The 122,095-nt window shown below is 34.7% G+C and overlaps 4 protein-coding genes and 1 long non-coding RNA gene across 14 annotated transcripts in view; 4 read left to right on the top strand and 1 right to left on the bottom strand.

The window, feature by feature from the left end:
• Positions 1–4,786: 4,786 nt before the first annotated feature.
• On the top strand, positions 4,787–5,880 carry LOC127847430 (uncharacterized). Its single transcript, XR_008033962.1, has 2 exons — positions 4,787–4,907; positions 5,064–5,880. It is a non-coding gene; the product is annotated as an uncharacterized LOC127847430 (long non-coding RNA).
• A 1,449-nt stretch (positions 5,881–7,329) lies between these two features.
• Positions 7,330–75,293, top strand: LOC127847409 (ATP-binding cassette sub-family C member 10-like). 10 transcript variants are annotated; one of them, XM_052379287.1, is made up of 19 exons: positions 7,330–7,574; positions 14,238–15,762; positions 16,395–16,520; positions 16,886–17,113; positions 18,574–18,736; positions 20,058–20,269; positions 21,730–21,981; positions 22,559–22,657; positions 24,020–24,209; positions 59,202–59,447; positions 62,184–62,274; positions 62,920–63,103; positions 65,440–65,658; positions 66,123–66,250; positions 68,855–69,024; positions 69,794–69,954; positions 70,479–70,732; positions 71,257–71,500; positions 75,015–75,293. In XM_052379287.1, the coding sequence occupies exons 1-19, from the start codon at positions 7,516–7,518 to the stop codon at positions 75,255–75,257; spliced, it is 4,794 nt and encodes a 1,597-aa protein (XP_052235247.1). In that variant the 5' UTR covers positions 7,330–7,515; the 3' UTR covers positions 75,258–75,293. The 10 variants fall into 10 exon arrangements, with proteins under 10 accessions (XP_052235247.1, XP_052235251.1, XP_052235241.1 ...); XM_052379291.1 differs by having other exon boundaries at positions 62,911–63,103; positions 70,581–70,732; XM_052379281.1 differs by having other exon boundaries at positions 62,911–63,103.
• On the top strand, positions 33,059–43,936 carry LOC127847423 (ATP-binding cassette sub-family C member 10-like). Its single transcript, XM_052379328.1, has 7 exons — positions 33,059–33,201; positions 33,666–33,793; positions 36,398–36,567; positions 37,337–37,497; positions 38,124–38,275; positions 38,800–39,043; positions 42,558–43,936. Exons 2-7 carry the CDS (start codon positions 33,759–33,761, stop codon positions 42,798–42,800), a joined length of 1,005 nt encoding a protein of 334 aa, XP_052235288.1. The 5' UTR covers positions 33,059–33,201; positions 33,666–33,758; the 3' UTR covers positions 42,801–43,936.
• Positions 75,294–86,501: 11,208 nt separating the features above from the next.
• Positions 86,502–93,163, top strand: LOC127847429 (uncharacterized). Its single transcript, XM_052379335.1, has 4 exons — positions 86,502–86,622; positions 88,685–88,727; positions 90,942–91,112; positions 91,870–93,163. Exons 1-4 carry the CDS (start codon positions 86,602–86,604, stop codon positions 92,094–92,096), a joined length of 462 nt encoding a protein of 153 aa, XP_052235295.1. The 5' UTR covers positions 86,502–86,601; the 3' UTR covers positions 92,097–93,163.
• Positions 93,164–97,318: 4,155 nt separating this feature from the next.
• LOC127847410 (NACHT and WD repeat domain-containing protein 2-like) overlaps positions 97,319–122,095 on the bottom strand; it is a 25,686-nt gene continuing 909 nt past the window's right edge. Inside the window, 14 exon segments of the mRNA XM_052379292.1 lie at positions 97,319–105,355; positions 105,358–105,525; positions 105,528–106,074; positions 107,383–107,517; positions 107,710–107,880; positions 110,539–110,698; positions 111,283–111,523; positions 113,097–113,229; positions 113,801–113,917; positions 116,460–116,546; positions 116,992–117,108; positions 118,015–118,103; positions 119,666–119,781; positions 120,270–122,095. The exon segment at positions 120,270–122,095 is cut by the window's right edge and continues 909 nt beyond it. Of these exon segments, the coding sequence (XP_052235252.1) occupies positions 104,271–105,355; positions 105,358–105,525; positions 105,528–106,074; positions 107,383–107,517; positions 107,710–107,880; positions 110,539–110,698; positions 111,283–111,523; positions 113,097–113,229; positions 113,801–113,917; positions 116,460–116,546; positions 116,992–117,108; positions 118,015–118,103; positions 119,666–119,768 (3,153 nt within the window). The 5' untranslated portion in view covers positions 119,769–119,781; positions 120,270–122,095 and the 3' untranslated portion in view covers positions 97,319–104,270.

The raw sequence follows: 122,095 nt of genomic DNA, 5'->3' as shown, positions 1-122,095 counted from the left end.
GGGACGGTGTGTCCCACGAAAGAATCACGTCAATATCTCCAATGTCAAGGTCGCCACGACTAAAAATAGATTTAAAAAAAAAAAAAAAAATTACGAAGGGGGTTAATTTTTTTTGGTCATTTCAAAAGTTCAGTTTGAGTTTTCTCCCTTTATCAGATTTTTTTTTCACAATGAAAACCTGGTTTTGTGACAATTTTGTCCCTTGTTTTTCATTCATTTGATTACGCAATTGTTGACGTATCTCGTGGAAAATTATTTGAATCTTTGGATTTTAATGGCGACAAGCTGGAAGTGTCAATTTATTTTAAAAACGAATGTAAGATTTTAAGTATTGTGTGTTTGTCATGCATTATTCAGTGTTTTCCAGAAAAAATTGAGTAGCCAGTTATATGGCCGGCAACTATGCAGTAAAACGAAAGCATTTATGCCATTTACTTGATATATTTGGGAAAAGTAGCCGGCATGTTAATGTAAGAGTAAATGTAACCGGCAAAATCGCTGGCTGCCGGTATTTAAAGAGAAAACTGATAATAGTAAACTAAATCTCTATGACAGGATTACAGCTTTGTAAAATTGTTTTTTGGGTGATAATGGTTAGCAATTCATACAAATGTTATTCAAAGATATTGTGCTTTAAAATTAATTTTGAGAATGGGATGGAAGAACAGAAAATGAAGAGCATACAGGGATGGAAATAAGTGGTTTCCCGTGAGCCCTTGGCAAGTAGATTTTGGCCTGGGCAACTCAATTTCAAAAGTTGGTAAACTTCTTTTTTTAAAGCTTAAAACAATTCAGTGCAATAAAAATTGAAAAACAATTGATCACCATGGATCAATACTAATTAAATAACATTCAATATTTAGGAATAAGACATGATTCAATTCAGGCTCATAATAATACATCATGCATTGAACATGTGTATTGTCAGCAAATGTATATAATTATCTATTATTTTATTAAAAGAATGTATAATAATATTCACATGTTCATATTTCTGGGCTCGTTATTCTTTATCTGGGCAACCAAAATACTAAAGATGGTTGCCCACAATAGTAAAAAGTTAGTTTCAATTCCTGGCATATCATTGTATTTTTTTTTGTAACTTTATTGTTTAACTGCATTGCATTAAAGTTGTGATTGAGGTTAGTTTGTTGTTTATAGTATATTTACTTTTTAGCTCGACGATTATATATGAAATATATATATAGTGGAGCTATCCTACTCACCCCGGCGTCGGCACGCGCATTGGAATGTTTGCGTACCACCTCAAATATATTTCCTATGTCCATTGACATATTGCTTTTATATTTTGCATACTTCTTTACCAACATAACCCCAATCTATAAACAAGAGCAGACAACTGTATCAAGCATTTTAACAGAATTAGGCCCTTTTTCACTTAGAATATGCATATTATAGATAAATCTATGTTAAAGTTTGCATACCACCTCAAATATTTTCTATGTCCCTTGACATATTGCTTTCATACATGTATTTTGCTTCTTAACCAACATGACCCCAATGTATAAAAAAGAGCAGATAACTGTATCAAGCATTTTGTAACAATTATGGCCTTTTTTTCACTAAGAATAAGCATATAATTGATTAATCAATTTTAAAGTTTGCGTACCACCTTTAAATTGCCACAACTTCTTTATTATGCTCCCCCAATTTTTTTAAGGTGGGAGCATATAGTCGCCGCTTCGTCTGTCCGTCCGTGCACAATTTTCGTGCGGGCTATTTCTCAGCAACTTATGACTGGAATTCAATTAAACTTAATGGGAAGCTTAACTACCAAGAGGAGACGTGCATAGTCGGTTCTAGTCGGATGATTTTTCACAGAGTTACAATGTATGGCCGTTTGAAATTTTCCATTAACTGTACATATAGTGCAATTTTTGTCCAGGCTATTTCTCAGCAACCAATGACCGGAATTCAATGAAATTTATGGGAAACTTCACTACCAAGAGGACATGTGCATATTATAAGCTGGTTTCGTCGGATGATTTTTCACAGGGTTATGGCCCTTTGAAATTTTCCATTGAACATATAGTGCAATTCCTGTCCGAGCTATTTGTCAGCAACCAAAGACTGGAATTCAATAAAACTTTATGGGAAACTTCACTACCAAGAGGACATGTGCATATTATCAGCCAGTTCTCGTCGGATGATTTTTCACAGGGGGCCCTTTGAAATTTTCCATATAGTGCAATTCTTGTCCGAGCTATTTCTCAGCAACTTATTACGGGAACACAATGAAACTTTATGGGAAGCTTCACTACCAACAGGAGATGTGCATATTATCAGCCGGTTATGGTCGGTTGATTTTTCACAGAGTTATGGCCCTTTGAAATTTTCTATAAACTGTACATATACATGTCGTGCAATTCTTGTCCGGGCTATTTCTCCCCAACTACTGACTGGAATACAATGAAGCTTTATGGGACGCTTAACTACCTCTAGGAGATGCGCATGTTATAAGTGGGTTCAGGTTAGATGATTTATTTACAAATGTAGAGAGTTATGGCCCTTTGAAATTTTAAAGTTGCTAAACCATCCATTGTATTATTTTGTCCAAAGTTATGCCCCTCAAGACGTTTCCTTTTATCTGAATATATAGTGCAATATTGTGACCAAAAAACCTTTTGGGAGCATCACCCGTCTCCGATTGTTTCTTGTTTATCATCAAATTTGATTCATGCTTTGACAAAACAACACTAACCTGACATACCACAATGGACACCACCCAAACTTGAAATAAAATCTTATTAGTTTGTTTTATGTCTTTACAAATGTTCAATTTTTTCGTACCCAAATAGTTTTTTGTACCTTCATTTTTTTCGTTTCCTATATTTTTTCGTACTCTAATTTGTTTTCGTAACCAAATTTTTTTTTCATACCCACATTTTTTTCGTACCCAATTTTTTTCGTACACAAATTTTTTCGTACCCAAATTTCTTCGTACCAATTTGTTCGTACTCAAATTTTTTTTTTGTACCCAAATTTGTTTGTACCTTATTTTTTATTTGTACCCATTATTTTCGTATCAAAATAGTTTTTCTTACCCTTATTTTGTTTGTACCCTTTTTTTGTACTCAAATTTGTTTTCGTACCCAATTTTTTTTTTTTCGTAGCCACATATTTTTTCGTACCATTTTTTTTAGTTATGGAATGAGTGATGTATTGGACGTCATCAATTGATGACGTTCATTGAACGAATGATAATGGCGACTAAAATTCGTTAAGCTCCTGGTTATAGCTGCGATTTGGGAGTCTTGAAAACTGGCCCAACACGTTTGCTGAAATTTGACATGTTTATGGACAAGAACGCGATCTACACGATGGCATATTCATCATTTCTCGGAAAAATCTAGTTTTTTATAAAAAGACGAAAAAGTTGTGTTTTTTATTGCGCAATCGCTATAAACACGTGGCTTTGCCGGAAGTACATGTAGCGTTAATAGCAACCCAAAGACAATTCACCCCCAGGAGACAATTCACGCGCTAGACAATTCAAATTTTATTTTAAATATTTGTTTTCGTACCCAAAATATTTCGTACCCATATTTTTTTCGTACCCAATTTTTTTCCGTACACAAATTTTCTTACCAAATTTTTTTTCCTACCCAATTTGTTTTGGTATAATTTTTTCGAACCAAAAATTTTCGTACCCACTTTTTTTTCGTATGGAATGAGCGATATATTGGACGTCATCTATTGATGATGTTCAATTGAACAAATTATAATGGCGACTAAAATTCTTTAAGCTCCTGGTTATAGCCGTGATTTGACTCTTTTGGAAACTGGCCGATAACTTCTGGGAAAAATGAAGTTTTTGATAAAATGACGATAAAGTGGTTTTTTTATTGCGCAATCGCTATAAACACGTGGCTTGGCTGGAAGTACATGTAGCGTTTATAGCAACCCCAGGAGACAATTCACACACTAGATAATTCAAATTTGATTTTTTTTTCGTACCCAAAATATTTCGTACCCATATATTTTTCGTACCCACTTTTTTTTTCGTACCCACATTTTTTGTACCCCAATTTTTTTTTCGTAACCATTTTTTTTCGTACCCAAATGGGTTCGTACCCATTTTTTTTTCGTACCCACTTTTTTTGTACTAAATTTTTTTTCGTACCCAATTTTTTTTTCGTACCCAATTTTTGTTCGTACCCAATTTTTCCTACCAAATTTTTTTTCGTAACCAATTTTTTTGTACCCAAATCTTTTTTCGTACCCAATTTGTTCGTACCCAAATGTTTTTCGTTCCCAATTTTTTTCATACCCAAATTTTTTTTTTGTACCCATTTTTTTCGTACCCAAATTTGTTTCGTTCCCAAATTTTTTTTGTACCCAAATTTTTATTTGAACCATTTTTTTTCGTACCCAAATAGTTTTTCATACCCTAATTTTTTTCGTTCCCTATATTTTTCGTACTCTTATTTGTTTTCATAACCATTTTTTTTTCGTACCCACATTTTTTTCGTACCCAATTTTTTCGTACACAAATTTGTTCGTACCCAAATTTCTTTGTACCCATTTGTTCGTACTCAAATTTGTTTCGTACCCAAATTTTTTCGTACCTTATTTTTTATTTGTACCCATTTTTTTCGTACCAAAATAGTTTTTTGTACCCTTATTTTGTTTGTACCCTTTTTTTCGTACTCTAATTTGTTTTCGTACCCAATTTTTTATACGCCCGTATAAAATACGGGACGTATTATGTGAAACCCCTTGGCGGGCGGGCGGGGCGGCGGGCGGGCGGCGGGCGGAAGGCATCACTTTGTCCGGACTCTAATTCAAATTGTATTCATCCGATCTTCACCAAACTTGGTCAGCAGTTGCATCTAGTTGATATCTAGGCAAAGTTCGAATATGGGTCATGCCGGGTCAAAAACTAGGTCATAGGGTCAATAAGTGCATTTTCAAAGGGGCCACTTTGTCCGGACTCTATTTCAAATTGTATTCATCTGATCTTCACCAAACTTGGTCAGCAGTTGCATCTAGTTGATATATAGGCCAAGTTCGAATATGGGTCATGCCGGGTCAAAAACTAGGTCATAGGGTCAATTAGTGCATTTTCAACGGCGCCACTTTGTCCGGACTCTAATTCAAATTGTATTCATCCGATCTTCACCAAACTTGGTCAGTAGTTGCATCTAGTTGATATCTAGGTCAAGTCCGAATATGGGTCATGCTGGGTCAAAAACTAGGTCAAAGGGTCAATTAGTGCATTTTACTTTGTCCGGACTCTAATTCAAATTGTATAAATCTTATCTTCACCAAACTTGGTCAGTAGTTGCATCTAGTTGATATCTAGGCCAAGTTCGAATATGGGTCATGCCAGGTAAAAAACTAGGTCATAGGGTCAATTAGTCCATTTTCAACAGCGCCACTTTGTCCGGACTCTTATTCAAATTGTATTCATCCGATCTTTACCAAACTTGGTCAGTAGTTGCATCTAGTTGATATCTAGGTCAAGTTCGAATATGGGTCATGTCGGGTCAAGAACTAGGTCATAGGGTCAATTAGTGCATTTTCAACGGCGCCACTTTGTCCGGACTCTAATTCAAATTGTATTCATCCGAAACTTTTAAACAACTTTTTATCCTGCGTCAAAGTGGTATGGGGGTATAAGTCACATTCAGTGACAAAGCTCTAGTTCAAGTTGAATTCACCAAACTTGGACAGAGGTAGTATATAGATTATATATCAGTCAGGTCTGATTGGAGACATGCAACCGATTAACACATGCAATATTTTTATGCAATATTTTTATCCAGTTTTATTTTGCGATATTTTCATCGGGTTTATTTTTTTCGCGATTTTTGAAACGAGTTATTTTTAACAACATGTTTATTGGTAAGTTTCATTTTTCCTTCAATCTAATCATGATTTCCACAGGTACATGAGTTTTTCACTGTGCATGGGTACTATAGAAAGGCAACTGTTTATCATTGTCATCAACCTAAAATCAATTTTTATACGCCCGTTTTAAAAAAACGGGACGTATTATAGTTTCACCTTGGCAGCGGGCGGGCAGGTGGGCGGTGTCCACAGCAGTTTCCGCTCTCTAATTCAAATAGTTTTCATCCGATCTTCACCAAATTTGGTCAGAAGTTGTGTCTAGACAATATCTACATGTAGGTCAAGTTCAAATATGGGTCATGCCAGGTTAAAAACTAGGTCACGAGGTCACTTAGTGCATTTCAAGCATTAAGCATGATGTCCGCTTTCTAATTTTAGTAGTTTTCATCAAATCTTCACCAACTTTGGTCAGAAGTGGTGTCTAGATGATTATGAAGGTCAAGTTAAAATATGGGTCATGGTAAAGTTATCAAGTTGTCCAAAGCCTTAAAACGGGCGTATCTTGTGACAGTTTGGCACTCTTGTTTTTTTTTTTCGTACCCACATATTTTTTCGTACCAATTTTTTTTTAGAAATAATCGATTTTCAATTTTATTTCATCTCTCCACGCATTCCATCCCGCGAAACCCTTAAGGTGTCGCAACTCTAGTAATAATCGATTTTCAATTTGATTTCATCTCTCCACTCATTCCATCCCGCGAAACCCTTAAGGTGTCGCAACTCTAGTAATTATTCTTATATGGAATGAGTGATGTATTGGACGTCATCATTGATGACGTTCAATTGAACGAATGATAATGGGGGCTAAAATTCGTTAAGCTTTGTATAGGTAGTATAGCCGCGATTTGTGGGCCATGAAAACTGGCCCAACACTGTGCCTGAAATTTGACCTGTATATGGACCAGAACGCGATCTACACGATGGCGTATTCGTCACATCTGGGAAAAATCCAGTTTTTGATAAAATGACGAAAAAGTGGTGTTTTTTATTGCGCAATCGCTATAAAATGAGTTCTCGCCAGAAGCGTTAATAGCGTTAATAGCAACCCAAACACAATTCAACCCCAGGAGACAATTAACGCGCTAGACACTTCAAATTTGATTTTAAATAATACATTTTGCGATTTTAATCTCAAATTAATAAATAAGTTCATATTGCGTTTAACGTACGAAGCTGAACCCGTTTAGAAAATATTAACAACACAAACAAAAACAAACAACAGTTAAATTTCATTGATGTAGATACGGTAACCTGATTACATATCCACTAGCGTACACATAAAAAATAGTTCGCAAGTAAGCAACAAACAATCAAATTTAAACGCAAATAACTTAACAAGATATTTTAAAAAAAAATCGAGAAATCTATACTTAAAATTACAATTTCTGCACTAAAAACATTTAAGAGAGTCATTAAAACACATAATTTCGGAAGTATACAACCAACAATCAAAATGGCTGCCAATGAACATTCGAAAAGAACGCGAGAAAGTATTTACAAAATAACATCATCAAAAATTATTAAAGTGAACGCTACTTCGCTGTTTTTAAGATAAGTATACAATCAATTGAAAAACACTAGCATTTGACATAAACACACCCGTGGATATGGAAATTTTCAGCGTACGAAATTGCAGACATCATGCGGCTCATCTGGCCACATTTTGCGCTGTGTACGGTTGTTCAGAAAACTTGGTACATGTAAGTGTCATTGTGTTCTTGAATTTGTCCGATGAGTTGAATTTTATATACCATTACCATGCGAGAAAGTTTTCAAACACATTTATTTCTTACGAAACTTACCTTGAAAAATAAACAACACAAATATTAGTGGCACGAACTGGTAGTTGCACGAAACGACAATCAACCGTTAAAGTTCAAGGGCATAATTTGAATGGAAATACATGTGTTGAATATTGGATAAATTAATTGTTTTGCCGTTAAAAGGGTAAGTTTTTTTGGTTTGCTTTGCTTATTTTTTTTATCAAAACACAAGTTTTATTGTTTGATTTCTGTACAACAGTTAAGTTAACGTTATATCTTGAATTCATGATGTCGAAATAGAAGTCGGAATTTGCACATTTCGGACGTTGCTATGCAAGTTAGTTCTCGATAGAATATACTGTTTTACCTTTTCGCATACAGTTGTGCAGCTGTTTTCCATGTAATGATGCAATGTTTTACGTCTGGAATACCTCCCTCAATGATTATAAAATCATTAACTTCTCAAATTATAAGCATCGTCAACTTGACAAGGTTCTGTCAAGATTTTTTTATTTTATTTAATTAATAATTAGTAGAATATGTAAAGCTGAGTAACATTAATTCAGACTGATGTGTGATTAGGGCAGTGGTTCACCTAATTCTCTCATAGGTTGACCACACCACAATTGATATCAGTACAAAAACAAATAGCTTGTAATTATAATTGATTAATGTGAATGTTTAATTTATTTGTTTGCAACAATTTGGAACCTTTTGGTTTGAGCATTGTAAGCCTAGTGTATAATTGCCCCTTTGTTCAGCACACATGAATTGATATGAAATACATCTATATCTCGTGTGGAGTATTTTCATTTAAACTCTGGATTTTAATGACTACAAGTCGGTCGTGCAGTTAAATATGTTTTAAAGCATAGAAAGAATCCAAAATTATTTTGGATTTTGTGTTTGTCATGCATAATTTAAATTTTCATAGGAATAAAATAACTTACAGCGACAGGATTACGGCTTTGTTATAGTAAGCATTTGATACAAATGTTATTAAGAATTTGTGTGGTTGTAAATAAATTTTGAGAAATGGAACGCAAAAAAACACAGAAAATGGAAGTGCGTGCATATGTTACTGTATCGTGCAACTTTATTGTTTTAAGAATTGGATTAAAGTTTAAATTTAGGTAAGGGTGTTGCTTATACTAAATTAAGTTCTTTATGTCTCCTTTTGCTCTGATATGGTATGAAATGCGTATCTCGTGTAACGTAATTTCATTCAAACTCTGGATTTTAATGACGACAAGTCAGACGTGTTATTTTATTTAACAGTAAAATATTTTTTAAAGCATCAAAAGATTGTAAAAAATATTTCCGATTGTATTTTTGTCATGCATAATTTAATCTTCCATAAGAATAAAATAACTCGCTGTGTCAATATTTTGGCTTCCTTAATCATGTTTTAGGTAAGAATGGTTAGCATTTGATACATAGTGTGGTTTTTAATAATTTTGAGAAAGAGAAGGATGACCAGAATTGGAGGTTCATATCTTTGTAACTTTATTGTTTTAAGCAAAGGATAAAAGTTAAAATTGATGTACATGTAAGCGTGTCGTTAATACTAAATTTAGTTTTTTATGACTCCTTCGCTTCTGTATAGTATGAAATACATATCTCGTGTAACATAATTTCATGTAAACTCTGGACTTTAATGACAAGTTGGATGTACGGTTTCGTATATTGTGTTTTAGGTCAGAATGGTTAATATTTTATACTTTTATTATTAAAAAATAGTGTGGTTTTAAATAAATTTTGAGAAAGGGAAGGAAGAACAGAAAATGGAAGTTCATATCATTGTAACTTTATTGTTTAAAGCATTGGATTTAAGTTAAAATTGAGGTAAGCGTGTTGTTAATAATCAATTTAGTTTTTGCAGGGCTCGAATTTAACTTTTTTTTTCTACTTGCAAAACATTGCGAGCAGCTTTAATACCAACTCGCAAAATCAAAAACATTCTCGCAAATTTTGCTGGAAACATAATTTAGTTTCGTTTTTTTTTTATTCAACAGATAACTTTGCTTTATCTTTCGTATTGTTATTTCCATCTGTGGGCAAACAGAAACTAGTTATTTTTCGCTTCGACGCCATGTATGTTCAAGTTCAATGACCACGTGTGAATTAGTCGACTGTTTAACGTTATTTGTACCAATACCATCCTGGTATCTGTACTATAAGTATACTAGTCTATATACAAGGTGCGCCCATACGCATAAGGGTATTAGGACGTTCTATGACCTATGGTTTAGCGTTCATGACGTCAAACGCATTTAGCAATATTACTGTTTTTTTCACTATTTCTTTACTCGCAAAAAATTACTAGTGGCTTAAAACTTAACTCGCAATCGGTATTTTTCACTCGCATTATGCGAGTGTGCGAGTGTTAATTTCGAGCCCTGTTTTGTATGACTCCTTCGCTCTTGTAAAGTATGAAATACGTATCTCGTGTATCGTAAATTCTTTTAAACTCTGGATTTTGTGATGGCCTTTTGTCTGTCGTCTGTTGTTAGTCGTCAACATTTACCTTGTTAACACTTAAGAATGTAATGTATTGGGATTCAGAGATGTCTGTTCTGTTTCGAAGGTCATGTTAAAAATAAACTTACGGGATGTTTGCATATTTTAATACCATATAAATATTGTTCAAATCTATTTGTTGATAGATTTTAAATAGCTAACTTTCCTCTTACATGCCCTTGTATTTCAAGATAGAATACTTTCCTTCACAGAGGAAAGAGGTCTGAGTTTGAATCTCATGAGTGGGGGCTTCAGAGGATGATTCATTTTAAGAAAAATGATTATATTTGCTCAACTTTGTAAATGACTTAAAGCCACACACCTTAAAATTAACTGCATGGCATAGTAAATTTAAGTATAAATAAGAAACATATTTTTATCTTTGCCATTTAGAATATATCTGGTGATTACAAGGTAGAAATCCGTCTTTTTTGCGCTTTAAAACTTAAAAATAATCGCATTTGTCGAAATAGACGTATACGTCTACAAATCCTACTTTCGGTTTAAAAGCGGTACCGTTTGAACAATAATATATTACTTTCTAACTAGGCTATAGATTTAATTTTATCTATGCCAATTAGAATATATCTGGTGGTTACAAGGTAGAAATCCGTCTATTTTGCGCTTTAAAACTAAAAAATAATCGCGTTGGTCAAAATATGAGAATACGTATATAGAAATCCTACTTTCGGTTTTTAAATAAAAAAAATAATAAATTACATTCTAACTAGGCTATAGATTTAATGACAATTTTGCACACTTTCAAATTGCATCTTTATGTATTGATTAACATGTATTTCATTTCAAAGTGTGTGGCTTTAACCAAATAACTTTGAAAATTTCTTTTAAAGAATGAGGTTTCTGAAAATTCAATTATTGAAGAAACATTGATAAATTGAGGGTACAATAAGACAGCAAACTAAGAATAGACATCCATTTGAGGTTTTTTTATCAATTGAATATGCAAAGAAGAAATTAAATATCAGTAATACAAAAGCCTGTAGTATGTGTAGCGTGTGGTTTTTCTATCTATCTATATATTCTCAGTCAAATCCAAACTAGGCAAATATTTACTGGACAGTAGGTCCTGTAAAATGGGAAAAAATACAGGACCTCCTCTTTTTTTATAGGACCTACTGGCTACAGAATATAATAGTAAAATAACTTGGTTTCATTGCTGGGATCAAGGTGTTTATGATATAAAAATGATAAAATTATTGAATAGCTATTAATTTTAAGGTCACACATTTGTATCTGATGTTAAATAATAATACACGCCATACATGGTACTAGTCTTGTTTAGTTTAAAAAAAAAAATTTAAATGCTGAACGCATGTTAACAGTAAATATAAACAGGAATCGCTTCTTTGTAATATCTTAACTTTATAGGAACAATTTCCAAAACAAAAGTAGCTGATACTTGTTTCACTAAGCTACGCTTAGCGCGCATGTCAGGTATGAGTCTGGTCAGTACAGCCTAAACCGACAACGGCTTTGATAAATGACAACCGGCCTGTTTCATATGGTGTACGAACTGGTCCAAAACTATTCTAAACTGTCCCGGACGTTTATAAACCGTCCGAGACGGTTTGTAAACTGTCCCGGACAGTTTACTAAACTGTCCCGGACAGTTTCTTACTTTTGAACCGCTTGTGCGTCTGTAAACTGTACCGGGCGATTTATTTGTGGATTACAAACGGTCCGGGACAGTTTAGGAAACTGTCCGGGACGGCTTCCTGGAAACTGTCCGGGACGGTTTCCTAAACTGTCCCGGACGGTTTACAGGCATAAATTTTAGTACGGTATAGGTTCTTAAGAGGAGACAATCAATCAATCAGAACACTCGTAACACTTCGCATTTGTGTGCCATTTCGAAAGTGAGAATTTCCTTTTTAGTAACGTTTACTCGAGTGATTGTTCGATAATTTATCATTTGTACGCGAATATGGACAGAGATCGGTTTTTAGAGACTTGTCGGGATGTGTTTAATTCCATTACAAGAACTTTAGAGACAAATAGGTCCCTTGAGGTGATTAACTCCTCACTGACAAGATTGGGTGCTCTGGCTAGAAATGTGAACAGAATGACCACATAATATCCCGAGTTTACACCGTTACTCGACAGTTTCAGGGCAGCGACTGTAAAAGAAGAAAAATTCGTTACCAATGTCAGAAATACTTTGTGGGCAAATACATTTATTTCGAGTACTTAAAATATTCATTTTTAACTCTGGCGTTTTTGTCAGCAATGATTGATTGAATATTTTTAAAATCATGTTTTGTCCGAGAAAAATAGCGTCGCTCGAGATAACAACGATATTACATTACGACTTCTAAAGTAAAGCATTGTTGTAAGAAGTGTTCTGATTGGTTGATATAAATAATACCGTGTCGGACAGTTTAAACCGTCCCGGACAAATTACTAAACTGTCCCGGACAGTTTCAACCGTCCCGGATGGTTTATGCGCACGAACGGTCCAAAACTTTCCTAAACCGTCCTGGACAATTTGTAAACCGTCCGGGACAGTTTAGTATATTAATATTAAATACTTTGTTGGCAAATACATTTATTTCGAGTTCTTAAAATATTCATTTTTAACTCTGGCGTTTTTGTCAGCAATGATTGATTGAATATTTTTAAAATCATGTTTTGTCCGAGAAAAATAGCGTCGCTCGAGATGACAACGATATTACATTACGACTTCTAAAGTAAAGCATTGTTGTAAGGAGTGTTCTGATTGGTTGATATAAATAATACCGTGTCGGACAGTTTAAACCATCCCGGACAGTTTACTAAACTGTCCCGTACAGTTTAAACCGTCCCGGACGGTTTTAAACCGTCCCGGACGGTTTATGCGCACGAACGGTCCAAAACTTTCCTTAACTGTCCCGGACAATTTGTAATCCGTCCGGGACAGTTTAGTAAACTGTCTGGGACAGTTTACAAACCGTTCGGACGGTTTCTAAACTGTCCCGGACAGTTTAGAATAGTTTTGGACCAGTTCGTACACTATATATTTCTGCAGCTGAATCATCGGGCAGACGCTTGATAGAAATCAATAAACATTAACTTGATGATTAAGGTACTAATAACTATAATTAAAAATATTATTTTGACACCGTCAGCATTTATTTCATAGATGGCATAACACTTTAAAATAAAATAATTTCAACCATTACGTCTCATTTTCATTTCAAGCACTACATCTCATTTGTTGAAAAAAATAATTGTATATCTTCTTTCGGATAACCTATTGATTCGGATAAAAGAGCTAGAGCTCTCTCAAACATCGGTTCTTCTTGAATGCGTTCAGCTTTAATGAGTATATAGGTACAGCAATCATGCGATCAGTGCCAATATTCAAAAGAGCATGATATATAGACGATTTTTACCCTATTTGATTCGAGAATTTTTTTTTTTTCTTCATTATTTAGATTACACTTTTAAATCCATCTTATTCACACATCGCAGTGTTATATTCGCAAAATAAGGTAGCTGATAAATGAAGTCCTAGCTTAGGAGTGCATTTCAATCTATAGAGGTCAATGGTAACAGAGACCAATCTTGATAAAGATTTTGATATCGCAAGCTTGCATTTCGATCAAGCACTGTTTTATAGTTGGAGAATGTCAGGTCAAGATCAAGCTCACTTTTTGCTTTGAACATTTGGAAAAGCAGTTTCCACTTTATATTGAGTTTGGTTGGAGATATAGCACATAAATGGTGTGTGTACATAGATTACCTTACATGAAGACCTTGCTTTTAATCCAGGTCAGTTGGGTCAAGATCAGAGTCACTGGAACATAGAATTTAAAAAAGTGTTCAGATCAATAACTTTAGTTTATTGAGAAACTGTGCTTACATTTTGTGTGTATGTAGCTCACACGTATAACTAGCACAGGATAATCGGATTCCCCTTTGACCAATTTATTTGAGTTTAATTATACAGGCTCTTCAGCCATTTACAGCTATTGATCCTCAACCAATGATTACTGTATTTTATCTTCAAAATATGCATTATTACAAACAACATTCTAAGCAAAACAAATGAAAAATTCCTAATGTTTTTGTGCATTTCAGAAAAAGAAACATTTTAAAAGACATGTCTTCCGAACCTTGGCACCAGTTTTGTGGACATGGAGAGAATTTTTCCACCTGGAAGAATGGAGACTTCAGCCATTGTTTCGAGCAAATTGTTGTTGTGTGTCCTAGTTACATAATTCTGGCCATTACAAGTTCATTTTATATTGCTTCAAGCCAGAGTTCTTTCCGTGGGGTATACAAGTACTTGTCATTACCATGGTATGTCATAATAAGACTTGTGTTGACGATTCTGCTTACCTTTACAGCAGTTTTCATACCGATTGGTACAAAATATCTGAACAAATTTGAAGTGAGCTATTCAGATATAGTAACAACGTGTACAGTGTCATTTTCATGGCTATTGCATTGTTTTTATGTTTATCGGTTAAAGTATCTTGATTGGTCGAGCTGGCGTGGAGCTAAACCAATGATTGTTATGATGATACTACCATGTGTCTCTACAGCAGCACAGCTGCATACAAATATTCTTCAAAGATTAAATAAATCCCCATTGCAAAATTCAGTGGAAGAATATAGTGTTTATGTGTCCACATTTCTTCTGTTGTGCTACTTTTTGACATTAGTGCCAGGATCAGAACGGGTGATCGTAGAAGAAAATGATGTGTATTATAGGGCTATTAATGAAAGTTTTGAAGCTAGAAGCCCCTTATTAAGTCAACCTGGCACTAATTATAGGAGCATTTCACAAACAAGAGAAGCAACTAAAGTAGCTGAAGAAAATGTGAATTGTCTTTCTTGGCTAACGTTCCACTGGGTGCAACATATTCTGGCTAAAGGCGCCAGAAGGTCGCTACAGGGTGCGAGTGATGTCTTTATGTTGCCGGTGAGGCTTAGTACTGGACTGTTGTTCATGAAATTCACAACCATACTAACCGGAAAGTGTGACAGAAAACTAAGTAATAAATTAAATCCCTCTCTAAGCTCCAACATATCGTTGAGTTCAAACAGTGTAAGCACGGTACCAGATGTAGCATTTTCAAGACAACATGCGCCCAGAACTGTGCCTTTAGAACACGGAGAAAGTAAAATAGAACACGGAGAAAGTAAAATAACACTTTTCAAAGCTCTTAATAAAGCATTTGGGTGGGAATATTACCCTCTTGGAATTCTCAAATTTCTGGCAGATATATTAGGTGTTCTTGGACCAATCTTACTTAACCGGCTTGTTACATACATGGAATCAAATACCGAGCCTGAATCCCATGGCTACTGGTATGCTGTGGGGCTGTTTGCGGCCACTTTGCTGGGATCAGTCTGTTCTACTCAGTTTGACTACTACTGCAGTGTCATAGGCTTGAAAATCAGAGCTGCAATTATAACAACCATCTACCGAAAGTCTCTCTCTGTAAGCAATGTGAGTGCAGGTAAATTCTCGAGCGGACAAATCACCAACTTAATGAGCACAGATACAGACCGGATTGTGAACTTTTGTCCCAGTTTTCTCACATTTTGGAGCACTCCCTTTCTGATAGCATTTGGTGTCTATCTCCTTCATCAACAGGTTTGTGGTGCTATATCATTATGTAATACACCATGTACCCAGTAAAAACTCAAATATATTTAAAATGTTTATTTAGTAAAAAAAAAATCAAAATGAATAAGTACATTTACAGTTACATGTTTGAATTTTGACTGTCTGTTCTTGTTTTGTATGAATTGTGAACAATAACTTTTTTTTAAAGAAAGGCATTTCAAGTCAGTATGAAAGCCAGTTTTAGAGTTTATACTCAGTAAAAACTATAATTAGTTGTGATATATTTTTATTTTAATTGAAACCTTGAGATGAGTAGAATATGTCAGACATTGTTGTATTGTCAGTGCACCGGAAATGAATTCCATCATTGGAGCCTTGCTCTGGAAAACTGGGCTTAATGCAAGTGCATAAAGTGTCTTCCCAAATTAGTCTGCGCTGTCTGCACAGGCTACTGTAATCAGGGACGTATTCCGCTTTGTGTAATCTTTTGTCTAAAGAAAGTCTGTTATAAACAAAAATCCAGTGTTTGCTGAAAGTTTGGCCCCTGATTAGCCTTTGCAAACTGCACAGGCTGATCTTGGACTACACCATGAACATGAATTAAGCTGAGTTTTCCCAGAACGTGTCTCATATGAATCCTTTGTCTCATTCTTATTCAGGTGGGTGTGTCATGCCTTGCTGGTTTGGCCTTTGCAATCCTCCTGATTCCTATCAACCGCTGGCTCGCCATCAAGATTGGTCAGTTGAGTAAGGCCATGATGGAGCAGAAAGATAACAGAGTCAAGGTGGGCAAGATATCGTAGTAAATAAAATTGAGCCCCGTTGTGGGAAAAGGGGCTTAATCCATATACGAAGCTCTTTCTAAAATCAAGGCTCATCAAGAGGGTGATTTGGGAAACATAGTTCCCCTTAAACATTAGAACACTGGTATTTGTTTAAAACTTCTCAAAAAGGTTGGTACTGGTTTTCAGTAAAAACTTCACCTTAAAATTTCCAAACTTCCTTTTTCGAACAGACCCAGATTAGCCCTTTGGTATCATGGGAAACACATACAAAAAACAGCCAATCAGTAATATTGAAGTTGTTTTCTTTTACAAAAATTTTAGGTAAGTAATAAATTTTTATTTGGCATTATTTGTGCAAATTTCAGGTAATGAATGAAATTCTGTTTGGTATTCGAGTGGTGAAGTTCTACGCGTGGGAGGATCACTTTGAGTCCAAGATCAGACGTCTCAGAGACGCCGAGTTGAAGAGTTTGACTGGCATGAAGTACCTGGATGCCATGTGTGTGTTCCTCTCGGCCACAACGCCGGTTGTCATTTCCATTCTCACATTTACGACGTATTCTCTGCTGGGGAACCAGCTAACAGCTGCCAAGGTAGGAAAATATAATGCAATACTCTGTAAAAGCATTTGGAAGGGCACCATCAAAGTATAATATGCTGTAATATGTAAATGGAACAAAATGTAAATACCTTTATTTTTATTGTTATAAATTGAAATGAGAACTGGTTCAAAGTATTTTTGGTTATGTTAAATTCCCATTTGCACCACAATTGAAATAGTGGTCTTAATTAAAAACTTATCGTTATCTTATCTTTAAGTGGGTATCGAATCTTTAGTAAGTCTACTTGATCATGTTTATCACTGAACAAAAATTACAGTTCATAAAATGTTTACCGTTCACCCTTTCCAGCATTGATATGTGTAATCCCAACTCTATTGATTCCCCTATACATACAACTTTTACCAACTCTATCCTTTACCTCATAGTCCTGTATAATCACAGCTTTCATTAAAAAAAGCAAATTGATCGAGTCATAAATATATCGAAACTATAGTAATATTGTATGGTAATGGAAACAGATTCTTGATATACGTAAGGTTACATATCGCCTTTTAGATTAACTTACAAATACTAATTATGGAAACCTTATTGTTGAGATTGTGTAGAAACAAGACCCAACTCTGGAACAATTCCAAGCATTCCCATCAAACCAGATGAAATTGTATCTGATCTGGAGATTTGGGCCTGTATTCACCCTTTCTTAGACTTGAGAATGAAGACTTATAACCAAGAAAATTTGTCCAGCATTTGAATATATACAGGCTTCCACTAGTGATTATTTCATTAGCACAATGTCTACTTTAAGAATGATGCAGAGTTTTAAAGGATATTTTTTTATTCTGACACCTAAGTCTATGAATTTTTAGGTGACTACGTCCCCAAATTGTCAGATTAGTTTTTACCTATTTATTTAAGCTCGATTGCATTGAACGCCTTAGGCTTATTTGAAACCCTCAGGAGTCCGTTTCCTGGTACTGGAACCATTACTTGGTGTCTTTTGCGGAGATCTAAAGAATGCGCCTAAAGTGGGGATCTGACCTGTGACCTCCTGGTAGCAAGGTGGACAAAGTGTCAGATTGTGACGTTTGTAATTGTCAAATTATGTGGCAGTGGTGTAGTGGATATGGTGTCCGCCTAGCAATCGGGAGGTCACGGGTTTGATTCCCACTATGGGAGCATTCCCCATTGACTCTTAGTTCTGGTTCTAGTGCCAGGAAACAGCGCGCGATTGTTTCAAATAAGCCTTTAGCTTTATATGCAATCGAGCTAAAATAAATAAGCAATCAAACACAAAGCAACGTATCATTTGGTTTTGAACAAATTATATCCAAGCCAGAAATCTAAGAGTATTACCATATCAGTTATGTGTTATCTAAATCATCATAAGATTTTGAAGACCTGTGTATGCTAAACATGCTGAAATCAACACCAACCAAATGTGCCATGCAAAATCATAGTTCCAACATGCACATACACATGTTCCCATTCAGGTGTTCACGAGCCTGTCGTTGTTCTTGATGCTGATCAGCCTACTAAATGCCTTCCCGTGGTTCCTCAATGGGCTAATGGAGGCCTGGGTGTCCATGCAGAGGGTCCAGCAGTTTGTGGCCTTGCCTGACCTTGACCTTGAACTCTACTACTCATCAAGTGAAGGTAAGTATTAAATAATCAAATGTATGTTTATTGATTGATTTTAAAGTGACTTAAAATATATAGCAAATAGACAACCTTTTAAAAAAAAAGAGCTTGTATGGGCTATGTACAAGAGTCTCCAACATGAAAAATGGATGCTCTAAGCGATTTGCTAAAATAATTCACAATATGTTCAGCTGGTAATTTGAACTTATTGTTTGTTAGCAAGGTCATAGAAAGGCACTAAAAGAACCATGTTTTGGAAAAACTGGACTCAAGGCTTATGCTTTAAATGTTGTCCGATATAAGCCTGTGCAGGTTGCACTGGCTAATCAGGGATGAAACTTTCCCCATGTATGGAATTTTTCATTTGAAGGAAGTCTTCTCAAAATAAAAATCCAGTTTTGACGGAAAGTGTACGCACTCTGCCTAACATCTATGTCCAAATATTATATCTAAAATTATATAGAACATTATGCACATGCATTAAGCCCTGTTTTCCCAGAATTAGGCTTATTTAGTGCCTTCCCATGACTTTTGGAGCCCCTTGCAAACAAACAATATGTTCAATATTATCATCTTAACATAATGTTAAGTTCTGTAGTAAATTGTTTCGAGCATCTGTTTTACACCTTGAAGACTCTTGTTCAATACCCATTTATTCTCATAATTTTTCAATTGTAACTATTTGCATTATTTTCCAATATAGTTTAATTTACAGAGAAATCAATCAATAAACAAATTAATATATTAATAGCAAATAATAATGCCCATACGTTTAGTAAGCCATATAAATTTAACTTGGCATTAACAGCCAAATATACACAGTCAGAGAGTCCTTTTCTATTTTTCCTGGAAAAAGTGGTAGCTTTTATTTGCATTAATATTCTACTGTTTATTTTTTTAAATTTATTTCTTTATATATGTGTTGTATTCTTGGGACTGCAAACAAATGTTTGGCCACATTTATATTCGCCTCTTCATATGTGACAGCAGCTGAGATTTAAATGATTCAGGGTCCTAGCTTAATACTGATAGAATTTAGTTTGATTTCAGACCAGGTAATAATATCCATGGGGCTATTAATTGAACTTTGCTTGTTCAGGCACAGGCTAATCAGGGATGACACTTTCCTATTTATGGCAGTTTTGTCATAAAGGAAGTTTTTGTTTGGCAAAAATCCAATTTAGGGCAAAAGGGTTGTCCCTGATTAGCCTATGCAGACTGTTTAGGCTAATCTGGGACTACACTATATGTACATGCATTATACCAGCTTTTCCAAGAGCAAGCCTCATTTTTAATTTTTGTCTGAAAAGATAACAGTGTCTACCTCTATTTAAAGTGTTACCAGATGACTGTGTCCTGCAAATACAGGATGCCGAGTTCAACTGGAAGGTGGCGGCTGAATCTGGCCATAGGGGCCACTCAAGCTCTGCTGGAGTTCATAAAGAGAACAGTGAAGTACATGTGAATAACATGGAAATAGAAATATCTCAAGAAGAGTTAGGGGAGACAACTTTTAGTTTAGTGGATCTCAACTTTCGTGTACTTAAGGTAACTGTTTCTTGAAGGGTATGCTTTTTATGCCCCCCGGATCGAATGATCGGGGGTATATTGTTTTTTGCCTGCCTGTCTGTCTGTCATTGTATGTGTGTGTCTGTGTTTCTGTCCCAAAACTTTAACCTTGGTCATAACTTTTGCAATATTGAAGATAGCAACTAAATATTTGGCATGCATGTGCATCTCATGGTGCTGCACATTTGGAGTGGTGAAAGGTCAAGGTCATCCTTTAAGGTCAAAGGTCAAATATATGGCTTCAAAGAGGCGCAGTAGGGGGCATTGTGTTTCACAAACACAGCTCTTGTTTATACAGCACTGGTACATTTGTACCCATCTTTATATAATTGCAAATTTTTATGTCCCCCACTATAGTAGTGGGGGACATATTGTTTTTGCCCTGTCTGTCTGTTGGTCTGTCTGTTGGTCTGTCTGTTGGTCTGTTGGTCTGTTTGCGCCAACTTTAACATTTTGCAATAACTTTTGCTATATTGAAGATAGCAACTTCATATTTGGCATGCATGTGTATCTCATGAAGCTGCACATTTTGAGTGGTGAAAGGTCAAGGTCAAGGTCATCCTTCAAGGTCAGAGGTCAAATATATGTGGCCAAAATCGCTCATTTTATGAATACTTTTGCAATATTGAAGATAGCAACTTGATATTTGGCATGCATGTGTATCTCATGGAGCTGCACATTTTGAGTGGTGAAAGGTCAAGGTCAAGGTCATCCTTCAAGGTCAGAGGTCAAATATATGTGGCCCAAATCGCTTATTTTATAAATACTTTTGCAATATTGAAGATAGCAACTTGATATTTGGCATGCATGTGCATCTCATGGAGCTGCACATTTTGAGTGGTGAAAGGTCAAGGTCAAGGTCATCCTTCAAGGTCAGAGGTCAAATATATGTGGCCCAAATTGCTTATTTTATGAATACTTTTGCAATATTGAAGATAGTAACTTGATATTTGGCATGCATGTGTATCTCATGGAGCTGCACATTTTGAGTGGTGAAAGGTCAAGGTCATCCTTCACAAGGTCAAGGTCATCCTACAAGGTCAAACATCGTATAGGGGGACATTGTGTTTCACAAACACATCTTGTTTAATTAGATTATTACTCGTAAAATAGACATATTATTAAACAGTTAAAGATTTAATTGTAAGATTATTCTGTGAATTTGTTTTATGAACAACCCAACCTACCTATTGAAAAACTCCTGACCCAAACGATTGTACACATTATTTTTTGTGTGTGAAATTTATGAATTAAAATGTCTGATTTTAATTTGCAATTTTTCAATGACTCTGTAACAAATTTGTCTTTAAATAGAGTTTGTAAACATTTAGTCCCTATCTTTCCCAACTTGTTCGAGGTTGTTGTCCTGAACACAATTGATTTAGTTTTCTTCTATACCCAAAAGGTTTTGCAAATGAACTCATCTTTCCCATCATTAGGGCCAGTTTGTAGGAGTGATAGGTAAAGTTGGCGCAGGGAAGAGCTCTCTACTCAGTTGCCTATTGGCTGAGATGCACAGGGTGAGGGGTCACATCCGAGTGAATGGCCTTGACCTTGGATTCGCCATAGCAACCCAGGAGCCATGGATACAGCATGCCACTGTGAGGGATAACATCCTGTTTGGGAGCCCATTTAACAGTGTGAAGTATGAAAAGGTGATTGATGCCTGTGCATTGACGGAGGATCTTCAGGTTGGTGTGATCTTTCTAGATTTGTTCAGGTAATTTGTCTGATTTTATTGCTTAATGTAATGCTTATATTGATTCAAAAGTACCAAAATATTTATTTTTTTAAGTCTGTGAATTTTTAGTTAAAAGGCTAATTTGAAAGAATAAGAAATTATATAAATGCATTTTAGTTTCTTTTGTGAGATGGACTTAAGGATTTACACACAAGCATAATGTGTTTACAGCAACATGAAGGTATAAATTGAGTTGTGTCATGGGAAAATAGATCTTATGTGGCCAGCGAAGCTCCAAACCAGCTTTCATATTCACCCTGTCCGCTATAAAGTCATGCAAGGTTTAGCAAATCACAGGCTTGTCTGGAGCATCTCTGGCGGCATATGAAAAAAGACCCATTTTCGCATGATGCTGCTCAATAAGGCAGAGACAAGAAGGTGAAATAGATTGTGAGGTGGCGACATTCATTAGGGAATGTACTTTAAAAATGAATGTTTAATGAGTAAATTGGGACGGTGCCATTTATGTTAGAATTTGAAATGTCATGAATATCAAGAACCTAATACATCTTGTTTGCCAAATGCAGATATTACCAGCTGGGGACATGACGGAGGTTGGAGAGAATGGAGTGACCTTGAGTGGAGGTCAGAAGTCACGGGTGGCACTGGCAAGGGCTGTGTACCAGGTAAGACTAACAACTGTGAGACTCACATTTCTAGGGATATGACACGAAAGGTGGAATACTGGCTCTTGAGTTATCTGCATTTAGCCTTTTTTACAGGTTATGCTCACTTTCGTATCATCCAACATTTATTGATAAGCTTTTGTGATCGCCTTTTGTCCATCATACGCTGTCTGTCTTCTATGTTATTATTTACCTTGTAAACACTAGTCGATTATTGTCAATCTTTATAAAACTTGTTCAGATAATTAATTTTGTACCAATGATGTATTGGCCAAGTTTGAAACTTGGTCAAAATTTAGGTCACAAGGTAATGTAAAAGCTTGTTACCACACTAGAAGTCACATTCATAGTTAAATCCTCATGAAACGTGGTCAGAATATTTGTTCTCAGCTTAGTTTGATAATTAGTCTTGTTTGTTAAAAAAAGCATGTCTGCCCACAGCAGAGGCAGTTTTCCTTAATTCATGTACAGTAAGTGTTGTCCCAGATTAGCCTGTGCAGTCCTCATGTACAGTAAGTGTTGTCCCAGATTAGCCTGTGCAGTCCTCATGTACAGTAAGTGTTGTCCCAGATAAGCCTGTGCAGTCCTCATGTACATTAAGTGTTGTCCCAGATAAGCCTGTGCAGTCCTCATGTACAGTAAGTGTTGTCCCAGATTAGCCTGTGCAGTCCTCATGTACAGTAAGTGTTGTCCCAGATAAGCCTGTGCAGTCCTCATGTACATTAAGTGTTGTCCCAGATAAGCCTGTGCAGTCCTCATGTACAGTAAGTGTTGTCCCAGATTAGCCTGTGCAGTCCTCATGTACAGTAAGTGTTGTCCCAGATAAGCCTGTGCAGTCCTCATGTACATTAAGTGTTGTCCCAGATAAGCCTGTGCAGTCCTCATGTACATTAAGTGTTGTCCCAGATAAGCCTGTGCAGTCCTCATGTACATTAAGTGTTGTCCCAGATAAGCCTGTGCAGTCCTCATGTACATTAAGTGTTGTCCCAGATAAGCCTGTGCAGTCCTCATGTACATTAAGTGTTGTCCCAGATTAGCCTGTGCAGTCCTCATGTACAGTAAGTGTTGTCCCAGATAAGCCTGTGCAGTCCTCATGTACATTAAGTGTTGTCCCAGATTAGCCTGTGCAGTCCTCAGAGGCTTATTAAGGATGACATTTTTAATGCATTTACAAGATTTTTTTTAAAAAAGGGACTTTGTTTAAATAAAAATTTCTTAAAAAGCGGAAAATGTCGTCCCTGATTAGCCTTTACAGACTGCACAGGCTAATCTGGGTCAACACTTTTACGCAAATGCATTAAACCCTGTTTTCCCAGAGCTCAGGTCATATATTTTCCCTTTCACAACATCACCTTGACACAGGACAAGGACGTGATACTGCTGGACGACCCTCTGGCAGCGGTTGATGCTCACGTGGCACAGCATCTGTACCAGCGGTGCATCATGGGATTGCTGGGTGGCCGGACACGCATTCTGTGCACGCACCACACCAAGTTCCTCAGCAAGGCTGACATGATCATAGTACTCGACAATGGGCGCATTGTAAAAACAGGTACATAATGGAGTTATATTCAGTCTACATATACATTGGCTTCGTTCTTGGCTTAATGCATGTGCGCAAAGTGTTGTCACAGATAAGCCTGTGCAGTATGCTCTGGCTGATCAGGGACGACACTTTCTACCTTAAGTGGATTTTTGTTTCTGAAGTGATTTCCTTTAAACTTATAAAATTTCATAAAATCGTAAAGTGTTGTCCCTGATGAGCCTGCATGGACTGCACAGGCTGATCTTTGATTTCATTTAACGCATATGGATTCAGCCCAGTTTTCACCAAGTGGGGCTTATTTGATCACTTGAAAGTTTTCTATGCAAACTGACAACAATTTTTGTTAAGAAGTTTTGTTAAAAGTCAGTATTGGTTTTGTAAACTTTTTTAATTAACTTTTTATGCCCCTGGTAGGGTGGCATATAGTCCATATAAACGGACTCCCAGAGCCTTTGATAATTTTTGCTATGGCGGCTCTAGCAGCCCATTGGGCTATAAAGCTTAGAGTTGAATTATTGCAACTAGGGTGGCATATAGCAGTTGAACTGTCCGTCAGTCAGTCAGTGTGTCAGTCTGTCTGTCCGTCCGAAAACTTTAATGGCCATAACTTTTTCAATATTGAACATAGCAACTTGGTATTTGGAATACTTGTGCATCTCAAGGAGCTGCACATTTTGAGTGGTTTAAGGTGAAGCTCAAGGTTATCCTTCAAGGTCAAATGTAAAATACATGTATATGGCGTCTGTCCGTCCGTCCGAAAACTTTAACATTGGCCATAACTTTTTCAATAGTCAAGATATCAACTTGATATTTGGCATGCATGTGTATCTCAAGGAGCTAAACATTTTGAGAGGTGGAAGGTCAAGGTCATCCCTCAAGGTCAAATGTCAAATATATGGCGTCTGTTCGTCCGAAAACTTTAGCATTGACCATAACTTTTTCAATATTCAAGAAAGCAACTTGATATTTTGCATGCATGTGTATCTCATGAAGCTGCACAATTTGAGTAGTGAAAAGTGAAGGTCAAGGTCATCCTTCAAGGTCAAATGTCAAATATATGGCGTCTGTCCGTTCGAAAACTTTAACATTGGCCATAACGTTTTCAATATTGAAGATAGCAACTTGATATTTTGCATGCATGTGTATCTCATGAAGTTGCACATTTTGAGTAGTGAAAGGTGATTGTCAAGGTCATCCTTCAAGGTCAAATGTCAAATATATGGCTTCTGTCCGTCCATCCGAAAACTTTAACATTGGTCATCACTTTTTCGATATTGAAGATAGCAACTTGATATTTGGCATGCATGTGTATCTCATGGAGATGCACATTTTAAAAGGTGGAAGGTCAAGGTCATCCTTCAAGGTCAAATATATGGCATCTGTCCATCCGTCCGAAAACTTTTACTTTCGCCATAACCTTTTTATGCCCCTGAAGGGTGGCATATAGTTTTTGAACTGTCTGTTCGTCCGTCAGTCTGTCCGTCCATTCGTCTGTCCGTCGAAAAACTTTAACATTGCCCATAACTTTTGCAATATTGAAGATAGCAACTTGATATTTGGCATGCATGTGTATTTCATGGAGCTGCACATTTTGAGTGGTGAAAGGTTAAGGTCAAGGTCATCCTTCAAGGTGAACGGTCAAGGTCAAAGGTCAAATTTTGCAATATTGAAGATAGTAACTTGATATTTGGCATGCATGTGTATCTCTTTGAACTGCACATTTTGAGTGTTGAAAGTTCAAGGTTAAAGGTCAAATTTTGCAATATTGAAGATAGCAATTTGGTATTTGGCATTCATGCATATCTCATGAAGCTGCACATTTTGAGTGGTGAAAGGTCAAGGTCATCCTTCAAGGTCAAGGTCAAAGGTCAAATTTTGCAATATTGAAGATATCAACTCGATATTTTGCATGCATGCGTATCTCGTGGAGCTACACATTTTGAGTGGTGAAAGGTCAAAGTCATCCTTTAAGGTCAAGGTCAAATTTTGCAATATTGAAGATATCAACTCTATATTTGGCATGCATGTGTATCACATGGAGCTGCACATTTTGGGGGTGAAAGGTCAAAGGTCAAGGTCATCCTTCAAGGTCAAAGGTCAAATTTTGCAATATTGAAGATAGCAACTCCATAGTTGGCATGCATGCGTATCTCATGGAGCTGCATATTTTGAGTGGTGAAAGGTCAAGATCATCCTTCAAGGTCAAGGGTAAAATATATGGCTTCAAAGCGGCGCAGTAGGGGGCATTGTGTTTCATGAACACAGCTCTTGTTTATTATTGTTCTGCTTTTATTAGTTTTTAATCTTACCATATCTTGAAAATTATATTTGAGACATGGTAAGAAATAATTATCAGAAGTTATAGTTAAACTTCAAAATATTTATGCTATAGTATTTAATAACGTTAATGTAACAAAATATATTAGACTGATGCAAAACAGAATATTTGCTTGATTTAGAATCATGAGATGCAAAGAACATGCATTACCGGGTATCCAGTTTTTTAGCTGCTCTAACTAAACTTGCTAATATTTTGCCCCTCCATCTCCTATACATTCCCTGTAGGTTTACCATCAGAGATCCTGGCATCCATTGACCTCAGCGTTGACACAAAGCGCCCGCATAGCTCCAAGGTCGCCACTGAGTCACGTGACCTCCAAGTCCCTGCCTTGACAGAGGTAGGCGGGGCCTTGGTGGGAGAGGAAACCAAGGAGACAGGCAGTGTGAGGTTTGGTGTCTACATGACTTACTTGAGAGCCATGGGCATCTGCCTGGCCGAAGCTGTGCTGCGGTCCCTGTTACTTATGCAAGGTAATCTGGTGTTAGGTATTTGTAGTGTCATTCTGCCGTATGCAAGCAGATGAAGGTAATCAGTTACTTGGTAGGGTAACATGTTTTCAAGCCTGCTTGCAATTAATTCAATATAGTCATCACAAAGTGGAGTATATTCTTAGTGATACGTTTAAACAGATAAGCTACCTGTTTCTACATCCTAAATACACATGTATACCAGTAACTCCATTTCCACTGTACTTACCCAATCTTTTTTATGCCCCAAAATGGAGCAATCAGTAAGCACATTATTAGTCTGTCCATCAAACCTAAACATCCAGCTGTTAGTTTGTTCATGTAACCAATGAAGAAATTCAAATGAAACTTCATATACTGATAGAAGGTGTGATCAAAAGTGCATGCAAGGACCAGAACTCTCTTGGGGATATACAGAGTTGTTGCACTTTAGTCAATACTTTTGCAGGGCAAAACCCCTTTAGTATGGAAAGTTTGGAAATAAAACTTTATACATTAACAGAGGACATACAAGGTAGTGCATAGTACAAGAACCACAACTTTGTTGTCTTTTTATTTCATGTTCTCGTATTATATTTTCAAGTTTTCATCTTTTTCTTTTTTCTTTAGTCCTTTTTAGCTCTACTATTTTATATGAAATATATATAGTGGAGCTATCCTACTCACCCCGGCGTCGGCGTTTCTGTGCCGTGCCGTTAGCGTGCAAATGTTAAAGTTTTCGTACTTCCCCAATTATTTTCATTGTCCCTTGACATATTGCTTTCATATTTTGCATACTTGTTAACCAACATGACCCCAACCTATAAACAAGAGCAGACAACTCTATTAAGCATTTTGTTATAATTATGGCCCCTTTTCCACTTAAAATATGCAGCAAATGTTAAAGTTTTCGTACTTCCCCATTTATTTTCATTGTCCCTTGACATATTGCTTTCATATTTTGCATACTTGTTTACCAATATCACCCCAACCTATAAACAAGAGCAGACAACTCTATCAAGCATTTTGTCATAATTATTGCCCCTTTTATACTTAGAATATGCATATTATTGATAAATCTATGTTAAAGTTTGCGTACTACCCCAAATATTCCCTATATCCTTTGACATATTGCTTTTATATTTTGCATACTTGTTTACCAACATGACCCCAACCTTTAAACAAGAGAAGACCACTGTATCAAGCATTTTTACATAATTATGGCCCCTTTTACACATAGTTAATTGAACATTTTGCTTAAATTGCCATAACTTCTTTGTTTATGATCACATTTTATTGTAATATTGACAAAACAACACCTGAATACCACAATGGATTCCACCAAAAACAATACCCCACGCCCCTACCCAGAATCCCTTCCAACCCCCAAGCTCCCCACCCCCCATTTTTTTTTCTTTTTTTAAACATCATCTAATAAATTACCAACCCCACATTATACCCCCTCTAACCCCCCACCCCCCCCCCCCCCCTAACTCCCCCAATTTTTTTTAAACATCATCTAATAAATTACCACACCCCACATTATACCCCCCTCTCAACCCCCCTACCTCCCCCAAATTTTTTTTGTTTTCTCCTTTAATTATTTTTGAAAGACCGTCTAATAAATGACCACACCCCACATTATACCCCCTCTCAACTCACCCCCCCCCCCCCCCAAAAAAAAATTTGTTTTTCCTTTTTTTTATGTTTGAAAGATCGTCTAATAAATTTTTGAATATGAACAATTTCCCCATGATGGCTTACGTTATAATGTCAAGCACTCGAATAGTCGAGCGCGCTGTCCTCTGACAGCTCTTGTTGTCTTCTCTTGTGAAGTGTATCTCAGGAAATATTGGATGATTCAAATGAAACATCATATAATTAAGGTTTAAAGAGAAAGTTCAGTGTACAAGAAATATAAATCTCTTCAGGAGTTATTGCCCTTTAGCAAATTTCCTTATACAGAGCATAGGTACGATAGTATAAAAAATATTTTAATAAAACTTTGTACATTGATAGTGCACATTAAGAGGAAGTGTGAGCTTTAATACAAAACGCAAGTCTTTATCCTTAATTTTCGACTTATTGCAACTTGTGGGTTTTTTATAGTCTGTTTTGTTGTGTGGAGCAAAGTTTTGCAAGTATTGAAGATATGGAAATGATTCTTCATATAGAGATAGTGGCTTAAATGCTGGGTACAAGATAATGACTATCTGCTCCATATTTTTATTTTCAAGTAAGGAGCATAAATTAATAAATGTTGAAGGGATTAAAATAATTTTTAATTTTTTGAAGCATTACACTATTAGTATGAAAGGGAATCTTACAAAAAATCTGATAATGTAAAAGAACATTTAGGAGCAGTCGAGTACAAATATCATAATCCTTTAGTATTGCAGAGTTGTGGCTCTGTGTTGATTTTCTGGTTTTCATACAATAAATAAAACTTGTCTGTTTTTTCATACTTTGATGGTCATGGTCACGCTTTTGGGTCAAAACTATATTTTAGGGCCATTTGGAACTTATAGTGACAGCACTTGTTGCTTGGTACATTTAGTGCTTAAAACTATTCTTACTAACCCTTTGCTACATTTTATCCTGTGCAGCAGTAACCGGGTAATAAACATGAATTGTATACTTTCATTGATGATTCTGTTATATCATAAAGAAATGCTGCCATAAAATGGAAACTCATTTGATCACTGATATTTCAAGTCTACTTGGACAGGTTCTCTCTTGATTGATCGTGTTGGTTATGCTTGCAGCCTCAAGGAATGTCAACGATTGGTGGCTGTCATATTGGGTGTCCCACTCTGTACTGCCTGGTCAGAATGTCTCGCACTCAGGAGCACACAGGTTGGTAGTGGTACTCTGAAAGATAAACAATATCTGAACTGGGTTTTGCCAGAAGAACCCCTTGGAATAAATATTATAAATGACTGAATGACTTAAACATTCAATGCCCAATCACGTAATGTCCAATCACATGTCTCATTATACCCCCCCCCAACCATCGCCTTGATAGGTGGCTATACTAAAATCTCCGTGGATATCTGTTCATATGTCTGTTTGACTTTCTTTAGACACAAATTTGCCTATAGTTTTATATTAACTTCATCAGACAAACATATTTGAATTGTTATAATACTTTAAAAAGCTTTACTAAACTATTAGTAACCCACATCTCTAGTATTCTTGTACAATCTTTACCAAAAGTAGAATAGAAAAAGTATATATATGGCCATCTGTAAACTTCACTCACTCAATAAAAACATGAAACCATTTATGAGCACTAGTTAATTCTGTAAAGAATAACAAAATGCATAAACATTAAGGCTCACTCAGTAAAAACATGAAAGTAGTCAGGAGAACTGCAGAACTGGATAACTTTGTAAGAATTTTCATAGAGCATAAACATATACATTTTGATGATTAATTTTTTTCTTCAGTAAATTTTTTGTTATCAACATGTGTGTACTGTTTGTATCAGGATCTCAAGTAACAGCAGCAACATGAGTAGTCTGGTTACCGCGGGTGATAATGTGATGTACTACCTGACCATATATGGATGCCTGGCGGGGGCCAACTCTGTGTTCACGCTCCTACGAGCATTCCTGTTTGCCTACGGAGGAGTTTGTGCCGCAAGAACCATACACACTCGACTGCTTAGCAACATACTGAAGGTAATGTCTAGACATGGTTTAACGCATGTGCGTTAAGTGACGTTTTTATTGTCCCCTACCGGTGACAATGGTTTGCGCTCTGTCAGTCTGTCTTGTCCGCCAGTCTGTCCGTCACACTTTTTTAGCTCGACTATTTTATATGAAATATATATAGTGGAGCTATCCTGCTCACCCCGGTGTCGGCGTGAGCGTAAGCGTGAGCATGCAAATGTTAAAGTTTGCGTACTACCCCAAATATTTCCTATGTCCCTTGACATGTTGCTTTCATATTTTGCATACTTCTTAACCAACATGACCCCAACCTATAAACAAGAGCAGACAACTGTATCAAGCATTTTGTAAGAATTATGGCCCTTTTTTCACTTAGAATATACATAATATTGATTAATCTATGTTAAAGTTTGCGTACCACCTCAAATATTTTCAATGTCCCTTGACATATTGCTTTCATATTTTGCAAACTTCTTTACCAACATGACCCCAATCTATAAACAAGAGCAGACAACTGTATGAAGCATTTTGTAACAATTATGGCCCTTTTTCCATTATAATATGCATATTACTTTAGTAACACTGCCATAACTTCTTTATTTATGATCAGATTTTTTTAATACTTTGACAAAACAACACTTACCTGAATACCACAATGGATTCCACCCAAACAATACCCCATTTTCCAACCCAGAAACCCTGCCCTTCCCCTCCCCCCCCCCCCAAAAAAAAAATATTTTTGTTTTCCTTTTTTAATTTTTGAAAGATCATCTTATAAATGACCCCACCCCACATTATACCCCCCTCTCAACCCCCCTACCCCCCCCTCCCAAAAAAAAAATAATATATTTTTTTTTCCTTTTTTTATTTTTGAAAGATCGCCTAATAAATTATTGAATATGAACAATTTCCCCATGATGGCTTACCGGTACGTTATACTGTCAAGCACTCGAATAGTCGAGCGCGCTGTCCTCTGACAGCCCTTGTTGTATCCTGCCATAACTTTTAAAGTTCTTCATATTTTTTCATGAAACTTAATATATGGATAGATGGCAATATGGAGATTATGCACGTCTTTTTATTTTGTTCCTACGTCAATAATTATGGTTGCTATGGCAACAAATATATATATATATATTTTAAATTCTGACATTGGTGGAGTTTCACCGGTAGGGGACCATATTGCTTGGCAATCTCTTGTTTTGTGTGTGACAATATTTTCCATGTTAGTTTTCTGCAACGATATCCAAACATTTACGAGAGAACACAAGATTGGCTTTGGGCAGCTTCAGAAGCATGGAGTAGTTCTCATGAGCTGCCCGTCTCATGAGTCCTGAAGCCAAACTCACGCTCACTCGTAAATCGCCTACTTAATGTAATAAGTCATGTAACTGACATTTTAATACATTTCTACTTTTTTCCATTTTTGTGTTTATTAAGGTGACATACATCAACTGTTAAAATATTAAGTCAATCTTTTTGGTAAAAATAATGTTTTTATCAAATTTTCGAAATTGACATAACAAGCACATGTCATTTTCTGAATGTAAAAAGTAGCGTAACTGACATTTTGTTAAATTTTCAGGAGGAGCAAAAATATGTTTTATTCAAATAATAAACATTTTTCTGTATTCAAATTTTCGGATAAGTATTATAATAACACTTGAAAAACGAAACAAAACTCCAAATTGATATGTCTTTTTTAAAACAATAAAAAATTAAGAAAGGACAATTACCATAATTTCAACACTGAAATATTTTGAGCGCAAAAAATAACGTAAGTGCTCTTACTGTATTTTGCTTTATATGCTTTCCTGAACAATTCACAAAATGTCAGTTACCCTAGTTATTACATTCAGTAGACGAAATGTTCGGAAATTGTTGCAGGAAATGAACATGGCATATATTGTCACACAAAAAATAAAAACAAGCATTTTGTATCTTTTAACTCTTTGTTACCAGACCACGTATAGCTTTGTAATTTTGACAATTACTATAAGGAACACTAATTTTGTTTGTCTTAACTTTTTTTTTAAATAATTTACGAAATATTTGTTTATATGGAGTGTTTATGGGGGCTTTAAAAATTGAAGTCCAAATTGTAAAATAGTCTAAATGTGTAGTTACATATACAACCTACTGATATATTAAATGTTCACATAATATGTGTCACACAACAATTATTTCTTTGTTATATAGCAGGGACATGCTTCTAGTCTGTGGAAAAAAGGATTATGATATATTTGATAATAGTCAATATAATATCAAGTTTAGAGGAAGCACAGTGATTTCTGTGAGCGGTTGAGTTAGCTTTATCTTTTACCATAAATCTCTTCTTAATTGCAGGCACCGATCACTTTTTTTGACACAACACCTATTGGTCGTATTGTGAACCGGTTTTCCTCGGATATATTCTCCATAGACGACTCCCTGCCTTTTATTATGAACATATTCCTGGCCCAGATTTGCGGTATACTGGGAACCATTATATTGCAGTTCTACTTTTACCACTTGCTGTGCTCTATTACAAAATCCAGGTTTGTACAAAATTAATCTTCATAGATTGTACATTGGTATAAAAAATGTTCATGTTCAGTTCTTTTCTTGGAGAGAACAAATATGTGTAATAAAATTGTGAGGTCTCATCAATTTAAAGTGTTATTAAGTGTCTGAAAGAATTATCATATATTATGTTCTGCAGAAATGTGTTAACTTTTCAAATAGTTTTGTTCACACACAGAGAATCATGGACTGTACATGTGTAAATTAATGGTCATGTTCAGTTCATAAAATTAAAAAAGGTTATTTAGTGTCTAAAATGATTATCATATTTCAATTCCACTTAAATTTCATCATTTTGTGTCAGCAAACATGCCTGAAAACGTGAAAAAAATTAAATATTTTAAATATTTTAAATATGGCTGTTGAATAAGTTTGTTTTTTTATGTACAGGGACTTAAACATTATTAATTTGTGTGTTCAACATCTATATTTTGCTCAGAAATACTACCGTGAAAGTTCACGTGAGTTGAAGAGAATCTCCAGTGTGACACTGTCTCCAATCTATGCCCACTTCTCCGAGTCTATAACTGGAATGACCACAATAAGGGCCATGAGGGAACAAGAGAGGTAAATCTTGATTGATTTGGGATCAAAAAAGGTAACTCTTGATTCATATCGGAACAAGAGGTAACTCCTTATTCATGAGGGAACAAGAGAGGTAACTCCTGATTCATGAGGTAATAAGAGAGGTTACTCCTGGTTCATGAGGGAACAAGTGAGGTACCCATGATTCCTGTGGGAACAAGAGAGGAAGCTCATGATTCGTGAGGGAACAAGAGAGGTAAATCCTGCATGAGGGAACACGAGTGGTAACTCTGCATTCATGAGGGAACAAGAGAAGTAACTCCTGATTCATGAGAGAACAGGAGAGGTAACTCATAACTCACGAGGGAACAAGTGAAGTAACTCATGATTCATGTGAGAAACAGAGAGGTTACCCTTGATTCATTTGGGAACAAGAGAGGGAGCTCTTGATTCGTGTTGGAACAAGAGAGGTAAATCCTGATTCAAAGGGAACAAGAGAGGTAACTCTTGATTCATTAGGGAACAAGAGAGGTAACTCCTGATTTCTGTGGGAACAATAGAGGTTACTCTTGATTCATGTGGGAACATGAGATAATACTCCTGTTTCATGTGGGATCAAAAGAAACTTTTTAATTATTCCCCCACAAACAAAGTTAAGGGGGGTATATAGGAGTGAACTTGTCTGTCGGTCGGTTGGTCAGTCTGTCTGTCGGTCCGTATTAACTGTCCGCTCTCTAATTAAGTAGTTTTCATCCGATCTTCACCAAACTTGGTCAGAAGTTGTATCTACATGATGTCTAGGCCAAGTTCGAACATGGGCCTTGCCAGGTTAAAAACTAGGTCACTTAGTGCGTTTTAAACATTCAGCATGTTGTCCGCTCTCTAATTCAAGTAGTTTTCATCCGATCTTCACCAAACTTGGTCAGAAGTTGTATCTAGATGATGTCTAGGCCAAGTTCGAACATGGGCCTTGCCGGGTCAAAAACTAGGTCACGGGGTCACTTAGTGCGTTTTAAACATTCAGCATGTTGTCTGCTCTCTAATGCAAGTAGTTTTAATCCGATCTTCACCAAACTTGGTCAGAAGTTGTATCTACATGATGTCTAGGCTAAGTTCAAACATGGGCCTTGCCGGGTCAAAAACTAGGTCACGGGGTATCTAAGTGCGTTTTAAACATTCAGCATGTTGTCCTCTCTCTAATTCAAGTAGTTTTCATCCGATCTTCACCAAACTTGGTCAGAAGTTGTATCTATTCTATCTTAAGGCCAAGTTCGAACATGGGCCTTGCCAAGTCAAAAACTAGGTAACGGGGTCACTTAGTGTGTTTTTTAACATTCAGCATGGTGTCCTCTCTTATTCAAGTAGTTTTCATCTGATCTTCACCAAACTTGGTCAAAAACTAGGTCACGGGGTATCTTAGTGCATTTTAAACCTCACCATGTTTCCCGCTCTCTAATTCTAGTAGTTTTCATCCAATCCTCAAAAAACTTGGTCACAAGTTTTATCTTTATGATCTGTAGGACAAGTTTGAACATGGGCCATTCCGGGCCTAAAACTAGGTCACGGGGTCACTTAGTGCGTTTTTTAACATTCAGCATGGTGTCCGCTCTCTATTTCAAGTAGTTTAAATCCGATCTTCACCAAACTTGGTCAGAAGTTTTATGGAGATGATCTTAAGGCCAAGTTAGAACATGGGCCTTTCTGGGTCAAAAACTAGGTCAAGGGGTCACTAAGTGCGTTTTAAAAATTGAGCATGGTGTCCGCTGTTTTTTGTGAAGACATGCAAAATATTATGTGTCAATGCGGCATGTGGGTGTATTCTTCACGTCTGTGACAAAGCTCTAGTTCATGTGGGAATAAGAGAGATAACTCTTATTTCATGTGGGAACAAATGGGCTTACTCTTGATTCATGCAAAAACTGTTATAAATATATTGTATTCAGAATGGACTTTGACCTCTTGTAAGAGATTGCTAGGAAAAACTGCCTGTAAATTGGTAGGATTAGTTTAAATACGGATAATTTCAGTTTTATTTTATGGCTTTAGGAAAATTTTTAATATGGAAAAAATGTTTAAAACTAAATTTGGGGATACATTTTACATTACCGGTATTTCACTGATAGGGATATGAACATTAAAGGGACTAGTTTTAAATAGGGGCCAAACATAAATGTAAAGAATGGAATGTAGCCTTTATTCAGCTGCTGCTAAAAAATCTGAATAATGTTGATAATGATGATGATTAATTGGTCTGGAGGCCTGTATTTGTCTTAAGTTAAGTCTTTAATTTAGAAACCTAATATTTTTAGAAGCTAAGTACATGTGCTGGTATGAAGTAACAAATCAAACAATGTTTTAGTTAAAATTCATTAATGACAAATAACAAAGACAACATTTTTCTCTCGGCAATTTTTCAGGTAAACTTGGAATAAAAGTCTTCAGTAGAATGCCTATTTTAAGGGTAACAATAGGCACGGTCATGATTTCTCCTCCTTGAAGTACAATGATTGTATTTTTTCTTCAAATAATGAATATATTGATGAAGCCTGTAAATTTTGGGGATAGGCATACTGCCCTATGGAGGTGTTCCCAACATAACCCCTTGGATATGACCGTTCTCAACAACTGCCTCAGTATTCATCACAGGTTTCAGTTGGAGAACATCAGTCACCTGGAGACCAATCAGCGTGCCCAGTTCACCTCACAGGCTGTTGTTAGCTGGCTGGTGTTCCGTCTGCAGATGCTTGGGGTAGCCATGGTGACAGGGATTGCGTTCATTGCCGTGCTGGAACACCACTTCCGCACAGTCAATCCTGGTAAATGGATTTAAAATAAATGTATTGCTTGTCCCTTTATAAGTTAGATAAGCATTTTATGGCGAATGTAGTCCTTCAGAAAATGAAATTACATATATTCAAGTTGACAGAAGTTATAGTATCCCACCCTCAATTTTACAGTGATAGTTGAAAATGTGTTTTCAAATTTTATGTGTTATATTAAAATACACGAGCAGTTGTATTATTTGGATACACACTTTACAACACCTAAAAAGTTGAATTGTACATTTAATCATCGGGTGCATAGTTCAGTGACTTAATTTTATACACATGACTATACAAGAATATTCATACTTTCATCTTTAATTAAAATTTGCTATACGTTTCTATTTGTTAACCCTTCCCACTCAGAAGCAAAGTGAATATGGATGTATGCAACCAGCATAAAACCAGAACAACCTGCGAGTTACTCCCAGTCGGTTCAGGCTTTATGCTGTTTGCTACTCATCAGTACCTTAGATTTGGAAATAAAGGCCTAAAAACTTAAGTCTAGTCAGAAAGATCTTTAATTTAAAGAATTTATTCTATAGGAAGTAATTTATTGTATAGAATTGCAAATGGGTCAAAATGCTTATCAAAGTGGTTAAGGGCTAAAGTTGTTGACACGTCTCATAGAACATTTATTATTTTTATTTTTTTCTGATAAGGTAAAAATAAAAACAATATTTAAGCACATATATATATTAATGTATTTAATCTCTATCATGTATGGAACAAATAATCACTTGTCAATTGTTGCCGTGTCAAGGTCTTGTAGGGTTGGCGATTTTGTACGCCCTCTCGGTGACCAACCTCCTGGGTGATGTCTTGAACTCGTTTGCTGAGACTGAGAAAAAGATGGTGAGCGTGGAGCGTGCTCAGCAGTACATTGAGGACGTACCCAACGAGAGAATGGAGGGATCTCTACTGGTACGATGTGGGAAGTGTCGACTTAATGCATGTGCATAAAATGTTGTGCCAGATTAGCCTGTGCAGATTGCACTAGCTAATTTTGGGATACTATTAATACAAATGCATTAAGCTCAGTTTTTAACAGAGTGTGACTCATATGTGACCACATTTGGTACCTTTTTTTGGAATATTAAAAAAATACTCAATTGACTTTTTGCAATTTAAGTATGAATGGTGGGTGGTGTAAAATCGATGTTTTGCTCCAGAACAAAATTGAGATTGATATTTTTAAGAAATTTCATATTATATTGAATTAATATAACATATGGTATTTCATAACCTTGCTTACATGTGGGTTAAGTCTGGTGAAGCTCATGTTAAGTAAAATTAGGAATTATAATTCTGCGCAAGAGATCAAAAGCATATTGAGCTTATGTAATTTAACTTAATTAATAGTTGTCTTATATCAAGATCTCTATATTCAAGTTTCTCATTAATAAAAGGTATAAATAAAACATCTCAAATTCAACCATTATTTCCAGCCACCTCCCTACTGGCCCAATCAAGGTTCCGTCGTTTTTAGAGGTGTATGTATGAAGTACCGTCACAATCTAGCAGATGCTCTTAACAAGGTCTCGTTCGAGGTTGAACCCGCAGAGAAAGTGGGAGTTGTGGGAAGAACTGGGTCGGGCAAGTCGAGCATTTTCCTGGCGCTTTTTCGGATGGTTGAAATTTACAAGGGAAACATCTTTGTGGATGAAATTGATCTAATTCATTTAGATTTGAAGGATATCAGGTGAGATGTACATATTTACAACTTTGTGAGAGGTAAAAAAGATGGACACATTTTTTACTTTGTTTTAAGCTTTCGACGATTTTAAAAGATGCTCTTTTATTTCAAAATATGCATATAAGATTATATGGTCATATTTTACAATAAAATCTGTTCACAAAAATAAAACAAACAAAAAATAAATATATTGATACCTGCTTTCATTGTGAAACCCGGTTGGGAAAATACATTGACACTTTCAAATTAAAGAAGCATATGAAAACCTGAAAAGTCAAACAACATCAGGACCCATTTCTATTGCTTTTAGATCTAGGTTTGCAATAGTACCCCATTGCAATAATACCTCAGGACCTATTCCTGTTGTTTTCAGATCTAGGTTTGCAAAAATACCCCATTGCAATTATACCCCAGGGTCCAGTCCTGTTGTTTTCAGATCTAGGTTTGCAAATATACCCCAGGACCCATTTCTGTTGGTTTCAGATCTAGGTTTGCAAATATACCCCAGGACCCATTTCTGTTGGTTTCAGATCTAGATTTGCAATAATACCCCAGGACCCTTTCCTGTTCAGTGGCTCGGTGCGAGAAAACTTGGACCCAACTTGTGTTCACTCAGACAGTGAACTATGGAGTGTCCTTGACAAATGTCACCTTCGCAGAGTTGTGGAGAAGCTTGGAGGACTAGGGGCAGATGCTGGGGAACGAGGAAAACACTTTTCAGTCGGTCAGAGACAACTTGTCTGCCTGGCACGTGCTTTATTGACCAAGGCTAAGGTATATAACTGGAGAGTTGTTATCTTCTCTTACTGAAATACTGCTGTGGAAAAATTAGTAAAGCAATGTTTTGGAACTGGTGTTTTGCTTATTATCCCCCGCCATAGGCGGAGGGTTATTGTTTTGGCGTTGTCCGTCCGTCTTTCCCTCCGCCTGGCACTTTTGTGTCCGGAGCCATATCTTGGAAGTGCTTTGGCGGATTTCATTGAAACTTGGTATGAGTATATATATGTATAAGATGATGATGCACGCCTAATGGCATTGTACACCATCTGTTAATAATGGAGTTATGGCCCTTTTTATCTTGAAAAAATGCTTTTTAATATAAGCTTAGAGCTTTATCTCCATTAACACATGAGCCAGAGCCATGAAACTTGCCATTGTTGTTCTCAACCGTCTTGGGGTGCTTAACATTCAACACCCATGCTCCTAGGGGCTAAGATCAAGGTCACACATTGAGGTCAAAGGTCACAAATTTGATGAATTATTCATTATTTAGTCATTCCTTTACTATGCGTCATGGTATTCTGTAATAACTGTCCACAATTGTTCTCCATTATCTAGACGAGTGTCAAATATAAGATCCAGTTTGCTAGGGTCATGGTCAAAGTCACACACAAAGGTCAAAAGGTGTTTTTGACCAAAGTCAAGGTCACACATTTGTAGAAATATTTATAATTTAGCCATTGTTTTACTGTGCATCAGTGGATTCTGTAATAACCTTCCATAATTCTTCTCAATCTTCTTCCTTGCTCTGTGTCATATGTAAGATTCATGTCTAGGGTTAAGGTCAAGGTTCATGTCTAGGGTTAAGATCAACGTCACACAATATACTTCATGTAAGGTCATACGATTCGCATCAAGGGTCAAGGTTACCTAAATGCTTCATGTAAGGTCGTACTCAATGATGGATGATTAACCTTAAAAACTTATGTTATTTCTACGTATGTCATGGCGGATGTTGTGTTCACTCTGCAACACTCTGAAAATTTAGTGTATATTAAGATTGAATGTTTTCGTGGAAAAGGCAGGACTTTTTAATTCACCTAAATAAATATTGAATGCTCAAGAACAATCCTCTTTCATAGTTTTTAACCAGGTTTTCCGAAGGAAAAAACTGGTTATTAGATTGGCAATGTCAGCCGGCTGGCTGGCGGGTGGAACAAGCTTGTCCGGGCCAAAACTTTGTCGTTCATTGTCAGACTTTAAAATCATTTAGCACATTTGTTCACCATCATTAGACGGTGTGTTCTGCGAATGAATTACGTCGATATCTCCAAGGTCAAGGTCACAATTTGAGTTTGAAGGTCAAAAATGGCCATAAAAGACCTTGTCCGGGCCATAACTTTGTCGTTCATTGTCAGATTTTAAAATCATTTGGCACATTTGTTCACCATCATTAGAGGGTGTGGCGCGCGAAGGAATTACGTCAATATCTCCAAGGTCAAGGTCACAATTTGAGTTTGAAGGTAAAAAATGGCCATAAATGAGCTTGTCTGGGCCATAACTATGTCATTCATTGTGACATTTTAAAATCATTTGGCATATTTGTTCACCATTATTGGACGGTGTGTCGCGCGAAAGAATTACATCAATGTCTCCGAGGTCAAAGTCGCCACAACTAAAAATAGATTGATTTTGAAACAACTATGTAACTATGAACAATCAGTAACAATGCACATTTTGATTTGTCTCTCTTTATCAGACTTTTTTTTTCTAATTGAAATCAAGGTCAATTTTACACAAGGGGGTTAACAATACACATTTTGAATTGTCTCCATTTATCAGACTTTTTTTTCAACTGAAAACCTGGTTTTGTGACAATTTTGTCCCTTGTTAGTTATTGTCCTTTGTTATTTTTGTATGTTGTTACTTTTCGGGGCAATAACTCAGTATGTAAGATTTCTATTTAAGAAAATGTTCATAACAAGCAATTTCTCCTTTTGTCATGATACTATCAATGTTAATTGATTCATGAAAAATATACTATCTGCATTTTATTGTCTGCAAACCCATCACAGGTATGAATGAGTTTTTAAAATAATTGACAAAAGGCACAACCCTTCACTTATACCTTTTCTTTTAGTTCTTCACCCATCCATGAACAAAAGTTATTTGGCGGGGGATATCAATTCAATGAATTTGCTTGTTTTTATTAACCCTTTGAGCGCTGGAACCGGATTTGGAAGGCCTTTGCAAACAGTTTGGATCCAGATGAGACGCCACAGAACGTGGCGTCTCATCAGGATCCAAACTGTTTGCTATTCTGATAGTATTCTTTGAAAAAAATCGAAGAAAATGCTTATTTTAGAAATTCAGCAGAAGACATTTTAGCAGACGACAAATTTCCCAGCATGCAAAGGGTTAATGGTTCTTTGACTGAGACAAAGATTGGTTTGATTGATTTGGAAATGCTATCGGTAATCTTTTTGACTTGCTTGATGTTTTTGACTGCTACTACAGTAGCCTCAAATTGTGTAAGTCTATGTCGCTTAATGTCAGAGATGTGATATTTAACCCTTTGCATGCTGGGAAATTTGTCGTCTGCTAAATTGTCGTCTGCTAAAGTTCTAAAATTAGCATTTTCTTCGATTTTTTTTCAAAGAATACTATCAGAATAGCAAACAGTTTGGATCCTGATGAGACGCCACGTTCTGTGGCGTCTCATCTGGATCCAAACTGTTTGCAAAGGCCTTTAAAATTCGGTTCCCGCACTGAAAGGGTTAATTATGAAGCAAGAAGGATTACAGTACACATGTTCATATATGCAGCTACATGTATTTCTTTCAGCCTTTCAAATCATTCAGATTGCCTTTTGCATTGAATTCAAATGAAAAAGCTTCATAGTTTAATATCTGTTATTTCGTAACAAGTTTTTTGTCTTCATGTTTTCACAATTACGTCATAGCTGTACTATGCCCTGCCTAACTGTGCCGATAGCATTTTGTATAAAAATAAAATAAAAACTTCTACCTTTTCTAGGTGTAATTTATTACAAGGTTTGTGTCTCAATGTTCTTACAATGACCTCATTGCATTATTGTGCCATGCAAAATTATATATGGGCTGTGCTCTGTGAAAAGAGGGTTTAATGCATGTACGTAAAGTTTCGTCCCAGAATAGCCTGTGCAGTCTGCACAAGCTAATCAGGGACGACACTTTTTGCTTTTATGATATTTTTCTTTGTAAGAAAGTATCTTTTTAGCAAAAATCCAGTTTCGGCGGAAAGTGTCGTCCCTGATAATCCTGTGCGGACTGCACAGGCTAATCTGGGACGACACTTTAGGCACATGCATTAAAGCCCCTTTTCACAGAGCGTGGCTCAAATAACATTAAATTGCATATGGCATGTAATGAAATATTTCATTTAAAGTTATATTTCATTGTATAGTTCAATAAATGGTATAATTCCGTACACTTGCAAATTGAACTGAATGAAAATCTAATTAAAATGTATATTTCATTTAATTCCCTGAATACATATTTCGTTAAATAATATATTTAATGCCTTGCAGATTTTGTGTATAGATGAGGCTACGGCCAGCGTTGACATGGATACGGACATGCTCATTCAGCAGACAATACGCAGCGAGTTTCAGATGAGCACCGTGCTAACTATAGCGCACCGTATCAACACCATCATGGACAGTGACCGAGTCCTCATCATGGCCGACGCACACGTGGCAGAGTTTGCAGCCCCTGGGCGCTTGCTCATGAATCAGGAGACACTGTTTTATAAACTAGTCAATGGTCAATAAAATCTAGACAATGAAAAAATATACATTAATCATTAATTGCTTTCTTGTCATTGCTAGAAATTCAAAACAAATAAACAAAAAAGAATGATCAAAAATTTATGTTAGGTGCAGTATATTTTTATCACGAAGTTAAAATTTCAATTAGATCTATTTAAAAAAAACTATTTCTTTAACGAATTCTTAAATTTGCAATCCCCGGCTTTGCTTGCGGTATTTTTGTCAATTGCTTACTTGAAAAATTATTATTCAGTCTATTAAACCTGTTCGGTTTAAAAGCTGCTTCCTTCTATGTATAAAAAATGCACTGTAAAAGATGAAATTCGTTACCAATGTCAGATATACTTTGTGGGCAAATACATTTATTTTGAGTACTTAAAATATTCATGTTTAACTCTGGCGTTTTTGGCAGCAATGATGGATTGAATTTTTTTTAAATTATGTTTTGTCCGAGAATAATAGCGTCGCTCGAGATGACAACGATATTACATTACGCTCGTAAAACTTCTAAAGTAAAGCATTATTGTAATGAGTGTTCTGATTGGTTGATATAAATAATACCGTATCGGACAGTTAAAACCGTCCCGGACGGTTTACTAAACTGTCCCGGACAGTTTAAACCGTCCCGGATGGTTTATGCGCACGAACGGTCAAAACTTTCCTAAACCGTCCCGGACAGTTTGTAAACTGTCCGGGACAGTTTAGTAAACTGTCCGGGACAGTTTACAAACCGTCCTGGACGGTTTATAAACTGTCTCGGACAGTTTTGAATAGTTTTGGACCAGTTCGTACACCATAGTTTCACGCATGGACATTGATAGTCAAGATAATAACAGTTTGAATAACAATGATCATTATTATACATTACTATTGCTATTAAAACCACACAAATTGATATCTGCATCATTTAAATTGTAATAATCAGATTATGATTATCTTGTTAAGCGACTAGGCCGTCATGGATTTGGACCGTCCTGACCCGCATTCGTAAAATGCACATAAATAGACCAATCAGGTGCCTTTGGAAAATTCCTTCAGCAGAAAGAGCGTTGTTACGGAAAAGCACGTGTATTATACGCTATTGCTATTTTTGCACCTCAGAAAACTTTCAGAGCCATAAACACACCTATACAAACCTATGAATTTGTTGTTGTTTTTTTACCGGACAATCAGTCCTGTAAATTTGACAGACAGGCCGGACCTTACACAATTTTACAGGACGTGTCCGTCGGTCCGGCCATGTTTGGCCAAGGCTGTATACTGTCTGACTCCCCTTTCAGGTATTATTGACAGGTAATAGATATGACAGAATACTCTGTAAGTATAATTGTGCACTGGAATTTTTATGACAAGTTGAATTATTATTATTATGCCCCCCTTCGAAGAAGAGGGGGTATATTGCTTTGCTCATGTCGGTCGGTCGGTCTGTCGGTCCGTCAACCAGGTGGTTGTCAGATGATAACTCAAGAACGCTTGGGCCTAGGATCATGAAACTTCATAGGTACATTGATCATGACTCGCAGATGACCCCTATTGATTTTGAGGTCACTAGGTCAAAGGTCAAGGTCACAGTTACTGGAAATAGGCATTTTAAGGATTTAGCATGGTTCAAACAAGGGAAACAACTACCGTTTATGCATGTTCTTTTGTTACAGCATTTGCCTCCCTTGTAATTTATTTAAATTTTACCAAATGTAAGGCTAACTGAATTTTTGTAATGCATTGTATCAATAAACATCGGGTAAAAATGAAATTAAGGTTGCACCACCGCCACCACCACCACCACCACCACCACCACCACCACCACCACCACCATTGTTCACAGTGACAAAAAACCTATTCACACAATGGCTGCTACTACAACTTATAGCCCATATAGGGGGGCATGCATGTTTTACAAACAGCCCTTGTTGTATGTACCATTTCCATGCGATCAATTTTAGAAACCCATTTATTTCTCACAAACTGAGGTTGAAAAGTAAACAACAATGGGATTTGATTTTACATTCATGAGTTTTTTGGGGTGTTTAATACATGTATAGTCATTCAAATTACTAATGTTTGATAAGGTTTTATTAATTCTGGGTATAGTTAAAAATGTTCTGTCGGTTTAAAACCATGGCCGTTGAGGGCATAGCAGTTTTCCTTATATGGGCCAATGGCTATAGTAAAATCTTGTTACCACTCTAGAAATCACATTTACTGTGCATCCTTCAAGAAACTTGGTCAGGTCATTTGTTCTAATGATGTATTGGCTGAATTTGAAAAACTGTTTTGCTTTCTTTAATTTATTCGCAAATCTTAATGAAGTATGGTCAGAACATTTGTATCAATCAAATCTCAGCCAAGTTTGACACTGGGTCATTTGAGCTAAAAAAAATTGGTTAATATATTAAATAAACAAAAAGCATGTTTATACCATAGAGTCACATTGTTAGTCTAATCTTCATCAACATCGGTATGAATATTTAACTTCAAAACAAATATTGGACCAGGGATTTCAATAGACGCAGAATCCTGCGTTTTGACGCGACCAAATTAAAAATGACTCGTTTTTGACTCAACCCTTTTTTCTGCCGTGCGTCATTTTGACGCATCGAAAATTTAACCCGTGTGTCAGTCAGTTAACATCTCCAGTTCCATGGTAATAAATCCCCCTGTGCTCCTAATCAAAATTAATGTTTCAGTATTTGAAAATCGGTCTATAATCGAGGGAAAAGAGGTCTACCCCAGGCGTTGTTTTTTTATACTCACAAGTCATAAAACTACACATAAACATTAAGAAAACACATTTTCTCGATTAGAAATAAATTATCCGAGTAGAATTAAATTGCTACGCCTTGACCTTTGACATTGTAAATGGCGGACGCATTGTAAATTAACATTAAACACGCGTTCAATTAAAAAATGGCGATTCAAACAACAACAACAATTCAAATTACAAGTAATGGTGATTCAATAATGGAGATAGCATTTACTGGACATTAAATAAGGTTTGTTAAATCAGATAACAACAAGGAAAATTTTGATTATTAAAGTTAAACTACTACTGGTAAGGCATTCTCAAATGTATATATTTCCGACATGTATAGTATTCCGATAAACAGTAATAAATATACTAGATGTCCCATGCATTTAGATTGTGTTTTTGTACAAAAGCTATCATAGGGATGATGATAATATAACAAGGATAAATATGTGATGAAAAGGTGCTACAGGTACATATCTTAAATTACTTAAATGTACTTAAATGTGTAATGATGAAGTAGATTTTAATGAGCATTTATTGTTTTTACAAATAAACATAGAATAGTGATAGAAATAATAAAAGTTGTAAAATGAAAATGTTTTGTTTTTGAAAAACTTAAAGTCGATATTGTTCGCACAAATTATTGATATTTTGTCCTTATTTTTGTGTACCAATTCATTAAAATATGTTGTGTTATGTATCATGGTATTGTTATTTAATAACGCAGTATAACTTTTTTAGATATTGTGTAACTCTTGGAGCATGTTTTTATCTAAAAAATTGAATAATACAGACAAAAACACAATTAACGCGCTTCAAAATTGACCCCAGAATTTTTCAATCTGACTCCTCAAAATTTCAGTCCAGGGGTCATCGACTCCTGGTTTTTATGGTATGAGTGCTATATTGATGTCATCATTTGATGACGTTCAAATGAACGAATGATAATGGCGACTAAAATTCGATAAGCTCCAGCATATAGCAGCGATTTCAGTTTTGAAAACTGGCCCGACACTTGTGCTGAAATTTCACATGTTAATGGACCAGAACGGGATCTACACGATGGCGTTTTCGTCATATCTGGGGATAATCCAGTTTTTGACTAAATGACGAAAAAGTGGTGTTTTTTATTGCGCAATCGCTATAAACACGTGGCTTGGCCAGAAGTACATGTAGCGTTTATAGCAACCCCAAGACAATTCACCCCCACAAGACGATTCACCCGCTAGACAATTTAAAATTGATTTTAAATATATAAAAAATTGTACCCAAAATATTTCGTACCCATTTTTTTCGTCCCCAAATTTTTTTCGTACCCAAATTTTTTATCGTACCCATTTTGTTCGTACCCAAATGTTTTTTGCACCCAAATTTGTTCGTACCCATTTTTTTTCGTCCCGATTTTTTTCGTACCCAAATGTTTTTCGTACCCTAATTTTTTCGTACCCAAATTTTTTTCGTTCCTTTTTTTTTCGTACCCATATGTTTTTCGTACCCAAATTTGTTTGTTCCCCATTTATTTTTCGTACCAAATGTTTTCCGTTCCCAATTTTTGTCGTACCCAAATATTTTTTTCGTACCCATTTTTTTGTTCCCAAATGTTTTTCGTACCCAAATTTGTTCGTACCCAAATATTTTTTCGTATCCATCTTTTTCGTACCCAAATGTTTTTTGTACCAAAATTTTTTCGTACCCAAATTTTGTTTGGTACCCATTTTTTTTTGTACCAAAATTTGTTTCGTACCCAAACTTTTATTCGTACCCTTTTTTTTTTCGTACCCAAATAGTTTTTTCGTACCCTAATTTTTTTCGTTCCCTATATTTTTCATACACTAATTTGTTTTCGTAACAAATTGTTTTTTTTTCCTTCAAACATTTTTTTCGTACCCATTTTTTTCGTATACAAATTTGTTCGTACCACAATTTTGTTCGGAGTCAATTTTTTTTTCGTACCCGAATTTTTTCGTACCTAATTTTTTAATTCGTACCCATTTTTTTTGTACCCAAATAGTTTTTCGTACCCTTATTTTGTGTGTACCCTTTTTTTTCGTACTCAAATTTGTTTTCGTACCCAAATTTGTTTTTTTTCGTACCCACATATTTTATCGTACCAATTTTTTAAAAGAAATAATCGATTTTCAATTTGATTTCATCTCTCCACTCATTCCATCACGCGAAACCCTTAAGGTGTCGCAAGTCTAGTAATGATTCATAGTTATACATTGATAACATATTTGGGATGTAACAACTTTATGAAAATTACACACGACTCAACAAGCATTAAGCTATGCTCATATCCGACCATTGACCTGTAGGAGCGTAATATGACATTTGAGCTGGGAGAAAGGCAATATTAGACAATACGAATGATATTCCATCTTCTCACAATATTTGTGGAAAATCATTAAACAAAAATCCAGATAAATAAAGAAATATAATCTTACCAAGCTCAGATAGACATACACATGCGTAAGATGTTAATACAGACGGATGGAAAAGGAAAATGCTTAATGACTTTTGTTTTTGGGCTTGATAATGACTGATGACTAAATGGTAAATAATGCCAGGATATATTTTCTAGTCCTTACAATCAAATATGCCACTTATTACTTCTACGCCGGTTGTTTCTTAACAGTACAAGAATCACGTATTATTTGGAGTCCAGATGTTGGTGTGCAAGTGCACAACAAAATGTGATAATATGTCAGGCAAAATAAGTAACCATTTCAAATAATGCCCATCGTAAAAGGATAATATAAGGTAAATATATCAATATTAAAATGCATGATTTTCCTGCCACAAAATATGTTGATGTTCTGTTTTATGTTGATTTTTTGTACACATACTGGTGATGTTATTAAATGCAAGCATAATATAAATAGATTGGTATCTGGAAAACCGGTCTTTATGTACGTGTGTAAAGTATTGTCCCAGATTAGCTTGTGCAATCATCACAGGCTGATCATGGATGATACTTTCCTATTAGGCTGGATGTTTGTTTAGAAGAGACTTCCTCTAAACCAAAATTTCCATATAAGTTGAAAGTGTAATCCCTGATTAACCTGTACATACTGCAAAGGCTTATATGGGACGATAATTTATTAACATACATAAAGCTTGGTTTCCGAACAGACCGGCTAAAACATTTAAAATATTGACTTACAACTTAGAAACATTCAAGAAACAATATACAGTAACTACATAAAATTAAGTACACACTAAACATAACAACTTCAAACTGCTCAGACAAACAGACAGATGGAAAGAATATAAGAAAGGAACAGCACCAAATGAAAAGACAAAATTCAAGGCATCAACAATGCAGTTACCTCTGCTAACTACTGCTAAAACCATTTGTAAGAATCAGGTAACAGGATTGTACAGTAATTTGCATCAAATAGTTTGACCACAAAGTAATTTGCATCAAATAATTTAAGTACTTGCATCAGTTAATGGGATCACAATTAACTTAGCATCCAAAAATGTTATATGAATTTATGTCACATCATCATTGCCTTACCATTAAAAACTGGGATCACAAGAAAATTAGCATCAAAAACTGGGATCAGATTATAGTAGTTCATTTTGTTTAATGGGATCTGATGTATTTAGCGTCAATTATTGTTAGCAGAATATGAATTGTATCAGATAGTTAGATCAATCTAAGACCTACTATTTAAGTGAAAAAACACAACATAAAATAATAATTAAAAAATCATTTATGACAGAATTCACAATAATGCGTTCGAAAAAAATTGCATGAAAATAGAAAATATTAACACTTTATCAATGCTCAACAAACATATGTATGCTTGTACACAATGTATTATCAATCTAATAAGAAGAACATGACCTATATCACAATTTCTTTGAAAAGTTTTCATAACATAACTTTTAGAAAAGCCACTTTACCACTTGTTTAAAAGAATTTTGCAAGCGTAACTGAATATTGGTTAGGAATGCCAAATATGTTTTTCAGTTAGTTTTTGTTCAATGTCTAAGAAGAACAAGTACAGTACTTGATGATTTGGTAAACAGATCGCTTGAATGCTTCCTGCAGACTTAAACAACTATTGACTAAAACGTCAACCACTTCACCAGATAACCACAATGATGTCAATAGAACAGTGCTGTTTATATTTCAAGTTTATTGCAATTGCTATATTACCTTACTCTACTGCGCATGCTTAAAATGACCTACAATTTACACAAACCCAACGCAACTGAATATTGATAACAGCCATACTTACTTATCGTAGTTTATTACACAATATGAGAGCAAGGGCAAAACCAGCCTTAATGTATGTGCGTTGAGTATTGTCTTAGATTAGCCAGTGCAGTCCGCAGAGGCTAATCAGGATGAAATGTTCCGCCTAGACTATATTTTTGTTTAGAATAGACTTCCATTAAAAACATAAAATTCTATGAAATCTGAACCAGCTTAGCCTATTTTTCGGCATAGCTGTTTAATGTCACTTTTGACCTTACCTGACCTGACCGCGGCTAGACACAAATGAATACACTTCATTTATTCCATTGGCTGATTTGAGCATACCACCAAAACATTGGAAACATGTCCGCGTCTTTGTAACACTGTTTTACTGCGTGTTCAGCATGAAACAATTTTATCTATAATGAAAAGGCTTGATAGATAGAACAGTTTTACACAGACATCAATACGGTTTGTGCGTGCACCTTTTATTTTCAGAGGATTGCTAGCGCAATAGCGTTTGTACTTAAAGGCTATGTTCTCATATTTAGTAATTACTTCCATATTCCCGTCTGTGTTCTAGTATATTTTAGTTCATTAAAGTATCGTTTTTCCCTATCCTGATATTCGTTTTGGCCACAACAGTTTAAATTGTTTTCGAAATTGAACATTTAACATGTAAAAGTATAAAGTTTTAAACAAGCCGTCGTTCCAGCAGTGGAAGCGTGGGCTCACGTTAATGCATTTCATTCCAACCCGAAAGGTATCAGGGTCAGTTTGCGGCCAGTAAAATAATCGTTATATAATATAGACGCTATCGCGTGAACTAGACGAACTGGAACTTTCTTTACACCAGAAATATGTTAAATGAAGATATTCAGCGATATAATTATGGTATGTCAATAATAGATTCTTAATGTGTTTTCAACAATACCATGATAAATATTATTTTTTATTTAATGTAAGGGGTGTAGCGGCAGTTTATTTAACCAAGGATATATTTATAGCTACACCGATGATGCGATTATCACAACTCAATATTTTTGTTATCAGTATCATCAGAAATGAACCGAGTAGGTTCATAATACAATTGTTAGAGGTTCGATCCCAGGTGGGGTTAACTTTTTTTTTTACTTTTTTTTTCTTTCTTTGGTTTCATTCTTGTTTTTTACTGGAGCTTTTTAGTCCTGTAAGTTACATTTAACAATTTAAAGCATATACTCACAAACTTCCAAACATGCCAAAATCTGTGAACAAGTACATGTAATTTATTAATGATGAAGGTCGAGTTTGATACTGTATGGTCTTATGTTTGTGATTAAATATTGTTTTTTATTAATGTCTTTTGGTAAGCTGTTGTGATACCAGTTAAGATTGTAAACAATGTCTGATGTTTATGCATATTTCTAACAATCTATGTACCGGTACTTGGGTTTTGCCTAAGTGCTGTATTTTATGAAATTTGACGCAAACGGTAGGGCTTGTTAAAACAAAAAATATCTGTTAAAAGTGCGGTGACCCCCTTTTTTATTTGTGTTTTATGATGATAATACGAAGATAAACATATTTGATCAGTTTCGCAGATTCTATTAGACAGAACAATTTTTAATTCCATTAATGTGGTTACAAAAGTAAAAAATGACGTTTTTTGGGGGTGACATAAACACTGTAAAAAATAATAACCTTAACATTTAACCTGTGTACTCCATTTTATTGGTGGTGTGTGGTTTAATTTAATGGTATATAATGCATCTTAGCTTATGTAATATCTTCATGTTGCCAATTTCATGGGTTACTAATTATTTTTACGCAATAAGAGATTTTTCAGTTTTATTGAAAAAATAAATGTGATATTATGGTGAATAAAATCAAAACAAGGCCGGTGACCCTATGTTTGTATTTCATTTTTCATGTAGTATTTGTATATATATCTTCAATATAAATTTTGGACAAAATCGATTAGATGGAAAAAAAACAGCAAAACTGCAGCAACACACCTTAACAAGAATTATTCCACTATATTGACTAATGTATTAAGCATGAGCGCGATGATTCTCGATACTGTTAATAATTGAATCAAAGGGCAATGTCCGACAAACCACTAACACAGGTTTGTTCGAAAAACGCGCATATAAATATTTAAAATATGTACGGATACTTCGCGTGTGGCCGGTTGACTCATATGTTTTAATTTCACGTCCATTCTTCTTTTGGTTTTCTGTTTTGTATCTATAGGTTTATGACCAGCAATATGTAATAATGTTAAATAAGCCGCGAAAACTCCGCGTATCATCCCGTACTGCGTGTGATGCAGCTAAGAACTCTACAGAAAAAGACATTCGTTATCTTTGATCTCATTCATTGAACTCTTTACCTTTCACCAACTCCAACCACAATCAACGGCGTATATCTTTTTTTAAAGATATTTCTTGTTATTTATATTCACATGAGTACGCCATTACTTATACATCTCGTCTGAAGTAATTTCTGTGACGAAACATACTAGACTCTCTAGATTTTAGGGTAAACAATTTGGACGTGGTGGATTTGTAACAATAATTTGTTTAAAGGCATCAAACGGTTCCAAAACTTATTTCGGATTGTGGGTTTTCTCATATATACTTGTAAACTTCACTAGGAATGAAATAATCTTATTCCGACAAGATTGCGATTTCATAAATCGTGTTTTGGGTCAGAAAGGTGAGCATTTGATACAAACATTAGACAAATATAGTGTGGTTTATATATATTTTTTTATTCAATGGGAAAACCTAAAATTTTGCATTGAAGTAGGAAATAAAGGGGTTTGAATAGAGAAATATTGTCGTAGCAGACTAATGGAATAGATGAGACAATTCTGAGAATAGGCACTGGAGTAGCAGATTGATAAAATAAAGTGGGAACTTTACACCATTTAAACTCGAGTACCAGATTAATGGAACTAAGAGAGACATTATGAGCATTGGTACTGGAGTATCAGATTAATGGAATAAAGTGGGAACTTTGCAGTATTTGAAATGGAGTCCAGATTAATGAAATAAAGAGGGAAATTATGAACATTGGTACTGGAGTATCAGATTAATCAAATAAAGAGGGAAACAACTGGTACTGAGGTACCAAATTAATGAAATACATAGGGACATTCTGAGAGTTGGCACTGTAGTAACGGATTAATGGAATAACTAGGGCAATTCTAACAACTAGCAATGGTTTACCAGATTAATGGAATAATGAGGGAAATTCTAACAATTGGTAGTAGAGTACACGACTAATGGAATAAATAGGAAAATTCTGAGAATTGTTACTGGAAAACCAGATTAATGGAATGAAAAAAGAAATTATAGCAACTGGCTCTGGAGTAGCAGATAAAAAAAACAAAGAGGCAGAGCTTAAGTTAAACAGTAAATTAAAAGTATTACAGTGTGTGATTTATTTTGAATGCATGGTCTAAAGTGAATGTAAGGTATCTCTCTATTTGATCAATTCTTAATTAACAAATGAAAATTTCAGTGTGGTAGCAGTACAGTATTTTATTCAGTCAAAATCAAAATATCACATGTAGGCTGTGTCTAAGTATCATATATTAGTGTTTATGTCCCTTATGCATTTGCAACTTTTGTAAAATGCTGTCAATTGTCCTGTGTGCGTCCAGCAATATATTGTGATTCTATATTTGTATATGTCAAAACTTAAAAAACATGGGGCTTGAGATTGAAAACTACGTATCATGCTGTCCTTAGCTTTCTGACTGCCACACGACAAATTTCATGAACTTATTATTATTGCAGTTATAGTCTTTTTTTCTTCACTCACATTTTATTATCCCAACATGGTGAGTTTGATTATTTGCATAGTTCTTTTTTTCTGCATCTTTAATGAATTTTATTTATTTGCAGAACAGATTTATTTGTGAATTTTGCAACATTTTATTGGTGTTCTGAATGTACTGGAATAAATGTTGAAATTTTATGTTAATTTGTTGTGTTGTAAGTATTTAATTCTGTTCAAATATATATCATATATATAAATACCGCCTGATATGCTTACAGGCGTATACAAAAATACTAAAACCTCAAGACCTTGTTTGGTTCATTCCATGACCCACCCTAACTACATATACAGAGGTTAAAATATGTTAACAATTATTAAGTATAGAATTCCTCAATTTCATCTTTTCACAGAATCTCAATTAGACAAAAATGTAGAAAAACAAGCCAGTTTGGAATGAACAAACACTCAAGAATTGCTCAATTCCTAAAATTACAAAAGTGGGTTCTTCATGAAGTAAAGTGGTTTAAGATGCGCCACTTTATTTCTGCGTTAAGTATGCTATTCCTGTCCTTCGAAAGAGGGACTATATAGACTCAATGAAATATACTGTTTAAAGGATAATTATACAATATTCTGTTAGCAGTGTCAACACAATTTGGAATGAAACTTCTTCTGATTTGAGTAAGTTTTTATTTTATTTTTCTATTTCTGCAATATAAAACTCAGACACATGTTATGCAACAAAATAAATAAAGCCACAGGCACAATAATACACATTATACAAATATACTATTTTATATGTTAGTTGCCTCATAAACAATTTCATATTTAACAGTGTATGCTATTTATGGTATATAGACAATGTATAATTTTATTATTTGTTGATCCCATTAAACACATCCAAACTCTTTAACGGAATTGATCCCATGTAACCATTTTACAAGGTACTGTGCAAGTAATTGGATATGTTTTATACATGCAAAAAGCATGGTTCTCACAATCAATAACAAGCAAATTTCTTGAATTGATATCCCCCTCCAATTTCAAAATTGTGTGACAGACTGACAGACGGACGTTCTGAGTGACTGGCTGACGGACGGAGAATGCCAATTTTAATAATTCCTCGGCTTTTGGCTGGGAATAACAAAAGTAATATGACAAAACTGCATAATCTGTTATTTAATTAGATTCTTTAATGACTACCTAGTTCGACATTCAATGTATGATTGGAATATATCGACATTTAGAAGAAGCAATTAATGTTTCAATGGTTTTTGTTCTAAATTTAAATATATTAATCTTTTTTTACAGTATCTTATAATATTTGTTATGAACTTATGGTGCTCAGACAAATTGTTTAATTCGCTTTGCCAGTTTTGAGTATAACCCTTAATTATTCATAGAATGCTTAAATAAATCTATATGAATTACTAACAACTTAAATTATCTATACATATCCAAAACCACAACTAGCATGTTTATCCGTAGTATCGGCCCTATAAATGAATACAAAAAATCTTCGGAAGTAAACAAACACACACAAAAACGCATGCGTTATATGTTAATCTTTAGTTCAATGTTGATTCTTTGACATATTAGCGAAACTGCATTTAAAACGGAAATTTTTTGACAAAATACTGGCTAGACTTAGCTCCCTGTAGTTATCTGTTTCATGTACAATTGCCCTTCTAATTGGTTGCTAGGATGTGTTACCATGCGCATGTTCTAAAACTATTAACGTAATGGACAAACTTAACACTTGCTCATGTTGTTCTTAAAATATTGTTACGTTTTATTTTAAAATAAGCGATATATAAAACATTTGATAAAGCTATACCTTTAATCAATAAAGAAACAAACATAACTGTGTGTTACGCAATTTAAAATCATAGAATCACCCTGAAATAAACATGACCTACTTTCCAACGAACATCATGAGAATGATCGTCGTAATAGTCTTGGATAACCATGGAATAAATTACAACATCTAAAAATAAAAAATAAAAACATTAACTTTGAAACTTGAAACATTGTATTTGATTAAACGCCTATTTCTATAAAAATATTCAATGGTGTTGTACAATAACATATGATACAATACAGCACATAATAACACTACTACTACTTATAAAACTTATTTCAACAACTGGCGATGTTAAATGAAAAATCGTCAGGATATTTAAAAGAAAGTTCAACTGATATGATTAGAACATATAACCTTTTCCAATAGATACTTATTACTAAAAATCAATTGACAATTTCTTAAATAAAAAAGATTTTATATTAAATGATATATAAAAGATATTATATAAAGATATTATACAATATTATATTAACGGATATATACAAGATATTATATTAAATATATTATACAGTGTTTATAGTATAATAGTTATTATTATATCTAAAACTAAAACGATAGTATTTATAATTTAAAAGCTAAAGATGTAATCACAGTCCAGCACTTCCTGAAGAATTTTCGTTAAAAGCACGATATTATGAGGAGGACCGATACTATTATAGTAAGAAATACATATATAACCAAATTACCATGACTTAACGTCCCTGGGATACTGTAATTGTCTTTCATAATTATGTTGATAAACATAATGATTAGCGGTATTTTAGAAAATGAAATTTAACCAAACATGTAAATACTCTTATAAATTAAATGAAGCATAGACATATAATTTTAATTTATCGTACATCATCCATGTGGAATGGTTTGAGTACCATGTTGTTTGATTTGTTTAATTTTAAAGCTTACTTGGACGCACAACCAATGAAATGCATGGCTAATAATAAATGAGTATGAAGTTTTGATAGACAATATCTTGACTATTTATCAAGAAGCTAAGCTTCTTTGAGTGAATGTTGGTTCCGACAATGAGCCAAGTTCAATACCACCAAAAGTATCACACAATTCTTTGCAATAAATTACATTTGCATGATATTATTTTGATTGATTTTTTCTCCAGGTTGCTGTGTTCGTCTGTGTGGCTACGGTTAAATGCTGTAAAGGTAAAATAGTTTAAAACACCTAAACTTTATCTATTATATTTCAAATTATACCTTAAATTGACTTGATCCCGGATTTTGGTATATTTTCAAATACAGGGCCCAACATTAAAGGTATTCCAACTGTTCAGGACTACCAAATGTAAGGTGCAGACATGGAAAACATACATGTGCTAGTCCGATTGTCATTTCTGATACAATATTGAATATAATATAATGATTTGCTGAATTTCATTCATTAAATAGTTTTTCCCATTATTATAACACTAATATTAAAGCCAAACAAATTTTATATCTGAAACAACATATATCATACTATTTACTTAGACATAATAATATTGTTCCATTGTAAACATACAAACAACATTCCCATTTTTACTTCTATTTAATCTTATTTTATGATACAATAACTTTACTATTTGTTTCTTGCAAAACCAAAAAACATTATTACTCCAATGAGAGGTTTCTGGCCTACTTTTTGGAATAACAGCTCCGCTGGGTCACAATTTGTTAATCCATAATGTCTAATATGCATGTATTTTTTCATTTTTTTATCATCCGACTTTTCGTAAATAAATCTAGCTTGGTCCTAATTTGTAAGCGTATATCTCATTTGCCCTTATGCAGTGCAACAAACAATACCACAACCTTCCACACGTAAATCAAACAAAAATAAGGAAATAAAATTGAGTTTGTTTCCCCATAAAGAGTTAAAATTTTAAAAATAACAAAATTCAAAAGATTTCATGGAAAAATCACGATAATTAGGTATGCTGTCATCACATTAGCGTCTTAAGTAAAGTTTTCGATAAAAATGTTTATGTTAAATAATCATGAAAATATCGAAAAGTAATTACTCTGCCAGTGATGAATCAAATAATGTTTCCAGTTAACGAGAACATTGACAAAATAGAGCATAGTTTTTAGTTTCACACTAGATTATATATTTAAATTCACGACTTATCATAGAGAATATGTGCTTTCTATGGTAATGAGTGAATACAAATGAATAATCTACACACACAAACACAACATTTTTATTTTTATTTAAAGCTTTTTCCACCGTTTATTTTTATGTCCCCCACTATAGTAGTGGGGGACATATTGTTTTTGCCCTGTCTGTTGGTTGGTCTGTTGGTTGGTTGGTCTGTTGGTTGGTTGGTTTGCGCCAACTTTAACATTTTGCAATAACTTTTGCTATATTGAATATAGCAACTTGATATTTGGCATGCATGTGTATCGCATGCAGCTGCACATTTTGAGTGGTGAAAGGTCAAGGTCATCCTTCAAGGTCAGAGGTCAAATATATGTGGCCAAAATCGCTCATTTTATGAATACTTTTGCAAAATTGAAGATAGCAACTTGATATTTGGCATGCATGTGTATCTCATGGAGCTGCACATTTTGAGTGGTGAAAGGTCAAGGTCATCCTTCAAGGTCAGAGGTCAAATATATGTGGCCCAAATCGCATTTTTTATGAATACTTTTGAAATATTGAAGATAGCAACTTGATATTTGACATGCATGTGTATCTCATGGAGCTGCACAATTTGAGTGGTGAAAGGTCAAGGTCAAGGTCATCCTTCAAGGTCAGAGGTCAAATATATGTGGCCCAAATCACTTATTTTATGAATACTTTTGCAATATTGAAGATAGCATCTTGATATTTGGCATGCATGTGTATCTCATGGAGCTGCACATTTTGAGTGGTGAAAGTTCAAGGTTAAAGGTCAAATTTTGCAATATTGAAGATAGCAATTTGGTATTTGGCATTCATGCATATCTCATGAAGCTGCACATTTTGAGTGGTGAACGGTCAAGGTCATCCTTCAAGGTCAAGGTCAAAGGTCAAATTTTGCAATATTGAAGATAGCAACTCGATATTTTGCATGCATGCGTATCTCGTGGAGCTACACATTTTGAGTGGTGAAAGGTCAAGTTCATCCTTCAAGGTCAAGGTCAAAGGTCAAATTTTGCAATATTGAAGATAGCAACTCGATATTTTGCATGCATGCGTATCTCGTGGAGCTACACATTTTGAGTGGTGAAAGGTCAAAGTCATCCTTTAAGGTCAAGGTCAAATTTTGCAATATTGAAGATATCAACTCTATATTTGGCATGCATGTGTATCACATGGAGCTGCACATTTTGGGGGTGAAAGGTCAAAGGTCAAGGTCATCCTTCAAGGTCAAAGGTCAAATTTTGCAATATTGAAGATAGCAACTCCATAGTTGGCATGCATGCGTATCTCATGGAGCTGCATATTTTGAGTGGTGAAAGGTCAAGGTCATCCTTCAAGGTCAAGGGTAAAATATATGGCTTCAAAGCGGCGCAGTAGGGGGCATTGTGTTTCATGAACACAGCTCTTGTTTATTATTGTTCTGCTTTTATTAGTTTTTAATCTTACCATATCTTGAAAATTATATTTGAGACATGGTAAGAAATAATTATCAGAAGTTATAGTTAAACTTCAAAATATTAATGCTATAGTATTTAATAACGTTAATGTAACAAAATATATTAGACTGATGCAAAACAGAATATTTGCTTGATTTAGAATCATGAGATGCAAAGAACATGCATTATCCAGTTTTTTAGCTGCTCTAACTAAACTTGCTAATATTTTGCCCCTCCATCTCCTATACATTCCCTGTAGGTTTACCATCAGAGATCCTGGCATCCATTGACCTCAGCGTTGACACAAAGCGCCCGCATAGCTCCAAGGTCGCCACTGAGTCACGTGACCTCCAAGTCCCTGCCTTGACAGAGGTAGGCGGGGCCTTGGTGGGAGAGGAAACCAAGGAGACAGGCAGTGTGAGGTTTGGTGTCTACATGACTTACTTGAGAGCCATGGGCATCTGCCTGGCCGAAGCTGTGCTGCGGTCCCTGTTACTTATGCAAGGTAATCTGGTGTTAGGTATTTGTAGTGTCATTCTGCCGTATGCAAGCAGATGAAGGTAATCAGTTACTTGGTAGGGTAACATGTTTTCAAGCCTGCTTGCAATTAATTCAATATAGTCATCACAAAGTGGAGTATATTCTTAGTGATACGTTTAAACAGATAAGCTACCTGTTTCTACATCCTAAATACACATGTATGCCAGTAACTCCATTTCCACTGTACTTACCCAATCTTTTTTATGCCCCAAAATGGAGCAATCAGTAAGCACATTATTAGTCTGTCCATCAAACCTAAACATCCAGCTGTTAGTTTGTTCATGTAACCAATGAAGAAATTCAAATGAAACTTCATATACTGATAGAAGGTGTGATCAAAAGTGCATGCAAGGACCAGAACTCTCTTGGGGATATACAGAGTTGTTGCACTTTAGTCAATACTTTTGCAGGGCAAAACCCCTTTAGTATGGAAAGTTTGGAAATAAAACTTTATACATTAACAGAGGACATACAAGGTAGTGCATAGTACAAGAACCACAACTTTGTTGTCTTTTTATTTCATGTTCTCGTATTATATTTTCAAGTTTTCATCTTTTTCTTTTTTCTTTAGTCCTTTTTAGCTCTACTATTTTATATGAAATATATATAGTGGAGCTATCCTACTCACCCCGGCGTCGGCGTTTCTGTGCCGTGCCGTTAGCGTGCAAATGTTAAAGTTTTCGTACTTCCCCAATTATTTTCATTGTCCCTTGACATATTGCTTTCATATTTTGCATACTTGTTAACCAACATGACCCCAACCTATAAACAAGAGCAGACAACTCTATTAAGCATTTTGTTATAATTATGGCCCCTTTTCCACTTAAAATATGCAGCAAATGTTAAAGTTTTCGTACTACCCCATTTATTTTCATTGTCCCTTGACATATTGCTTTCATATTTTGCATACTTGTTTACCAAAATCACCCCAACCTATAAACAAGAGCAGACAACTCTATCAAGCATTTTATCATAATTATTGCCCCTTTTATACTTAGAATATGCATATTATTGATAAATCTATGTTAAAGTTTGCGTACTACCCCAAATATTCCCTATATCCTTTGACATATTGCTTTTATATTTTGCATACTTGTTTACCAACATGACCCCAACCTTTAAACAAGAGAAGACCACTGTATCAAGCATTTTTACATAATTATTGCCCCTTTTACACATAGTTAATTGAACATTTTGCTTAAATTGCCATAACTTCTTTGTTTATGATCACATTTTATTGTAATATTGACAAAACAACACCTGAATACCACAATGGATTCCACCAAAAACAATACCCCACGCCCCTACCCAGAATCCCTTCCAACCCCCAAGCTCCCCACCCCCCATTTTTTTTTCTTTTTTTAAACATCATCTAATAAATTACCAACCCCACATTATACCCCCTCTAACCCCCCACCCCCCCCCCTAACTCCCCCAATTTTTTTTAAACATCATCTAATAAATTACCACACCCCACATTATACCCCCCTCTCAACCCCCCTACCTCCCCCAAATTTTTTTTGTTTTCTCCTTTAATTATTTTTGAAAGACCGTCTAATAAATGACCACATCCCACATTATACCCCCTCTCAACTCACCCCCCCCCCCCAAAAAAAAATAATTTGTTTTTCCTTTTTTTTATTTTTGAAAGATCGTCTAATAAATTTTTGAATATGAACAATTTCCCCATGATGGCTTACGTTATAATGTCAAGCACTCGAATAGTCGAGCGCGCTGTCCTCTGACAGCTCTTGTTGTCTTCTCTTGTGAAGTGTATCTCAGGAAATATTGGATGATTCAAATGAAACATCATATAATTAAGGTTTAAAGAGAAAGTTCAGTGTACAAGAAATATAAATCTCTTCAGGAGTTATTGCCCTTTAGCAAATTTCCTTATACAGAGCATAGGTACGATAGTATAAAAAATATTTTAATAAAACTTTGTACATTGATAGTGCACATTAAGAGGAAGTGTGAGCTTTAATACAAAACGCAAGTCTTTATCCTTAATTTTCGACTTATTGCAACTTGTGGGTTTTTTATAGTCTGTTTTGTTGTGTGGAGCAAAGTTTTGCAAGTATTGAAGATATGGAAATGATTCTTCATATAGAGATAGTGGCTTAAATGCTGGGTACAAGATAATGACTATCTGCTCCATATTTTTATTTTCAAGTAAGGAGCATAAATTAATAAATGTTGAAGGGATTAAAATAATTTTTAATTTTTTGAAGCATTACACTATTGGTATGAAAGGGAATCTTACAAAAAATCTGATAATGTAAAAGAACATTTAGGAGCAGTCGAGTACAAATATCATAATCCTTTAGTATTGCAGAGTTGTGGCTCTGTGTTGATTTTCTGGTTTTCATACAATAAATAAAACTTGTCTGTTTTTTCATACTTTGATGGTCATGGTCACGCTTTTGGGTCAAAACTATATTTTAGGGCCATTTGGAACTTATAGTGACAGCACTTGTTGCTTGGTACATTTAGTGCTTAAAACTATTCTTACTAACCCTTTGCTACATTTTATCCTGTGCAGCAGTAACCGGGTAATAAACATGAATTGTATACTTTCATTGATGATTCTGTTATATCATAAAGAAATGCTGCCATAAAATGGAAACTCATTTGATCACTGATATTTCAAGTCTACTTGGACAGGTTCTCTCTTGATTGATCGTGTTGGTTATGCTTGCAGCCTCAAGGAATGTCAACGATTGGTGGCTGTCATATTGGGTGTCCCACTCTGTACTGCCTGGTCAGAATGTCTCGCACTCAGGAGCACACAGGTTGGTAGTGGTACTCTGAAAGATAAACAATATCTGAACTGGGTTTTGCCAGAAGAACCCCTTGGAATAAATATTATAAATGACTGAATGACTTAAACATTCAATGCCCAATCACGTAATGTCCAATCACATGTCTCATTATACCCCCCCCCCCAACCATCGCCTTGATAGGTGGCTATACTAAAATCTCCGTGGATATCTGTTCATATGTCTGTTTGACTTTCTTTAGACACAAATTTGCCTATAGTTTTATATTAACTTCATCAGACAAACATATTTGAATTGTTAAAATACTTTAAAAAGCTTTACTAAACTATTAGTAACCCACATCTCTAGTATTCTTGTACAATCTTTACCAAAAGTAGAATAGAAAAAGTATATATATGGCCATCTGTAAACTTCACTCACTCAATAAAAACATGAAACCATTTATGAGCACTAGTTAATTCTGTAAAGAATAACAAAATGCATAAACATTAAGGCTCACTCAGTAAAAACATGAAAGTAGTCAGGAGAATTGCAGAACTGGATAACTTTGTAAGAATTTTCATAGAGCATAAACATATACATTTTGATGCTTAATTTTGTTCTTCAGTAAATTTTTTGTTATCAACATGTGTGTACTGTTTGTATCAGGATCTCAAGTAACAGCAGCAACATGAGTAGTCTGGTTACCGCGGGTGATAATGTGATGTACTACCTGACCATATATGGATGCCTGGCGGGGGCCAACTCTGTGTTCACGCTCCTACGAGCATTCCTGTTTGCCTACGGAGGAGTTTGTGCCGCAAGAACCATACACACTCGACTGCTTAGCAACATACTGAAGGTAATGTCTAGACATGGTTTAACGCATGTGCGTTAAGTGACGTTTTTATTGTCCCCTACCGGTGACAATGGTTTGCGCTCTGTCAGTCTGTCTTGTCCGCCAGTCTGTCCGTCACACTTTTTTAGCTCGACTATTTTATATGAAATATATATAGTGGAGCTATCCTGCTCACCCCGGTGTCGGCGTGAGCGTAAGCGTGAGTATGCAAATGTTAAAGTTTGCGTACTACCCCAAATATTTCCTATGTCCCTTGACATGTTGCTTTCATATTTTGCATACTTCTTAACCAACATGACCCCAACCTATAAACAAGAGCAGACAACTGTATCAAGCATTTTGTAAGAATTATGGCCCTTTTTTCACTTAGAATATACATAATATTGATTAATCTATGTTAAAGTTTGCGTACCACCTCAAATATTTTCAATGTCCCTTGACATATTGCTTTCATATTTTGCAAACTTCTTTACCAACATGACCCCAATCTATAAACAAGAGCAGACAACTGTATCAAGCATTTTGTAACAATTATGGCCCTTTTTCCATTATAATATGCATATTACTTTAGTTACACTGCCATAACTTCTTTATTTATGATCAGATTTTTTTAATACTTTGACAAAACAACACTTACCTGAATACCACAATGGATTCCACCCAAACAATACCCCATTTTCCAACCCAGAAACCCTGCCCTTCCCCTCCCCCCCCCCCAAAAAAAAATATTTTTGTTTTCCTTTTTTAATTTTTGAAAGATCATCTTATAAATGACCCCACCCCACATTATACCCCCCTCTCAACCCCCCTACCCCCCCCCCCCAAAAAAAAAACAAAAATAATATTTTTTTTTTTCCTTTTTTTATTTTTGAAAGATCGCCTAATAAATTATTGAATATGAACAATTTCCCCATGATGGCTTACGTTATACTGTCAAGCACTCGAATAGTCGAGCGCGCTGTCCTCTGACAGCCCTTGTTGTATCCTGCCATAACTTTTAAAGTTCTTCATATTTTTTCATGAAACTTAATATATGGATAGATGGCAATATGGAGATTATGCACGTCTTTTTATTTTGTTCCTACGTCAATAATTATGGTTGCTATGGCAACAAATATATATATATATATTTTAAATTCTGACATTGGTGGAGTTTCACCGGTAGGGGACCATATTGCTTGGCAATCTCTTGTTTTGTGTGTGACAATATTTTCCATGTTAGTTTTCTGCAACGATATCCAAACATTTACGAGAGAACACAAGATTGGCTTTGGGCAGCTTCAGAAGCATGGAGTAGTTCTCATGAGCTGCCCGTCTCATGAGTCCTGAAGCCAAACTCACGCTCACTCGTAAATCGCCTACTGAATGTAATAAGTCATGTAACTGACATTTTAATACATTTCTACTTTTTTCCATTTTTGTGTTTATTAAGGTGACATACATCAACTGTTAAAATATTAAGTCAATCTTTTTGGTAAAAATAATGTTTTTATCAAATTTTCGAAATTGACATAACAAGCACATGTCATTTTCTGAATGTAAAAAGTAGCGTAACTGACATTTTGTTAAATTTTCAGGAGGAGCTAAAATATGTTTTATTCAAATAATAAACATGTTTCTGTATTCAAATTTTCGGATAAGTATTATAATAACACTTGAAAAACGAAACAAAACTCCAAATTGATATGTCTTTTTTAAAACAATAAAAAATTAAGAAAGGAACAGTTACCATAATTTCAACACTGAAATATTTTGAGCGCAAAAAATAACGTAAGTGCTCTTACTGTATTTTGCTTTATATGCTTTCCTGAACAATTCACAAAATGTCAGTTACCCTAGTTATTACATTCAGTAGACGAAATGTTCGGAAATTGTTGCAGGAAATGAACATGGCATATATTGTCACACAAAAAATAAAAACAAGCATTTTGTATCTTTTCACTCTTTGTTACCAGACCACGTATAGCTTTGTAATTTTGACAATTACTATAAGGAACACTAATTTTGTTTGTCTTAACTTTTTTTTTAAATAATTTACGAAATATTTGTTTATATGGAGTGTTTATGGGGGCTTTAAAAATTGAAGTCCAAATTGTAAAATAGTCTAAATGTGTAGTTACATATACAACCTACTGATATATTAAATGTTCACATAATATGTGTCACACAACAATTATTTCTTTGTTATATAGCAGGGACATGTTTCTAGTCTGTGGAAAAAAGGATTATGATATATTTGATAATAGTCAATATAATATCAAGTTTAGAGGAAGCACAGTGATTTCTGTGAGCGGTTGAGTTAGCTTTATCTTTTACCATAAATCTCTTCTTAATTGCAGGCACCGATCACTTTTTTTGACACAACACCTATTGGTCGTATTGTGAACCGGTTTTCCTCGGATATATTCTCCATAGACGACTCCCTGCCTTTTATTATGAACATATTCCTGGCCCAGATTTGCGGTATACTGGGAACCATTATATTCATCACATGTTACGGGTTGCAGTGGTTTGCAGTTCTACTTTTACCACTTGCTGTGCTCTATTACAAAATCCAGGTTTGTACAAAATTAATCTTCATAGATTGTACATTGGTATAAAAAATGTTCATGTTCAGTTCTTTTCTTGGAGAGAACAAATATGTGTAATAAAATTGTGAGGTCTCATCAATTTAAAGTGTTATTAAGTGTCTGAATGAATTATCATATATTATGTTCTGCAGAAATGTGTTAACTTTTCAAATAGTTTTGTTCACACACAGAGAATCATGGACTGTACATGTGTAAATTAATGGTCATGTTCAGTTCATAAAATTAAAAAAGGTTATTTAGTGTCTAAAATGATTATCATATTTCAATTCCACTTAAATTTCATCATTTTGTGTCAGCAAACATGCCTGAAAACGTGAAAAAAATTAAATATTTTAAATATTTTAAATATGGCTGTTGAATAAGTTTGTTTTTTTATGTACAGGGACTTAAACATTATTAATTTGTGTGTTCAACATCTATATTTTGCTCAGAAATACTACCGTGAAAGTTCACGTGAGTTGAAGAGAATCTCCAGTGTGACACTGTCTCCAATCTATGCCCACTTCTCCGAGTCTATAACTGGAATGACCACAATAAGGGCCATGAGGGAACAAGAGAGGTAAATCTTGATTGATTTGGGATCAAAAAAGGTAACTCTTGATTCATATCGGAACAAGAGGTAACTCCTTATTCATGAGGGAACAAGAGAGGTAACTCCTGATTCATGAGGTAATAAGAGAGGTTACTCCTGGTTCATGAGGGAACAAGTGAGGTACCCATGATTCCTGTGGGAACAAGAGAGGAAGCTCATGATTCGTGAGGGAACAAGAGAGGTAAATCCTGCATGAGGGAACACGAGTGGTAACTCTGCATTCATGAGGGAACAAGAGAAGTAACTCCTGATTCATGAGAGAACAGGAGAGGTAACTCATAACTCACGAGGGAACAAGTGAAGTAACTCATGATTCATGTGAGAAACAGAGAGGTTACCCTTGATTCATTTGGGAACAAGAGAGGGAGCTCTTGATTCGTGTTGGAACAAGAGAGGTAAATCCTGATTCAAAGGGAACAAGAGAGGTAACTCTTGATTCATTAGGGAACAAGAGAGGTAACTCCTGATTTCTGTGGGAACAATAGAGGTTACTCTTGATTCATGTGGGAACATGAGATAATACTCCTGTTTCATGTGGGATCAAAAGAAACTTTTTAATTATTCCCCCACAAACAAAGTTAAGGGGGGTATATAGGAGTGAACTTGTCTGTCGGTCGGTTGGTCAGTCTGTCTGTCGGTCCGTATTAACTGTCCGCTCTCTAATTAAGTAGTTTTCATCCGATCTTCACCAAACTTGGTCAGAAGTTGTATCTACATGATGTCTAGGCCAAGTTCGAACATGGGCCTTGCCAGGTTAAAAACTAGGTCACTTAGTGCGTTTTAAACATTCAGCATGTTGTCCGCTCTCTAATTCAAGTAGTTGTCATCCGATCTTCACCAAACTTGGTCAGAAGTTGTATCTAGATGATGTCTAGGCCAAGTTCGAACATGGGCCTTGCCGGGTCAAAAACTAGGTCACGGGGTCACTTAGTGCGTTTTAAACATTCAGCATGTTGTCTGCTCTCTAATGCAAGTAGTTTTAATCCGATCTTCACCAAACTTGGTCAGAAGTTGTATCTACATGATGTCTAGGCTAAGTTCAAACATGGGCCTTGCCGGGTCAAAAACTAGGTCACGGGGTATCTAAGTGCGTTTTAAACATTCAGCATGTTGTCCTCTCTCTAATTCAAGTAGTTTTCATCCGATCTTCACCAAACTTAATCAGAAGTTGTATCTAGATTATCTTAAGGCCAAGTTCGAACATGGGCCTTGCCAAGTCAAAAACTAGGTAACGGGGTCACTTAGTGTGTTTTTTAACATTCAGCATGGTGTCCTCTCTTATTCAAGTAGTTTTCATCTGATCTTCACCAAACTTGGTCAAAAACTAGGTCACGGGGTATCTTAGTGCATTTTAAACCTCACCATGTTTCCCGCTCTCTAATTCTAGTAGTTTTCATCCAATCCTCAAAAAACTTGGTCACAAGTTTTATCTTTATGATCTGTAGGACAAGTTTAAACATGGGCCATTCCGGGCCTAAAACTAGGTCACGGGGTCACTTAGTGCGTTTTTTAACATTCAGCATGGTGTCCGCTCTCTATTTCAAGTAGTTTAAATCCGATCTTCACCAAACTTGGTCAGAAGTTTTATGGAGATGATCTTAAGGCCAAGTTAGAACATGGGCCTTTCTGGGTCAAAAACTAGGTCAAGGGGTCACTAAGTGCGTTTTAAAAATTGAGCATGGTGTCCGCTGTTTTTTGTGAAGACATGCAAAATATTATGTGTCAATGCGGCATGTGGGTGTATTCTTCACGTCTGTGACAAAGCTCTAGTTCATGTGGGAATAAGAGAGATAACTCTTATTTCATGTGGGAACAAATGGGCTTACTCTTGATTCATGCAAAAACTGTTATAAATATATTGTATTCAGAATGGACGTTGACCTCTTGTAAGAGATTGCTAGGAAAAACTGCCTGTAAATTGGTAGGATTAGTTTAAATACGGATAATTTCAGTTTTGTTTTATGGCTTTAGGAAAATTTTTAATATGGAAAAAATGTTTAAAACTAAATTTGGGGATACATTTTACATTACCGGTATTTCACTGATAGGGATATGAACATTAAAGGGACAAGTTTTAAATAGGGGCCAAACATAAATGTAAAGAATGGAATGTAGCCTTTATTCAGCTGCTGCTAAAAAATCTGAATGATGTTGATAATGATGATGATTAATTGGTCTGGAGGCCTGTATTTGTCTTAAGTTAAGTCTTTAATTTAGAAACCTAATATTTTTAGAAGCTAAGTACATGTGCTGGTATGAAGTAACAAATCAAACAATGTTTTAGTTAAAATTCATTAATGACAAATAACAAAGACAACATTTTTCTCTCGGCAATTTTTCAGGTAAACTTGGAATAAAAGTCTTCAGTAGAATGCCTATTTTAAGGGTAACAATAGGCACGGTCATGATTTCTCCTCCTTGAAGTACAATGATTGTATTTTTTCTTCAAATAATGAATATATTGATGAAGCCTGTAAATTTTGGGGATAGGCATACTGCCCTATGGAGGTGTTCCCAACATAACCCCTTGGATATGACCGTTCTCAACAACTGCCTCAGTATTCATCACAGGTTTCAGTTGGAGAACATCAGTCACCTGGAGACCAATCAGCGTGCCCAGTTCACCTCACAGGCTGTTGTTAGCTGGCTGGTGTTCCGTCTGCAGATGCTTGGGGTAGCCATGGTGACAGGGATTGCGTTCATTGCCGTGCTGGAACACCACTTCCGCACAGTCAATCCTGGTAAATGGATTTAAAATAAATGTATTGCTTGTCCCTTTATAAGTTAGATAAGCATTTTATGGCGAATGTAGTCCTTCAGAAAATGAAATTACATATATTCAAGTTGACAGAAGTTATAGTATCCCACCCTCAATTTTACAGTGATAGTTGAAAATGTGTTTTCAAATTTTATGTGTTATATTAAAATACACGAGCAGTTGTATTATTTGGATACACACTTTAAAACACCTAAAAAGTTGAATTGAACATTTAATCATCGGGTGCATAGTGCAGTGACTTAATTTTATACACATGACTATACAAGAATATTCATACTTTCATCTTTAATTAAAATTTGCTATACGTTTCTATTTGTTAACCCTTCCCACTCAGAAGCAAAGTGAATATGGATGTATGCAACCAGCATAAAACCAGAACAACCTGCGAGTTACTCCCAGTCGGTTCAGGCTTTATGCTGTTTGCTACTCATCAGTACCTTAGATTTGGAAATAAAGGCCTAAAAACTTAAGTCTAGTCAGAAAGATCTTTAATTTAAAGAATTTATTCTATAGGAAGTAATTTATTGTATAGAATTGCAAATGGGTCAAAATGCTTATCAAAGTGGTTAAGGGCTAAAGTTGTTGACACGTCTCATAGAACATTTATTATTTTTATTTTTTTCTGATAAGGTAAAAATAAAAACAATATTTAAGCACATATATATATTAATGTATTTAATCTCTATCATGTATGGAACAAATAATCACTTGTCAATTGTTGCCGTGTCAAGGTCTTGTAGGGTTGGCGATTTTGTACGCCCTCTCGGTGACCAACCTCCTGGGTGATGTCTTGAACTCGTTTGCTGAGACTGAGAAAAAGATGGTGAGCGTGGAGCGTGCTCAGCAGTACATTGAGGACGTACCCAACGAGAGAATGGAGGGATCTCTACTGGTACGATGTGGGAAGTGTCGACTTAATGCATGTGCATAAAATGTTGTGCCAGATTAGCCTGTGCAGATTGCACTAGCTAATTTTGGGATACTATTAACACAAATGCATTAAGCTCAGTTTTTAACAGAGTGGGACTCATATGTGACCACATTTGGTACCTTTTTTTGGAATATTAAAAAAATACTCAATTGACTTTTTGCAATTTAAGTATGAATGGTGGGTGGTGTAAAATTGATGTTTTGCTCCAGAACAAAATTGAGATTGATATTTTTAAGAAATTTCATATTATATTGAATTAAGATAACATATGGTATTTCATAACCTTGCTTACATGTGGGTTAAGTCTGGTGAAGCTCATGTTAAGTAAAATTAGGAATTATAATTCTGCGCAAGAGATCAAAAGCATATTGAGCTTATGTAATTTAACTTAATTAATAGTTGTCTTATATCAAGATCTCTATATTCAAGTTTCTCATTAATAAAAGGTATAAATAAAACATCTCAAATTCAACCATTATTTCCAGCCACCTCCCTACTGGCCCAATCAAGGTTCCGTCGTTTTTAGAGGTGTATGTATGAAGTACCGTCACAATCTAGCAGATGCTCTTAACAAGGTCTCGTTCGAGGTTGAACCCGCAGAGAAAGTGGGAGTTGTGGGAAGAACTGGGTCGGGCAAGTCGAGCATTTTCCTGGCGCTTTTTCGGATGGTTGAAATTTACAAGGGAAACATCTTTGTGGATGAAATTGATCTAATTCATTTAGATTTGAAGGATATCAGGTGAGATGTACATATTTACAACTTTGTGAGAGGTAAAAAAGATGGACACATTTTTTACTTTGTTTTAAGCTTTCGACGATTTTAAAAGATGCTCTTTTATTTCAAAATATGCATATAAGATTATATGGTCATATTTTACAATAAAATCTGTTCACAAAAATAAAACAAACAAAAAATAAATATATTGATACCTGCTTTCATTGTGAAACCCGGTTGGGAAAATACATTGACACTTTCAAATTAAAGAAGCATATGAAAACCTGAAAAGTCAAACAACATCAGGACCCATTTCTATTGCTTTTAGATCTAGGTTTGCAATAGTACCCCATTGCAATAATACCTCAGGACCTATTCCTGTTGTTTTCAGATCTAGGTTTGCAAAAATACCCCATTGCAATTATACCCCAGGGTCCAGTCCTGTTGTTTTCAGATCTAGGTTTGCAAATATACCCCAGGACCCATTTCTGTTGGTTTCAGATCTAGGTTTGCAAATATACCCCAGGACCCATTTCTGTTGGTTTCAGATCTAGATTTGCAATAATACCCCAGGACCCTTTCCTGTTCAGTGGCTCGGTGCGAGAAAACTTGGACCCAACTTGTGTTCACTCAGACAGTGAACTATGGAGTGTCCTTGACAAATGTCACCTTCGCAGAGTTGTGGAGAAGCTTGGAGGACTAGGGGCAGATGCTGGGGAACGAGGAAAACACTTTTCAGTCGGTCAGAGACAACTTGTCTGCCTGGCACGTGCTTTATTGACCAAGGCTAAGGTATATAACTGGAGAGTTGTTATCTTCTCTTACTGAAATACTGCTGTGGAAAAATTAGTAAAGCAATGTTTTGGAACTGGTGTTTTGCTTATTATCCCCCGCCATAGGCGGAGGGTTATTGTTTTGGCGTTGTCCGTCCGTCTTTCCCTCCGCCTGGCACTTTTGTGTCCGGAGCCATATCTTGGAAGTGCTTTGGCGGATTTCATTGAAACTTGGTATGAGTATATATATGTATAAGATGATGATGCACGCCTAATGGCATTGTACACCATCTGTTAATAATGGAGTTATGGCCCTTTTTATCTTGAAAAAATGCTTTTTAATATAAGCTTAGAGCTTTATCTCCATTAACACATGAGCCAGAGCCATGAAACTTGCCATTGTTGTTCTCAACCGTCTTGGGGTGCTTAACATTCAACACCCATGCTCCTAGGGGCTAAGATCAAGGTCACACATTGAGGTCAAAGGTCACAAATTTGATGAATTATTCATTATTTAGTCATTCCTTTACTATGCGTCATGGTATTCTGTAATAACTGTCCACAATTGTTCTCCATTATCTAGACGAGTGTCAAATATAAGATCCAGTTTGCTAGGGTCATGGTCAAAGTCACACACAAAGGTCAAAAGGTGTTTTTGACCAAAGTCAAGGTCACACATTTGTAGAAATATTTATAATTTAGCCATTGTTTTACTGTGCATCAGTGGATTCTGTAATAACCTTCCATAATTCTTCTCAATCTTCTTCCTTGCTCTGTGTCATATGTAAGATTCATGTCTAGGGTTAAGGTCAAGGTTCATGTCTAGGGTTAAGATCAACGTCACACAATATACTTCATGTAAGGTCATACGATTCGCATCAAGGGTCAAGGTTACCTAAATGCTTCATGTAAGGTCGTACTCAATGATGGATGATTAACCTTAAAAACTTATGTTATTTCTACGTATGTCATGGCGGATGTTGTGTTCACTCTGCAACACTCTGAAAATTTAGTGTATATTAAGATTGAATGTTTTCGTGGAAAAGGCAGGACTTTTTAATTCACCTAAATAAATATTGAATGCTCAAGAACAATCCTCTTTCATAGTTTTTAACCAGGTTTTCCGAAGGAAAAAACTGGTTATTAGATTGGCAATGTCAGCCGGCTGGCTGGCGGGTGGAACAAGCTTGTCCGGGCCAAAACTTTGTCGTTCATTGTCAGACTTTAAAATCATTTAGCACATTTGTTCACCATCATTAGACGGTGTGTTCTGCGAATGAATTACGTCGATATCTCCAAGGTCAAGGTCACAATTTGAGTTTGAAGGTCAAAAATGGCCATAAAAGACCTTGTCCGGGCCATAACTTTGTCGTTCATTGTCAGATTTTAAAATCATTTGGCACATTTGTTCACCATCATTAGAGGGTGTGGCGCGCGAAGGAATTACGTCAATATCTCCAAGGTCAAGGTCACAATTTGAGTTTGAAGGTAAAAAATGGCCATAAATGAGCTTGTCTGGGCCATAACTATGTCATTCATTGTGACATTTTAAAATCATTTGGCATATTTGTTCACCATTATTGGACGGTGTGTCGCGCGAAAGAATTACATCAATGTCTCCGAGGTCAAAGTCGCCACAACTAAAAATAGATTGATTTTGAAACAACTATGTAACTATGAACAATCAGTAACAATGCACATTTTGATTTGTCTCTCTTTATCAGACTTTTTTTTTCTAATTGAAATCAAGGTCAATTTTACACAAGGGGGTTAACAATACACATTTTGAATTGTCTCCATTTATCAGACTTTTTTTTCAACTGAAAACCTGGTTTTGTGACAATTTTGTCCCTTGTTAGTTATTGTCCTTTGTTATTTTTGTATGTTGTTACTTTTCGGGGCAATAACTCAGTATGTAAGATTTCTATTTAAGAAAATGTTCATAACAAGCAATTTCTCCTTTTGTCATGATACTATCAATGTTAATTGATTCATGAAAAATATACTATCTGCATTTTATTGTCTGCAAACCCATCACAGGTATGAATGAGTTTTTAAAATAATTGACAAAAGGCACAACCCTTCACTTATACCTTTTCTTTTAGTTCTTCACCCATCCATGAACAAAAGTTATTTGGCGGGGGATATCAATTCAATGAATTTGCTTGTTTTTATTAACCCTTTGAGCGCTGGAACCGGATTTGGAAGGCCTTTGCAAACAGTTTGGATCCAGATGAGACGCCACAGAACGTGGCGTCTCATCAGGATCCAAACTGTTTGCTATTCTGATAGTATTCTTTGAAAAAAATCGAAGAAAATGCTTATTTTAGAAATTCAGCAGAAGACATTTTAGCAGACGACAAATTTCCCAGCATGCAAAGGGTTAATGGTTCTTTGACTGAGACAAAGATTGGTTTGATTGATTTGGAAATGCTATCGGTAATCTTTTTGACTTGCTTGATGTTTTTGACTGCTACTACAGTAGCCTCAAATTGTGTAAGTCTATGTCGCTTAATGTCAGAGATGTGATATTTAACCCTTTGCATGCTGGGAAATTTGTCGTCTGCTAAATTGTCGTCTGCTAAAGTTCTAAAATTAGCATTTTCTTCGATTTTTTTTCAAAGAATACTATCAGAATAGCAAACAGTTTGGATCCTGATGAGACGCCACGTTCTGTGGCGTCTCATCTGGATCCAAACTGTTTGCAAAGGCCTTTAAAATTCGGTTCCCGCACTGAAAGGGTTAATTATGAAGCAAGAAGGATTACAGTACACATGTTCATATATGCAGCTACATGTATTTCTTTCAGCCTTTCAAATCATTCAGATTGCCTTTTGCATTGAATTCAAATGAAAAAGCTTCATAGTTTAATATCTGTTATTTCGTAACAAGTTTTTTGTCTTCATGTTTTCACAATTACGTCATAGCTGTACTATGCCCTGCCTAACTGTGCCGATAGCATTTTGTATAAAAATAAAATAAAAACTTCTACCTTTTCTAGGTGTAATTTATTACAAGGTTTGTGTCTCAATGTTCTTACAATGACCTCATTGCATTATTGTGCCATGCAAAATTATATATGGGCTGTGCTCTGTGAAAAGAGGGTTTAATGCATGTACGTAAAGTTTCGTCCCAGAATAGCCTGTGCAGTCTGCACAAGCTAATCAGGGACGACACTTTTTGCTTTTATGATATTTTTCTTTGTAAGAAAGTATCTTTTTAGCAAAAATCCAGTTTCGGCGGAAAGTGTCGTCCCTGATAATCCTGTGCGGACTGCACAGGCTAATCTGGGACGACACTTTAGGCACATGCATTAAAGCCCCTTTTCACAGAGCGTGGCTCAAATAACATTAAATTGCATATGGCATGTAATGAAATATTTCATTTAAAGTTATATTTCATTGTATAGTTCAATAAATGGTATAATTCCGTACACTTGCAAATTGAACTGAATGAAAATCTAATTAAAATGTATATTTCATTTAATTCCCTGAATACATATTTCGTTAAATAATATATTTAATGCCTTGCAGATTTTGTGTATAGATGAGGCTACGGCCAGCGTTGACATGGATACGGACATGCTCATTCAGCAGACAATACGCAGCGAGTTTCAGATGAGCACCGTGCTAACTATAGCGCACCGTATCAACACCATCATGGACAGTGACCGAGTCCTCATCATGGCCGACGCACACGTGGCAGAGTTTGCAGCCCCTGGGCGCTTGCTCATGAATCAGGAGACACTGTTTTATAAACTAGTCAATGGTCAATAAAATCTAGACAATGAAAAAATATACATTAATCATTAATTGCTTTCTTGTCATTGCTAGAAATTCAAAACAAATAAACAAAAAAGAATGATCAAAAATTTATGTTAGGTGCAGTATATTTTTATCACGAAGTTAAAATTTCAATTAGATCTATTTAAAAAAAAACTATTTCTTTAACGAATTCTTAAATTTGCAATCCCCGGCTTTGCTTGCGGTATTTTTGTCAATTGCTTACTTGAAAAATTATTATTCAGTCTATTAAACCTGTTCGGTTTAAAAGCTGCTTCCTTCTATGTATAAAAAATGCACTGTAAAAGATGAAATTCGTTACCAATGTCAGATATACTTTGTGGGCAAATACATTTATTTTGAGTACTTAAAATATTCATGTTTAACTCTGGCGTTTTTGGCAGCAATGATGGATTGAATTTTTTTTAAATTATGTTTTGTCCGAGAATAATAGCGTCGCTCGAGATGACAACGATATTACATTACGCTCGTAAAACTTCTAAAGTAAAGCATTATTGTAATGAGTGTTCTGATTGGTTGATATAAATAATACCGTATCGGACAGTTAAAACCGTCCCGGACGGTTTACTAAACTGTCCCGGACAGTTTAAACCGTCCCGGATGGTTTATGCGCACGAACGGTCAAAACTTTCCTAAACCGTCCCGGACAGTTTGTAAACTGTCCGGGACAGTTTAGTAAACTGTCCGGGACAGTTTACAAACCGTCCTGGACGGTTTATAAACTGTCTCGGACAGTTTTGAATAGTTTTGGACCAGTTCGTACACCATAGTTTCACGCATGGACATTGATAGTCAAGATAATAACAGTCTGAATAACAATGATCATTATTATACATTACTATTGCTATTAAAACCACACAAATTGATATCTGCATCATTTAAATTGTAATAATCAGATTATGATTATCTTGTTAAGCGACTAGGCCGTCATGGATTTGGACCGTCCTGACCCGCATTCGTAAAATGCACATAAATAGACCAATCAGGTGCCTTTGGAAAATTCCTTCAGCAGAAAGAGCGTTGTTACGGAAAAGCACGTGTATTATACGCTATTGCTATTTTTGCACCTCAGAAAACTTTCAGAGCCATAAACACACCTATACAAACCTATGAATTTGTTGTTGTTTTTTTACCGGACAATCAGTCCTGTAAATTTGACAGACAGGCCGGACCTTACACAATTTTACAGGACGTGTCCGTCGGTCCGGCCATGTTTGGCCAAGGCTGTATTCTGTCTGACTCCCCTTTCAGGTATTATTGACAGGTAATAGATATGACAGAATACTCTGTAAGTATAATTGTGCACTGGAATTTTTATGACAAGTTGAATTATTATTATTATGCCCCCCTTCGAAGAAGAGGGGGTATATTGCTTTGCTCATGTCGGTCGGTCGGTCTGTCGGTCCGTCAACCAGGTGGTTGTCAGATGATAACTCAAGAACGCTTGGGCCTAGGATCATGAAACTTCATAGGTACATTGATCATGACTCGCAGATGATCCCTATTGATTTTGAGGTCACTAGGTCAAAGGTCAAGGTCACAGTTACTGGAAATAGGCATTTTAAGGATTTAGCATGGTTCAAACAAGGGAAACAACTACCGTTTATGCATGTTCTTTTGTTACAGCATTTGCCTCCCTTGTAATTTATTTAAATTTTACCAAATGTAAGGCTAACTGAATTTTTGTAATGCATTGTATCAATAAACATCGGGTAAAAATGAAATTAAGGTTGCACCACCGCCACCACCACCACCACCACCACCACCACCACCACCACCACCACCACCACCATTGTTCACAGTGACAAAAAACCTATTCACACAATGGCTGCTACTACAACTTATAGCCCATATAGGGGGGCATGCGTGTTTTACAAACAGCCCTTGTTGTATGTACCATTTCCATGCGATCAATTTTAGAAACCCATTTATTTCTCACAAACTGAGGTTGAAAAGTAAACAACAATGGGATTTGATTTTACATTCATTAGTTTTTTGGGGTGTTTAATACATGTATAGTCATTCAAATTACTAATGTTTGATAAGGTTTTATTAATTCTGGGTATAGTTAAAAATGTTCTGTCTGTTTAAAACCATGGCCGTTGAGGGCATAGCAGTTTTCCTTATATGGGCCAATGGCTATAGTAAAATCTTGTTACCACTCTAGAAATCACATTTACTGTGCATCCTTCAAGAAACTTGGTCAGGTCATTTGTTCTAATGATGTATTGGCTGAATTTGAAAAACTGTTTTGCTTTCTTTAATTTATTCGCAAATCTTAATGAAGTTTGGTCAGAATATTTGTATCAATCAAATCTCAGCCAAGTTTGACACTGGGTCATTTGAGCTAAAAAAATTGGTTAATATATTAAATAAACAAAAAGCATGTTTATACCATAGAGTCACATTGTTAGTCTAATCTTCATCAACATCGGTATGAATATTTAACTTCAAAACAAATATTGGACCAGGGATTTCAATAGACGCAGAATCCTGCGTTTTGACGCGACCAAAATAAAAATGACTCGTTTTTGACTCAACCCTTTTTTCTGACGTGCGTCATTTTGACGCATCGAAAATTTAACCCGTGTGTCAGTCAGTTAACATCTCCAGTTCCATGGTAATAAATCCCCCTGTGCTCCTAATCAAAATTAATGTTTCAGTATTTGAAAATCGGTCTATAATCGAGGGAAAAGAGGTCTACCCCAGGCGTTGTTTTTTTATACTCACAAGTCATAATACTACACATATACATTAAGAAAACACATTTTCTCGATTAGAAATAAATTATCCGAGTAGAATTAAATTGCTACGCCTTGACCTTTGACATTGTAAATGGCGGACGCATTGTAAATTAACATTAAACACGCGTTCAATTAAAAAATGGCGATTCAAACAACAACAACAATTCAAATTACAAGTAATGGTGATTCAATAATGGAGATAGCATTTACTGAACATTAAATAAGGTTTGTTAAATCAGATAACAACAAGGAAAATTTTGATTATTAAAGTTAAACTACTACTGGTAAGGCATTCTTAAATGTATATATTTCCGACATGTATAGTATTCGGATAAACAGTAATAAATATACTAGATGTCCCATGCATTTAGATTGTGTTTTTGTACAAAAGCTATCATAGGGATGATGATAATATAACAAGGATAAATATGTGATGAAAAGGTGCTACAGGTACATATCTTAAATTACTTAAATGTACTTAAATACAAATAATAAAAGTTGTAAAATGAAAATGTTTTGTTTTTGAAAAACTTAAAGTCGATATTGTTCGCACAAATTATTGATATTTTGTCCTTATTTTTGTGTACCAATTCATTAAAATATGTTGTGTTATGTATCATGGTATTTTTATTTAATAACGCTGTATAACTTTTTTAGATATTGTGTAACTCTTGGAGCATGTTTTTATCTAAAAAATTGAATAATACAGACAAAAACACAATTAACGCGCTTCAAAATTGACCCCAGAATTTTTCAATTTGACTCCTCAAAATTTCAGTCCAGGGGTCATCGACTCCTGGTTTTTATGGTATGAGTGCTATATTGATGTCATCATTTGATGACGTTCAATTGAACGAATGATAATGGCGACTAAAATTCGATAAGCTCCAGCATATAGCAGCGATTTCAGTTTTGAAAACTGGCCCGACACTTGTGCTGAAATTTCACATGTTAATGGACCAGAACGGGATCTACACGATGGCGTTTTCGTCATATCTGGGGATAATCCAGTTTTTGACTAAATGACGAAAAAGTGGTGTTTTTTATTGCGCAATCGCTATAAACACGTGGCTTGGCCAGAAGTACATGTAGCGTTTATAGCAACCCCAAGACAATTCACCCCCACAAGACGATTCACCCGCTAGACAATTTAAAATTGATTTTAAATATATAAAAAATTGTACCCAAAATATTTCGTACCCATTTTTTTCGTCCCCAAATTTTTTTCGTCCCCAAATTTTTTATCGTACCCATTTTGTTCGTACCCAAATGTTTTTTGTACCCAAATTTGTTCGTACCCATTTTTTTTCGTCCCGATTTTTTTCGTACCCAAATGTTTTTCGTACCCTAATTTTTTCGTACCCAATTTTTTTTTCGTACCCAAATTTTTTTCGTTCCTTTTTTTTTCGTACCCATATGTTTTTCGTACCCAAATTTGTTTGTTCCCCATTTATTTTTCGTACCAAATGTTTTCCGTTCCCAATTTTTGTCGTACCCAAATATTTTGTTCGTACCCATTTTTTTGTTCCCAAATGTTTTTCGTACCCAAATTTGTTTGTACCCAAATATTTTTTCGTATCCATCTTTTTCGTACCCAAATGTTTTTTGTACCAAAATTTTTTCGTACCCAAATTTTGTTTGGTACCCATTTTTTTTTGTACCCAAATTTGTTTCGTACCCAAACTTTTATTCGTACCCTTTTTTTTTCGTACCCAAATAGTTTTTTCGTACCCTAATTTTTTTCGTTCCCTATATTTTTCATACACTAATTTGTTTTCGTAACCAAATTGTTTTTTTTTCCTTCAAACATTTTTTTCGTACCCATTTTTTTCGTATACAAATTTGTTCGTACCACAATTTTGTTCGTAGTCATTTTTTTTTCGTACCCGAATTTTTTCGTACCTAATTTTTTAATTCGTACCCATTTTTTTTGTACCCAAATAGTTTTTCGTACCCTTATTTTGTGTGTACCCTTTTTTTTCGTACTCAAATTTGTTTTCGTACCCAAATTTGTTTTTTTTCGTACCCACATATTTTATCGTACCAATTTTTTAAAAGAAATAATCGATTTTCAATTTGATTTCATCTCTCCACTCATTCCATCACGCGAAACCCTTAAGGTGTCGCAAGTCTAGTAATGATTCATAGTTATACATTGATAACATATTTGGGATTTAACAACTTTATGAAAATTACACACGACTCAACAAGCATTAAGCTATGCTCATATCCGACCATTGACCTGTAGGAGCGTAATATGACATTTGAGCTGGGAGAAAGGCAATATTAGACAATACGAATGATATTCCATCTTCTCACAATATTTGTGGAAAATCATTAAACAAAAATCCAGATAAATAAAGAAATATAATCTTACCAAGCTCAGATAGACATACACATGCGTAAGATGTTAATACAGACGGATGGAAAAGGAAAATGCTTAATGACTTTTGTTTTTGGGCTTGATAATGACTGATGACTAAATGGTAAATAATGCCAGGATATATTTTCTAGTCCTTACAATCAAATATGCCACTTATTACTTCTACGCCGGTTGTTTCTTAACAGTACAAGAATCACGTATTATTTGGAGTCCAGATGTTGGTGTGCAAGTGCACAACAAAATGTGATAATATGTCAGGCAAAATAAGTAACCATTTCAAATAATGCCCATCGTAAAAGGATAATATAAGGTAAATATATCAATATTAAAATGCATGATTTTCCTGCCACAAAATATGTTGATGTTCTGTTTTATGTTGATTTTTTGTACACATACTGGTAATGTTATTAAATGCAAGCATAATATTAATAATTGGTATCTGGGAAAACCGGTCTTAATGTACGTGTGTAAAGTATTGTCCCAGATTAGCTTGTGCAATCATCACAGGCTGATCATGGATGATACTTTCCTATTAGGCTGGATGTTTGTTTAGAAGAGACTTCCTCTAAACCAAAATTTCCATATAAGTTGAAAGTGTAATCCCTGATTAACCTGTACATACTGCAAAGGCTTATATGGGACGATACTTTATTAACATACATAAAGCTTGGTTTCCGAACAGACCGGCTAAAACATTTAAAATATTGACTTACAACTTAGAAACATTCAAGAAACAATATACAGTAACTACATAAAATTAAGTACACACTAAACATAACAACTTCAAACTGCTCAGACAAACAGACAGATGGAAAGAATATAAGAAAGGAACAGCACCAAATGAAAGGACAAAATTCAAGGCATCAACAATGCAGTTACCTCTGCTAACTACTGCTAAAACCATTTGTAAGAATCAGGTAACAGGATTGTACAGTAATTTGCATCAAATAGTTTGACCACAAAGTAATTTGCATCAAATAATTTAAGTACTTGCATCAGTTAATGGGATCACAATTAACTTAGCATCCAAAAATGTTATATGAATTTATGTCACATCATCATTGCCTTACCATTAAAAACTGGGATCACAAGAAAATTAGCATCAAAAACTGGGATCAGATTATAGTAGTTCATTTTGTTTAATGGGATCTGATGTATTTAGCGTCAATTATTGTTAGCAGAATATGAATTGTATCAGATAGTTAGATCAATCTAAGACCTACTATTTAAGTGAAAAAACACAACATAAAATAATAATTAAAAAATCATTTATGACAGAATTCACAATAATGCGTTCGAAAAAAACTGCATGAAAATAGAAAATATTAACACTTTATCAATGCTCAACAAACATATGTATGCTTGTACACAATGTATTATCAATCTAATAAGAAGAACATGACCTATATCACAATTTCTTTGAAAAGTTTTCATAACATAACTTTTAGAAAAGCCACTTTACCACTTGTTTAAAAGAATTTTGCAAGCGTAACTGAATATTGGTTAGGAATGCCAAATATGTTTTTCAGTTAGTTTTTGTTCAATGTCTAAGAAGAACAAGTACAGTACTTGATGATTTGGTAAACAGATCGCTTGAATGCTTCCTGCAGACTTAAACAACTATTGACTAAAACGTCAACCACTTCACCAGATAACCACAATGATGTCAATCAATAGAACAGTGCTGTTTGTATTTCAAGTTTGTCGCAATTGCTATATTACCTTACTCTACTGCGCATGCTTAAAATGACCTACAATTTACACGAACCCAACGCAACTGAATATTGATAACAACAATACTTACTTATCGTAGTTTATTACACAATATGAGAGCAAGGGCAAAACCAGTCTTAATGTATGTGCGTTGAGTATTGTCTTAGATTAGCCAGTGCAGTCCGCAGAGGCTAATCAGGATGAAATGTTCCGCCTAGACTATATTTTTGTTTAGAATAGACTTCCATTAAAAACATAAAATTCTATGAAATCTGAACCAGCTTAGCCTATTTTTCGAAATAGCTGTTTAATGTCACTTTTGACCTTACCTGACCTGACCGCGGCTAGACACAAATGAATACACTTCATTTATTCCATTGGCTGATTTGAGCATACCACCAAAACATTGGAAACATGTCCGCGTCTTTGTAACACTGTTTTACTGCGTGTTCAGCATGAAACAATTTTATCTATAATGAAAAGGCTTGATAGATAGAACAGTTTTACACAGACATCAATACGGTTTGTGCGTGCACCTTTTATTTTCAGAGGATTGCTAGCGCAATAGCGTTTGTACTTAAAGGCTATGTTCTCATATTTAGTAATTACTTCCATATTCCCGTCTGTGTTCTAGTATATTTTAGTTCATTAAAGTATCGTTTTTCCCTATCCTGATATTCGTTTTGGCCACAACAGTTTAAATTGTTTTCGAAATTGAACATTTAACATGTAAAAGTATAAAGTTTTAAACAAGCCGTCGTTCCAGCAGTGGAAGCGTGGGCTCACGTTAATGCATTTCATTCCAACCCGAAAGGTATCAGGGTCAGTTTGCGGCCAGTAAAATAATCGTTATATAATATAGACGCTATCGCGTGAACTAGACGAACTGGAACTTTCTTTACACCAGAAATATGTTAAATGAAGATATTCAGCGATATAATTATGGTATGTCAATAATAGATTCTTAATGTGTTTTCAACAATACCATGATAAATATTATTTTTTGTTTAATGTAAGGGGTGTAGCGGCAGTTTATTTAACCAAGGATATATTTATAGCTACACCGATGATGCGATTATCACAACTCAATATTTTTGTTATCAGTATCATCAGAAATGAACCGAGTAGGTTCATAATACAATTGTTAGAGGTTCGATCCCAGGTGGGGTTAACTTTTTTTTTACTTTTTTTTTCTTTCTTTGGTTTCATTCTTGTTTTTTACTGGAGCTTTTTAGTCCTGTAAGTTACATTTAACAATTTAAAGCATATACTCACAAACTTCCAAACATGCCAAAATCTGTGAACAAGTACATGTAATTTATTAATGATGAAGGTCGAGTTTGATACTGTATGGTCTTATGTTTGTGATTAAATATTGTTTTTTATTAATGTCTTTTGGTAAGCTGTTGTGATACCAGTTAAGATTGTAAACAATGTCTGATGTTTATGCATATTTCTAACAATCTATGTACCGGTACTTGGGTTTTGCCTAAGTGCTGTATTTTATGAAATTTGACGCAGACGGTAGGGCTTGTTAAAACAAAAAATATCTGTTAAAAGTGCGGTGACCCCCTTTTTTATTTGTGTTTTATGATGATAATACGAAGATAAACATATTTGATCAGTTTCGCAGATTCTATTAGACAGAACAATTTTTAATTCCATTAATGTGGTTACAAAAGTAAAAAATTACGTTTTTTTGGGGTGACATAAACACTGTAAAAAATAATAACCTTAACATTTAACCTGTGTACTCCATTTTATTGGTGCTGTGTGGTTTAATTAAATGGTATATAATGCATCTTAGCTTATGTAATATCTTCATGTTGCCAATTTCATGGGTTACTAATTATTTTTACGCAATAAGAGATTTTTCAGTTTTATTGAAAAAATAAATGTGATATTATGGTGAATAAAATCAAAACAAGGCCGGTGACCCTATGTTTGTATTTCATTTTTCATGTAGTATTTGTATATATATCTTCAATATAAATTTTGGACAAAATCGATTAGATGGAAAAAAAACAGCAAAACTGCAGCAACACACCTTAACAAGAATTATTCCACTATATTGACTAATGTATTAAGCATGAGCGCGATGATTCTCGATACTGTTAATAATTGAATCAAATAGCGATGTCCGACAAACCACTAACACAGGTTTGTTCGAAAAACGCGCGTATAAATATTTAAAATATGTACGGATACTTCGCGTGTGGCCGGTTGACTCATATGTTTTAATTTCACGTCCATTCTTCTTTTGGTTTTCTGTTTTGTATCTATAGGTTTATGACCAGCAATATGTAATAATGTTAAATAAGCCGCGAAAACTCCGCGTATCATCCCGTACTGCGTGTGATGCAGCTAAGAACTCTACAGAAAAAGACATTCGTTATCTTTGATCTCATTCATTGAACTCTTTACCTTTCACCAACTCCAACCACAATCAACGGCGTATATCTTTTTTTAAAGATATTTCTTGTTATTTATATTCACATGAGTACGCCATTACTTATACATCTCGTCTGAAGTAATTTCTGTGACGAAACATACTAGACTCTCTAGATTTTAGGGTAAACAATTTGGACGTGGTGGATTTGTAACAATAATTTGTTTAAAGGCATCAAACGGTTCCAAAACTTATTTCGGATTGTGGGTTTTCTCATATATACTTGTAAACTTCACTAGGAATGAAATAATCTTATTCCGACAAGATTGCGATTTCATAAATCGTGTTTTGGGTCAGAAAGGTGAGCATTTGATACAAACATTAGACAAATATAGTGTGGTTTATATATATTTTTTTATTCAATGGGAACACCTAAAATTTTGCATTGAAGTAGGAAATAAAGGTGTTTGAATAGAGAAATATTGTCGTAGCAGACTAATGGAATAGATGAGACAATTCTGAGAATAGGCACTGGAGTAGCAGATTGATAAAATAAAGTGGGAACTTTACACCATTTAAACTCGAGTACCAGATTAATGGAACTAAGAGAGACATTATGAGCATTGGTACTGGAGTATCAGATTAATGGAATAAAGTGGGAACTTTGCAGTATTTGAAATGGAGTCCAGATTAATGAAATAAAGAGGGAAATTATGAACATTGGTACTGGAGTATCAGATTAATCAAATAAAGAGGGAAACAACTGGTACTGGGGTACCAAATTAATGAAATACATAGGGACATTCTGAGAGTTGGCACTGTAGTAACGGATTAATGGAATAACTAGGGCAATTCTAACAGCTAGCAATGGTTTACCAGATTAATGGAATAATGAGGGAAATTCTAACAATTGGTAGTAGATTACACGACTAATGGAATAAATAGGGAAATTCTGAGAATTGTTACTGGAAAACCAGATTAATGGAATGAAAAAAGAAATTATAGCAACTGGCTCTGGAGTAGCAGATAAAAAAAACAAAGAGGCAGAGCTTAAGTTAAACAGTAAATTAAAAGTATTACAGTGTGTGATTTATTTTGAATGCGTGGTCTAAAGTGAATGTAAGGTATCTCTCTATTTGATCAATTCTTAATTAACAAATGAAAATTTCAGTGTGGTAGCAGTACAGTATTTTATTCAGTCAAAATCAAAATATCACATGTAGGCTGTGTCTAAGTATCATATATTAGTGTTTATGTCCCTTATGCATTTGCAACTTTTGTAAAATGCTGTCAATTGTCCTGTGTGCGTCCAGCAATATATTGTGATTTTATATTTGTATATGTCAAAACTTAAAAAACATGGGGCTTGAGATTGAAAACTACTTATCATGCTGTCCTTAGCTTTCTGACTGCCACACGACAAATTTCATGAACTTATTATTATTGCAGTTATAGTCTTTTTTTCTTCACTCACATTTTATTATCCCAACATGGTGAGTTTGATTATTTGCATAGTTCTTTTTTCTGCATCTTTAATGAATTTTATTTATTTGCAGAACAGATTTATTTGTGAATTTTGCAACATTTTATTGGTGTTCTGAATGTACTGGAATAAATGTTGAAATTTTATGTTAATTTGTTGTGTTGTAAGTATTTAATTCTGTTCAAATATATATCATATATATAAATACCGCCTGATATGCTTACAGGCGTATACAAAAATACTAAAACCTCAAGACCTTGTTTGGTTCATTCCATGCCCCACCCTAACTACATATACAGAGGTTAAAAATATGTTAACAATTATTAAGTATAGAATTCCTCAATTTCATCTTTTCACAGAATCTCAATTAGACAAAAATGTAGAAAAACAAGCCAGTTTGGAATGAACACTCAGGAATTGCTCAATTCCTAAAATTACAAAAGTGGGTTCTTCATGAAGTAAAGTGGTTTAAGATGCGCCACTTTATTTCTGCGTTAAGTATGCTATTCCTGTCCTTCGAAAGAGGGACTATATAGACTCAATGAAATATACTGTTTAAAGGATAATTATACAACATTCTGTTAGCAGTGTCAACACAATTTGGAATGAAACTTCTTCTGATTTTAGTAAGTTTTTATTTTATTTTTCTATTTCTGCAATATAAAACTCAGACACATGTTATTCAACAAAATAAATAAAGCCACAGGCACAATAATACACATTATAGAAATATACTATTTTATATGTTAGTTGCCTCATAAACAATTTCATATTTAACAGTGTATGCTATTTATGGTATATAGACAATGTATAATTTTATTATTTGTTGATTCCATTAAACACATACAAACTCTTTAACGGAATTGATCCGATGTAACCATTTTACAAGGTACTGTGCAAGTAATTGGATATGTTTTATACATGCAAAAAGCATGGATCTCACAATCAATAACAAGCAAATTTCTTGAATTGATATCCCCCTCCAATTTCAAAATTGTGTGACAGACTGACAGACGGACGTTCTGAGTGACTGGCTGACGGACGGAGAATGCCAATTTTAATAATTCCTCGGCTTTTGGCTGGGAATAACAAAAGTAATATGACAAAACTGCATAATCTGTTATTTAATTAGATTTTTTAATGACTACCTAGTTCGACATTCAATGTATGATTGGAATATATCGACATTTAGAAGAAGCAATTGATGCTTCAATGGTTTCTGTTCTAAATTTAAATATATTGTTATTTTTTTTACAGTATCTTATAATATTTGTTATGAACTTATGGTGCTCAGACAAATTGTTTAATTCGCTTTGCCAGTTTTGAGTATAACACTTAATTATTCATAGAATGCTTAAATAAATCTATATGAATCACTAACAACTTAAATTATCTATACATATCCAAAACCACAACTAGCATGTTTATCCGTAGTATCGGCCCTATAAATGAATACAAACGAATTTCGGAAGGAAACAAACGCATGCGTTATATGTTAATCTTTAGTTCAATGTAGATTCTTTGACATACTAGCGAAACTGCATTTAAATCGGCAATGTTTTGACAAAATAATGGCTAGACTTAGCTCCCTAAAATCATAGAATCACCCTGGAATAAACATGACCTACTTTCCAACGAACATCATGAGAATGATCGTCCTAATAGTCTTGGATAACCATCGAATAAATTACAACATCTAAAAATAAAAAATAAAAACATTAACTTTGAAACTTGAAACATTGTATTTGATTAAACGCCTATTTTTATAAAAATATTCAATGGTGTTGTACAATAACATATGATACAATACAGCACATAATAACACTACTACTACTTATAAAACTTATTTCAAAAACTGGCGATGTTAAATGAAAAATCGTCAGGATAATTAAAAGAAAGTGCAACTGATATGATTAGAACATATAACCTTTTCCAATAGACACTTATTACTAAAAATCAAAAGACAATTACTTAGATAAAAAAGATTTTTTATTAAATGATATATAAAAGATATTATATAAAAGATATTATACAATATTATATTAAAGGATATATACAAGATATTATATTAAAGATATTATACAATGTTTATACTATAATAGTTATTATTATATATAAAACTTAAACGATAGTATTTATAACTTAAAAGCTAAAGATGTAATCACAGTCCAGCACTTCCTGAAGAATTTTCGTTAAAAGCACGATATTATGAGGACGGCCGATACTATTAGAGTAAGAAATACATATATAATCAAATTACAATGACTTAACGTCCCTGGGATACTGTAATTGTCGTTCATAATTATGTTGATATACATAATGATTAGCGGTGTTTTAGAAAAGGAAATTTAACCAAACATGTAAATACTCTTATAAATTAAATGAAGCATAGACATATAATTTTAATTTATCGTACATCATCCATGTGGAATGGTTTGAGTACCATGTGGTTTGATTTGTTTAATTTTAAAGCTTACTTGGACGCACAACCAATGAAATGCATGGCTAATAATACATGAGTATGAAGTTTTGATAGACAATATCTTGACTATTTATCAAGAAGCTAAGCTTCTTTGAGTGAATGTTGGTTCCGACAATGAACCAAGTTCAATACCACCAAAAGTATCACACAATTCTTTGCAATAAATTACATTTGCATGATATTATGTTGATTGATTTTTTCTCCAGGTTGCTGTGTTCGTCTGTGTGGCTACGGTTAAATGCTGTAAAGGTAAAATAGTTTAAAACACCTAAACTTTATCTATTATATTTCAAATTATACCTTAAATTGACTTGATCCCGGATTTTGGTATATTTTCAAATACAGGGCCCAACATTAAAGGTATTTCAACTGTTCAGGACTACCAAATGTAAGGTCCAGACAAGGTAAACATACATGTGCTAGTCCGATTGTCATTTCTGATACAATATTGAATATAATATAATGATTTTGCTGAATTTCATTCATTAAATAGTTTTTCCCATTATTATAACACTTATATTAAAGCCAAACAAATTTTATATCTGAAACAACATATATCATACTATTTACTTAGACATAATAATATTGTTCCATTATAAACAAACAAACAACATTCCCATTTTTACTTCTATTTAATCTTATTTTATGATAAATAACTTGACTATTTGTTTGTTGCAAAACCAAAAAACATTATTAGTCCAATGAGAGGTTTCTGGCCTACTTTTTGGAATAACAGCTCCGCTGGGTCACAATTTGTTAATCCATAATGCCCAATATGCATGTATTTTTTCATTTTTTTATTATCCGACTTTTCGTAAATAAATCTAGCTTGGTCCTGATTTGTAAGCGTACATCTCATTTGCCCTTATGCAGTGCAACAAACAATACCACAACCTTCCACACGTGAATCAAACAAAAATAAGGAAATAAAATTTAGTTTGTTTCCCCATAAAGAGTTAAAATTTAATAAATAACAAAATTCAAAAGATTTCATGGTAAAATCACGTTAATTACGTATGCTGTTATCACATTAGCGCCTTAAGTAAAGTTTTCGATAAAAATGTTTATGTTAAATAATCATGAAAATATCGAAAAGTAATTACTCTGCCAGTGATGAATCAAATAATGTTTCCAGTTAACGAGAACATTGACAAAATAGAGCATAGTTTTTAGTTTCACACTAGATTATATATTTTAATTCACGACTTATCATAGAGAATATGTGCTTTCTATGGTAATGAGTGAATACAAATGAATAATCTACACACACAAACACAACATTTTTATTTTTATTTAAAGCTTTTTCCACCGTTTATTTTTTACTTTTTAAAACAATTCAGTGAGCAAATTTCACTGGAATTATAACCTCGTGACATGATGTATAAGAACAACATCATTTCACGGTAATCGGTGACAAATATGGATAATTTTACTGTTATTTTTCACTGATCGAAAGTCGAATCATTTTCAAATAACTGATATTTCCATATAAACCACAGAAAAGTGTAAGATAATTCATAAATCAAAATCACAGAATTACACTCAATGAGTACGAGAAGAAGGTGATTTTTGCTTAAAATAAAGAAAAAGGTGAAACAGAAATGGTCATTAGCAATAATAATTACAATAAATCAAGTCAGACAGGCAGCTTAGGTCACAACTTTGAAAATATTAGAAGAACGAATTTGGTTAAATCCAATACGCAGTATTATTGGATTAATTAGTTGGATTTACAATGCTTGTTAAAAATAATTATGTAAGTATAAGAGTTTTTTTTCTTGCTAGACAAAATACGAAATTTTGCATAACCAAAATAGATCACCCATTCCATAGTAGGTCAAGGTCAAAGAGAGGTTTGGTGGCATAGGTAAAAGGTCAAAAGTATTTTAAGGGCCATGTTCACAGATTTGTTGGCATTTTCAATGTAGTTCACTTAATTTCTCAATTTGATAAATCTAACAGAATTCAAGAGAGCTCAAGTTTAACACGATGACAACAATTTCAACATAAAAAATGATTAAAAAAGTTTTTACCAACGTAATTCGAACCAGGATTGTCAAGATACAAAGACTACCACTTTATCCTCTTGACAATCCAGACATTTATATTGCATCATGAAAAATATATACAAATATTTCACGTTTTGACACACTTTCTTGTGTGCAGCATAACTCTCGAAGTCATGGAGGAATTCACACCAAACTCAATCTCAAGAGCAAGGGCTTAAATGGGAAGTGCAGAGTACAAGGACCATAACTCTGTTGAGGATAAACATGAACATTGTTATTGCCCTTTTTTTACATTTCTTGTGCAAAGATTAATTCTCTTATTTTTGAAGGTATCTACATAGACTGTGTATATTGCTTGATGATATTAAGTGTACAATAGCAACTCTTTTGACAGTATTTTTGGAGTAATTTTGCTTATTTTTTGTATAATCCATATTTGAATCAATAATTGCAGAACAATTGGAGAGTGGCCTAGCAGTTCCATTTTATTATGGTCACTCAAACCTTAGTTGTACCAAAGGAAAGGGAAAAAATAAAGGAAAGCGATCTTTAAACACAGTCAGCACCACTCGTCTGGTACACAGATTTGTGTACTACTGCGGATATTATTTCGAATGGATTGATGGTAGGTGTTTGTTTCTTTAAATAAATTGTTGGCATTTGTTATATACACGGTTAATGGTTGGTTCACTAGTTACACTATATCAATGAATGTACACAATACACACTTCCACAAATAAGGGGACATCGATAGGTGCCTCCGTGTCTATCCAGCCAAATCATCAGTCAGTCCATCCATCAGTCAGTTTTTCCCAACTCTTATAAGCACCCACACATTTGGATAATTGTTGCTGATAATATAACTTTGCAAAGTCGTCAACCTATATGGCATTGTGTGTTGTCTGCAAATGGGAACAATCCAGGTCAAGGTAATTTTGCGCATCAAAAGTCAAAATAATAATACAGACTGGACATGCTGTCTTATGGCCCATTTTTATCCTTGACCAGTGAGTTACCTTACCTTTGAGGTAGGAAGACGGGTGTTACATGCAACAATTAAAATGATAATTAATATTAATATTTTATAAGGTAAATAGTTTATCACTGCATTGATAAAGTAGTAAGAAAAAACAAGTTTTTATTGAGTAGCGGCTAGATTTCCTACCTGGTTGGTAGGTTAAAAAAAATCAGCTTGAAGCTTTACATAGAATACAATTTATATGCGCTTATAAAGTTATATGGTAACTGTTTAAAACTAGAAACTTAATCAAAATTAGTACAGAAAATAATAAAAATCTCAGTTTACAGTTAAGAAAAACGGTGATTTATTTCTGAAAATAGAATATGATAATTCGATGTGAATTGTTTTATAACTATTGTAGAAGGAGTGGATCCCTTTGGAACAAGCCCTCTAGGACGAAATTGTAATCCTGAAATTTACAGCGAGCCAGCTGGTTACAGTCGTGTGAAACTGGAATGCGCTAAGAACTGTGCTAAGAAATTCAGCAGGAATTTTCAATATCACATGTTGAACAACAACTGCCACCACTTTGCAAACACCATGGCTAGTTTCTTGGATAGATCAGACGGGGAGTGCTGCAATAATTAGTGGAAATATTGATGTGATGCATTCAGAAATGTAAAATACAGCAAATGCATTGCATATTGTTGAGCGCAAGCTGCTGCTGTCACGTTAACTGTTGTCAGGATAGGATTATACATTTTGTTGTATATTACATGATGAATTCTTTAGCTTAATTTTGCCATAGCAATATGTCTACATTGATTGGTCATTTAATTAAGTAAGACAGGCTGGTGAAAACTTCTTACATGTTATTCATTGTTAAATCAAACGTAAATAACAAGTTTTACAAACTTAGTTAAAAATTTCAAATAGATGTTATTCAACAACAATTAATGAAGGCAAAACCACTTCAAACAACGGGAAATATTTTAATGGAAACAAATTTAAGTTCCACACACTACATAAATCTTAAATTAATATTAAAACTTAACATTTTACCCTGCAAAGTACAAATTGATATTGTTAATATTCGATTCCACAATACAATAACTTACATATAGAGGCTACACAATTTTCATCCAACAATTATGCACACACACAATTCTATTTGATATTGATTTTTAACTTGGCAGACAATGATTATTCGTCAAAAGTGTAAACTCAATGTCTTAAATGGTGTCACTTAAAGTAAATTCTTTCGAATATTACAGTTCTATAATGATATTGTCTTACAAATCTCCATGCTCTAAGAATTCGCAAAAATGTATTTGTTATTATGTGTTATACCTCAACACAATAATTCTTATCTGCATACAATAATAAGACATGACTTTAAGTGTGCATGTTCCTATCAATTTAGATTTTTGTAATTGAAGACCAGTCCCAAATTTAGCTTGATGGCCCCTGGAAATGGGTGCAGCATAGCCTATTCATGTATTTTTCAGAGAGCTTAAACATGTATAACACTAGGTCAGAAAGCCCTGAAAGTGCTCATTATTTTTAAATCATAAATTAATGCATTGCAATAGTTCTTATCAGAGTTAAATGTGGTAACTTGTCTGATAAAATTGATTCTCATTTATGAAAAGCATTTAACACTTTCCATGTCTGTAAACCCTTTGTCTTGAACAGAAAATAAAATTATTTTCTTGTGCATTCGTTTGTTCATCGATCAGTTCCATGGGTAGTGAACATGGAACATAAGTTGCACATCTAAAAAATCACGTGAAACAAATAGCAAGAGTCTTAATTATTTTGTCCATCTTGTTTTTGTTTCAACTAAGTCATTTTAGGCCTTCTTCTTGGCAAACTGGACTAAATTCATTTGATTAAAGTGGCATCCCGCCTAAACTGAATATACTAACTGTACAAACTAATCTGGGACGACACTTTACGCACATGTATAATACTGACTGTACAAACTAATCTGGGACGACACTTTACGCACATGTATAAAGCCCAGTTTTACCTGAGCGAGGCTCATACGAACAGTTTTTCATTTAAACTACACTTCAAACCTCAACTGCCTCCGGATTTTTGTTCAAAATGAAGGGTGATTTAAGAAGTGAGGGGATAAACTTTTGCGGGTCATCCTCCTTATGGGTGTTCACCCGTGAAAATTATGGGGTCATGTTTTATCATACTGTATTGATTTGAGCCTTGCTGGGATATAATGCATTTGCCTTAAGTTTGGTCCTGGATTAGCCTGTTGAGTCCGCACAGGCTAATCATGGACGACACTTTTCGTTTAGACTGGATTTTTGTTGTGAAGTCTTTCTTTCAACAAAAACTACCATAAAAGCAGAAGGTTTCGTCCCAACACAGGTCAATCTCGGACAACACTTTACTTACATGCATTAAGCCTAGTTTTCCAAGAACCAGGCTAATTTGGAAAAGCCAGTACAGTATACTAGTTCATCAATTTTCTGATTTCTTTTTCTAGTATGATTATTTAGCTCATATTACTTAAGTAACACGGCTGTTTATCACAACATTTCAATTAACTCTTTCAGTGCTGGAACCGAATTTTGAAGGCCTTTGCAAACAGTTTGGATCCAGATGAGACGCCACAAAATGTGGCGTCTCATCAGGATCCAAACTGTTTGCTATTCTTATAGTATTCTTTGAAAAAAAATTGAAGAAAATGCTAATTCTAGAAATTCAGCAGACGACATTTTAGCAGACGACAAATTTCCCAGCATGCAAAGGGTTAACCTAAATTGTATAAAGTAAGCTGTATGCTTCTAATTTGCAGGTCAGATTTATGGTAGTTACCTAATGATTCTCAGACATGTGTTAAGTTTCAATTGAATAAAAGATATAGCATATGTACTTGTTACATGCAAAAAATAACCTTCATTTCGTCTTGCATGCAAACCTTAATAGTAGTTTTATAAAAAACAAAAGGGGCAGAATCTTGCTTAAAAGCTCGTAACTTTTATAGGTGTTCGGCAGTGAATGTTCTTGGCGAGCTGGAACACACATGCTGAGTTTTATTTCAATATCTGTAGCAGATATAGACATATGGAGTAGTTGCATAAAAACAGAAATTATTATGGTGAAAAAGGACATAATTCTGCAACATATCTACATAATAAAATATTACTTATCAAATTCAATGCACACCATGTGTTATAGACTCAAATGCTAGTAGCAGGTGTGTAATATAAAAATGGTGACTTTGATTACGTAAGGGCGTCTGCACACGATGACCTACTTGCACCATAATGACTTTAAGAGACGTTCTGACCAAGAACAACTTTGATGGACAGTGTAGATTATATATATTAACCTTGCTCTGGCAAAACGGGGCTTAATCCATGTGTGTAGTGTTGTCAAAGATTAGCCCGTACAGTTCATACAGGTTAATCAGGGACGACACTTTCCGCCTAAACTTGATTTTGCTAATGAGCATGTGTATCCGTAGTTTCGGCCCGGTTAATGAAAACATCTAAATATTTTCAGTGAAAAGATTGAAAAACATACATGTTTAATTCGTTAATCTTTAGTTTAATTTGTATTCTTGGATATAACAACAAAACCTTCATTAAAATGCCAGCAGGTCGCCATGGTGTAATGGATATGGTGTCTGCCTAGCGACCGGGAGGTCACGGGTTCGATTCCCACCAAGGTTTACAAATAAGACCCCAAAATCGAAGTGTGTAATTCCGGACGTCCAGATGTCAGTAATGACGGAAGGCGACTTTCCGTCGATTTTTCACAATAGAACAAGAACTTTGCTATAAATTCCACGAACGTTTTTCATAGGGCCGATACTATTAGAATAAGATCTTCCTTTAAACGAAAAAAATATCATTAAAGAGGAAAATTTCGTCCCTGATAAGCCAGTGTGAACTACACTGGCTAAACTGGGACGACACTTTACTCACAAGCATTAACCCCCGTTTCCCAGAGCGGGGCCCATATACGCAGATCAATCATCTACTTACATCCGATAACTCCATCATTACTCTAAGAGACATTTCACCTTGTCAACCTGACACAGTTGGACTCTGAGAGGCCTCCTGGGACGAGACGGTGTAGATCTGTAAGTTTAGCTCGTCTATAAGGACTTCGTGCATAAGTTGTAATATAAAATAGAACGGGGATAAATGTTTGAAAGTACTAAACATAAAATCAGCCTCTTTCTGGAAACACTTAGCTTAATGTATATTTGTAAAGTGGTGTCCCAGATTTGCCTGTGCAGTCCACGCAGGCTTATCAGGGACGACGCTTTCCATCTTTATTTGATTTTTGCTAAGAGGAGACCTTCTTATGAATCAAGGAAATTATAAAAACGGAAAGTGTCGTCCCTGATTTGCCTGTGCGGACTCAACAGGCTAATTAAACCCGGTTTTCCTGTAACAAAGCTAAAATAAAAACAGAAATATCTGCATTTTATGTCTACAAAGTATATTAATAATCTTGGTCAACCCACAACATGTGTTAAAGACTTGTCACTGTTTAACTTATCTTTTAATAAAAGAAAAATAAATGCAACATGTTCTTTAGTGTTTTAACAAGAATAAACTTATGTATTGTTAGGTGCTCTTATGAAATTTACAAACATTTTCAATTCTAAGTATTTTCAAACAAAGGCCGGTTATGTGAGAAATTACATTTGCTTTCAAAATGACTTATTATTAACTGCTAAAACATGTAAATCAAACCAAGCTTCCAAAACTCGGTATTCATTTTTATTAAACTTTGCATGACTTTTCACTACGTGAAGTGCAAATCTGAAAACTGTTGTGTGCATCATAAGTATAGGATCTGGCACGAGTTTTCATATCATACCATATTTTATTAAACGAGTTTAGGAATGTTGTTAGTAAGCGAGTCTTTGGCGAGCTTACTAACGAATTTCCTGGACGAGTTTAATAAAAACAAATGGTTTGATATGACAACGAGTGTCAGATCTTTTTTTTATCACATGCTTTTAAATGAGCAAATAAAATAAATACTTACGCAAAAATAATGATAAATCCCGAATGTTGATTAGATTTCGTGACATCATTTGACGTAGCAACGTCATTTCAGCAAAATAACAAAATACGATTGGTCAATAAACGAAAACTAAGCCAATGAAAACGCTTAAAAATATTGTATTACACATGTGTAATACAAAAAAAAATATGTAATGGTTGTATTACATGGGAAACTGGGTATAGCATGTGATAAAAGATTAATATTGCAAACTATTTATATTTGTGTGATTTATATGCATGCATATTTGAGTGTTTTTTTTAGCTCACCTGAACACAGGGTGCTCATTATGAGCTTTTATGATCACCTTTTTCCATAAATTTCTGTCAACAGTATTTGCCTTGGAAGCTCCCAAGAGGCCATTTATTAGCCAATTTTCATGAAACTTGGGAAAAACATTTCCCCGTTGATTTCAAAAACTAGGTCTGAAGGTAAAGAAAGCTCTTATGAATATTCATTAATCATGAAATTTCGTCAGAGCATTTGCAAATTGATATATCATCCGAGTTTGAAACTGTGCTACAAGGGATCACAAACAAGATCACTTGGTCAAATTAACGAAAAAGATTATGAACACTTAAGGAGCCATATTACTACATGTATTGCCTAATCTTAATAAAACTTGGTCAGAACATTCTCTATGATAACTCGGTCAAGTTCGAAACTGGGTCATGTGGGTTCATTTAACATGGTGAGAACATTATCTTCTCCCAGTGATATAACGGATAAATCAGAAAGTGGAACATGTGGGATCAAAATCTAGGTCACAATATAAAGAAGTGAAACTCCAGCTGCTGGAGCAGTACTGAATTTTCATTAAAAACAATTAGTTGGTCCTTTATTTAAGGCAAGTGACCGATTGCCCAAACAGTACAAAACAGCACAATACAGCATAATACAAACCAACATAAACACAAAATATGAATAAAGCTGGGGTCACCGCCTTGGAACGGTCAATGCAAAGCATTGGGGGTTTAAACCGGTTTTAGAGCGCTCAACTTCACACTTGGCCCAACAATATTCATAATACATTTAAGTGTAAATAAAATTTAACGTCATAGCATTGTAACTCAAATCAAACAATAATAAAAGGGAATTAAAACGCATTCAATTTAATTACTCAATGGTATTGAAGATACCAGAGCAACAGAGTTACAACTTTTTGACGAACGATAAAATGAAACTACAAACAAGTGTCAACTACATTTCTTCTTTATAGAAAAAGATTTAAAAATATAGCGTCATTGAGTTAATATTTCAGATAATCATCGCGCAAATACAGGAAGAAGCAGCAATAATGGGTGTAAAAATTCCATATTACATTGCTTGGTTGTTTATGTAACTGCTAAAAATTAAATTAATAATAATTAAATCAAAAAAGAAACGCCTATCAGAGAGAAAATATAAATAAAATTGAACGTTATAAACCCAATGACCTATGCATGTAGCTTACATGTACCTAGGAACAGAGAAAGAGTTATGACGTAATTGACAGGTCAAATTAAAGATAATGCTTGACTCTTTTACAATTTATTTAAATATAAGCAAACAATTACGAGTTGTATATATCGGTGCTGAGTTGCAAAATGACTGTTGTTTGTAAGGTGGGGCAGTTTTCCTGAAATATTTTGTTGTGAAGCTTTGTGAACACTACCTGCTCAAAACAGTTAAGTTACGTGGGGTATCAGGTGAGCTCCTGAGGGCTCGAATACCTCTTGGCTGTTTGAACCACAAGTATTTTTGATTTGCAAATTAAAAGAAACAAACAAACATAGGTTGTTGACTTAAACAAACAGACAGGGCAAACACAATATGCCCCCCATTATAGACTGGGGGACATACAAATTGTTTAAGTTATTGTGCCATATAAGTTTATGTAAAGTATGTGACCCACTTGGTGTGGTCGGATTTGACCTCATCGTCAAGCTTTTTTTAATGAAACTTAATACCTGGCAGTGAGCCAATATACAGTGGTACCTACCAAACATGACACTTTTGATTTTGTGGTTTCAGAGATTTATATTTGTACTTAAAAAGTCTACAGTATCTATAATGGTGTAACAGAAATGTAGTTTGAATATTGTACGTTGAAAAGTGTAGAACTTCTCCGGAAATGGGGTAAACAGACAGATTCAAAGAATGACGGAAAGACTATTATGGTGATTCCAGTGTACCCCACGTTACTTTGTATTATGGATGCACAAAAAAAGAGCAAAATACCCAGTTAAAAGGTAGGATAAATGCAAACATATATTTTATAGAAATACTTCAAAATATTTATCACACACAGGAAACCGTTACAAAATAAAAGGTGATGAATTCATATATAATATAATGTAAGAACGGTAAAAGATCTACGAATAATAAGAAAGTTATCAACATTGATTTCGTTTCTAAAAATATAAATATGTGAAGGATTTTATTCATGTTGGATCACTTACAAGTGCAGGTTCTAACATAATTGTAAGAATAACACATTAATGTAGGTTAATGTCTAGACAAAGCGTACAACATATAGTAAGTAAGTAAGTAAGTAAGTTTATTGTAAACAAAGGCCTCCGGCCCATAATAAATCATGTATACATAATATATATAAACAGATAATACAGAGAGTTGTCCCTACGTATATATGTACAATATCATTTGACTGGAGAAAAAAACAACAAAAACGAACAAACATACTTCAACTACAAGTATTACGTTCCATAAGAAAAACGTATTAACTGGTTAACATAAAAGGCTATTTTTTTAATAACAAACTCATTTTAATTTCTTAATAAATCAAAGAAATTCGAAATAGTTTGCCTGCCATGATACCAATTCTACAAATAGGTTTGCCTAATTTCAGCATATTTAGAACATTAAAAAAATACATGATATTCATCCTCTATTTTTACGAATCATTTTCTAATTGACAATGTGCACATAGTCTAAGATTTCTTGGTATTCCTAATTGTCTACCTAACTCTATTTGAAACCTATGGCTCGAACAACGAAATCTCGCTAACGTTTGCCTGCAATAAAATGCAATTGCAATGTCTAAATATCGTTCCGTGTTTAATAAGCTTTTAAATTGCCTGTAAGTATCGAATCTAGAAGAGTCATTTATGTTTTCGTGCCAGGATTGAGTTGCACAATCAGTCAGACGTTGTTTAAAAAGGAGCATGAATAAATCAATATCACCAACATCCCTTGGGAGCTAAATAAAGCCGAACCCATATTTAAAAAGAAGCTCCTTTACATCCGAAGCCCAATTTTGCCTTCCAATATCATCTAATTACTTTAACATTTTATAACAGTTTTTTTGGATATCTTCTATCAGGCATGTGGAAAAGTTTACACCAGTATTTTATGCATATTGAATGATAAATGACGTACATTGGTAAACGGCCACATTCTCCTAAAGCTACACAGTTATTGACCGCAGTTTTAACGCCTAGAAAGTACTTGCAAGCTTCTATTTGTGCACGCTCAATTGAATCACTATATGTGAATCCCCAGATTTCTGATCCGAATGTGAGTATTGGTGTAACCATGGCATCAAATAATTTAAAGAATTATGTACAGCAGAAATATCCGAACGGAATTTGGTATTCTTTAATGGCAAATAATGCTTTTCGTCCCTGGGCGGCTAATTTAGTTTTTGCAGCCGACCAGCATAACTTTAGGGTATAAAGTATGCCCGTATATTTATAAACGGACGTTGTATTCACTTGACAATTAGTGAAATACCATTTCTCATAATGACGTAATTGACCCCCATTTCTAAATACCGTGACCTCAGTTTTTTTTAAGATTTAAATTCATGCTTGTTAAGGTACAAAATTCTGCAATAGCATTTATCTGCAACTGTAGATTTACAGCAGTATCTGCACAATTTGCAATATCATCAGCAAAAAGTATACAAAATATGTCAGGGATATCGTTTGTGACAAATATTCCGGTATCGCACTTTTGTCGAATAAATGAACACGGATCATTTATGTATAAACTAAAAATAATCGGCGAGCACAAGTCGCCCTGTCTAGTGCCGATGTTACAAGCAAACGGGCTCGAAATAGCGCAGGGGCTCGTGCGTACATAACTTTTAAGTTTGGAGTACATCGAGGTCAAGACCTTAAGTACGTTGCCCTGGATTCCTTTACGCATAAAGCATGTGAACAATTTGTGATGCACCAAGGAATCGAATGCCTTTAAAAAATCCACATATAACACATAGAATCTACTTCCAGGCTTAGAAATATATTTTTGCACCAAGCTCTGTAAAATAAACCTATTATCGGTAACCGAATATCCTGCTCTAAACCCAGCTTGCGCCTCATCAATTAAATCTAATTCATTTGCAAACCTGGTTAATCTATCATTTATAATGCCTGCAAATATCTTGTATATAACGTCAACTAAAGATATACCTCGGTAATTTGAGGGATCACTTCGCGAACCCGATTTATATAAAGGTACTATGATACTTTCACTCCAAGCATCAGGAAAGCTTCCGGAAGATAAAATCTTATATCCAGAAATGTAAATGCAAATATAAATAAATAAAAAATAATACAATTAAAATGTAAAAATAAAAAAATACAGTCAAAGAATGATATGAGAGCAAACAATACAGGTGCAATTAATGTATTTGGAAACATAATAGAGGTAAGTAGTTGTAAGTGAATAGGCGAATACTACAAAAGCACAGTATTGTAAAAGGAAAATCCAATACAAAATATAAAATAAACAATAGTTGCTATAATGTATTGGGTTATTTGGAATACAACCAAGGTGCATATTGTAAATTTGTGTACAAACACATTATGTGTGCAGTATTGTGAATAAATATTGCATGAACAAAATAAATGCAATATGAAAAATGCCTATTTGGGTGAGGTAAACGGATGTATGTACTCGTTGCAAATATTATTTCTAACAAATGAATGAATTAATAACTTGAATGAAAACAGTTTCCAATGGCAAACGGATATGCGTAAAGAAACTATAAATGATGCACGCATGCATACATCATAGAATTTTCTTATTAAATGTCATACAACAATTAAAATAATGATTGATTACCAATAAAAACGTTAATTCTATAAGTATAATAACTTAATTGAAAATGTTCATTTTCTTTGAGTATTTCACACGTCTGTTATTGAATAAACATGTTGATCGTCAAACAAAACCAATAGGTTTTTAACTGTTCTTTCTGAAATGGGTATATGCAATCAACATAACAACAGAACACCCTGTGAGTAACTCGCAGGCTGTACAGGTTGTTTACGGTTTGCCATCCATCCGTATCTTAAGGTTGGAAATGAAGCCTTAACCACTTCAGTCTATTCAGAAAGTTCTTTGATTTAATTGATTTTCTAAAAGACAACACACGGGTTTAAATTCATATCTGAGTGGTAAACAGTTAACAACAAAATTAGTTGTAACTTCAACTTGTCACGAGATCTTTGATAACCTGAAACCATACAATCTAGACTGATTAAATAATTGTTGTAAATGCACTCCGTCAAGACAAATACATGAAATGTACACTTACGTGCTTGATTAAATGACTCATAGCGTACTGTTTGTTCAAATTTCAGCGGTCAGTTAACCAACTTTGACATTTCCTGGGTAAGCTTGTTTATCCGTACTTAGTGCACATACGTATTGCTGTAAATGACAACTACACTATTTGTATAAGAGATTGATGGAAAACTGCCGAAGGCAGGATTTCATGACCAATCCCAAAACAATTGTGTTGCTCGGCCAGATTTCATTTACATGAAGAAGCAAAAACAATTAAACAAGACATACATATAAAACAAGAGCTGTAAGAGGACAGCGCGCTCGACTATTCGAGTGCTTGACAGTATAACGTAAGCCATCATGGAGAGGGGAGTGGGGTATAATGTTGGTGTGTGGTCATTTAAAAGATGAATAGATTCTTTCAAAAATAAGTGGGAATTTTTTTATTTGTTTTTTTTTTTTGGGGGGGGGGGATTCTGGGGTGGGGCATGGGAGATGGTTTGGGTGGAGTGCATTGTGGTATGTCAGGTAAGTGTTGTTTTGTCAAAGTATGAATCAAATGTGATCATAAATACAGAAGTTATGGCAATTTAAGCAAAATGTTCAATTATCTAAGTATAAAAGGGGCTATAATTCTGTCAAAATACTTGATACAGTTGTCTGCTTTTGTTTATAGATTGGGATGTTGGTAAAGAAGTATTCACAATATAAAAGCAATAATTCAAAGGAAATATTTGAGGTGGTACGCAAACTTTAACATAGATTTATCAATAATTTGCATGTTCTAAGTATAAAAGGGGAAATAATTCTGTCAAAATGCTTGATACAGGTGTCAGCTCATGTTTTCAGATTGGGGTCATGTTGGTAAAGAAGTACGCAAAATATAAAAGCAATATGTCAAAGGACATAGGAAATATTTGAGGTGGTACGCAAACTTTAACATTCGCACGCTAACGCTATCACTAACGCTAACGTTAACGGGAACGCCGACGCCGGGGTGAGTAGGATAGCTCCACTATATATATTTCATATATAATAGTCGAGCTAAAAACAGAAAATGTACCCTTGGGACACCCAATGTATTGGGATACCCTAATATCAATAGTATTTTGGTGACCTTTTAGAGAAGTCATTTCAAAATATTGGAACACATACAGAAGACATAGACAAAACCTACAGTAAATCACATGAGGTGCTGTAAATTTAACAATATTACCCTAACACGGCCAATTTCAGCCAAGCAAGAATTGCACATTATTTATTGAGAAGTATTGAATACAAAAACATGGGCTTTAATATCATGCTCTTTTAATAACAACTTTAACAGACTGCAAACATTGTTCTTTAGGCTACAACAAATTATGCAACCAAAAGATACCCTCATAAATATCGAACACACAAGCCCTTGCAGGAAAATAGGTCACTTTCTACTAAAACCGTCAGTTTTATAAATGGATCTACCAAAATGCTGTATGTACATTTAGCGTACTTTGTAACAAGGACAATTGACAATACATCATTTACATGTTGAATAATTTGCACTGAATAAAATTGGTATCGGCATGTGCAGTCATTGCCCATTGTATCAAAGTATAATATAATACAATTAAAGCGGGTATATACGATCTTGTAAAATATTTATTAATTAATATAAAATGTGTAAAAAAATTATTATACATATATTTCAATATAAACTAAAATAAACGTTAAGAAGAACATGTGTCGAAAAACGCTAAATAAGCCAGATATTTAATTCTGAAATCGAAAAAGGCTGTATAGCCGATTTCGCCAGCATGTATATCATGAATGTACGATGTGAATCTAAATTAAGTTTAACGGTTCATTTGAAATTCCTGCAGCGATATCGATTCATACGACACACGAACACATACTTAAAAGACGAATTAATCGGTATTTGTAGGAAAATATGTACGAATTATCTTCGTCACAATAGGCTCGGGGCGCTAATTTGTATTTGCTGCATTTAAGAAATTCGTCTTAAATGTATCATTTTTCTTGCATATTGTGTGTTATAATAACATATTTGTATCAATATATTACAATTCAACACAAATAAAAATCGTATAATCTCGCTTTAATAATATTTATAAATGCACCATTGTAACTAAATTGGACTTGTAATGTATGAACCCAAAGCACAGTAAATTTTTCCCAGGCGTGAAGTAAATCGGGGTATATTTTGAGCTACTGCATGAAAAAAATCAGATTATCGAACATGCTTTACTTTTGTTGCCATTTTTAGATCCTTGCTGTTTTGTACTCGGTTTGAGAGATTTCACAACACTTTCCCGCACAAACAGACCTTTCCTCGTTGACCGCAAAACGTTTTCTGGAACAGATCATTGTCTCTTGTTTTACCGTCAACTGTTTGCAGCAACATAATTCGCCCATCTTCGCAGCCTGCAATTTATGTTCAATTTCTCCAGTATTAATGTTAACAATAAAGATGGGATTTCCTTTGGACTGGTGGGTGGTCCCCACTATGATGACGTCCTGGTTTGGAGGCTTGACCATGACATTCAAAGATGGATGCTCAGCCTCCATCAAAATAACCGTAGTCTCAAGTTCGCCCATATCGACATCCCAGATAAGTAAACAGTTGTCCTCGGTAAGCGTCGCAAAGTGTGACGAATCGTTTGAGATTGGGGACAATTTTGGATTGACTGGTACCCGGCCATTTTCTATGTTGTACAGCTCTGATTCGCTGGGTATGGTGTAACAAGGAACGTAGGGAACTAGTCTACAATCCTCTACAGACGCAGTCAGTGAATCTTCCAGAAGCTTGGTTTCGTGAGATTCAGATTTCACCTGCAGCAGAGCAGGCAGACGACCGGCGATCTCCATTGCGATCGTTTCCGGAAAGTATTTCTAAGTTGATTTTGCTGCCTTCAGTGCTTTATGCATGACGCCGTCTTTTTCACCAAACAGCGTGTAATCCAGCAGGACCTCGTGATAGGAAACGGCTTTCAGTTTAGTCTTAATCCACTTCATGTTGAATAAGCAATGGCTGCGAAGCTCGTTCCTTCTGTTCGCTTTGTACAGATGATACGGAAGCTTGCTAAGTTTCCGTTTGTTGTATCGACGCTGATCACCATCTTCATTGAAGATCAAGGGCTGCGCTGAAATTTTCCGGTCCGCTTTACTCTCGGGGGAAGTGACTCCAACACGCTTCATTTGTTCTGGTGTGTAGGTAAATGGCTTCTTTACTCCGTACCATTTACCCAGATAATAATCTGCCATCAGGGAATGGATTTTGAGTTTGTATGCTTTATCTGAGAGGTATCTGTTCCGAGCGGTTTCGAAGAACTGGCGATGAAAAAGGATCTCACTTCGTCGACCTCTTTGTCAACCAGATACTGGGAGATATCATGGCGTATGCGTACCCATAGCAACGGTGGAATTCTACGCAACGGTGGCGCATGAATTTGAAACACATCTGTGAGAGCAGAGTCATCTAAGGAGAGCAAATCTTCAAGCTCTGATTCACTGATCCAGAAGCGGTGACATATGACAAAGCTCGTTTAACCAGTGTCACGCCATGTTTCTTTTCTAACTGAGAAAACAATATTTCGATACTTTGCTGAACCGTGTATCGCAGTTGACAAGTTTCCAATGGGGAATATGATTTCCAAAACAGCACCTGATCATACGCGAGTTTAACAAACAACGGCAAAGAACATTTGTCAAACGCTGAGTCAACGATTTTAAACTGTTCATCCGTGAGTGTCCTATTCTCGAGTTTCAGCCAAGCTTTCAACACTTGACCACTTAGTGACGGGGTAAACACTGGTACCTCGATGAAATGCTTTGCTGAAAACATAAGCTTTAACGTACCAATCAGATCAGACGCTTCCGTGTACGTAGAGACGATGAACCGTACATTGGGTGGCAGTTTCCTTGGTAACCAATTGAGCTTGTAAGCATGATGTTCCCTGGAAAGCTGATCCAGTGAGTCAAGAAGAATCAAAAGGGGTTTTGAGGAACTCGCATAAGACAACACCTTCACAAAGTGGTCCTTTAAGTCGTCAAAATCTTCTGGCACCTGGGAATAAAGAAACAAAATGTTATGGTTTTTTTTGGTGTTACATCATATGATAACATGCACTGTGTATAAGTAAACAAACCCGGTTTCAATTCTTTAAGATACTTAGTTTCGTATACTTTCTTGTGTGACGTAATACCTTAACATAGTAAAAATAAATCAAATTGCAAAGGCATTCTTGTTTGCTTTTCAGCTTTGATTCAATGACATAGTTAAAATTTATAAACAAAATGCTCGACTCCTCAACAAAGTAATACTTTTTACACATAGCGGTCCAAAATTTTATTAAGAAAGTAAACATGATTGAATCAGTAGATATACTTCCATCCTTAACGTATCTTTTACATAACAAAGTGCCTGTTTAAATCCATAAGCATCCAATTTAAAATATTTTTTTCTTGTTAGTTCGATGTAACAGTATTTGCTCCAATTTTTAAACCACACAGGTTGATGGTTTAACATTTTATGTCACTTAGCGACAATAGTTGTGATGGTTACAAAATCGAAAGATTCTCAATGACATTTGCATTGAAAAAAGCAGACAAAATAAAATTTGGAGGCAATTAGAGTCAAGGTTCGGCTAGATTCTAAAATCGGAATCATTTTCATATAAGTCACTGAACCCTGCAGGTGTCTCGTGTGTTAGATTATCAGACTAATATGTTATTAATTTGCAAGTTACGGTATGTATATTGTGAATAGTTCGTAGACCTAGAAAACGTCGTGTAAAATAGCAGATTACAAATCAAACAACATTTCATCGAGTTATTTGCGTCATTATTCCACCGAACAACGTTACACAAAGATGACAATTTGTATTAAGTATCATAGTCAAACATCAAGACAAATCAGTTGAGGAAATTCAACAGAGTACAAATCGACGTGAACAGGGTAAAAAATTTTTTAAACAAGAGCTGTCTCAATAGGATGACATATGCCCCCAATAAACGCTTAGATAGAAATTATGAACATTTTTCGAAACCTAAACGCATTTTTCGAAACCTTAACGCGGACCCTAAGTTCATGGTCAATTTCAAATGGGTCAAAATGTGTGTGCGTATGGAAAGGCTGTGTCAATATAAACATGCATACCAATTATGAATGTTACATCTGAAGCGACATAGACGTTATGAGCATTTTTCGAAACCTAAACGCAAAGTGTGACGGACAGACGGACGGACAGACGGACGGACAGACGGACAGTGCAATCACTATATGCCCTCCTTCGGGGGCATACAAAAGGGTAACGGTTCGTGGATGTACTTAATTTTGATTAACAAATACAAACGGTTACTATGACCAAAGCACCTCATGTTTGTCCTTCTCGTAGCAGATGGTGATCTGCTCACACAGACTCCGTAGCAGTCGCCACAGGTTGCTGCTGTTAGGCGACGTCCCGAGAAATCTGACGGCTACAACAGCGTTCTTCAGCAAACCCGGTGCCTGAAATACAAATGTATACAAACCCACTGGTTATTAAGTCTTTATTAACGTGTCGGGCAGAAAGTATGAACTTAATACTGGTGTAAAAAATATGTTTTGTTCTGTGTTTTGTACTTATTTATTGGGCGGTCCAAGTATTGTTATTTTATCGAAATGCATTCACAAAAAAACAAATATTCCAAAGGCATTTACAAGTTTTGTGATCTGTGCAATAATGGACGTCTTTCCGCATCCGGACTGGCCGTACAGAGCAAGTATCTTGTTTTCGGAGCCCTGAATGTATGAAGCCACATCCTTCAGTATCTCTTCGCGTCCATGAAACATCCGACATCGCTCATTGGCCATATTTAAGTGCTGTAGTAACTGGAGACGACAAAACATTCTGACAAATTGATTTTGTGCAAATTGTTTCATGCTCTACACCCTACAGAATATGATTTGATTGATTGATTGAAGGCGAGATCTGCAAAAATAAAATTTTAACCATACAAAATGTGTTTGTGAAACACTATGTCCCCGTATATGACGTTAGACCTTGGAGGATGACCTTGACCTTGACCCTTCACTACTCAAAATGTGCAGCTCCATGAGATACACATGCATGTCAAATATAAAATTGCTAGCTTAAATATTGCAGAAGTGACATTACATGAGCAATTTTGACCCATATATTTGACCCTGAAGGATGACCTTGACCTTGACCTTTCACCACTCAAAATGTGCAGCTCCATGAGATACACATGCATGCCAAATATCAAGTTGCTATCTTCAATATTGCAAAAGGTCTCATCAAATGAGCGATTTTGGCCACATATATTTGACCTCTGACCTTGAAGGATGACCTTGACCTTGACCTTTCACCACTCAAAATGTGCAGCTCCATGAGATACACATGCATGCCAAATATCAAGTTGCTATCTTGAATATTGAAATATTGCAAAAGTGTAAATTAAATGAGCGATTTTGACCCATATATTTGACCTTTGACCTTGAAGGATGACCTTGACGTTGAATTTTCACCACTCAAAATGTGCAGCTCCATGAGATACATATGCATGCCAAATATCAAGTTGCTATCTTCAATATTGCAAAAGTTATTGCAAATGTTAAAGTTGGCGCAAACCAACAGACCAACCAACTAACAGACCAACAGACAGGGCAAAAACAATATGTCTACCACTACTATAGTGGGGGACATAAAAAAGTTTATCACCACTTTTTCAGTTTTGAACATACGATGACATAATAACTTAACCTGTTCAACATTTGAGGAGAAAATCTTCTATTAACAATAACAAGAAGTTCACGATTCGACCCACGTTTTCCCGATATACTGGTAATCCCCGGGCTTATAAGTTTTCTTGTTTTCGTGTTTACTCCCTTTTTTATTTGTAAACTCCTCCTGATTAATTTGAGCTGTTCACCATGTATATGACTTATATCCTTCTTGCGTTTTGTGGGTTTATAATCCTTTTTTACATTCTGTATTAGTTTAGTCAGTACATATCAGACAGTCTGAGACACCAGATCAATTGTATTGTTCCACGGGCCCATTAGGGTCCAGTATGTATCTTGTTCCTAACGATATTATGTGGACTTGAAAAGCGTCTTGTAAAAGAGAAAAAAGATTTCAATAAACGGTTTGTCTGGTTGTGTGCGTTATAATGCCATCGCATTACGCTATACATCCTTGTTTAGCAGTGATCTAAGTCACAAGCCCATAAGCCGGGTTATTGGTTTCTTAAAGGCGGGCTTAAAATAATCTTTTAAAATGGCGTGTCTGTTACCAACAATGGCATTCATAATAATTAAACAATTAGTGGACCTTGACAACCGAACGCAATCATTTCTTTAAAATCTCCTCTAAAAGTGCACATGTTCTGTATGTTATTTTTAATGGGTTACATGCATGTTTTAACAATTTTTTTCGAGCTGTATCATGCCCATGCATTAAGAAATGACCTTTAAGAATGAAAATTGACATTTGAGGAATAGAAATATGCCTTGCGTGCATCATGTCGCCATCAAATATTGAATATGTCTGGCTAATAAACTTAAATTGTCCGAAAGATAAAGCATTTAGTGGTCAGTGAAGCCATGATAAAAAATGTGATGCCCTAAGTTAGACCTTGACTTAGTATACTGCAACACGGTTGACTCGCGGTACTTGAGGACTATTCACTTGCGTCTGGAAACGATGTCTTTATATCAGATAAATGATTTAAAGGACAATCATATTTAACTTCACTTTATTGGACAACTGCTCTTTTATGACGAAAATCTTTCAATATAAACTGCCGTAGAAACAAATCCAACACCACTGTCCGCCATTGTTGTTTATTTTTTCTCCCGGTTGATTCGCGGTAAATAGGTTAAACAGCACCAATTTTAAATTAATCATGAATAATCAATGCTCTGACATAGCCAGAGATGAGTTCTGTTAGATTTGACAAGAAGGTCACGCAGGTTTGTTTATAAACAAAATCCAGAGGGCGCTAATGAAATACCGCGACTCAACCTGACCCGCGATGTTAACCGGGTTTGAGTAAAGCTAGATATGTCTTACCGATGTTATTACCATCTGCATATCATAAATATTTGTGGTAATCATTTTTTAAACTGACGGAGAATAAAGTTATTGTCCAAATTAAGCTTAGTATTGCACAAACAATTAAATGTGACACATTATGTTATGTTGACCTTTGAGCTGGAGACATCTATACCGTCTCCTTATGCTGGACATTTGTCGAAAAGTTAAATAAACAATGATCGGATTAATGAAAAAAATATAATCAGGCCAAGCTGTTTCATGCCTAAATTTAAGTGTGACATTGCCATTTGATTTATGAGACAGGTTTTAAACGCAAGATTGCGTCGCGTCATTGAGAACATTTGTGATAGCCCTTTGATTTAGGAGACAGGTTTTAAACGCAAGATTGCGTCGCGTCATTGAGAACATTTGTGATAAGTAATTTGTAGTTGCAGTCAGAACAGACAAGCAGATTCGACAATAAACCAAACCTCGATATAAAGCCCGTCCATGTTAAGACTTCTTTCCTTTTGCACGGCAGATTCGATCTTGACGACCATGCTGTTGTAGAAAGAGTCTTTGAAATTATCCAGGTACTGTTGGTGGTCTTGGCGATTTATGCCTTCATGTTCGCTCCATTTAACCGAGTATCTGCAAATGACACATATCTGCATTGTATTGCAAATATTTTTAAAGGGAATTTTAACCAATTTGCTGATGTGTATATCCTCATGTGACTTTTAAACATTTAGCATATAACTGTAGGGCATATATGTTTTGGTTCCTTCATCAATACAAGTCAAATGGTCTTCACACGTCACGCCAGACCGCTTTAATTCAAACATTTGCTAAATTATAATCCAGAACATTGACACTCGTCTTGGCAGAGCAAAACAACGGAGTTTTTTTCGCGAAGGGATTTATTTTCCTTCATGTCTAAAGCAAGCGCCTCAACTTTATGGCCGTTTGTTCTTTTCTGACAACTAGATCAACAATTAACGATTACCCTACACAAGTGTGTAACCACCAGTTTTCATGAATGTTTCATACATGCACCGCTCATCAGTCTTACCCGAATACCAGTAACCTGACTAGGAGATTTTGAAACAAACATGATCAATCTGATATAACTGAATTAGAAAAACGTTTTCATATAATGTTTGAAAATAGTGTTTAAACTGACATTTGCATTTTTCAAATTTACAAAGAAAGAAAAGGCCACATATAACACTGACCTTGTAATATTGAAGTTATTCAACTTGCGCACTAATTTCTCATCTCTCAGTCTACTCAGAATGGTCTGAGCCTCCATGTCCAGAGATTTCGGATTTTCCGTCATGACGTCGATGAAACGCCAAGCTTTGCTATGATCCAAATGGGAGGTGATGTCATCGATGATGCGAACAAAACACAGACAATGATCCGCCGCGCTGTCTGGTAGCTTAAGGATACCGTTGAAAATTTCCGCCTCGGTGACTTAAATAATTTTAGAATATGTGTATAGGTTAAATAGGATAGCTATTTACTTGGTATGTATATCATACTATGAAACCATTATCATTTGTCGGATAATATGTTTGTGGATTTTGTGGCTGGAACGAACCTGGAAATTAAGCGTCCAATAATAAAAGTTCGCCGTAAAGAGGATGCATCATAAGTTAATTCATATCACCGGTATATCCAATTTATTACATGTAACATTTTATTATTTGTAATCGGCTTACACACCAAAACGAGGCTCCCAGTCAGTACAAAGTTTACTTGATTGACATCTTACAAATACAATTTAGCTGCCTATGCGAAAAAACACTACATTGAACATATTCAATAGAATTTTACTGCAACTTGTGACAAACATATTACCATGACACAAAATACATTCTTGAACAATTTTTATTACATTAATTTAAAATCCACGAATTTAAGTGCCATTAAAAATTGCGTACAGTTTCATGCTGTCAAATATCAATGGTTTAATACATAATGCGTTTTCAAAGCTCTTGCTTTAAAGCAACGTACATGTATTATCTGTTTATTAAGGCATATGTTAATAATAATAAAACGTACATGTGCATATATTTACTTTCAGGTAAAGTTATTCATAAAAAAATGTGCACATTGATGAACCTGTGTAAACATCTATATTAATGCCCTTGATTATTGTTTAAAAGATAATGATAAAGACTACACATATATCATATATTAATGACAATTCTTTATAAGCCTTTGCTGGAAATTGATTTATTAAAGGGGCATAATTATAACAATGAAAAGCAAACACAAAAGATTATGATAACTATGCATGATGATGATAATGATCATAACAATGATTATGATAACAATTCATGACGATAATAACAATGATGCTAATGATCGTGATAACAAATCATGATGAAGATAACACTGATCATAACAAAATTATGAAAACAATGCATGATTATGCTAACCATGATGCTCATAACAAAGATTATGATAACAATGCATGATGGTGAAAACAAAAATGATCATAACAAAGATTATGAAAACAATGCACAATTATGCTAACCATGATGCTCATAACAAAGATTATGATAACAATGCATGATTATGCTTATAATGATGCTCATAACAATTATTATGATAACCCAAAATGAAGATGATAAAAATTATGATCATAACCATGATTGTGATATCAATGAACGACAAACACAACAATTATTATAAAAGGTATGAATATAATAAAAATTTATGATAACGATAACAATCATCACCATTATCATTGTTATGATAACAATCCAAGATGATGATAACATTTATTATTACAACAACGACGATGATGATCATACCAAAGTCATTATGATAATGATAAAAAATGATGGAGATGATAACAATGATAATTACAACAATGATTATCATAACAATTATGATCATAACGATGATTATAATAACAATACATGAACACGATAACAATGATTACAAGGACAATAATGATTAATAAAAATGATAATTAACGTAACATTTATATAGACATTCATAAAATAAATTACAACAATAATTGCAAGGTGCCTACCTGACATGTAGTATTTATGCATTTCCTCCTCTGATAAGCGCTGTTTCTCGTAACATTTCTTGCTGGCAAATCTCAGACACTCACGCAACTTTGCAAACACCTCGTCCCACTCCTTCAGGGCTTCAACATTGTTCTGTAAATAGTATGTTTGTCTGTGTTTTGTGTATAAACATGTTATATACTCAATATACTCAACTCAGTGGTTGAGTTCACCCACAAAAATAAGTTCCCCACGAATAATATTAGTATCACATTATTTCAGTTATGTCATGACAGTCAGCTTATCTACTCAACTTTTCCTGAATAAGATGTTTAAACAGAAACAAATGTGCATTATTCAAAGAAAATCTGTCTTAAACGAAAATTGTGTCTATGTGCAGACTGCACAGACTTACCTTGGACGACACTTTACACACATGCATAAAGCCTCGTTTTCCCCCATGTGACATATTTGTTGCCTAGCAGTCCGCACAGGCTAATCAGGGACGACACTTAATGCATAGACTGAGTTTTTGTTTAGGACAAACTTCCTTTAAATGAAAAATACCATAAAAGCGGAATGTACAGTCCCTGATTAGCCTGTGCAGACTGCAGGATAACTTTAGGCACATGAATAAAGCATTGTTTCCAGAGCGTGTATCAAATATTTTAAATAGCAATTCAAGGAGGTCCATATCCCAAAGTAAAATGAAAGCGTGCCATACCTTGTCCCTATAGCCTGGTATCAAGGAGCTGATTGGCTGTAGCACGTACACTGGGGGTACCTGATTGTCGTCTCTTCTGTACCAGCGCTCTACCAGGGATGAGTCCAAGTCATTCTCCTATCATGGTAAGACAGTAAATGATTTATTATTTTTGTCGCATTTTGTATGTTTGTTAGGACCGGTTATGTGTGTGCGTGTGTATGTGTGTGTGTGGGTTGTTTTGTTGTTTTCAATTTGACGGCAGAAATGTGTGTTAAGTAGTTCTCCCTGTGTTTTTTGCATTTTTAGATTTTTTTGCAGTTTTCAACAGTATTTCAGTCATTTACAAGTGGCCAGTTTACTAACTCTCTCTATTCCTGGGACAGCGGGTATACCAGTGCTAAGTACACACACTTATGCAAGTAACGGACAACTACCACATTTGAATCATAGGTAGAGGGAAATGGCAGTTGAAAGCATTTCACGACAAATGCCCACACCAGTTATGTTGCCACCATGTGAATCAAACTGGTAATCCTTGGATTTAAAACCAATATGTACAAACTGAAATAGCTGGCCCTTGTTGTCCTGTATGTCATGGGTTGGGAGTGAAACTATTGCAACTCCTTAACAGTTCTTTAAAAGATACAATAGTTCAGCTGTCAAACCTTGCTGCACCTTAAGGTTGTGTATAGGCGTTTGGTCACTTACCTTTAATAACAGACTTAGAAATGGTAACAAGATTTTCTCTATTAATGTTTTTTGGACTTTATTATTCCTGTACTATTATTTCACAACAAGATGTGTTTGTGAAACGTTTGTATATGTTTATATGACGTTTAACCTTGAAGGATGACCTTGACCTTGACCCTTCACCACTCAAAATGTGCAGCTCCATGAGATACACATGCATGCCAAATATATAATTGCTAGCTTCAATATTGCAGAAGTTACATTACATAAGCAATTTTGACCCATATATTTGACCTATAAGGATGACCTTGACCTTGACCTTTCACCACTCAAAATGTGCAGCTCCATGAGATACACATGCATGCCAAATATCAAGTTGCTATCTTCAATATTGCAATAGTACTCATAAAATAAGCGATCTGGGCCACATATATTTAACCTCTGACCTTGAAGGATGTCCTTGACCTTGACCTTTCACCACTCAAAATGTGCAGCTCCATAAGTTACACATGCATGCCAAATATCAAGTTGCTATCTTCAATATTGCAAAAGTATTCATAAAATAAGCGATTTGGGCCACATATATTTGACCTCTGACCTTGAAGGATGACCTTGACCTTTCACCACTCAAAATGTGCAGCTCCGTGAGATACAAATGCATGCCAAATATCAAGTTGCTATCTTCAATATTGCAAAAGTATTCATAAAATGAGCGACTTTGGCCACATATATTTGACCTCTGACCTTGAAGGATGACCTTGACCTTTCACCACTCAAAATGTGCAGCTCCATGAGATACTCATGCATGCCAAATATCAAGTTGTTATATTCAATATAGCAAAAGTTATTGCAAAATGTTAAAGTTGGCGCAAACCAACCAACAGACCAACCAACAGACATGGCAAAAACAATATGTCCCCCACTACTATAGTGGGGGCCGTAAAAATTAAATACTAGGCTATTGTGTAATGCAGGACACTAATTTGAGTCATATTGCTAGGCATAGAACATAAATCACATGCATAAATTCAGATATAAGGGCCCTGTTTTATTTAAAAAAAATTAAATAAGTAACATATGAGTTTTCAGCTGACAATTAACAGATTAACATGATCTTCTTCCTAAAATAAAGGGCATGTGAAAGATTGAAAGACAATGAATGTAACTAATTGAACAGAAGATGGAGCTTAAAATTATAAACATTTATTGATTGCATCATAATAAATGTACAACCTTCAATAAGAGTGTCACCAGGTTAACCAAGCCTTACTAAATATAAAGCCTCAATAAATATAAAGCCTTGATAAATTTAGAGACTTGTTTAATATAAAGTCTTGCTAAATATGAAGCCTTGCTAAATAAAAAGTCTTGCTTAATATTAAGCCTTACTAAATAAAAAGCCTTGCTTTATATAAAGTCTTGCTAAATATGAAGCCTTGCTAAATATGAAGCAATGCCAAATACACAATCTTAAGAAATACAAAGCCTCCCTATTACAAAGACTTCCTACATACAAAAGCCTTGCTAACTGCAAAGTCTTGTTAGATAAAAAAAGCCTTGCAATACAAATTACTACAGATCAATATAATGCAATGTTAAATACAAAAGCTTTGTAAATATTAAGCCTTGAGAAATACCAAGCCTTAAAAAATACAAAGCCAAGCTAAATACAAGGCCTTGCTAAATACAAAGCCTATCTAAATACAAAGCCTAGCTAAATACAAAGCCTTGCTAAATACAAAACCTAGCTAAATACAAGGCCTGAGTAAAAACAAAGCCTTGCTAAATAAAAAGCCTAAAGAAGTACAAAGCCTTAAGAAATTCAAGGCCTTGCTAAAAACAAAGCCTTGCTAAATACAAATCCTAAAGGAAAACAAAGCCTCACTAAAAAAAAGCCATAAGAAGTACAGGGATTTAAAAAATACAAAGCCTTGTTAAATAAATGTATTTATAGCCAACACTAGCTTTTTTATAAACATAGTATTACCTTCAAGCAAGAGGTTAGCAACTCAAACTCTGTTGCTGAAATGGTAGTCTGAAGTGGGCGAAAGCCGTGCTTCTGGTTCAGGAACGTCTAAAACAGGAATGTATATATATGAGTCACGCACCAAGAAAACCAGGCACAGAGCGTAAAGCGTTGCCCTAGATTAGCCTGTGCAGTCCTGTATTTTTTTCCACTGTCTTTAACAGTATTTCAAATCAGGGCGGGCAGTGAAATTATATCAGACTTCACCAGCGTAAGCTGGTTCCAATACAGAGTTTTAAGCATGTGCATAAAGTGTCATCAAACACTTTCCATTTTATGGCATTTATCGTTAAAGAAAGTCTCCTCTATAAGAAAATCCAGACTAGGTGGAAGCGTCGTCCCTGATTAGCCTGTGAAGAATGCACAGGCTATTTTGAGATGTCACCTAATGCGCACATGCATTACGTCCCAGAAAGAGGTTCATATTACAACATATTGCGTCCTAAATATATATACAACTATACTACAACCATCGAGCCACCCAATCACTCACCACAAAATTTGGACCCGTAGAGAGTTTTTGACAGTTCTTGATTTCATCCAGACACAGCTGTGTAGCCTGATGATCGTCAGACGCCTCCACTGGGACACCCCAGCGCATGTCCACCAGCTGTGGAATGATACATGTTATCATAAAGTAAATATACTGTATAATCATTTATATTCCTTAATAGATTTCTGATTTTGGAATTATGCTTAAAATTTTTAGTTGATCATATTTCAATGTGTTTGTAATACTTCTTTAAATCATGGTGGGAAGAGGGATTCACTAACAGGGCTTAATCTGCCATTTACCATATGTAATGGCTAATGGCTACAGATTGACTCATTTGACAAAAGAAATTTCTTGTTGGCTATAAGATTTAATTCATAAAACTCAATAAAATAGAAAAAATGACAAAACAAATCCATAGCAATACAAAATTTGGCTAAAATAAATGGAGCCTGGGAAACTTACATATAGTTAAAGGTGATATTTACAAGCCCTTTTTATTTCATGAAAACTAATTTGTCAATTGTCATAAAGTGATAATTGACATATTAGCATGATTTGGGATGATCCACAAATAATAATGATTTAACACTTAATAGTATTATACCTAACATAAATTTTCTTTTTCTTTATGTATATTAATCATAAAAGGCCTAAAATCTGAATGCTCTACAGATTTTAATTTTTATAATTGAAGACGTTGCATCTTCTGAAATAAAGTGCCGTGCATAATAGACTTTGATATATATTTTGCAGTTCTAATACATTTCTGATTTAAATACTTTTGCCCTGTTTTTTACATAGACATTTTTTTAATGTTATCAATTTTAATTTATTGGGTTTTCAATAACACTTTAAAAATCACATTTCCGTTAGCCAGGATTTTATTTTCAGTTGATTTTACAGAATGTAATTTTTTCTTACTTAAATCCCTGACTTGTTTAATGCAATTTTTCCGATTTTTGAACATAAGTTCCATCTTTTTAACCAGACATGTAACTATTGTGCAATAGGAGACTGTACCTGAAAGTCCATGCCATATTTTTCCTTGCAGATGGTCTTCAATCTGGGGTAGACATCTTCCAAGAGCACATTCCTCTCCTCCCGAGTGTCTGTTCAGGAATGCATAAAGCAGTACAAGTATTATTGTTGATTACAGATACTTAAGCTACGCAGCTATTATGTGCTGTGTTTTTAAAGGGGTCTTTTCGATTTTGGCATGTATTGAAGTTTGTCATTAAATGCTTTATATTGATAAATGTAAACATTGGATCTTAAAAGCTTCATTAAAAAAAACACAAGAATACAATTAAAAAAAAAAAAAATTGTACCCCTCGTCAGGGCTCGAACCACTAACCCCTGGAGTCCTGGAGTAAAAGTCTATCACTTAGACCACTCGGCCATTAGTTCTCATACAATGAAGATTGTATTTAATACTTTATATTTGATAAGCAATCTTTGTAGTTTCACACAATATTACCACAACAACAGAACTTTCCAAATTATTCAATCGTTTCGTGTTGCAACGCCTTTTAATTTTCAGGTTTTTTAATTGTCAAAGGATGCATATAATGGCTATTTGAGAACATGGTAAATTTTCAGTATTACGTGTTTCCTCACAAAGATCATAATTAAAATGAAAATTTGCGAATCTTAAACAACTGTTTTCAATTTTGTCAGTTTAACAAATCATGAAAAGACCTCTAATGACAATATTGCAGATGTATTCTAAAACAGATTTAAGATAGCTTTTGTTTTCATATGACTGAATCCAAAAGCAAAAAAAGTCCATATCTTTTCAATCATGTACATGGTTTCTATAAACTGCATAGCTAATGAGACCCCTGATGTAAATAGGCATGCTCAAATTGTGAGTGAGTGTCTATAATTTATCTTGTATTCACATCAAGTACTTTCAAACTTATAAAATTGAATGTAATGCTAACATAAAGTTTAAAGCATAACTAATGTCTGTAACATTCATTAGAACTGCTAAAAGTACAATAATTGCATCATTTTCTGTGGACTTCGGCCTTAAGTAAAAATTATTATTATAATTATTATATGTTAATCCCTTTATAGGGTTTAGAATAAAACTATTGTATCTGATATAAAAATGTGAAGCAGATACAATAGTTTCACACTCACCTCTCGCTATCATTACCTGTAAATGTTGACTCTCATTACCTGTAAATGTTGACTATCATTATCTGTAAATGTTGAGCTGATGAAGATTCTAACAAGATTACCTGTAAATGTTGACTATCATTACCTGTAAATGTTGACTATGATTACCTGTAAATGTTGACTATCATTACCTGTAAATGTTGACTATTATTACCTGTAAATGTTGACTATCATTACCTGTAAATGTTGACTATCATTACCTGTAAATGTTGACTATCATTACCTGTAAATGTTGACTATCATTACCTGTAAATGTTGACTATCATTACCTGTAAATGTTGACTATCATTACCTGTAAATGTTGAGCTGATGAAGATTCTAACAAGATTACCTGTAAATGTTGAGCTGATGAAGATTCTAACAAGATTACCTGTAAATGTTGAGCTGATGAAGATTCTTACAAGATTACCTGTAAATGTTGAGCTGATGAAGATTCTAACAAGATTACCTGTAAATGTTGAGCTGATGAAGATTCTTACAAGATTACCTGTAAATGTTGAGCTGATGAAGATTCTAACAAGGCGAGAATTGAGGGTGGGGAGGTTGTCTAGGCGCCCATGCAATATTGACAGATACTGGGAGTCATCCATCCTTCACACACGCCTACAAAAACAAGAGTGATGAGAATTTCAGAACATTCCATTGAAAAATAAAGGCATTTCAAAAATATGAATGAGGACAGACTAAAGATCCAAAATTAAGTCACCCTTACTCAATTAACACATCAACATTTTTAGAGATTGGAGAGGGCTTGGTTTGCGGGGAACTGCCTATTTGGTGATATACAGTAATTCATGACTTTTGATGTACCTCTACACATTTTCATTTTTCTTTTTGTAAACTACTAAACAAGAATTCAGGTCTTTAAATATTGCTAAGGTAAATGTAAATTGAGCTCCTTTTTTGTAATGACATTTATTTCTTATATAGAAGTTAAATAAACCAACTAATTGAATCAATCCTTTTGAAGTCTTTGGTGATTTCACAAAGATTTGTCTTTAAGTATAATATCTTATATTTCTCTTTATGTTTTTAAAATGTAAATCTTAATTTTGATACACGTAAAATAGAAAATAAAATAAATGTCTTACCTGTAAGTCAGAGCAACAGTAGAACTTTATTGACACAAACACACAGCAAGATGACAATAGAGCAGAGGTATTGAATCCATTCTGCGTTTGGCTTATAGAGGTGTTGGTTGCCATCTGCTGTTGTTATGGTCACATTTGGTTTAGATTTGCTCTGACCCACAATTAGGTAATGACATCAAAGTATGTTGTAACATCAAAAGGGAGCTTTGATTAAGATGCCAATAACAGGCTGTCATTTAAGATCTCAACATGAATAATTTGTTTGTGACTTAATTTATGTTATGTTATAATCTTTTACATGCATTATTGACAATATTGGAATATTGAAAAAGTGTTACAGCAAAACTGTAGAAGGGTGTAATGTTGATGCAATAATCTTTAACAAGCATTGTTGCTAATATTGGAAATATTGGAAAGGTATTTGATGATTCTCTTAACAATAAGTGATGTAAATATGTTGTATAATATTGCATTTACAACTAAAATTGTGTTACCCCTAAATATCATATTGCCAAGATTGACAAGAAAACAGACATCAAGTGTAGATGTACAAGATCATGAAACCCTACAACAATAAACAAATATACAAATGACAAATACTATTAAACAAATATTCAAATGATCAAATAACTATAAAACTATTACTATAAAATCTTCAAATATGCATATGACTGCATATATAAATGCAAAACAATATAAAATCTTCAAATATGCAAATGACTGCATATATAAATGCAAAACAATATAAAATCTTCAAATATGCAAATGACTGCATATATAAATGCAAAACAATATAAAATCTTCAAATATGCAAATGACTGCATATATAAATGCAAAACAATATAAAATCTTCAAATATGCAAATGACTGCATATATAAATGCAAAACAATATAAAATCTTCAAATATGCAAATGACTGCATATATAAATGCAAAACAATATAAAATCTTCAAATATACAAATGACTGCATATATAAATGCAAAACAATATAAAATCTTCAAATATGCAAATGACTGCATATATAAATGCAAAACACTGTGAAATCTTCCCCTGCAGATTTCACAAAGATTTGTCTTAAAGTATAATATCTTTTATTTCTCTTTAACAATATGTTTAATACAGAAACATATGCTATCAAATCCACCCAACAATAAACAACACTATTATAAAGGAATCTAATATTAAGGCATGATACATATTGCATAATTCATATGCTTGTTGATTGGCAAGGAATGTATCAATAACACATTAACAATAGGTCAAATGCAAACTTGCTAAATACAAGCTTTAATATCATAAAAAGTTGTAAAAGGGTAAATTCCATATAGCAATTTAAATATGTCAGTAAATACTTGTTTTGTATTAAAACATATTGTTAAAGAGAAATAAAAGATATTATACTTTAAGACAAATCTTTGTGAAAGTGTTTAAAAGCCCAACTAAAATCATCCAATTACACACAAGAAAGCTGTTTGTTTCTACAATGTTTCTGAATGACACTATTTTTTTAGTTTTTTTTCCAAAATTTGATCATTCTCTCATACAGAACTATTAACTGAGTCTTTATTCCATCATATTCTGAAATTAAATTCAAATTAACTAAAATTTATTAAAGAAAGATACACATATTTGAGATTTCTGCATGTCAGTGTACAAAGTTTAATCATAATAAGTTTGGGCAACATATGTAAGCTATTGTTGGACATGTCAGTAAAAACAAAGTTTTATCTTGTATAATTCAGTACAGACTGTAGTTGCAATAATTCAACTATTAGCTTTATAACCCAATGGGTTGCTGATAGTTGCAATGCGCTCTCTCTTGGCC

Source organism: Dreissena polymorpha, chromosome 10, assembly GCF_020536995.1.
Source record: "Dreissena polymorpha isolate Duluth1 chromosome 10, UMN_Dpol_1.0, whole genome shotgun sequence".
Lineage (NCBI taxonomy): Eukaryota > Metazoa > Mollusca > Bivalvia > Myida > Dreissenidae > Dreissena > Dreissena polymorpha.
This window is presented reverse-complemented; position numbering and strand designations above follow the sequence as displayed.

Coding starts and splice junctions, on each gene's coding strand:
- LOC127847409 (XM_052379281.1), top strand. CDS start 7,516: ATGCGGCTCATCTGGCCACATTTTGCGCTGTGTACGGTTGTTCAGAAA. Junction 62,275..62,910: donor TCGCACTCAGGAGCACACAG/GTTGGTAGTGGT, acceptor TGTTTGTATCAG/GATCTCAAGTAACAGCAGCA. Junction 70,733..71,256: donor TTAGATTTGAAGGATATCAG/GTGAGATGTACA, acceptor TGTTGGTTTCAG/ATCTAGATTTGCAATAATAC.
- LOC127847423 (XM_052379328.1), top strand. CDS start 33,759: ATGACCACAATAAGGGCCATGAGGGAACAAGAGAG. Junction 37,498..38,123: donor GAATGGAGGGATCTCTACTG/GTACGATGTGGG, acceptor GTCTCGTTCGAG/GTTGAACCCGCAGAGAAAGT. Junction 38,276..38,799: donor TTAGATTTGAAGGATATCAG/GTGAGATGTACA, acceptor TGTTGGTTTCAG/ATCTAGATTTGCAATAATAC.
- LOC127847429 (XM_052379335.1), top strand. CDS start 86,602: ATGAAACTTCTTCTGATTTTA. Junction 86,623..88,684: donor TGAAACTTCTTCTGATTTTA/GTAAGTTTTTAT, acceptor TTTTTTCTCCAG/GTTGCTGTGTTCGTCTGTGT. Junction 91,113..91,869: donor TTATTTCGAATGGATTGATG/GTAGGTGTTTGT, acceptor TAACTATTGTAG/AAGGAGTGGATCCCTTTGGA.